The 112,340-nt window shown below is 47.8% G+C and overlaps 2 protein-coding genes across 3 annotated transcripts; both read right to left on the minus strand.

Moving 5' to 3' along the window:
• Positions 1-12,460: 12,460 nt before the first annotated feature.
• Positions 12,461-83,607, minus strand: SRC (SRC proto-oncogene, non-receptor tyrosine kinase). Its single transcript, XM_067554374.1, has 13 exons — positions 83,075-83,607; positions 50,078-50,152; positions 41,573-41,822; positions 41,120-41,219; positions 32,033-32,131; positions 30,975-31,078; positions 25,745-25,894; positions 24,365-24,520; positions 23,494-23,673; positions 22,432-22,508; positions 20,954-21,107; positions 19,842-19,973; positions 12,461-19,038 (listed from the first exon to the last, which is right to left on the minus strand). The coding sequence occupies exons 3-13, from the start codon at positions 41,811-41,813 to the stop codon at positions 18,830-18,832; spliced, it is 1,602 nt and encodes a 533-aa protein (XP_067410475.1). The 5' UTR covers positions 41,814-41,822; positions 50,078-50,152; positions 83,075-83,607; the 3' UTR covers positions 12,461-18,829.
• Positions 83,608-93,884: 10,277 nt separating this feature from the next.
• Positions 93,885-104,784, minus strand: MANBAL (mannosidase beta like). 2 transcript variants are annotated; one of them, XM_067554375.1, is made up of 3 exons: positions 104,623-104,784; positions 100,059-100,256; positions 93,885-96,519 (listed from the first exon to the last, which is right to left on the minus strand). In XM_067554375.1, the coding sequence occupies exons 1-3, from the start codon at positions 104,728-104,730 to the stop codon at positions 96,412-96,414; spliced, it is 414 nt and encodes a 137-aa protein (XP_067410476.1). In that variant the 5' UTR covers positions 104,731-104,784; the 3' UTR covers positions 93,885-96,411. The 2 variants fall into 2 exon arrangements, with proteins under 2 accessions (XP_067410476.1, XP_067410477.1); XM_067554376.1 differs by lacking the exon at positions 104,623-104,784 and adding an exon at positions 104,037-104,168.
• Between the last annotated feature and the right edge of the window lie 7,556 nt (positions 104,785-112,340).

A 112,340-nucleotide genomic window follows, 5' to 3' on the forward strand; every position in this document is an offset into this window, starting at 1 on the left:
TGTGATGCTTTCCTGTCTAGCCCCAGCAAAGCAAGTAGCACCAAGTATCTCCTGAGTGTGGGGTGAGAATTTCAAGTATTAATTGAAATGTACTGCTGTACATTCCAGCTTAGGTAAGCGGGGGCCACTCAGTGCAGAAACCTGGGCATAACTCAAGTTCCTTTTTTTGCTCTGCCCAAAGTCTGGTATTTACACAGAGCTTTGGGGAAACTGACCTGGGGAATTAGAACTTGTGCCTGTCTACAACTCTGACTCAATACTAAGCTGCTGCTGATTTTATGAACTCAACTAGTGTCACGTCTAATTCTGTCCTTGCAAGAGTCAAGCACCAGTGGTAGATGTTAGAGGGAGATTTCAAGTGGCTTAGCATCTCCTCTGTACGTAGCTGACGTGTGTTAGTCTACAAGGTAGTTAGTGCAAACTGTCAACTGTGTGTGTGGGGCTATCTGGCACTCACTTTGTATCATTGCCCTTGGATAGGTGATCAGAATGTGGAGCCTGGAAACAATAGCTTTGGCTTTCCTCTGCCTTCATTCTCCCTGAATTTGTGTAACATCCAAATCCCATGCTCAGATTACAAAGTGATCAGGGGAGAAGCAAGCGCATGAAACAAAACAGTAAAATTAATTCTTTTTAGAAGCTAACCTGTGTAATCCCCCAAGGAGCATCTGCCAGTCCGAGGGAGGCTTAGCCAAAGCTCAGTCTGGCTGCTGGTAAGGAATTTCTGCTGGGATCTCTCTAGCTGGGGGGAGGGGCAGGCAGAATGAGGTGACCGGCTGCAACTTCTGCAATAACAGAAGGATGTTGTGAGCCTGATTTACACCCATTCATCAGCCTTGCCCAGTGATGTACCACCTACATGTCAGACACTGTTTCCTTAAAAAAAATATCCTTCCCACCCCCCACTTGCGATACATGTAACAGCCTCTCTTCTCCATATTGCCCAGAGTCCAGCAGTTCTGTATGCTGTCCTGCAAGCATAGCCATGGTTTCTGCCCCTCCGAAATCCAGCAGTCCTAACTGAGACCCTCCCCTCACAATATCTCCCTTTACCTGGTAGGAGTTCCTTGCAGCAGACTAGTTCTCCTTGGTAGCAGTGATAAGCAAATCCTGTGGATTCCTGAGAGGTGGGGAGCCAGTCCCCGTGGGAGGTCGGCTGGTCTGTGAGGCACAGACTGGGTCCCCTTTGATTCTGGATGGTGTTACATTGCCAATGGGTGGGATTGGAGCAGATCTCCCCTGCCTGAGTGGGGAGGGGGAAACACAATGCCTGTCTCCTTTTGGTACCAGTCTCTGGATTAGGGTGGGGATGGCATCGCACCGAATAGGAAAACAGACAAACTGCTTGACTCAACAACTGGTTGGCTCCTCTTCAGTGCAGCAGCTGCTTTATCTAATTTTCTCTCCTCCTGGTCTACTGCTGGAGAGGGGATTCCAGGATAGGTCACCCACGCCCCCCGCAGGCACTGGGGGACTCCAAGAAGGGAGTTCCCCTTGTCTAGCAGCCAGGTGTACCCAGCAGAGGGATGACACTTCCAATGAGCAGAGTATGCCTTAATGTTTTTGGGTGGATGCAAAGTGGTCTTTTGCAGACTTTCCTTCCCAAATGGCATTAGTTCCTGCCCACCCCACTCATGTCCCAATCAACAGGGCTGGCCTAGGGGATCTGGGGCCTGTTAGATTTGGGATGTGGCCCAAGGCATCATCTCACTACCTGACTTACTTTACTTTAGAAAGGTGAGAGCTGGAGAGATGTTGTAGCCATGTTGGTCCTAGGTTATTAGAGAGACAAGCTCTCTCCCCAACAAGAGTGGGTGCCATAAAAGATATTACCTCCCTCTTGTCAGAGTGGGGGAGTCCTTTCATTCCCTCCTGCTGCAACAGTGGAACCCAGTAGCAGGCTCCTGCCAATCCTAGCAAGCAGCATACCAGTTAGGTTTTCAAGGCACTTTACAAGGGATGGGTGAAGAGCCAAGGGGCTCCGTCACCCGTGCCCTCTCTGGCTCCTCGGTGCCCAAAGCATGTTTGAACAGCTGCTTTGATGAACAGCTTCATGTCTGTTGGAGTGCAGGGAAATTTCTGTTATGGTAACGTAGAGGTTGGCATCCCCCTAGCATGGCCACTGTCCTGATGAGAGGCAATGTCTACTGAAGCAATCCCAGCAATTTTGGGGGAGCGTTTCTGGAGGTATCACTCTAAATCCCTGACTACAGCTTTTGCTTCAATATGAACCAGGGCCTCATGCTCCCTCTCCCCCATATAAGCATCACTCCAGCTGAAACGTCTCACCACTGGTGATTTAGTATAAGTGGCAGCCACACTTTAGTAATTTTCCCTGCTGCTGCTAGTGCCTGATCATGTCAGGCCCTGCATCTGGAGGTTGCTGTGGCAGCAATATTTACTTGTTCACAGCTTGAGAAATGTTAGGTTGACGCTGCAGCTGAATGACCCTCCTGGTGCAAGGCAGCAGTACAAGGAGAGGCAGGTGTTGGCTAATGAGGACCCTGGTTTTTCAGTGCACATCTTGGCTCATAGATGGGTGGTTATGCATTCTCTTCTATGACACTTCTTAGGCTAAGTCTACACATTATGTAGAGGATATACATTATGTGCTACCCAGCCTGTGTATAAACAACTATGTCGGGGGTGAGACACTGCTTAGGCGATTAAAGATGCTCCAGAACGTTGCAGTATATGCCTTACATGGCTCCCCCCCAAGCAGAGCCACTCCTGCCTACACTGTTATTTTTAGCAGTGTAGGATCCCGCTACTTCCCCCACTGCTGGAGCCGGTGCCCACTGCCTCCCCTCTGCCAAAGCCTCTCTCTGCCATATGTAGCTACACCCTGCAGGGAGCAGGGACACTGCCTACTTTTCAGTGTGGTATGTAGCGCCTCCACACTGCCACCAGTGGCCTTATGAGCAGTTTCAATTCCCAAGGCCATTATAGGCAGCAGCACCCCTCTGATAACAAGAGCCAGGCTTCTTGCTAAAATAGCACTTGATCCTCTATTAGGCTGGAACACAAAATTCAGGCTCAGGATTTAAAAAAAAAAAAAAAAAAAAAAAAAAGACAGCTTCCTCCTTCACTAGAAACAGACGGGAGACTCACCCACATTGTACCAGCTGCACTGCACTCTGCCTACTATCCTTCCCTGTGTCAGACCACACGGCCAGATTTTCAAGAGAACATCGCGCTCCTGTTGACACCACAATAGGGGGCCAGGCTTTCAGAAGAGCCCAGCATAGCAGATGCTGAATGCGTTTGAAAAAAATCTAGGCCCCGTTGAGGGTGCTTTGCAGCGCTTGAGCTCACTCCCCAGTTCAGAGTAGGAACCAGGGCCTTTATTGTTTTAAAAAAAAAAAAAAAAGCAGCTGCAGAAGGCAGAGCTTTAAAGAACGCAGCCCTCCTCTCAACCAGTGAAGTAACCCTACAGGAGCTCGTATCTAAGGAGGGTGTGGAATCCCTCTCATTGGAGGCTTTTGAGAACAGGTTGGACAAAGCCCTATCACAGATTGTCTGGTTTACTTGGTTCTGCATCAGTGCAGGACTAGATGGCCTCTCAAGGTCCCTTCCACACCTACCGGTCTGTGATTCCATAATTTAGTAAGTGGCCAAGTGGAAATGGTTGGTGGTCGCTTTGCCATCCTCTAGCCAGGAGAGAATCAATTCCTTCGCCATGTAATTAACCAGTCGTTCACGTAGCATTTCCTCCTTCATTGTGTTTGTTAGGTTTTTTTTTTTCCCCCCCTCTTATAGCCCGCCCTGGAGTAGTCTCAGCTACTCTCATGCCCAGATTTGAAGAAGTGCCCAACATCAGTAGAGAATCTCCCTCCCCCTTGAGGCCCATTAGAGCTGCTGAACTCTGTTGAAAGCCTGACCGTTAGTGCAAGAGAGCAATACTGGCTTCTGCCATTGTCCAATAGCCCTGGTGGGATTTGTTAGCAGGCACAGTTTAAACAGCTTCCAAAGCAAAATCCTGTCAGCACACCTTGTGGCTTAGACAGTGAAAAAGCCTCATGTTCAACAGTCTAAATGGTATGGCCTCTCATGGCCTAGATATTTGCCCCACAGTCTCCCTGTGGTCATACAGTCCCCTGCATAACCGTTCTGAAAGGGAAAACTGAGTCCAAAAATCCTCTTTAGAGCAGAAACAAATGTGCCAGTTAACCAATTAGCTAATGTGTCAGAGGCTTACAGAAGACTGTGGCTGATGAGAAAGATTTTCTTTCACATCAAGAATTGCTTTAAAGCGAGCATATAATACAAAGCATTAAACATTTACAAAGACAAGACTGTCTCGCTTACCAAAGGTAACAGATCAGAGAAGCAGCCACCAGGAGACAGGCAGCCAACACTTAGAGGATTCCTACTAGCAAACATACCAATTTCTATCTATTCCACTGCTGGGCCTTGCAGGCAATTAATAGTCTGCCTTTAAATGGACTTTTCCTAGTGCTGTGCCTGGTATTAACTGTTTAATCAGTATGGGATGCCAATCAGTTTCTTTATAATTAGCCTAACGAAGCAGGTCTGCCATTTATCCAATTGCTGATCAAGTGGATTCTAGTGCAGAGATGATCACATTCCTGCCCTCCACACCCCTCTCCCCCACTAACAGCTAACATCGGTTCGCACTAAGGCTTTTGCCAGTTTTTAGCTTTTGATTTCGCTCTCAAAAAAATCAAAGGAGCCTGATGGAGAGGACAGTGTGTCTGTGACCCACAAACCAAACTGCCTTCCTCAGAACATCACTTTGATAAAATTGCTGTTTTTTAATGAGTAGGCTGGTTTCTGAGTAACCTTTTTTCCCCACCCATAACTTCCATCAGCAAATGAGCAACAAATAGCTGGTTAGTAACACAGGAATCTAAGATGTGCTTTACCAGACTAAACACTGCTCCAGCCAGTACAGTACCTGCTCCTAAAACCCATAGTACATTAGGCCAGTTGTGCACTGTGTATTGTAGGCAAAATGAGTCTGTGCCTGCCTGCTATCTAGGGCACGCAGAGTCCCAGACAGAACCAGGTCTCCTGACTCCCAGTCCCCTGCTGTAATCATTAGATTATACTTCTCTTCACATGTATAGATGCTGATAAAATTACCCATCTGCTGTCTACACCTGCCCCATTGGCTGACGCAGACTCCCTTTGGTGCAGCAATCCTGGAACAAAGACCGCGGCACATGTGGCAGATTGCCATGCATTTGCAGCATCCTAGCACAGTCCTAGGGTCTTGACAGGCAGGGCTCAGTAAAGCATACACTTCACTTTCTGTACTGAAATGTGGCCCCTGGGCTTTGATACAAAAGGGAAAAAAGAAACCAAATGCTCAGCTTTAAGTTAGGGGCAAGAGCAGGCTGCCCTTTTTACATGGGCTGAGTGGGGTGGCCAGACCCAGTTGGGGCACCATGAGCTAGAAAAATTTCATTGCTCTCATATTAGACACATATCTGGTGGTCACTATGACACTGGCGGACCAGGTGCCAATTCTTGCCAAGGCTTTAGACCTCAGCCAAGCTCTGACAAATTCGTTGCTAGACACTAGCCCAGCTCACCAGTGTGTCAGTATGGTTAAGCTAGGTCTTGGACTTATCACAATATGGTTAGTGTTTATGAACTGCTTGTAAGTTGCTACATGTATTACTCCTACTTATAACATCTGTATCCCCTGCTGTAATGTACTACTGAAATGTTCGCACTGCAGCTGTAAAATGTTTGTTCTGAACTACGTAACTCACTAAACAAGAGCAAACTTTAGCTAGTGCAAAGTGCTAAATCCCTACGAAAGGTACTACCTCTCGCCCATCACCAAGGAGTATCAAAACTGAATGGGCCATTGTGGGACAGCACATTACAAGGACTTTGCTAATTGCTCTTGCACACTCATGAAGAGGCCATGTGCAAGAGGGCTCGTCTCATCAGCATGAACACTGGAAGCAGGAAATAAAACTAGTGGATAAGAAATTTTTTCTTCTCTGTGGCTGTTTGCTTCTGTTTCATAGCTCCAGCCCCAGGAGAATCCAGAGATTCCAAGGGTCAACCTGGCTTAGCCCTAAAAGACATTCAGTGCTAACCGATTGCTACAACTCTCTCATCTTTTGGAGCCATAAACTGTAACTCCTTTGAGTATATATATGTTTGTCTGCTTTAACCTGTAAATAACTCTCACCTTTCTTTTTCCTTGTTAATAAATCCTTATTTAGTTTACTATAGGATTGGCTACAAGCATTGTGTTTGATATAAGGTCTGGGTGCAAATTGTCCTGGGATACAGGTCTCTTGCCTGGTTTCTTGGAACTTGTAGTAACCTGAATCTTTTGTGGTCTTTGGTGTATGGCAACCAACTATCACCAAGTCCAGCTTGGCTGGGTGGCAAGATCGACTGGACTGCCCCCAGGGACTGACTGTCTGTGACTCCATGGTAAGACTGTTATACCACTTCAGGAGTTCACATTTGTTATTGGGTTGGTGACATCTAATGATAGAACATGCAACCAGTTTGGGGTGTCTGCCCTGCTTTTTGACAGTCCGCCCTAAGGTTGGCGCCCGCTGTAGACAACAAGACAGTCATTACCAGGGTAGATAGAGCTGCTGGAAGTGATGCTGTTTCTTTATGTTGCGTAATGTTTAAGTGTTATCAGGCATCCAAACTGAAAAAAATCATAACACCAGAAAAAGTATGAACTGTTGCATGATTCCATATGCATGACAGACAATTTGCATATTTCTGGTCGTGTTTGAATGAGGCCAGTATTGATGGCAGTTTCTCACTTGTTTGGTTCTTCTTAGCAAGCAACTTGCAGTGCACGTTAGCCAGATCTGGGGCTGTACAATAAAGACACCTCTGAGACGCAGGCTGGTGCCTCTGAAAAAGCTGCAGTTGTGGTGTACCGCAGTTACCTCCCTTCACCTCTTGTTACTCATACTGAGCAAGGAGCTACTGCTTGGCTCTTCATTAACTCTCTGGTTAGGCCAGGTCTGTCCATGCCATGAATTCAGAATCACGGTCTTAATTTATAAAGCCATTAGCAGGTAGAGATGAAGCTACCACCTTGACTGGCAGCTCATCTTTGATGTGTCATATGCCTCACACGGTGACAAGCCGTTGCAAACTGCTCTATGAGGATGCTTTCTCCCCTCAAGAGATTTTCTATGCAACAAACCATCTTGCATGAAAAAAAACTGCCTCCCCCTTCCCCAGCTGGGACTTGATTCTGAGCATCATTCCTGGCTCTTTCTAATGAAACATTATTTTGCTGCATCATAATGAATTTCCTCTGTGATTCATTCAAATGTAGAACCATCTCTGACACCTCAGATAAATTCTCAGCTGGCATAGGCTGACAGACCCTCTCTTTCTGTTCACTGCCTCCCTTTCGGTCACCAGTCAAGATATCTGCCTCAAACCCATACTTCCCTTGTGAGCTGGTTATGACATTAACATTCATTATATCAGTCCAACCAAAATATCAGCTGGAATTAAATCCCGGACACCATCCAACATATCACCTTTAAATCCTTCCCACTCAATGTGGATTTTGGCCACAGAAAGCTTTATAGAGCACTCCACGAGCGCAACTACAATTACACTTTTACCTGGTAGCACATCGTCTAGTCTCACAAGTTGTCCTTTGACCAAAGTAATGTCAGAGCCCATATCTCGCCATCCACCATATTTAGTTCCATTGACCTTTGCACCTTTTATAACCATCTTGTTTCCCTTTCATAATTTGTAAATTCAATTCCTTCCCCCATATCAAATTGGAGAGAGTCCAGCTGAGGGCAACAAAAATGATTAGGGGGCTGGTGCACAAGACTTATGAAGCGAGGCTGAGGGAACTAGGTTTGTTTAGTCTGCAGAAGAGAAGAATGAGGGGGGATTTGATAGCAGCCTTTAACTACCTGAAAGGGGGTTCCAGGGAGGATGGAGCTAGGCTGTTCTCAGTGGTGGCAGATGACAGAACAAGGAGCAACGGTCTCAAGTTGCAGTGGGGGAGGTCTAGGTTGGATATTAGGAGAACATTTTTCACTAGGTGGGTGGTGAAGCACTGGAATGGGTTACCTAGGGAGGTGGTGGAATCTCCATCCTTAGAGGTTTTTAAGCGGGGGCTTGACAAAGCCCTGGCTGGGATGATTTAACTGATGTTAGTCCTGCTTTGAGCAGGGGGTTGGACTAGATGAGCCCCTGAGGTCCCTTCCAACTCTAATATTCTATGATTCTATATCACCTGAGATCAATGAGGTTTCAGTGATCGCATTTGGACTCAAGATGGCAGTGTTGGGGTTGATTTGGTCAGTCTGTGTGTTCCGAGCAATCGGATTAGCATTTTTAGTGGCATTTGGTGGTGCTGTGTTTGGGATGTTGCTCAAATTCGGACAATCTGGCTGGGCATACCACAGAGGTGGCATATAACTTGTTCCCTATAGGATACAAGTTTTTTTGTTCTGAACTCCCATGAGCTTTCTTACTAAAGTTGGGGTTAGGTTTATTTTTAAATCTTTCACTCCTTTTAAACTGGAGTGAATTCTTCCTATGGGGCTTATATTCTTCTCAGACCCTATTATGTATATAAGCATATGCAATTTGTGCAGCCCATAAGACTGAATCAGGTTCTCAATCACAGATTGCAACTTTAATATCTTCAGGAGCAATTTTTAATAATTGTTCCAAAGTCCAGAAGTTTATAAAAATTTCCATAAGCTTTTGCTCCCACAAACCTACTTTCTGACCAAATTCAGTTGTTTGAGTACATGTCCTACAATCATTAGACATTTTCAAATGTCTAAATTTTACCCTGTAAGATTTGGGCAGAACCTTAAATTGCTTTAATACAGAATCTTTAAACATCACATAATCTAACTGGTCTCCTACTTCATTAAATACCTCTCTAGTTTTTCCAATTTATCTGGTTAGCAGGACAGGCATCTGCTGTTCATTTGGAACATTGTGAAGACTACACAGGTGTTTAAAGGCAGAGAAAGAGGTCTTCAGTATCTTTGTAACAGAGACAAATCCTCTCCCAGTTTTTGCTATTCGGGAAGGAAGATAAAATTGCCAACCACAGCTTCTAGGACTTGGAGCTAAAGTCTGGCAGCTTTTTGTTCAGCTTCTAAAGCATTCTTCTCTGGTAAGCTTTTTTGGCTCTCTCCTCAGCTTCTTTCTCCATCTGAGCAATTTCTTGCTTCTCCCTTAGTCAAAGCTTGGCTATTTCTCTCTCATGCTGAAGACACTGCTTGTGCCTCAGTGCTTGCATTCTAATGGCTTCTGCTACAGATACATTTGGGGCAGGTGAAGGTGGAGCCCCTGCTTTCTAGTCACTGGCACTTAGATTTCTCAGTTTTTGATCTGGGGCTTTCTTCTTAAAGGATAATCCCTTTTGTAAGCACAAATCTTCAAGGGCTGTTCTAGCAAGACCCTCCTAGGATTGCGGCTCGCTCATTGTAACTAATCTTTAACCCTTAGAACTCTCAACATCAAAATTAAATTTTGAGGAGCGTGAGGATTCTGATCCAAAGCTTAATTGAGCTAGTTCTGGGGGTTCTGCCAAAACTAGGCTGAATGTCACCATGCCTCGGGGTTACAGCTGAGGATGCCAGGCTCAGGACAAACTGCTGAGAAATAAGGCAGACATCCTCACACTGGTGGTTATTCTATCATTAGATTTACCAAGCCAGTAACAAAAGTAAACTTCTGTCTCACCACACTGGTTAACAAGAGGTCAAAAATGTAGTCTCAGGCATCCCAGCCCTTATCTCACCACCCACTGTGACGAGTGGTTACTGAAAACCAATTTAACCAAACAAAGGGTTTTTCTGATCTCAAGAGATCAGCCACATGACCAGGTCAATATATAACTCAGATCTTACCCATTGATCACTCTGCCGCCAATCCTCTAGTAACTAAAATCCAAAGGTTTTGTAATAAAAGAAGTTACAAATGGTTAATAGTCTTTCCTGTGGGAGCTGTTCCACTTCACTATTAATTGGGGCAGCAACACTCTTAAAATCATTCTATAATCTGAGGGTTGGGTTGCTTGCTTAGGGAGTGGGAGATGCTGGTTCAAATCCTGCCTCTGCTGTTAAGAAGAAGGGTATCCTATCCGGGTGGAAGATTACTGTTTAAGTTCCCTCTCTTTCGCTGGAAGCCCCTGTCACATAGGTGGTTCCCTGGGTAGGATGTTGGCTTTTGTAGATCCTGTTTTTAGGTGCCTCTCTCTCCCATCCATTGAAGAGGGAGCCTAAGCACCTAACTCAGGCTTAGGGGATCCCATTGTTCCAATGATTTTCTAGGCATCTAAAAGAGAGGGAGGGTAACACTGAGTATTACCACACTGAAGCCCCTTTGTGCTGAGACAGAGGGGAACTGGGCTGAACAGAACCCAACCACAAAAAAAGATGAGGGGAAGGAGCAAGCACCTTGGCTGTTGGCGAAAGCAGCATGATCCAGAGCCTTGACTGCATTATGAGTGCCACCGAGCAAAGACAGGGAAGCAGCGTGAGGAGAAAATGGGAAGCAGGGATAATTTATACAAAAATATAGTGAGTGCTTCAGACAATTCCTCAGTCTCTAGGTCTCTATTTCAGGGGATATAAAGCTCTGACATGTTACAGTCCGAGGCCTGGCCCAGACTGGGGATTTCTTGATTCAGACCTCTGATTTATTGTTTATTGCCTGTGACTTTTACTAAAAATACCCAACAAAAATCTTAGCCTTAGTCCATGGCCACCAGGTGGCAGCAGGGGAGCAAAGAGGGAACACTAGGTGATTTTTCACAACACAGAGCCTAGGACATGCCTTCCATCATAGGCAGGGTTGCCAATTTTGGTTGGATGTTCTCCTGGAGGTTTCATCATGACAATCTTAAAGGTTACACTTTAATTAAACTCCTGGAGACTCCAAGCCAATCCTAAATTTGTAGACATTAGGCCATCCTTTCAGGTGGGTACAAGAGGCATATGCAACAACCCTTTGCTACAGCTCAAACCCAGGTGATGGCTCAGGGTATAAAGATCAGAACTGAAATACTTAGAATTGCTAGAAATTTAAATGCCAGCAGGGCTCATCCAGACTCTGCCTTCCCTGGCATTACTGTAAATGGCACTATGCTCAGTCCTGCAGCTGAAGCAGTTGCATGTGGACATTAACGATCACATGGCACTTGTCATCCAAACAGGGGGCAACAGCAAAATTAATCTGGTTGTAGCAATACCTGATCCCAACTGCTGCAGACAGATCAACTTTCTAGTAACCCTCATCTCCAGCCCCCATTTCCAGGCTAGGAAAATTCACATGCAGATTTGATCAGGCTCGTGTGAAGCTTCGTATCTGGCAGGACAACACACTGAAGAAGTAATGCAGATGGGGGGAAATGCTAAGATAAGCAGCAAGAGCCTCTGGCCTAGGAGCACATCAAGCATGTTGTTTATCTGAAAGGAAACCAGCACCATCCAAGTGTGGCAGGGGTTGGGAGGGAAGGATTCCCCTCTGAAGCTCCAGCTTCTTTCCAAAGCTTTAGTACACACTCATGTCCCATTACTAGATGGCAGAGCTATAAATCAATGAGGGACGTAATTATCTGCAGGCTGTGATTCCATCAGGAAGCAGCTACTAGTGTTAAGATCCAGCTCCAACCTGGATTAACATTTAGATGACACAAAAAGAAACCAGAGTTGTAGAAGTAGTGCTATTCAGCCCCTCTCCTTTCTTCTGTAGAGAAGCAAAAGGAATTGAAATTCCCCTACCAGTTTGCCAGTCGACCCAGGCACTTTAATATTTGTGTACAATAATGTAGGGCCTCAGCTAGCATTAGTGGACTCAGCTCCAGTAACATCACATTACCCTACCTAAGGATCTTGTCTATCATATGCAGCAGAGTTTAATTGTTGCTTGCCTTCTAACAGCCTGTTCCCAACAGGGCCGAGGGCTTGACGCAGGCTGTGAGATTCCCGAGGTATTCATTTGCAAGGATCTGATTTGAGACAAGAACTCCTTACAAAGGCTGTGATGGATTTGATATGTCTGAGTGTCGATAGCTAGTGAATTGTGCTGTTGATAAGGACACTGGCTAGCGCTAATAGGCTGATAGGTCCTGGTAGTACAATGCCTGGTAGAACTGGCTGCTTGAAACAGATTTTGCCTTGATAAATTTGAAAATTGGGGCTGATGGATTAGGGGGAGGGGGCAAATAAGGTTATCTAAACTTTCCTAAAGAAACACTAATTATAATGGGCAGAGACCAGCTACTCAACTAGTGTAAAGCAGCCTAGCTCCACTTAAGTCGATAAAAGGTACGCCAGTTTGTGCCAGCTTAGTGTTTTGCCCCTAAATCTGTAAGAGGTGCTCAGATATTACAAGGCGGAGGCCCTAGCTCATGTTAGTTACAGGACTTGCACTGATTCAGCAAGTTGCGCGCGCGCACCCACACACTGATCTTTTCATTCATACACAGGATACAATGTTTTTTTAGTGAAGTCTGTGTGTTTAATCAGACAAACTACAAAGTATTTACACCAATATCAGTGTTTCAAACCACCCCCACCCCTCCACAAATGTGGGGACTAAGTTTTATTATTTTTTTAAAAAAAAAAGGGGAGGGGGGGCCTAGATATTTAGGCACTCAAAGGCAGGTGGACTAGGGAGCAGGGAAGAGAGCCAGACCACCACGTTGCCTGCATAGTCCTCAGCTGGAGATTTACACAACATTAAGTTACAATAGCAGAAGAATACCTTGTACGGTGTTATTTATTTCCCTGAATCAATGCCAGAGAGCATCAGACTCCTTAGGTAAAGAGATTCCTCTTTAGTTTATTGGCTTAAAAAAAAAAAAAACCTGGCAAAACAGCATGGCGAGAGGGGAGAGTCTCTTCGCCCTGCTGCCCCCCCCCCAAGGTATTCATCAGTTCCAACACCAGTATCCCGCTCTAAGACACAACAGACTCTAGGTCCCCTCCTGTCCACATGCAGGAGGGTCATGCTGCTCTATCAAACTCGAGATCATGCACAATGGAGAGGGGTTTACTCTGCACCTAGGACAAAAAGAAGTGAAGGAGCCCTGCTCTATTCTTTCTCAAAGCTTGCCAAAGCCAGGGAAAGAAAGAGCATACTGTGTTCACTTAAATTATTAATAATCATTATTGCTTCACCAGCTGCAGTAAAATCAGACAGAGCTGGAAACAACCCATGTTTTAAGTCATTCTATCCCCCCTGCTCCAATTTTTTTTTTAAATGTACATATTAAAAAGTCCTTTTTCAGTATGTACAGCTGCTGCCACACCCTCTCCCCCACGCTGTCTTCAACCTGGTGTTCTTCAGCCGATTCCAAATTTTTGTTTTTGAAGCAACAACTTTTCCTTTGTGGTAGGTATTTAAAAATTATATTATATAAATTATACAAGTGTCATTGGCACAACACACACAATGCCCCCCTCCCCATTCTCTGCATGTTAGCAACCTTACAAAAAAGTGTGGGTGGGTGGGGAGAGGAGAATCTGATCTATGAATTAGGATTTCTCCACACCTGCTCAATGTATGCAAAAAGACACAGATCATTAAAAAGGTACTGAGAGTCCCTGCTCATGAATGCAGAAATCTAGACATAGCAACTTTTATGCTGTGCAGAAAAACAAGGTCCAAGTCCAAAATTCATTGAAAAGATTACAAAAAAACCACAATCTTCCAACCAAGCAAGGTAGGATCTTTTCTTGAAGACCAGTGGAAACTAAGCCTTTTCAAGCCGATTTTTAATATGTCGGTAACTAAAAAAGAGAGAACCTGTTTTAATAAATAAGAGTGAGATGCAGGGCTGGGTTTGTATTATCAGTCCCATTTTCCCTGAGCTCTTTAGGAAAAAAAATGCCCGAAAGGAAGAATCACATTTGGGTCACAGCATCTGCCCGCTCTGTGAGAAAATGAACTATACCTCCCACTGTGCCCTGTTTTGGAAGAGAATGGCAGTAAAGTTAGATTTCTAGCCACGTTTGAAGGGATAGCTTGGGAAAGCAAAATTACCTGTGCACCTGCTTCTGCTTTGCTGAGAGGGTTTTATTCAGAGGGGCCGAGGCCGGTGCTACTTCAGTCAATGGGAGTTGTGTCCTGGATTTCAGTGGGGCCAGGACATGGTTGCAGGAGCTCAGGAAAAGGTGGCTTTAAAAAGCCTATAAATGCAGGGTGGAGTCTCACTCCACCTAATTATCTGACCTGAATTATTTTAAATCAAAGGCATGTCTGCATTACTGATAAGATACAACACGAGTTAAAGCTGGTCTATAAAAAGCAGCAGTTAGAATACCTTCCATGGTATCTTGCCTCACAGCATGACTAGGCAGGGATAGGAGATGGAAGGTCAGATCCCATTGAGACCAACAGGAGTTTTGGCACAGATGGCAGTCATCCCAATGAATGCCCCTGGACACATCTCCCACCCCACTGGCTCCAGCTGGCAGATCTGTTGCCAGACTTTAACCACTGCTGCCCAGACATTTCTGTAACTTGAGGTTGTGATACACAAGCACCTGGAGAAGGTCTGGCTCAATTGTCCTAAAAATGGGGAACAATCCTAATGTGGAAAAAGCATTAGGAGCATGAAAAAAATACACAGAGAATACCAAAATCCATTTTGCTCCACACCCCATCCCACAGGCTGGGGCAGTCAGAGGTTGGAGGAAACACCTTTAGAATCTATCATTTGAGTCCACTTTCAATGTCATGCGTGACTCTACCTCATGCTTTTCTGGGAGTGTGTGTGTATGGGTGGGTGGGAATTTATCCTATATGCTTTTGAGATTTCACTCACCCCAGCTGGCATTTCCCCAGGGGAGGGATTTGTGCCTGCCCTGCACTCCTTACCACTCCCCAGAAAAGAAGTTCTCCTCTGCATCAAGAAGGAGCATCTGAGATGGACCTAACCCAGCCTGGGGCAGAATGGATCCTTCGAAACAATGACGCCAGCCTGTGATTCTGGGGACAGAGGTTCAGGAGCCACACCCAGCCCCTGTGCCAAAGCACCCCACAGGACAGAAGCCACCCAAGGGAAGCAGCTGGGACAACACTCGTTTGGGACAGTTAAACTCTTTGGATGATGCATGGACTGAGGGGGCCACAAGCCAGGCTTGCAGCACAGTCCCTCAGTTGCCAGGGGGGTTCTGTCCGTTGGGACTTTTGGCACACTGAAGAGCATCCAAAAATAATAGACAAAAAGGAGCAAATTATGACAATAACCAAAGCCTTGCAGGCAAATGGCAAAGAATTCCAGTTACATCCAAGGGCAGACACTAGCGTTACCTTAGAAAAACCACATGCAACTAATTCCACAGCTGGGGCTCTGGGTGAGCACTCAGGCAACTCAAGGGCTATGTACAAAACCAGCCGATTTTACAGCTCGTTAGAAGTTCTCCCTTTTAAGAAGCCAATATCCCAAAGAAGGGGTCGCTGGACTGCTCCAGTCAAAAAGCAAACCTTTGCTAGAAAGGGGTTATTTAAATATGGCTTCGGTGGCTGCTCAAGTTTTATAGTTTGTTAAAGAATCACCATGAGGTGATGGCAGGAGCAAGACTGGGCACTGAAATCGGTCAGACTCCAGCCCCGGTGCGTTGAGTAGGTCAGGGCAGCCCTCTCCTATCTACCCCCTCCCTTCCAGAAGCTGACCATGTGCATCTCAGTCCTGCTCCAGGGCCCGGCTGACACCACATGGGGCTTTCTGACTGGAACTCATTTAGAATGAAGAGATCCTTAAGGACTGTGCATGAGGGACCTTGACAGGAGCATTTGGGCTGAAAGCCAGCCAGCTGTCTTGGCCAAGGATGGAGCTGGGTCTTTTGCGTTCTCCCGTCTTTGGCAAAGCACCTGCCTGTTAATGACACTTTGCTGACAGAGGGCACCCCTTTCCTATTCCACCTCCCCGTCTCTCTCCTTCTGCCATTCCAGGTCTACTCCAAAGGGGAAAACCATGCAGCTGAGCGGCAAGGAGCCCTTCTGCAGCGAAGAGAAATGGGACTTTGGCAGTGCTTAGACCTCACCTCCAACACAAGGGTGCGTGTTGCCAGCACACAGCTGCAGCAGCGCACCAGACTGACAGCGATGGCATCCCAGGAGATTCTTGAGTTAATGAGAGTTGGGGACCCCTCCCTGCACCACTGAAGAGTGTTCCTTTTGCTTAGCATGGATCATGGTCTTTCAGAGAAAAATCTCCATTTTAACACTCCCCTCTGCACATCTTGGCACAGCATTCATCCCTTGTCCATTGGGGACCAGCTTCGGAGACACAAAACATTCATTTACAGTGCTGCCCTAGAGAGCAACTAATGACATGAATCCAAGTCCCAGCTGCAGGAGCCCGGCTCTTACTGCTCTGCATACAATCCACACATCTGCCTCTTCTCCCATTGGGTAAAAGGGGGGAGAATTCTCTCTTGACCCTGTGGCTACTGTAATCTCCCATGCACGATTGACTTGGCTGTAGATGGCCTATTAGCGTCTCTATCAGGGTCAGGGTCACCGGAAAACCCCCACTGACAGCAGCTTGGGCTAGAACTGGTGTCTGAATCTGCCTTCCACCAGATTTCTCTCCCCCCGTGGAAACAGCAGGAGAGATCAGCAGTGATCTGGCAAGAAGGGATTCATGAGAGATTTTAATAACTGTATACACACAGGGCCAAACTTGCCAGCTGAAGTCTGCTGTTTATTCACAAGCCTGATGAAAAATACAGCCAGCCATTTGTGTGTCAACTGCTGTCAAAGCAGCCTCTGCCACGTGGCTACATAAATACAAGCAGAGAAGCCACTCATGCACCGTCAGAGAGCGGTAACTGGGAGCAAAAAGCTGTTTGCTTAAGAAAGTACACACGATCCAATCCCACTGGGTGCTGAGCAACCTGGACTCCCAAGGATTTCAGCGGGAAGTGAGGGCTCTTAGCACCCCACTGAATTAGGCCCTTCCTCCTCCCAGGATTTAGAACTGAGATTTTGCATGATTTCTGCATTCAGGGGCTTAAGGCCAGTTTGCAGCCAGGGCACAGCAAGTGGGCCAGACACCAATACAAAAGGAAGCAAGGAGGTTGCTTCCTTACCTTACCATGCTGCACGCAGGGCAGACACACAGCGCCTGCCAGGATCCCAAAAGATCTCAGCTCCAGGTGCTGAAGCATGAGGTTGAGTGGAAGCCCTGAACTAGTGATCTTCCCCATGGGAGCCCTTTTGCAGACCCTCACCTGCACCCAGGGAAGCAGCCATGGAAGCTGGGTCAAAGTAGGAGAATTCGTCGTTTTAACTTTTAGGAAGGGCCTGGAGTTTAGATGATGCCCCTTAGTAGCTAATTACCAGTTCTGGAATGAGGGTGGAGGGGAAGACCCCTCTGCTCTCAGGCAGAAAAGGAGACTTCACCTGCATCCCAAGTGCATCCATAAGTAGTTCTTGAAACCATGTCCCCATGGAGTGGGTGATGCACCGCCAGGCCCCCACCACCCTGGGTAAGCTAGCTCCCCATCGGGCCTTGATTCAGACACACACAAAGAACCCTTTGCTAGGCCAAGGTTTTCCTGACTGGTGGAGCTGGCATGACACCAGAATGTCCCAAGAACAACTGCCTCTGCTTCTCTGGCACTAAAATCCTTAGAGTAAAACAAGATGCATCTTAATGAGTGGGATGAGGAGAGGCAGGGAGGGTCTGGCTGGGTGTTCTCCAGGTGCACTGCTTGGGGTGCTGGCTGGAAAACCCGGAGCATTTCATTGAAGAATACCCAGCAAAACAATAGGGGATTGGTAGCAAGGGTAGGAAAAAGGAGGGGTATCCTGCCCCAATTGGCATTTGCCTTAGTGTGACTCTAAAAAGTCGTCATCGAAATCACAAGGCTCCCTTCGTTGGGTGACACGAAACTGGAAGACAGAAACCTGCAGCTCGTGATCTAACGTGGTCTCGAAATAAGTCAGAAGGTCACTGGCACCATGAGCAGCAACGCAACACTAATGCAAGTGCAAGTGCAGCTTGGTCACGAAGCCCTTCTAGCTCTCCAGCAGAGCCTCACACAGGGAGAAAAATCACTTCAACAGCCTCCAGGCCGACACGGCACAGCCAGGAGCCCTGATCCACACTCGCATGTGCCTAGGACCTGCAGCAAGGCCAGTGCCACAGCCCTGTACACCAGCAGGATGGGGCAGGGACAGTCACCACACTCTGAAAGGTGACTGTCCTCTCTCTGGAAGAGTCTCTCAGTCTGAAACCACAGCCTGCAGCCAGCTCTGCTCAGGGAACAAGCGTAAAGAGCAGAGAGGTGTGTGGGGGGGAATCTTGTGCTGGTTTGAAAGAAGAGAAAAAGCATGGAAGCTGCATGATCGGAGAGTAAAAGGTGTCGAGCCGTAGCACCAGCATCCAGCCCCAGCACAGCCAAGCACTCCAGTCTGGGTCACTGTTAGACAGAGTCTGTCTAATTCCTTTCATTGCACTTCAGAAATACTTGGAGGAAGACCCCTGAAGGCCCCTCCAGCTTCTGCACCAACCCTCCTGACTGCTCTCAAGCACGGTGGGTTTCTTCTAGAAAGACTCCTTCTCCAATCCCCAGTCACTGCACACAGCCAACTCCCTTCAGACTCATCTCAAGATCAAACGGCCACACTTCATTAACAAAGTCCATAAATCAGTAATTAGTGATCAGGAGAACCCAGCCCCCTCCACCTTGCGGGGCTAAAAAGCACCCAGTCCCACCCTCTGGGAGAAGGGCTAGTCCCCAAAGCCAGACTCTGCAAGGAGTTCTTGAGATGCCGCCTGCCTTGTGACATGTGCATGGACACCCTCGGAGGAGCGCAAGGTCTTTGGCACCAGGAGCCATCCCCAGGTCTATAGGTTCTCGCCCGGCTGGTACTGGGGCTCTGTTGACGTGAAGTAGTCCTCCAAGAAAGCCTGCAGGTACTCGAAGGTGGGCCTCTCCTCGGAGTCCTTCCTCCAACACTGGCACATCAGGTCGTGCAGGGATTCGGGGCACTCTGGAGGACAGGGCATCCGGTAGCCACGTTCTACCTGGTCCAGCACTTCCCGGTTAACCATACCTTATAGCCAAGAGAAGGAATTGGGAGACATACCACTTCTTAGTGCCAAGTGAGATATCACACGCAGATGCTTGCTGCTGCCTCCAGGCCAAGCTACAGTGAAGATTTCAAGGGCCTTCATGCATAGAACATGAACCTGCAATTCTCTCTGAGGCCCTGAGTGGTCACAGCTCACAGAAGAATGGAAGACCTGCCAATGATCTAATTAGATCATTTCTCTTTATCTCAATAGTGCCTTCCATCAAAGGGTCTCTAGAATGTTGGTTTCACTATTAACCTCACAGGGTGTTGAGACTTAACTGATTATCACTCCCATCTTACAGATGGGGAAACTGAGGCACACGGCACTTAGGTGACTTGGCCAATGTCATGTAGCTAGTCCATGGTAGACCTAGGAACTGAACCTTGATCTTCTGCTGGCTAGAACTTCCCAAGCCTGAAATACAGCCACCAGTCACTCCAAGGTTCACACCACAATGGCATGAATGGGAGGAGAACTTGATCCACGTTGGGGGATCCGGGACTTCACTCAAGGCTCAGTGAACATCTTCCCAGTACAAGACTCCCTCAGAGTCTCTCCTTTCATGGGGAAGGCCTCATTACCCACCCCCATCCCTAAGTAGTGGGAGAAACACTGCAGCAAACTTTTCCATTGAGGATATCAGCATAGCAGTCACCATGGCAACTTAAACACCACACTGCTCCGTAGATCAGCTAGGATCTGCCACAGCCTGACCTGATATCAGAGCCCTGCAGTGGCCAATGACAGCACAGGTCCTCTCAGTGTCTATACCTGCTCTTACCTGGGTAGGGCACTCTGCCCTTTGTGGTCAGCTCAGTCAATAGGATTCCGAAGGACCAGACATCTGACTTGATTGTAAACCTGCCATACAAAGCAGCTTCTGGGGCTGTCCACTTAATGGGGAACTTGGCACCTAAGCAACAGAGATAGAAAATAAGATCCACCCTGTATGTCCACATGGAGAACTGAGGGAGAGTTACCTCACAATCTACCACAATGGGTGTGAGCCCAGAGCTGCTCCAGGTGGGATGTTATACCAGCCAGGCTTGCAGACGTCAGTTCAGGAGGACTAGGCTACAGAGCTACAGTTGGAGAAAAGTCATGCCTGCCCATCTGCAGTCAATGGCACTAGTGATTGCAATTGCTTTCCCCTCCCCAGCCCTTACAATTTAAAGGGACAACAAGCACTTCATTAAGTTCTCGCATCTAGGCGAGGACAGAGTCTGCATCAGGAGTAAGTCTGAAAAGCATAAGATAGGGTCCCAAGTCCCATCTCCTTCACTTTGCAATAGCACTAACAGGGTAGAAGTAGAAGCAGGTAGAAGTTCGGTAGAAGTAGGTGAACAGGAGCAAACGTGCTGGTTTAAAAGTACACAGTATGTAGCAGTCGGGTCCAACATACAAATCCGAGAACATGAATATCTGTAGACTCCTCAGACTGCTGGATCAAGAGCCGTGCAGAGCCGAGTCTCCCAACACAGGCAGCCTGGGCTGCAGCAATGCATGCTCCCCCTGCCTGCACTTCTCCCACCTCTGGGGGCAAGGGATTACCTCAGCCTCCATGCTCTGTTTAAGTACTTGGCACCTCTGCAGAGGCCACCAGTGCCAGCTGGGCAGTCTATGTGGTGTGGGCAACTGCCCACAGGGAACCAGACAGACCCACAAACAGCTGCTGGATGGTAACAACTCTGGGTCATTCCTGGGCGGGGGTGGACTCAAACCTAAGAGCAATAGCTCTGTGGCCCATTACCAATCGCCCGAGTCACCCTGCCCTCGCCTGCCCTCCACCGCTCGGAAATGCTAAGCAGTTTGGGCCTCGCTCACTTCCATTTTCCACAGCTCCCTTTGAGCCCCGCATGTGGAGTCTATGCGCACAGTCCCACTCCCACATACCTTGCCTGGCCGTGTATTCGTTGTCCTCAATCAGCCGTGCCAAGCCAAAATCGGCTACCTTGCACACCAGATTTTCCCCCACAAGGATGTTGGCAGCTCGGAGATCCCGATGGACGTAGTTCATCCTCTCCACATAGGCCATGCCAGATGCGATCTGTAGCACAGAGAACGTTAGATGCTGCTACAGGACACTGTATGCCCAAGCTCTACACCTCACGTCTGTGCTGGTTATAATGCAGAGCTGCTTGCAGCTATAATCTGCGCATGATACGCACAGCCGGCACGTCACCGGGCTCTGATCGAGATGGAATGCAGCTTGTAAAGTGGCAGCCCAACATCAGCCGGTGGCTGGGTCACACTGAGCTGACTGGACTTGGAAGTGGCTTGTAGTTATTTTGTAATGCGTCGTCAGGCTAATGCAGTTGTGGGGTCATAAATAAGACACTGGTGGAGGAACAAGAGCCTGGCAGCGATGTGGCATTTTCCTCCCCAGAATTCTACATGAAATACCACATTGAGCCCCAGACTGGGGGACTTTTCTATAGCCGCCAGGCCAGGGCAGTGTAATCTGATGGGAGCGGTCCGGTGGTAGGAGCCGAGCTAGGTATTATAGGTGCTTTTTGTTTGCATGTATGAGCCATAGAATCAGGCTACAGATCTAGCACAGAGACGCGTCACTGTTTTCCAGAGTACATCTCTAGCTTTGTGACCCTCTAGAGCAGGGGTCTCAAACTTTTTTTGCTGGGACCCCCGTTGAAAATATTTCAGGCTGCAAGGCCCTCCCCCCCCCACCAAAGATTGATAACCTCCTCATGCCATGCCACCCTTACCAGCATGCGCGGGGGCTGACAGTGCGTGACGCCCCCCCCTCATAATAACCTTGTGACCCCCTGAGGGGTCACGACCCCCAGTTTGAGAACCCCCACTCTAGAGCTCTATAAATCTGCTCAAGTCTGGGCTGCTGTTGACCTTTGACTGAGGAGGCTGCCACAACAGCAACAGCTGCTGGCAAATACCCCAGAAGGCAGGTGATGCAAAGTCTAGCACTTCCAGTTCCTGGTGTTGGCTGTACTCTGACCATCCAGCTCACAGGCCTCGCTTGAGAGTGCGATTGTAGCAGAGAAACTGAAAGGAGATAAGGCCAAGTGGGACGGAAGCCTTCCCACTCTGAATAGATTCTTCCCCTCTTCCTCCCACCCCCAGGGCTTGCTGGCTTTGGATCAGGTTACCCCCCAACTTCAGAGGACAAGGAAGCCTGAGGCAGTGCCTCAAACTCGGGGGGTAATTTTACTTTGTTGCTAGCAGAATCCCGTTGACCTTGGACTGCACTCGTGAAGGCTGGTATGATGGTCCTATCTTTTCTGTCAGCTGGACCCCCACCCACACTAGGCATGAGAAGGCCTGAAGTCCAAGGGCCACGGCAGTCAAGAGGATCAAAGGGAAATTCAAAGGGCAGCTCTCCACTCAGCCAAACCCACCTGAGCCGCCATGTCCACCAGCTGGGGCAGCCGCAGATACTTGCCCATCTCCCCCTTCAGGAAATCCAGTAAGCTCCCTGGGGTGGAAAGGCACAACCATCAGCGGCAGTTAGGATGGATCAGACACGACTCGCAGCCACCTGGCTGTGTTTGAGCATAACACCAAAGATGTGTCCTCAGGCAGCTGCCCTTGGAGTTGAGGGATGAGGGGAAGGGGGTGGAGTGAGGAGTCTTGTGCTAAGCCAGTCTGCAGCCACCTGAGATTTCACTGCTGCACACTACAGTCACTTGAACTCCATAGCAACCGTAGGGACAGAATCAGAATGCTCCTGCTCCAAAAAGCACAGGCCCCTGAGCTCAGGAAGAATCCATTAGCAGGATGGGGCCTATGACACATTGAGCAGTCCCACTTCTATCCAGTGGAGGGCAGCAGTACATGCACCAGAGTAGAGCATTGTAATGAATAGGCAGATATGTAACAGAGCTGGGTGTGGTCATTTCTCACTTCACAACCTATGCCCCCTGCCCTTCCCCAGTCAGCTCCCAAGCGGAGCATCTCCTTACCCCTCTGCACTCTAATGGGTCCCAGCTCCCTTAACTCTGTCACTTCATGGGGCAGTCTAATAGGAAACACTGCACACTGCCAAGGTCAAGTGCCTCTGTTCCATATCCAACACGCTTTCTGCGGAGGTAGGGGCAAGTCTGTGCTCAGCTGGCTAGTTCATCTATAGGTCTCCACCTCAGCCAGTGAGGATCCGGCTTTACATTTACTATGGAATCAGTTTTAAGAGAGAGGTTCCTTCCTGTCCCTTCAGGGGGCTGCATCTCCATGCTGCCAGCGTCCGATGCAGTTCATGGAGATGCAGCTAGAAATACCTCCTCCCCATTGTCACAGTCCTCCTCTCCCGCCTGCGAACACGTTTCTCCCTGCTCACACTGTAGGTTCAGTTAAAAATAAGAAGTTCCTCAGTTATCAGAGCATATGGCTGCCCTGACCCACATGCTGGCCCCAGGTCCCATTTTCCAGCTGCCAGTCCCATCCCTTTGGTGCCATGCACTCACCTTTGCTCATGTATTCAGTTACAATGTAAATGGGCTCCTCTGACACCACAGCATACAGCTGAACCAGCTTCTCATGACGGAGCTTCTTCATGACCTGGGCCTCCTGCAGAAATGCCTCTGGTGACATGGTGCCGGGTTTCAGAGTCTTTATAGCCACCCTGGTGGTGCCATTCCAGGTCCCTGGAGTAGAAGCCAGAGCCAGTTTATGAACTGCCCTTGAGGATTAGGGACCGCCTATAAAGGCACTCACACAGCACAACACCTTCAGGGGTGCAATGCCCAGCACCCAGTCATCCCAGCACAGCAGGATTATGCCATGTCACATTATCAACAGAACATGCAGGTACCATGCTGCACCAGGTTCAACACAGGACAATCCTGCGAACTTCCAGGTATGTGGAAGCCATCCAAGTGCATGAGCCTGACTCGTACAGGGAGAGTTGCAGATTTCACTGCGACCCACCCAACTTCTGACACATCAGCATTCCTCAGCCAGTGCTCATTGCACTGGCTGCAATCCACACCTCACAGCCACTGCTAGAACTTACTCCCTCCCATCCCATTTACATGGCCTGTTTGGTGGACAGAGATGCTCCCTGTGAGATCCCTTGGGTGCATTTTCAATGCTGGCGAAGCTTCACATCACTTCAATGAGCACCCCGTCTCCCACCCAGGTGGAAGACCCCAGCCAGGAAGGAGGGATCATTTAACTTGCTGCAAGGAATAACAATGGCTGACATTCTTACGCTCTCATCCAGCCCTCACTGTCAGAAATCCAGCTGGCTCATTAACAAGTCAACATGAGCAGACACTCCATGGCCCAGACATCTGCTGCAGCTGCCACCTTAGGCGTGTTTGGAGGAATCCTTACCCATCCACACTTCTCCAAAGCAGCCTTGCCCCAGCTTCACCTCCAGTCGCAGAGACTCCCTGGGGATTTCCCAAGCATCTTTAGCAAGTCCTTGTGTTTGGGGCTTGGAAGTTGGGCAAACATTTGTGAGACGGTGGCACAAGCCATCAGCATGTTCTGGCAAGGGGGAAGATACACAGGCATCAAGTGGCGTTTAGACAGACAGCATCTTCTCCGGAAATCCTTCCAGCACCAAAGCTGCAGATTCTGTTCCAATCTTCATCAACCCCTCCCCCTTCTTTCTTAAAATCCCATTTGAAGCCCATTGTTTGGCTCTTCCCCATTTTATTTCAGTGGGAAGGTGCCTGGGACCCTTTTGCCTTGGGTGCTACATTCCATGTGAAGACCACATCCCCTCCACTCTACATGCTTCACATGGAGCCTGCCGTTCGCTGCTTACCTGCTAAGGCATTTAGGCCATAGGTCTTGAGGGAGTCGCTCTCTGCATTGCAGGGGGGAGGCAGAAAGCATCTTCCTTTCTTTAAAATTTCCCTCTTAAACACATAGTATCTGTCCCCCTGCTGAGATGTGCCATCTCCTTAGAAGACGAGCTAGAGCTGAGGGACCCTCCCTCTGTCTAAAATCACCATGTCTCCTGGCATCAAATTCACTATCGTTTTCAGGGAAGTGGAGACAGACCTTTGGCTTCCATTTTGGTTGCTTGGCATGCCAAAATAAAGCTGTGGGCAAGCCCCAGGACTCCCATTCCCACCACAACGCAGCCCAGGGGCTTTTTACACTTGGGTTTTTTTGTTTTGTTTTGTTTTTTTTGCGCGGTCACCCACCATTGCCAACAACAGTGCAGCTGCATCAGTGGCAGCTAGGATGGAAGCACGAGGGTAGAAGATGCCAGCAGCCCTGTCTAAACCTGATCAGAACAAGTCTAGCATGCCACCACTGCAGGAGCTGCACCAATCTTCTCCCCACCCCATTTTCCCGGGGGAGACCGACACAGCCTCGTTTCACTGTCACCTGCAAAGCCTACATAGCCTGTCCCCACCTACATCTTTGTGCTTCTGTGCACCCTCCTCGGATGTCTCCCTGCATCTCCTCCTTCCATTTTCAAGACTGGGCTTTTGTCAGGCTGTTCCCCATGCTCCGTACACTCACCCTCGCCTCATCTATCCAGCATCTCCTCTCCTCGTCTTCAAACCCAACTCTTGGGCAACACCTCCTGTCCTTTGCCATTACTAACCCACAGGTCATGGTTTGTCTGAGCTGCTGCCCCAGGTCTGGCTACACTTTACTTTGCATAGGCCATAAAGGAATTCCGGGCAGGGAATGGGTATCAGCTGCATACTGTACAAGGCAGGACACGAACACAGATATCACACCACCTACTGGAGTAATACGCCACCAGTTGCTGCAGGCTGTTGAACTGCGTGCGGGAGGTGATGTAGAAGCCACCGCTGTCCAGCTTGCGGATCTTGTAGTGTTTCACGTTGAGCCCCTTGGCGTTGTCAAAGTCAGAGACCGAGAGGCAGTAGGCACCTGTGGGAAGAGCAGGTGCACCTCAATCCTTCTGCCCCAGCTACGCTCCGACCCTTGTGGGGAGGCTCCAAGAGCAGAGGGAAATGACTAATTAGGGTGCATTAAAAGTGCAGGTCTCATTCCTTCGAGATTCATAGGAAGGGACTGGCGGGGAAGTAACTTTGTGGATAGGTCATTCTAAGATTGGGACAACCTGAACTGACCTAAGGCAGCCAGCTGCATGACATAAGAGGAGGGAAGAACCAATACAAACAACTATTGACTGTGACAGCTGCACCCTGCTTTCTTCCTGGTGCTGTACAAACTTGCCAACAGTCCCCTCCCACTGGGAAGTCCTGATCCCATGTCCATGGAAGAGATTCCACACATGCCAGTGGAACAGGATGGCAACATCACAGCAGGACCATAGGGAGAGGGGAAATCAGAGTTGAGAGGCACCATTTCTTTTGAACAAACAGCAGGCAAGGCCACCTCCAGTTGTGGCCTCAGCTATGTTCGCTTGTGCAGTGAGGCCATCAAGCATCAGACTAAACAGCGTGGGGTCAAGTTAGCACCTGGAGATGGGGGATCTCCGTGGAACACCTAGACACGAAGGAAGTGAGGCTGGTGATTCGTGACTCGGTGCCCCATCATGGTGCTAGGAATGTGCTGTGGAGCTTGTCAGAGGAAAGATCTATTCAATGAAACATAAAACTGGCACACCCTCGCAGGAGATCCAATGGCAGTTTAAGGTGGGGTCATTAACCCTCAGTGTCCTGGCCAGATGTTAATTCGAGTGTTTACATTCCACCTCCCTAAGTTCTCCCCGGCAGTTTCTCCTGGATACAGTTCCTCCACTTCTGTCCTCCAGTGCTGTGCAGGGCTGCTAGGTGTTCCCAGTTAGCACGTTCCACCCCAGAGGCAGCTGAAAAGATCCCAGCCATCCACACGGGTGTACTCCTGACCCCTCTCTCTCTCTGAAAATCTGGCCCATACAGCATGTAATCTTTGTTCTAAAGTACTGGATTATTTTAAGACATCAAAATGAGAGTGGTGGGAAGAAACAGCAAATGAGTAGTATCAAACTGAGGACCACACAAAGGACAGGCACAAAAAACAGACACTTCCCCTTGAAATATATATGTTGCTCTTCAGTGGAACATACAGGGAGATGCACAATATTTCAGCCAGGTGTCTAGGATCAGCTGGCCCTGCCATCACCTCCCTATGGGGAGGGGAGGGTAAAAGGAGAGAAGGTGCCTCCTTGTGCAATTCCTGGATGACGGACGAATAAGAAGAACCCTCACTGGATTACAGTAGCCAAGCCACGAGAGGGGAGGCAGCTGGCAAAAGAGAACATGACCTCTGGAGCCTAGCTAGTGCTGGTTGGGTTGGCAACAGGGCAAGCAGCCACGTGAAAGTAGCGAAGATGAATGCACAGCTGGAAAAGACTCCACACAACAACAAAAGCAATAAAGGAGGAATCTGCCTAGGCAGGAATGAGCCAAATGCCCGTTACCAAAGAGGGGAATAGTTGGGTTGTGGGAGCTGGAAGGGTGGTGAGCAGAGAGCAACCAGAGGGCTCTAACCCCTTCCTTTCTGAAGGGGAAGTAACAGTGGGTTGTGCTGCTCTAGCATCTCAGATGGATCATTGCTAGATACAAGAGGGAGACACCTCAGGCTAAGTCGCAGTTAAAGCCAATCTGAATTTTCTTCCCCAGTTTCTCAAATGATGGGCCCGCATTTATCTCCAAACTCCAGCATCCTCCCACTCTAGAGAGCGCTGGCTTTGGGAGTTGAGCTGGGCTCCACTTTGGCGTCTCACGCACCGGCCCAACACTGAGCTGTCTGGGCTGCAAATATGGCCAGGGGCGGTTGGTGCTTTATTCATATTATCTGTTTCCATTGGAATAAAAAGATAATGCCAAACTGAACAATTAATTAAATGTGTTCATTTAGGGCCAAAATGGGACTAGTGTCCTGTTCATGAACAGCAGCGCCAACCCAAGTGTTCAAAAATAGCCACCCCCGAGAGAGTCAAAATTTTTAAAAATAAAAACCCCAAAATCTATTATTTGCCTTCTGATTCTTGAGCGTCTGGAGAGCAGGCGGAGTGGAGAGGGAGAGGAGACAAATCGCATGTTCAAGCTTCTCTCTGCAAGCCTCTGGAAGGGCTAATAAAACCACAAATGTTTCTAAATCACATGACTCCAGGTGCTGAGACTTCACTGAGAGTCTTGCAGTATCTGGTGGTTCTCCCCCCCAAACTCCAAGTCACGAGAGCCAGCAAACACGACATTAAGCCTAAAAATACCCCTTGTGAAACGCACCACTTTCTATGCAGATGGGGGAAACTCTAGCAGAGCAATAAAGCAATTTGTTCAAGGCCTCACAGCAAGCCAGTGACTGAGTTAGGAAGAAAACCCATGCTCCTGGCTCCCAGTCCCAACATTAGACCACGTAGCCCTCCTAGGGTTTGTCTACCCTGCGGCTGGGAGGTGTAATTCCTGGCAGGAGCAGACTCCCACTACCTCTGCTTGAGAAAGTGCATTAAAGAGTAGCATGGACACTGCAGCAGTGGTGGCAGCTCAGGCTAGCCCCCTTGGTCCAAGCCCACCCGACCCCCGGGGTCCAAGCTCAGACGGCTAACCAGAGCCGCCGCCAGTGTCTATACTGCTATTTTCAGAGCTCTCTTGAGCAGAGCTTGCGTGAGTCAGTCTACCCACACAAAGAGTCACAGTGCAGACAAACCGTGAAAGGGCCTCTGCCACCTGACACTTGGCATTAGACATGTATGGAAGCAGCACCTCAGCGCTACAGATACCCAACGGCTCCTCTGCAGGAATACGGCGACAGAGGCATCCCACAAAGGCCATTAAGAACAGTACCATTAGCTTTTCTTCTGACCCACTCCTGCAAACAAGCCTATGAACAAATCGAGCTATCGCTCCTATGGCCTGAGAAAGGAGGATGTGTGTATTATTGCAGTTTTTAAATGCTGGGAGGCACCATGATGTTATGGGAATGGGGGCTCCACCAGTGTCCAGAATAGAGTGGGGGCAAACTAGCCAGGCAAGCAGGATCCGTCCTGGCAAGGGAGTAGTCCGGACTCATTTCAGGGCAAAAGAGGCCTCCATGCATAATAAAATTAGCTACTTGTGTAACAAAGTGAGCTACCTGCAATCTGCTCAGCAGACTCGTGCGGTTGTGGTGTGTCGAAAATCCACCTCAGCATAAATCTGAGCCAAGAAGACGCTCAAACAGGGAATATTCCAGGCCTCCTCTTTTTAATTGGTTTAAATTAATTTTTTTGTGGCAAAAGTCAAGACAGATTCCCTAGATCCCTGGCCAAATCCTCGTTTGGGTAGTTACTCTCTGTCCACAAAGGTTCATTGCTGTCGAAGTGGGAAAAGTTCGTCTGAACTTCCCCTCCTGAACATGCTGTCCTGGGACTCAGGAGATCCAATTCAGTTCCCAGCTCTGCCACAAACGTCTTGTGTGGCCTTGAGCAACTTATTTAGTCTCCCTGGGCCTCAGTTCCTACTTTGCAAAATGGGGATAATCACCCATTCTTTCTCCCACCCTTCGTCTGCCTGATCTATTTGAATGCTAAGCTCTTATGGGCAGGGACTGTCTTCCTATGTGTTTGTACAGTGCCTAACAGGGAGCCCTGGACTCCCATGAGATCTCTACACACTACAAGCACGAAGGCCACATAGGATTGCCAGTGCTGCCTCCCGCCCCAGAGATGAGCACATAACAGAGGAGGGGCAGTGAGTCTGGTACACTTAGGCTACGCTTACACTTGGTGCCAGGGGTGCAACTCGCACCTTACACACAGACATACCGGGTATGTCTGCACAGCAAGTGTATACTCTGCTATTTTTAGCACGCTAGCTTGATGAGAACTAGGGTGAGCTTGTCTACACGAGCTGGGAATCATACGCCCAGCTCCAAGCACAGGTGGACGTCTTCGCTGGGAACATGTTGGGACCCATCTAGATGGGAGGTGCTACATACATCACTTTATACCCATGTTTATATCAGTCCTAATGGGCGTCTTTCCGCCCCCCAGCTTCAGAAGATCTCACGTCAGCATGCAGAGAACAGTTTAGGGCGCTGGACTGCAAGCTCCAAAATGCTTGGAGAGTACCAGAACTCACCCATTTAAGGGGACAACGTAAACAAGATTAGAGACAATATTCAGCGCCTCCTTCCCACCCCACATTATATTAACTAAATACCCCAACGCCAAGTCTCAATCTCTCTGCGACTCTGCCTGCTTTGAGTGCACCCAGGTCAGAGGGAGGCTGGGGAAATCTTAGCAAGTGCAGGCACCCAGGTGGACGTAATCCACACCCAGGCTCACTGCAGACACAGAGGCCACTGTTGCCCGGGGTACGAGCTGGCCTGCTCCACCCCCAGCCAGGTCCTCACATGGTCTCCAGGAAGCTGCTCAAACCCAACAGCCCCTGGCACTACGGGAAGGAGGCAACTGCAGAGTTCCCCGTTGCCATTGGTTACCCAGCTATTCCCAGCTCAGTGACCCAGTTTCTGCACTGTTCTCCGGGGGGGTTGGGAGGGGGGGGGGGAGGGGCGAGCACAAGATTGGAGACTGTTTACACCAGACATTTCAAGCCCACCCAGCTCTCAGCCAGTTGGCTCAGGAGAAAGGGGGGAAACCGCCCACTAGGACAGGCTGGCTGAGTGGGGACAAATTAAAACCGCAAGGATTAAAAGCAAGGCGACTTCTTAAGGGTCAATATTGTCCATCGGTGCAGGACAAAGGCTGTGGGGGTATTGCAGACAGGCTGCCCTGCAGGGACAGGATAGGGAGGGGGCACTCTAGGGGCTGTATACACGTAGAACTGCCCCTCCACTGAGAGGGGAGCCTCAGCAATGCCAGCTGGCATCTCCTCATTCCGTCTTTGCGCAAGGAAGCATGGAACCCATGGAGACACCTGGATCCAGCAGCCTAGCCGCCCGCTGCCTTGAGCGGCCACATCCTGACAGAAGCATCATGTAGGGATGGTTCTCCAAGACTCAACCCATCCCTTAGACCCTTCCCATGGAGCTAAGCGCCTGCCGGGGACCCAGTTACCTTTTGTGGTTTCACTCTCCCTGACCAGAAACGTTCCTCGGGGGTTCTCAGAATTGAGCAGGAGCCGCTCCGACTCCCGGCGAGTGATCTTGCCAAAATACCACCTGAAAGAGCAAGCAACAGATCAGCCCAGGGAACCCTGCCCCATCCCCACCACCCAGCTTTAGACCCTCTTCATTACTGCGACCACGTTGTGGAGAGGGATTGCTAGACCCAAGGGCTACATTAACAGGCAGAGGCATCTGTCAGCACACTCCAATCCCAATGGCCAGGGAGTTAGGGATCTCTGCGGAATTATATAACTAGGTACACAGCAAAACCTGTACTAAGTACCCCACCCCCAAAAAGCAACTCTGTCACAGGCAGTCACTTTTCTTATTTTAATTAAAGTGTCCCCCAGTCTCCCAGCCCAGTGTTACTCCAAGAGCCCACCACTGGACGTGGAGCAGTAAGCGTATGTTATTTTCACAGCATAGTGGAAGTTGCAGGAGCACATGCAGCAGCATTCAGGTGGGAGGCTGTGCAATTTGAGGTTAGCCCCATCAAGCCTTCGAGCACGGTGCATGCAACTCTTTAGGGTAGATTTACATAAAATAAAAATTCACGGTGCAGCCAATTGCATATGCCTAGTTTGCAGAGAGCACTAGTGTGACTGCATGCAAAAATAGGGCTACTGCAGGTACAAATATGCCTATTTGCATGCAGCCCCTAATTTGCATATGCAAAGCAGCCATCATTTTGCATATGCAATTAAATGCTTATTGGGGGAAGGCGGGGGGAATAAAATCCTTTAGGCCACATCTACTATACAAGCCCAATACTGCTGATCCCTGACCAGTTTCTCAAGATGGATTTCACTGGACATGGCACGAAAACGTATCTTGTCTTAACATTTGGCTTTGAGCATGCCTAAGAAAACAACAAAATGTTTAACAGAGTGGCAAGTTAAAAAAAATAAAAATAAAAAGCCCACAAGGGCCTTTAGGAGGCTACAGAAATGCCTGAAAAGCAGGCTGTTTGCATTATTCTTTTAAACTGTCTAAAAAGATTTCAATTACTCTTCGGCCTGGATGGAGTCTGAGGGTGCGACATAGTTACTGGGGATGTAGCCAGTTTGTCCTGTTGTGAGGGAGTGAGCCAGCCACCAGTCTCCTTCCCTGGAAGAGAAATAAAAAGACAGGAGAGAGAGATTCAAAAAGAGGATCTTCTCTAGAAGTGAAGTCACCTCCCCAAGCAGCCGGAACCAAGACATGGACCCCCAGGCCGGAGATACAGCAAAACGAACAGGCAATCCTGGCCCCTTCAAGGCACCAGAGTTATTTCCAAGCTAGTTCTTCTGGATAGTTTTGCTTAGGCCACTGTGAGCACCCACAGCTTTACTGAATGGGGAGATGTCAGGGACCCAAAGCTAAAGTCAACCTGAACTGAAACGGGCTTCAGAGTCAACAGGGCAAGGGACAAACTTTTCAAGGCTCAGGACGAGTTAGTCCAGGTAGGGGCCTATATGTTGCGAGCCGCACCATCTCCCCACCTACCCATGTTCCCTGCTGTTGCTCACCCTACATGATTGTCCTGGAGTCTCCAGGAATTAAAGATTATGTCATATGATGAAACCTCCAGGAATACGACCAACCAAAATTGGCAACCCTAGTTCATTACACAGATGAGCAGCTGAATTCATTAGGCCATGGAAAGCATCACCTTTTGCCCTCAATGTTGTTATTTTTTTTAAATCAACTACAACTGCTTCCCACTACAACCACTAAAAATTCACTTGAAGTACCATCTCCAAGGGAACATTAGAACCCCTGGAGGCAATAATCAAGATAGACGGGGAACTAATAATGGAGCGTTGCTCACAGAGGGCTGAGTCTGAGATGCAAAGCATGTGCAACTCCAGCCAACTGCCGAGTACCTGCAACTCCCATCCACACAGAGGGCTTTACAGTTGCTCAGCACCTCTTACGATTGGGCCCCTAATTCTTTGGGAAGCAAGAAGCAGAGTGCAGAACCCTCAAGAGGCAGAGCTTTGAAAAGGGGCCTGTCCGCCCACAACCACAAGAGTCTCGGCATTTGCTTGGATGTAGTCCTTGAGCACCATGACAGCCGCGGCACCAGCAAACCAACTATCCTAGGAAATACACTGATAACGAGGGTCAAATTGCTCTGGTATCAGGGCACCTCATTAACTCAGCAATGCCATTTTCCCAGAGACTCCAGTACGGATGCCACGTGGGTCCCATCCGGCACGCGATAGTTACAGTAACTGTGCTATCACTCTCACATACACACAGCATGGGCAATATGCTTTTAAAATAAGGCAACTCCTTACTTAAAAAGGCACATCAGAGACCCATTGAAAATACCTTTGGAGCCATCTGAATTTGAGCCAAGTCTGGCTGAAGTGTGAAGCATTGGGAATCCAAGAGCAGAAAAAACAGGGAAGCAGAGAAGGAAGAGAGAAAAAAAAGCAGAATGACAGTGACGATAAAAAAGTGTGCTAGAAAAGACAGCCAAAAAAAAAGAAAAATTGTTTGTTAAATGCAAATTGCCTAAAAGCAAGTAGGAGGAAGAGAGGAAAAGAGGGGCGGGGCAGACCATGAGAAATAAATGACTGAGGCACAAACATCACTTAGCAGGGCTTGAGCCTCGCTGCCATTTACTTTGCTGGCAAAACGGCTTTTGAATTCGCAGGATGGTTCCCATTGGTGTCAGGTTTCATGTCATCCGTCCCTATGGTGGATCCTGTCTGAGGAGTTCCCAAAATGGGGCGAGGGGCTCTCCCAGCAGAAATGGACCCAGGCCCCAGTAGCGGGGAGCTCCGAACGACTGCTGTGCTAGCCCAAGGGCCGGCTACTGTTCTGTGCTGTAGGCTCCCCTTCCTCTACACAGCTAGCCCTGACAGCACTGTCTGAATGACAAGGTGCTGTGGGACATCTTTATCTAGCACTTTCACAAAGCCTGTGGCTGGTGAGGTGGTGGTTGCCAGGACTGCAAACTCCCCACGTGGATTTGATAAAGTATGTCCTCACAGCAGAGATGTCTCAGACTCCACCAAGTTGTCTCGTAGCCTGCGACAGCACCAGATTTCTGAAAAGACCACCTCCCTGCATTTTGAAAGGAAAGAGGCTGCATACCCCTCACACAGTATACACATGGATCCGCAGTACTTTGGTCATATGGCAGCCTTGGAAAATGGGCAGGAAAATTTGCCAGTCCAGACATGAAGGCTCAGAGACTCCAACTGCCTGGGCAAAACTGCATAGTTTGCACATAGGAAGGTGCACGGTCATTTATATGTGCAATTACTGCTACTGTGCACACATGCTTAGCGACTAGATGTGCACATTGTTAAAATCTATTGTAAAAAGCCTACTTGCTCACCTACACCAGGAGGATAGATCCAATATACATGCCCCAAGTAAAAAGTGTTACTTGCCCCAAGTATAATTTTACAAGGCTGCAATTTGAGATGAGCTAATCTAGATCTTCTGGTACATAACTGCAGCATCTAAGCACACCTCTAAACACATAGGTACTAGGAGATTGATAATTAGATACTCAAGCCCACCATCTTGGTAAAATAAAATATGGCCGTCGTTTCAATTGGCAGTGATCTCTCGTGATGATCAGACTGGTGAAGTGAGGAAAATATAGCCATGGCAACAACTTTGTCATGCCAGTTCCCAGAATTTCATTGGGGTGTCTCAGGGGATTCTTGTAAGTGGGTCACAAGCAGGGAGAAATGCCAGCAGACTGTGCAGAAGTTCTCCTCCATGGGAGACGGCAGTCACAGATTATGGAGACTGTTCTATTAGAGTCAGATTTCGGCCGGGGCATGTGTCTAATTTACTGTGACTGCAGGGTAAACAAATCTACAAAAACTGCAGATTCCTGCTAAGGGTCTCGAGAGACTTTACCAGATGATTAATCTTTTCAGAACAATGTTTCAAATGAAGGGGGCAACTTGATTTTTTTTTTTTTTAAAGGCATGTTTTAAAAGATGGTCTGAGTTTAACAAAAAGACATCCAACCACACATCTTCCAGATCTGAACCCTTCCCGTCCCAGCCCCTGGTGAAATTCAGATCCACTGCTAGCCCCTCCCTGCTCAATGGGCTAACCCAAAACCTGGATCTAGGCACCTCAGACTTTGGTGGCTTAGGCCATCTCATTACCCTTTTTGCAGGAGTTCTTTTCATTGTGTAAAATGGCAAAATGTTGTACACCTGCAGATGTATCAACATTGCCACATTAGCGCGCACATCTATTTACAAGGCCAGTGCAAGGTGTTTAGCAAGTTTGTGACAGTCACTTGACCCATTTAAGACAGGGAAACTGTCCCCACAACATCTTTTTCCAATAATAGGACCATGTTTGTATCTGCTCCTGTCATGCTGCCCAGGGGAGTCTTGAGCAAGTCACTTTCAATGCCCCACCTGCAAAATGGGGATAATAGCACCGCACTGTCTCACAAGGGTGCTGTGATGATACATACACTGAAGCGCAGGAGGTGCTCAGATATCTGGCCCCATTCCCGTAGTAAGTAGCGAAGATAGATCGCAACAGCGCATTCTGGGAAACTCAGGTCAGCTATACCACACTGCCTCAGCAGAGGATACAGTGCCCAGAGATGCATGCAGAGCAATGCTCTAAAGAGAGCTAGGAGGCCTGGCCAAACTGCTCACCCAACATGATCGGGGTCCTGTCTTCATTGCAACACACAGGATGTTAGTAGACTGTTGCATCATGCCAAACTGTTGCCCAGCTAGGTAGGTATGCTGCCAGTGTAGCACTCTGAAGAGAGATCCAGCATCATGGAAAGGCATGGGACATAGCTCAAGTGATTCCACAGCTCCCCCATGCTACGCTGCTGTGCCAGTCATGTGTCTGTGCTCTAGTGCATCCATTAAAGAGAGGACAGGCGACTGGGGAATGAGGATGAACAAGAGCTGGCTGAAAAAGTGCAATTGAGGCAAGAAATTCTGAGATTTCAAAATTTGGTTTCATCTCACATTGGGACAGATAAACAACCCCTCCCCTCCCCTCCAAATTTTATTTTTCTCCCATGAAACAAGAATTCAATTTCAAAAATTTCATGGTGGAAACAATCTTAGTGTTTGAGTAATGATTGAGAACGATTAAGTCTAAATAAAATATTTAGATAGTTTCCCTGTCAAAAAAATATTAACAGAACTCAATACGTTTCACAAGAATGATTTGATTTCAACAAATCAGCATTTTCCACTGGAAAACCCTTCCATCTGAAGATTTTTGACCAGCTCTAATGAATAAGTCGGGTAAACCTCAATCTTTCCAGGCTGGCCAATGTGACAGGAAAGTCCAGCTTTGCTGAACGTGTCAAGGGAGGGCAGGCCTCAATACAATGATTTCAAGTTATTCTAGCTGTATCCTTAACTGGATCCCTATCCCAGGTTATGTTTTGGGTACGCTGCAGCTAAGATTCCCAGAAGTGGCTTCTCCCCATGGGGGCCTCAATGTCTGAGGCACAAAGGTTGTGATACGCTCCCACCCTCTGAAACATTTAAAAGCGCCTCCATCCAAAAACTGCAGCAGCCAAGTCCCTAGTCACTTTTGGAAAAATCTTGGCCTGCTGCTTTAAGCTGCTTTGTGACCAGGTCAGGAAATGACAGTGCTATCAGTTATAGCTGCGGTACAGAATGGGCACTGGGTCTGACTGGAAAAGAGGAAATCAGAGTCTGCAGCTGACCTGAGAGACATTGGAGATCCTGATCGGGGGTGTGACTCAGCTCACGGTACAGTTAGATTGTAAGTTCCTTGGGGCAGAAGCTCTCTGTTTTGCATTTGTACAGCACCTTGCACAATGGGCCAGGTCCATGGCTGGGGCTCCTGCGTGCTATGATAAACACAAATAATTCGTGCAGTTCTGGTCCAGGGGCAGATTTCAAAACCACACCAAGTATGGGAGATCCAATTATTCATATGGGGGGGGTGGTGCTGTTAGGGGGCCATCTCTACAAATGCTCTATCATGAGAATTTAAAAGTTATCCCATTTAGCCTTGACATTAGCCTCTTGTTGGGGGCGTGTGTAAATGGAGTGGGGCAGCTCCCACTACAAACCTGTTGGACTATTCCCCAAAGTGACTTTGACAGTCCTGCACACCTCTTTAAAGAGCTGTGGTTAAGGGCTATCACAGCTCAGGAGATAGAGGAGGTGCCTTCCACTTACCACCTTCCCAGCTTTGTAAAGGTTTAGTCATGTCCTAAATGCTATGCACTTTAGACCCTCCTCTTTAACCCGAGGATGGGAGACACAGGAGTCCAGGCAATTGTCCTCTCTCACTTCAAGCATATGGATTCTTCCCCTCAAGTTTAACTGAGTCAAAACAAGATCAGCAACTCCAGAGGAAAACTGATGAAGACACTGAGCTCTGTGTGGTTTCGGAGCAAACCCATAAACCAACCCACATTGATTCAAAACCAGGCGTGGGCTGGAGTTTGTAACCCATTCAACCAGCCAAGTTTCACGAGAGGTTACACGACTAGTGCCAATACCAGAGGGCCTGGATGTATCGCCAGGCAAGATTTTCCATCTGCCACATATTTTTCTAATGATACTTTGCAAAAGGAAAACAAAATCACTAGGTTTTGGGCTAACTGCGTTTAGAACATGTGGCTAGAGTGCCAGCTATACTGCGAGGTCAGCAAGAATGCTTGACAAGGTGGGTGGTTATTATCCCAGGAATGTCTGCACATCTCAGTGTGTTAGGCAGAAGATTAACTATAGGTTGTTCACTCCCCTACCAGCATTGCATGAGGCTGCTTTCTAAAGACATTTTTTCCTGTGGTAAAGCGAAGGTCGCAGCAATGCAGTTACAGTGGATACTGTGGGGTATTTAGCTTGAAACTGATGTCTTTTCTCCTGTGTACTGCACCTTAAAATTTCCAAGAGCTCTACCTGCCTGCAGAGATAGCCGTTTTGCTCTCAGTTGCTACAGCATGTACAAAGATACACACACACACACTTTGGAAAAAAACCACAATAATGATCGAATGCAAATGTAATTCCGATGGAAAGAAGAGAGTTGTGCAAGAGGGGGAATTTCCCCCAGATATTTGCACAATTCAGAATTCCCAATAGGCAGATTTCTCCTTTTTGGGGTACCCATTAGAAACATAAGCTAACGTTAGTACAAAATTAAGATTGCAGAAGTCAATGTTCAAAAAAAAAAAGGCATCAGGAAACTCCCAAAGTTAAGGTTTCTTCTTCAATATTGAACTCAGCCCCTTTGCACATTAGAGATTTTATGGCTTGAGTTAATAACCAACACTATAGGAGCTGAGAACTGAAAAATTTCATTTGGGCAACACTGCACAAGTAACAAAGCAGGAGAAACCTCACTGATCTGCTAGTGTTTGATTGTGCAATCTTTAAGTGTTCCCTTCACATTTTAATTTCCTCAGTTTTAAGACTGTGGCAGGGAAAAGAGTAAGAATCCAGGCAGATATGTCTCCTACAGCACAGCCTTTGCCAGCAGAGTATGCAAGTTCCTTGAAGCATGGCTATTTGGCCAGCACACCTTAAGAGCTCTGAAATGTATTTATTGACAGGCTTGCCTGTGCATGCACACTTATTAAAAAGCCCACACTTGGTTCCAACAAAGAACAAATTCAACATCTCTCCTCCTGTGCCCTTTGCACCATCTTATTTCCAACTGCATGCGGCGTGCTATGTGCAGCATAGAGAACTGGCAAGAATGCTACTGGGGCTGCTGAAGGGATTAACACAGCCAGAGGTGCAGTGTCTGGCATTTCAGGGAGGCAGGGTGGAAGCACTGCCTGCATCCCCCATTGCTAGTCAAAAGCATGGTGCACTGGTGGCTTGGATGAACAGGAGAAACAAAAAAGGGGAGAGAGAACAAACATGCCGGAAGTGCTTTGTTGGGAAGGGATGGGGGGTGGGGGAAGGTGCCAGACCTGGACGAGATGAGGGGACTGAATTCACACCACCTCGGTACAGGGACACAGATCTAGGAAGGGCTATTTAGTAGTTTTAAAACAAACCTATTAACTCCATTGGGAAAAAAAACCCAAGGGGGTTCCATACGCAACTGTGACCATGGACCATAAATGGAACACCAAACAACCCCTGCCCCAGCTGCCCTTTAGCCACCCCCGGGAAGGAAGTTGGCTTTAAAGTAAAAAAATCAGAGATACAAACCTGACATCCACTTTTCTCCTAAATGAAAGCATGTTGTGCAGGAGAGAAAAAGACAGGGCTTAGATTAGAGATGCTGCACCCGCGCAGACTCTGTGGAAGAATGACTGGGAAAGAAGCGTCTGGGGAGAGATCTTATGGAGGCAATCAGAAAGGGTTTGGGGCCCAGTAGCCTCAAGTGACGCTGTCAGTAACAGAGGATAGGACAGCACAATAAACCCCCCGAGAAGTGCAATTTATTTCAAGGTGGGAGAGGATGCTGCCGCTAGGCAGAGGGGAGATTTGGCAGCTAGGCTGCCCCAAAACTGGGTCATCACAAGTAACAGGACAATACCTGCTGTTGATGGTTTGCTTTGGAGAGTCAGGGTGGAACCCAATTCTGGCTCAGTCTAGAGGCCTGCTCCCAACACCAGGATCAGCTTTAGTTTTTCCTAAAGATGCATCTTTAAATAAGAGCCTCCAGGTCTGGCTCAGCCCAGAAAGCACCTAACCTTTTGCTCGGCCACAGATACGTTAGATGCGCCAAGCAGCCAGAGAAACAACCGGCAATCCTTCTCCACAGCATCAGCAGCAGAGGGCTCTTTCTCAGCTTATGGAGGGGACCCAGGAAGTGGTCCAAGCACAGAAACGAGAGCCAGGAACTCGAGTCAAACACCCACTCTCTCTGCGGCCTTGGGCATGTCACTTCACCTCTGTGCATCTCAGTTTGAGGGGACTGTGGTTACTTTAGTGATTGTTCTCATGGAAGACGCCATTTGATTGCACACCCCTCACTTCCTGGTACTGCCCAGCACCCCTTCGCTGTGTCCCTCCGGGACCTTCCCAGAGCACAGACTGCCAGATTATCTCACAGCTTGAGACAAGCCTCCTCTAGCTCCAGACCACCAACCCTGCCCTAGCACTAGGGAGGACGGGCCAGATGAAGGCCCCAGCTCTCAGAAGAGACTAACCCAGTAACCCCCAGAATTGCCCAAATGCTTCATTCAGCTGCCCCACTTCAGCTCCCTCAGCGCAGGGTGCAAGGGTTAATGCCATTTCCTTGGCACCAAACCCCTCCCCTTCTTCCCGCCCCGCCCCCCCCAAACACACACACTGCAAGGCTCCACGTGGAGACACAGAGGACTTCGCAATCTTCTCAGCCCATCCTCCTGCAGGGCTGGCCGGTGCTCGTTACCCACTTCCCTGGCACCTGGGAGACTCTGCATGGGCTGTAGGATGCCTGTCAAACCAACTGAGGTGCATTCACTGACTGCCCCTAGCTACACAACGTTCAGAGCTCACGCTGGGGACAGAGACGGGGGGGGGCACCATTATTTCACACAGCAGGGGAAAGCCACCCCCCCAGCATCAGATGACTCAAGTCACAGGCATGCTTCTTAGAGCAGGTCAGTTTCCTTTCACTGCCTCCTCGCAGGGAGGGACTGGAGCCTCTCTAGCAAGACGCCCTTCGGCCAGGGCTCTGGGCAGCACTGCAGAGAACCATCTCAACCCTGGGGTGCAGGGTTAGGTAGGTAAGATGGGAGGCTGCTTGAATGGGAGAGGTCAGGGGATCCCACTGGCTGCCCACCACCACCTAGTGCCGCACAGCCTGCTCCATGGATCGAGTTTGGGCCCCATGCTCCCGGGCAGCCGCAGGAGCCCTGTGGAGCTCTTGATAAATCCCCTCGGTCTAACTCAGGGGCTTCTCCACTGGCACAGCCCAGCCTCCTCTGCCGGACAGCCACATCACCAGGCCTCGGGAAGGGGGCAGGATCCCAGAGGAGCCACATACAAACACCACACTACCAAAGTGGCCAGCCTGGGGCTAAACAGGGAAGAAAGAGGAGACGTAAGAGGGAGAAGAGCAACTCTGGTCCAGGAATGTTATCAGCAGAGCTCCCGAGTAGCAAGGGGCCGAACCTCGCCACTGGAGACCCCAGCCTGGCGAGGAGGCAGACACACTTACGTGTTGTTAACGATTTGGAGGCGCTCCCCTTTCTTGAAGGAAAGGTCGGTTTCCGTCCGTGACTCATAGTCGTAGAGGGCCACAAAGGTGGTGACTCCGCCTGAAACAGACCCAAACTCATCATGTTGGCCGCCCTCCCACTCCAGGAAGCATTTGCCCCCAGTGGCAATTAGCCGTCCACTGGAGCTGCCACAGCCTCTGCTTTCCTAAGGGCAGCCTTTGCACAGTGGGATTCTCCACTGCCGCCTTCCTCACACCCAGCAAAAATGGCACCCACCTGCCATTTTGTGACTCCCCCCCTCCTCCTCCAGCCTAAGGCTCGGGGTCCAGCACTCTCCCCAGATAGAAGGAAGCCAAGCGCTAGATGAGGATGAATTAACACCCTCCCTCTTCCCAGAGCCTCCAGCCACCCGTCCTCCTCCTCCGGCAGGTCCAAGCTGAAGTCATACTGACCAGCTAACGCCCCTGAGTGCTGCGGGGACGTGACTGTGTCGGACGTATTGAAGCCGCCGAAGAGCTTCGGCTCAGCAGCCATGCTCCCGAAGGAACGGTTGGGGGTCCGATGGGCGTCGGGGACAGGCATCTTGCTGGGCGTTTGAGAGGAAGAGTAGCCGCCATGGTGGGCGTTCTCGGCAGATTCCAGGCTGCGTCTCCTCTGGCTGGGGTCTTTGGGTTTACTCTTGCTGCTCCCCATGGTCCAAAACTGGAAGGGGAGACAATGGGTTAAGCTGCTCCCTGGGGTCAGGGCAACACCAATGTCTGCCTACAAGAGCCTGGACTGCGGTCTGGCCAACCAATCACTGTTCGGCTGGCAGACCTTCCATCACTGCCGCCCTGGGAGGGGCTTCATTCAGTAAGCCAGTCTCCCACTTCCCTGTATTCGCTAGTGAAACAGGCCCATTGCACGCTGTAAGCAATAATCCAAGTGCCAAAGTACTTAATGGCATGACAATAGAATGAATAATGCTGAGCACAAGTGAGAAACTAGACAGACGCTGGCCTAGCCACAAAGCTCAGATCCAGAGGTCAGGAGTGTTTAGGGAAACACATGCCACCCAACACTTCCAAGCAGCCTTCCCTGGGGCGAGATGCTGGCATCAGCCACCATATACTACAGAAGATCCAATTCCACACAGCAGCAGGAGCTTCAGCTAAGCAGAATGCACTTCCCGGAGTTCAAATCTGGCCAGGGCAAATCTGGCCAGGAACTCTATGGGAAATTTATGGCCTATAAGCAATCAGGACCTCAGGTATAGGATCTGAAGACTGTCTGCCCTAACTCAGCTAGAAGAGAAAAGTCCTGGACTCCAACATTTAGAGATAGCTCTGAACTCCCCTGCTCCCCTCAGGCCACCCCCACTCAACAGGTGAAGTGTTCAGACATCGACTCCTGCAGGGGCCCACTTTCCCCCCTTCATCCCCTCACACCCATGCTTTGCAGAGGGCCTGCTGGTCCCATCATGCCTGTGCATTGCTATGTGGGAAACCTGGACAGTGGGAACAGATTCAGAGTGGTCAGCTGACAGCCCCTTTGGGGGCAGGTAGGATATGGGGTAAAGGGCCAGCACCCACTGCTCACCTGGCACCAGACAGGCTCTTGTCTGCAGATCATGCCAAGGCTGGGGAGGAAGGTCTCCAAAATCCTAGAGCCAGGTCTGGATTAACGCAGGGGCTTTAGGGGCTGCAGCCCAGGGCCCCAGGCTAAGGGGGACTCTGCAAAAAACCCCCATAATTATCTGTGCAGGGGAGCTGGGGGATGCCCCATGCAGAGATGGGGAGCCTGGGGAGAGCTCCGGACTCAGTGGTGAATGATCAGTCACATGAGGCTGGGGAGTGAGGGATGTGCATGCTGCAACTGGAGCCGCCCCGAGGCCATGGGACCTCCAACCACCCTCCCTGGCTGAGCCACTCAGGCTGAATGGTGGCATCGTGGTAGGCCGGCATTCCCGTGATTGCCACAGCACTCAACAGCAGTGTGGGGTGGGGGGAGCCACTGCTGGCCCCCAGTCCGCAAGCACCATGCCCAGAGGCGGGATGGCTGGAGCGCCCCCACCAGGAGGGGCTGCAGGCAGCGCGGCGCTGAGCCAGCATGTGGAGCGGGCAGGTCTGGAGCCAGCTTCCTCCCTGGACCTTGCAGCAGCCCAGGAAAATAAATAAATAAATAAATAAATAAATAAATTTTCCTGCGCCTCTGGCTTCCTTCTTTCCCCAGTGGCTGGAGGGCAGCGGGGCACCCACGCGGCGGGATGGAGCTGAGGCTGGGCTGCAGTGACCCCCCAGCGCATCCTGCCCTTGAAGTCCCAATGGGACTGGCACCAGGGGTTTCTCTCAGAGCCTGCACTAGCTGCCTGCTCCCCGCTCCCGTGGCGCTCTCCCCTCCCCTGGGTGCTTGCTGCGGGGGCCCAGGCTGGCGTAGCCCAGGCATGCACTGCTCTGTGGGCCTCTTGCCTTGTTAATCCGGCCCTGCCTAGAGCCATTTGAGATGTGATACTGCCACTGCCTTCCAAAAAAGCCTTTGGCATGTTCCTCCTTTGGATTTCTCCCTCCCACAAAGCTCTCCTGAGCAGCAGTGAAGGTTCCCGCCTGTCCCATAATCTGCAGAATTATCCCAGCTTTAAAGAGGCAGCCCAGCATTCTGAAAGCAGGACTCATGGGATCACTGGCACTTCATCATGACAACACCCCACATCGCGTTGTGACTGACAAGAATGTCCCAGGGGACACCCAGCAGAGGGTGGTAATCGCGTCCGGTAGGAGACTTTGTTACGTACAAAGGTTCCATTCAATGTCCCTATTAGGGGACAGGCAGGAGAAGAGACGTCAGATGAACTTTCACAAGTTATAGCCATGTGAAATATCAGGAGTTCAGACATTCAACTGCTGGATCATCACTGGACAGATGGGATTTAAAAAAACAAAAACAAAAAACCCTTATGATTGGGAGAGAGAGCCTGCTACCCACAAGGAGCCTACAGTATGCAACAAACTACCCCCTCAGGAGTTGAGCATTAAAATAAATAAAGAGTTCTAGTTAGGGGGTGTGTGTAATTATAAATACCTTCAAAGTAGCAGTATACATGAAGGAAGGGAATTATTCGTGGTCTCAGAAGATGGCAGGATACACAGCAGTGTCCTGAAGCTACAGAAGGAAGTATTTAGGCTAGATCATTTGGAGGGAGAGAGTGTTCCTACTAAGCAGAGCAGTTGTCTAAGGGCCAGAGGAGGTGGCAGAGACACATGTGGTGCAGAGAGCAGAGCAGGTTAGATGAAGCAGTGCAGAAGGAAGTAGCAAGGGATCCTGTAAAATGCATGGGGCCAGGCTGGAAGCTCAGAATGGTCTTTTCTGACCTCCACTTCTCTCTGACAGAAGCTTATAGAAGGGTGTGAGCCAAGAAGTTCAAGTTTAGATTGTTTTGATGGTCATATCAGACAAAGAAATTAGATAAAAACAAATACTCTGGCTGGAACATTGCAACGTAACACTACTTTATTTCTTCCAATTCAGAAATAACGCACAAGAACCCAAAGAAAGAAAACAGGCTGCTCCCTAAGATGGGGCCGCATAATTCACCCCACCTAGCTTTAAAACAGACTGACTGACGCCAATCGATTACACTTTTTGCAGCCACATGCTTTGCTACTGGGCCTATAAGCAGGATCAAGAACTCTGTCCAGCCCCTTTCTCTTAAAGGGACAGCTTGCAGCCCCAGCACTGTCTTCAATACACCACACACCGATACAGAACCAAGGAGGTTCTGAGCCAGTATTCCAGTTGAGGAACCTCATCTCCACTTATGATTTCTGCAAAGTAGGATCTGTTAGACCCAAGTGGGTTTATGGGCCTTTGCTTCAGGAAGCTACATACACCTTCATTCCAATGGAATGAATTCGGCCACCTGGTCTTTATTATTAGATCCTGTCTTCACACTAAACTCCCTTTGTTTCTGAAAAAGATGGTGTCATCCACTCACTTCTAACCTCTAGATTGAGGGAGCATAATTCTGGCCCTGACTCTACAAACACATCCACACACATAATTAACCTTATCATGAGTAGCTCCATTGCTTTCTACCCAGGAATCAGGAGACCAGAGTTTTCTATCTGGCTCTGACATTGGGAGACCTTGCGCAAGTCACTTCCCCTTAGTTTTCCCTTCCCATCTGGGAAACTAGGCTAGTATTTCTTTACTTCAAACATTAACGGACTAAGCCTCGCAATGCTGCGCAAAGTCCTTTGAGAGCCTCAGACTGACAGCGTTACAGGAATACAGAAAATACAATCCTTGGGCAGGCCAAGAAACTTCTGTAGCAATGGCATCTTCTTCTTGCCCCCAGGTCAGACTTTTTGTTTTTTCCTACCTTTGTCTCAGGTGATTCAGGTCTCCCATTACTAGATTCTGCCCTACTAAATTCCATCCATGTGCAAAGGGAGGAGACGACATGCACAATGCAGGATGGGGCCTAACCACACTGCTTGCTTTCCACCATTGCATGGGCAGTCACAAGTACCCAAGTCGGCTCAGAATTTCCCCTGGAAACACCACTTCCCTGGACGGAAAAAGACTAAGTCTCGTAACATGGTCTGTTTGTAAGGCAGGGATTTTTCCTAATCTTTCTGAGTCACTTTCTTTTGGCCTGGTTAGTGAGCGAGTCTCTGAAAGATAGACAATAGGCCTAACTTAACCCTGCTGTAACGCATCACAGTCCCTGCTCCTTTTCAGAGTATTTCATTGGGGCTTCCCCAGATCAGGAGAAGACAGATAGATAATGGGCCAAATTCTTCCTTTCTTCCTCTGCCGAAATCAGTTACACTAGCAGTGAACTTGGCCCAGAGAGGATGACCACCTGGGAAGATGATGGGCAAAGGGAGTGGGAGATGGGACCCTGACACTTCACCACTCACAGGGCGACTGGGTCCCACAGGAGCTTGCTGGTATGACATCACTGCAACTCACTGAAATAAAGGGCTTGTTGGACCAGGCTTCAGCCGAGGAGCAGGAACTTTACATGGGTAAGAGCCACCCCTGCAGTTGCACTGGCTAGAATACAATATAACAAGACCTATCATTCTCATGCCTCAGGAGCCAGACTCCCACCCTAGATCATAGGAATTAGGTGCACTGGGGGATTTAGCCCTTCATCTAAAGCACCCAGCAACAGCCACTCAGACATGGCTAGAACCATAATCCTCTGTCAGGTGGGCAGGTTGGTCACTGGTCACCTCTGGAGATGGGGCCTCAGCATAGTTTCCAAAGAGGCAGCACAAGTTTTGATGCCCTTGTTTCAGACTCCTGGGAATTTCCGTCCTGCCCCACAATCACGAGTGAGGCGTGTTATGGCACAGTGGCCGTGTCTGCACAGGAAAGGACTGGGACTGGTATGACTCTGCAGATCCCCTCAGCTGGGATGGGCGAAGTTTGCACAAGACCTTCCCATGCTACAATGACTGACCAGTGCAGCGGTTATTCTGACCACCACTGGAAGTTCCCTGCCTGGCCCTCTTCATGCAACAGTCACAGAACGCAAAGGGCGCCACGGGCCCCAGCCTTTCAATGAAAGGCAGATGCAAGGGGCTGTGGTTGCCACATCAACGCCAATGGTCACTGATTTACTTCTGGTCCCTGCATCCTATCTGTCCCCATGCAGTCTCTCTCAAGAGACTCCTTGTCCATTTACAGGGACCTGATTGGGAGAGATAAAGAGTCCTGAACTTTCCCTTCCCCTAACCACTTCGAACTACTGCCCCGTGGCACGAGTCCAGCTGGTAGGCGCCGTTCCGGGTGGGCATACCTTGGGAAGTCACCGATGAAAGCATGGAGCTAGAGGCAGCACAACATCCAGCGTGGAAGTGTATCAGGGACTATCCAGGCCAAGAGACCATGGCACAAATAGCCCCTAGAGCAGTGGTCCCCAAATTGTGGGGTGGGCCCCCCTAAGGGGGGTGCAGAGGAAAGTCTGGGGGAGGGGCACGGCAGGGCCTGGGCCAACCCCCACAAGGGCGCAGTGAGGGAGCACCACCAGTCCTGCTCTGCCCTCAGCTCCATGAAGGCCCCACCTGCAGCCCCACGCTCCTGCCCCAGCCACCACCCCTGGCCAGGAGAGGGGTGCAGACACATTCTATTATTGGCAAGGGGGGCGGGGGGAGGGAGAGGAAAAGTCTGGGGACCACTGCCCTGGAGGGAGGGCTCCATACCCAGTACTTTCCACCAGTGCGCACACAGTTTGTGCCTTGGCTTAGAGTCATGGATGCTGGAAACCCCCATCCTTTCCACAGGTTTACCCCTTTCAAAAAAAGGGATCTTTGGTCTTGTGCTGAATCACAGCGAGCGCTGCTCTGCCCAGGTGTAATCTGGCCTCTCCCTCATGCAGGCTGTGCCAGGGCTTTGGCTGCAGAGACAGAACACACAGACCCAAACGCAAGTGCTGTAGGGCACCAGATCAGCACAGGCGCTGCCTTTAGTCCTGCTGCTCTGCTGGAGTGAGGGAAACAATGGCACGGACAGGGTACAGAAGACAAAGAGGAGCCAGACACCACCAGGCTCAGAGTGGGGCAGAATTCAGGGTGTGGTGAGGGAGAGGTGAGCAGCTCAAACCTGTTCTGGGGCTGTTCCTCTTCCTTTACGCCCACCCTCACGTTCGGTACTTCCCACGCTTTCCTCTGTCCCATCCCTACTACACCAGCTCAGCGCCTTTTACACTGGCTCCCCCTGTTAATACAATAGCAGGTCCTCTCTTGGAGCCCAGCCTCCATTGGCAACCCAGACAGACAGAGACAGACTGAATGGCAAGTTCACTCAGGTGGTGCTTTCTATAACACCAGATTTATAAATCCTAGATGTGTGGCAGGCAGCTAGCCCACCCTCCCATCCCCCCAAATCTTATCCTAGGAAACCTCCACCGCGTACACACTGCAGGATCACAGCATGGAGGGGGAGGGGGAAAGGCCATCGGACCCAAGACTCCATCATGCGAGAACACTGTTTAGTTCCCATAAGAGGCGGTACCAGCAGCAATGGATACCGTGAGCCTCAACATTCCTCAGATACCCTCTGGCTTCTCAGCAGGCCAAGCGCCCGCCCCAAGGCAGTGGCCCAACGGTCATTCCCCCCTCCCGGAGATGCTGCCAGAATAGTCCTCCTCCTCCCCTCCCTGAGCAAAAGAGAAGTCATGTCAGGTCATCGCGAGGCAACCTGTGGGGAAAGAGCTGTGCCTCTGACAGGCAATGCCAACCCTCCAGCTAATGGTGACCCATCGAGACCTGGCTGTGGGCAGTAAGTCACCACACAGACAGAAACCGAACTGCCAACCGCTGGAGGCAGCTGCGCTGTCACGTCTCCGGCAAGGACAGGGTTAAAATTCCAACCTCTGCCTGCCAGCCAGGAGGAAGCTGCAGCAGTGTTGTGAAAGCGGAGATCTCCAGCCACCCCCTCCTGATAAAACCTGGATGGGCTCAATGCCTATTCCACTAGTCTAGCAGAGGAATTTGTATTGCTAAAGAGTGGCCCAGGGGAGGCCTCAGAGAAAGGCTTTATTAATGACCTGTCCAGGAATCAGTGCACGAAGGTCTCTGGGGCGACTGTGAGAGATGAGAAACACCCTGCCAGGCGGGGCAGAAAGAATGAGCCATGAAAGAGAGAAGGGAGTAGAGAGACTGAGGAGGGGAAGGAGAGAATACAGCAAGTGAATCTACAGCCCTCTTAGCCTACAGCCTTTTGCCTCCCGGGCAAGGCAGGTTACAGGAAGAACTTGGAAGACAAATGTCCGCACAGCACCATGGTCTCTGCTGTGGTTCCTAGCATGCTTTTCCAGGCACTGGTTCCCCTGAGCCCACCACACTACCAAGGCGAACTGCTTGGATAATTGGAATCTGCAAAAAATGTGTCCAGGCTTCAGGCACAAGGAGGAAGCTGCCTGAATCGCCATCCCAAAGGCAGTTACTACATCTGACTTGTATTGTGGCAGCACCTGGGATCCCCAATCACGGGCCAGGACCCCAATGTGCTCGGCACTGTACAACACAGAGAACAAAAAGACGGTCCCTGTCCCAAAGAATTTACCGCCTGATGGGCTCCAAACGACGTGCACAGCTGTACGATAATGAAACAAAAAAGCCGATTTTGGGCTGGGAGAGGAGGGAACAAAGTGCTATCCCTTTTCAGGAGTGACCAGAATCTGTTTATTTGGACATTTCCTGCCTCCCATGCCCATCCTCCCCCCAAACAAACAAAAAAATCTTGCTTGTCCCATCATTTCCCCCAGTTAAATCAAACAAACAACCAAACAATGCAGCACTAGATTGTCAAGTGGGGAAAAAAAAAAAAAGATATTTGGGGTTCCAGTGCACACCTGGTTTGTCAGCAGTTAGAATCTCAAAGAATCTTTCATTTGAAAGTTCCCTTACCCCATACCAAGGTGAAGTGCAGTGTTATGGAGAGCACCCAGCATTCCCAAACACTTGCTTCTGGCTGGTTAGATTTAGTATATGTAATAAGGCAGGCTTTTCAGCAGTTGAATTAGCACAGAAGGCAAGCTCAGGCCTGCAGGAGCCCTCTTTTGGTTTCAGATCAAGGGAATAAATCACAACTGAAGGGTTTGAGGCCATTGGTGAGATGAGTTGTAAGGTCTCAGCTGTATGTCCAACAGGCCAGTTGGAACCAAAAGCATCATGCCCAGTTTAGTGCAGCCAGTGGTGTCTGCTCTGGAAGCATCAGCTGATATGAGAGAAACCAAACCAACAGCTGCTGCTTTTTTCCATACCTGGCTGAACCTGGTAGTGCATCCTGCACTGTACCTGATCTGGGACTAAATCCACCCATCTAAAGGTACCTATTGCCTAAGGATCTAAGTGTGTCTAACTAGAGGATTTCGCTTTCACCTTGTGATCTGTTGAATATTTACTGGCAGAACTTTCAGACCCTCTTCTCCCCTCAGCCCTAAAAGGAAAAGAGAGAGGTCTTACCTAGATCTGTCCGGCTACAGCCTTTCCACAGGGGCAGGGTAGACGTACGTAGAGTCACCTCAGGTATTCAGGAATCTGAGACACAAATAAAAGTGAAAGGTTAGCACCGAGTTCTCAATACGCTGCTCACTGCATGCCCCATGGCAGTGATGCTGCCTGGCCTCCTTCCTGGCACAGATTGCCCCATGCTTGCAGCTTTCGGTACTCCAGCTTGAGATCAGTTTCATGCTGCCTCCCCCCCCCCAGGAGGGCTGCCCCTCAGCCTCCCGATCTGGCCAAGAGACGCTCTCCCCACTCCTCAGGAAGGGCTAATCAAAGCCAGTGAGGCTGTGTTCTCCAACCTCCTCACCTTCTGCAAGAGCTTTCTACCTTGCTGGGTCTCTGAAGCACACAACAGCCAGCCAACATCTGCCTCTCTGATTTGTCATGTGCAAAAAGGGGACGAGTCTCTGCTCCACTTCATCAAATCATCGGGGTAAGGAAGGGGAGGTTGTCGGTGGGAGCCCAGGGCTATCCAGCTGAGCTTGTGCCTGAATGAGCGTCTGCTTGTGACAGAGCATCGTCACCACACGGTGACAAACTGCTCCCTGCAGGAGCCTGGAGGGCCAGCACAGGGCCCAGAGCTGCTGCTTCTCTTCAGAGGAATTGTGGGTTTCATCTCAAGGAGTTCAGACACAGACCCCACCCCCCAACTAGCCTGCACACAGCATCCTAATCAGCCCCGTGCACAGATGCAGATTTCCTGTTGTACTGGCTGGACAACGCAAGTCCTGCCCCCAGAAAGGACAGGGAATGGTAGAGCAGATAGGCCCAATACACCACCCAAAACATCCCCAAATCCTGTGTGAACATGGAGGCTCAGGTCTTAGGGGGTAGAAATCAGTTTAAGTCCCATTCGCTGAGCATGCTCGGGCGTCCATTAGCCTCCTGGACCCCTTTGGACTCAATTTATTCTAGAAATTCTAGAATTTATTTGGAAAGCAAATCCTTTCAGACGCATCACTTAGAGTCTTCCCGATGTGATCTGTGTCCAGTCACATCACTCCATGTCCACACAGGTCACTCACTCTCTGGAGTGGTTATTAGGGTTGGAGTTTCGCCTTCAGAGAATTCTTCTTCTACCCCCCACCCGAACAGGGACACAAGAAGTTGGAGTTTAAAAGCCGCCAAGTCACTCATTTTGTACTTCTGTAGCAACTTGCAGAGGATCTCAAAGCACCACAAACATCCCTACTGAGCTTCAGTCCATTGGGGGGAGAGGGGGAGAGAGAGAACATTTAAGCTACCATGAAACGGAGCCACGTCTGGTGTGAACGCAGTAGCTACAACAATGCTCAACAATTCGAAGACTCTCAGTGGAGGTACAGCACTATCTGTTTGAAAATGCAGGGGAAACTCAGACTAGAATGATTGAATTTGGGGTTTAGCTAGGGCACCTTGAGCAACATCCTTATCTTAAAGTGCTATGGGATCTTTTATTATGAGAAATGGCCCAGCCAGAAATGATTTCACATTTCACCCAAATGACAAAACTTGTATTTAAAAAAAAAAAAAAAAAACAACTAGTGTAGGCAAAGCCATGGAGCACCATTGATGTTAGCAATGATGGGTGCACTAGAATAGATCAGTCGCTGGTATGTTTACCACAGTGTCATCTAACCTGGCTCAGAGCTGAGCTAGATACTCGTGGCTGCCTGTACTTTTTACCTGAGAACTCCCAGCAGCAGATCTGCACAAATCAAAGGTTTTATAAAGAGCCAGTATATGCAAGGACCAAATGAGATATCACAGTGCTCCCAACTACCTAAGATTGCCTTTGAAATCTTTCATCCAAGACCTGACCCAGCCTGATCTGCTTAGCTTGAGAATTAACAAGATCCCAAGACAAGGTGGGATGGCAAAGGCAAAAGTCGTGGGGTTTTTTGGTTTGTTTTTTAGTATTCTGTTGCATTGGGGTGGATATGAAAAATGGCTTTTATTGCCAGGGTCTGTGCAGATCCAACCATCTCAACCAAATCATTCCCACTAGGATATTTTGGCTGGCAGATTGAGTACGGTGGTTAACATGCAGCAGATGTGCTACAGCACAGTTTTATTTGGATATCCCTCCCTTCCCCCTGCTAATAAGTTTTGCCACTATTTTTAGTGAGTTTGATTAGGATAATAAGCAGCATTTGATTGACAGCTCTCTAAGACAGAACAGTTTGTAATTTGTACTTGACTAATATTTGCTAGAAATAATTGCACAGCATGATGCATGGATTTCAAGTTACAGTCTCAACTCAGGATTGCAGTACATACAAATAAGGCTCCCTTCCCACATACATACTCTATTGCATTTGACAGCTCCATGGAGGCTGCATCTCTTGGCTCTATCTGATTCTGTTAGAGCTACCGTGAAGTTCTGGATAGGGAATCTTCCTAGTTGTACTTATTACTGGGCATCAGCCAAAAATTTATATTTAAAAACAGTATTAGCGTTTCGCTGTATTTAGCAAGATGGTTGGCTAGTCCGAATTACATTTAAAAAACCTCATGGCTTGAGCTGATCAGCGTGTCTGATCAGACGAGATGCCACCAGTGAATGATGGAATTTAATATCACAAGATACAGAAAAAAAGTCAGTCAGGTGAAAAGAGATGGATTACAGGTCTGGTTGGAAAGATATGTAAGGTTGTAACAATTCAGGGACAGACACTGGACTAGGACTCTAAAGATGTGGGGTGAAGTCCTAGCCCCACTGAAGTCAGTAGGGCCAGGATTTCACCCTCTTATTAGCATTGCACTATCCGCTCTTGGAAGTGTGGAAACAATTTTTGCAAAATCTTGTCTGGGGATTTTGAGAAGTCATGGACTCTTCTTTAGGTTTAGAGGAAGCCAGTGCACAGTCCATCCCAAGATCTCAAAGCATTTGAGTTTGCCGTGTTTTTACAGAAGGGAAAATAGAGGCAGTGAAATGACTTGCCCACTATGTCAGTGGCAGAGTTGGGTTCAGATCAGAACCCAAGGCTCTTGAATCTCAGCCCAGCACCTGTCCAGCAGGCCATACCACAGATGTCAGCTTGTCCGTGTTGAAAGACCTCCATTCTAATTCAGGATAGTTGATGGGCAGAACTGTACTAACAAGTAATGCACTAATAAGGCACTTCCCTCCTACCACCTTCTTTCAAACTCTAAAGGATTAGTCACCACCCCTGGTTTAAGCATTATCCCCATTTCACACAAACATACTGAGGCACATACAGGTTAACAGACCTGCCCAAGATCACAGTAAAGCAGTGATGGAGCTAGGATTGCCCAGCTCGAGTCTTGTGCTCTAACCAGACAGACAACCATGCTGCCACCCTGCCTGGGATGAAGACATCATAGCCTGCTCTGCCCATCTTTGTTCTGCCAAATCGTGTCAGCTTACAGGCCCTGTCCAAAGAGACTTGAAATGGCCAGCTTCCACAGATACTGTTGTCGTGGTAAGCGAGATACCAAGTAGCGAAGGAGCTTGTGATCCAGATCTTCCTGTTACTTGTTTTGCAAGGCCATTTCCCAGCAACCAAGAGGAACGTTTCCCCAAGGTCCAGTTCCAGATTTTCAACACAGCTCTTCCCTCCAACTGCTACCCTCCACCCGCCCCAAGCTGTGGCACTGATTAAGACCAAACAGAGGGGAAAGAGCTGGAGGGGGAAGGTATGGATAAGCTGAGACATGCAATTCCTGTCCTCAGGAGACAGAACAAGACAGACCTTAGCAAGTGGCCTCCACCCCCACCCCCCGCCCTCAAAAAGCAATTAAAAACAAGACGTTCAGCTGCATAGTTCAGTGTGGTTCAGATCATGGTGCTTAGAACAGCATTTCCTCTCTTCCCCCCCATAGCAAATCTGGAAAGCTGCGAGATTGTTAATTGAATGAGCCACGGGGTGTGAAAACAAAGTGTTGGCATATGGAGGGTAAAAATTAACACTCTGGAAATGCCTCAAGACCTGGCCAGCTCTCATTCCTTTGGAGCGGCTGGCCCAGAGGCCCCGGAGTGGCCTGCAATTCAGTGTAGGCTCTGCATCCCATCTGCTAGCCCATCACCGTATTTGTTCCAGAGAGATTCCGTACAGATGGCATGGAGCCATGCACTAAGGAACTGGGCGCACCAAGTTGCTCCCACCCTGGCTATCAAATCCATGACCATTAGCTAATTATGTTGCGCCTCAGTCATGGACCCAGACCCCGTTGTGGCAGGCGCTGCACAAAACACAAGCAAGGCAGTCTCTGCCCCAGGGAGCTTACAATCCAAGTGTAAAACAAGAGACCCCAGGTAGGAGCAGACACAAAGGAACCTAGAACTTCAGTTGTCAGCATGCAGCACACAGGTCCCTAGTGGGGTCAGATCCTCCTGTTCCAAAGCATAGCTCCTGCCATCTGACCTAAGGGGTATCTCCACTAGCTGTTGGCAGAACAGGGCCTATGGAACAGGTGAGAGGCAGCAGGCTGTACTCTCCTATGTGCGCCAGCTCACTGCAGCATTTCTTCAGCATAGAGCTGAGAGGCTGGCAAGATACCCACAGGTCTCATCTGGTGCCTCCTACAGGACCCATGGGGAAAAGAGAATTTCCCCTCACAAATTGAGAGCCACCCCCGAGTGGGGAATTGAAAGTGATAGTCTCCCAGCAGTTTAGACTGAGCCAGGATCTCCTACCTGAGTTTCTCATGGAGCTGCTAACCAGGGAGTTGGAAAGGGGCAAGAGAATCACCCCAGTGACTTACATCTCCCTCGACACAGAGCAACACTTCGAAGGCTGCAGCCCGAGGAAATCCAGCTGAATTCAAGTGAGTCTGTCTCCTTGAGAGAAACTCTCCCGCCCACTGCTCCGGAGTAGAGAGAGGCTTGTTGTACCTAAATATCTCAAGTCCAGAGTGCTATCAGTGTGGGTTTTTTTTGTTTTTGTTTTTTTTTAAAAACAGTTTTTCAGACTCTGGGTGGGATGGGGGAGGGGAAGTGGTCTCCTTTCCAGAAGGGCTAATATGACTGAGAGAAGGAACATGCAACCAGACAAAGATCTGGAGATACCACATTCTTGTTTCTGTAGCAGGAAAGCAGAGGCCTGGGGAAATATTACCATCTCCAAAGCAAAGAAGTCCCTGAGCACTAGGAATGGTGGAGATCAGGCCCCAGAAGGATGAGATTGCCACGCCCATGCACCTCCCTCCCCCCAGGCAGCATGCTAAGAGGCTAGAGGTGAGAATCCTGGCATTAATGTGTGGTTCCTATATCAAGCATGAAAATCCCCCCTCCCCATAACTAGCATGTGTGACCAGTGTGCCTTCAACCTCTGCAGAACTGACGCGTCCTGCTAACCAAAAGTCCATGATTTGGTTGCCAGGGTCACTTTCCATATGGGAGCCAAGTGTAGGGGTTACAGGTGGGCAGGGTGCCAAGCTCCCGTGTATACTGTACCCTCTTTCACTTCTCCACTACAGACAACACGCTACATAAATAAGAGAAAGCATGGCTGCCCCGCACACTAGCGATGGACACGCAGACGTGAGTCAGCAGCTCTCCTTGCACTGTACACAGAGGAGAGTCAAAGGCAGACACCTCCAGTATTAGTGGGAATAAATTCCACTTGAGCTACACAGCTGTATTATGAGGACATTATTTGAATGCTCTCTGTCACTAGCCCATTGCCAAATGAGCACGCCCTCAAAACAACCTCGTCCCCTTTCCATTCCCTCAAGCATTCAGTTGCCATTTTGTGCTGAGTACAATCCCTCTCCCAGGCTCCCTACACCCAAGTTCTATACACACACGTGTTTTCCTTATAGGTAATGCAGCACAATCCACAGGAGACGTTACCATGCTGCAACTGGACATTTGCTATCCTCTTTCAGGATGCAGTTGGGGTTAACAGATTTCAGCTGCTCAGTCCCTTACCGGCCATGAGGCCATCCCTGAGCGCTTAGCACTCCTTAGAGAGGTTGGATGGCTCTCAACCAAATGCTCAGATCTAAGCTGCCAAGACCTTGGGGCAAGTTTACATCCACACTTTGCAGCCCATTACTAGGGGAAAGGACCACACTGGCCCCATCACAGTAAGAGACAAAACAGCATGATGTTAGTTCAAAGAGCCTCTCATGCCAGAGTCATCTGGCTGTTCCCAGGCTCTCTCATCATCATGACAGTTAGCTCATTCCAAGAGGAAGAACAGGCCAGTAGTTAACTTGCTGCCTGGGACTTGGGAGATCTGGTTCAATTACTTGCTCCACCAGACTTCGTATGTGGCCTTGGCCAAATCACTTAGTCTGTGCCTCAGTTTCCCAAAATGGGGGTAATAGCACTACCCGGCCTCTCAGGCCCAGTGTTGTGGGGATAGCTGCATTAAGGACTGTGAGGCATTCAGATACTATGGTGATGGGGGCCAGATAAGTACCATAGATAGAAGATCATGTTGCCTCACCAAGCACATAGGCCCGATGAGATTCCACTCCGACATTGTCAGCTGAGTGTCAGGGATGCGAAACCCTGCCCAGAAGAGTTCAGGCCACCACAGCTCACAACACAGCCAACCCCAAGCTTTCAAAAAAATTCACAAGTCAGGCCCCAAAATATCACAAGCTGTTGAAAGAGGAATAACTGGCTTCCTTTTCTTTGCACACTTCAGGCTCAGACCAGACGGTCACTCAGGGCATGCATATAATTTTTTCTCCACAGCCCTAACGGGCTAGAAGTTTTATTTTTTTTTTCCAAATGCAAAATGATTGTGAGAATGTCTGCTGATTCCAGGAGGCACAGCTTTAAGAAGACACCAAATATCACAAGGCTCACAATAAAGCCACAAGAGTGGCCAAAAGTGGGGTGAAACAGCCAGCTTACTTATGAACCCTGACATTCTCTGTGCTGCTGCCTGGAATGTTGCTTTCAGTAACGTTCAGCAATTACATTGCAATGACAGGAGTGAAGGAACCCCGTTCGTTACTCAGCCATGACAACATAGCTTTCCTCCCTCATCCCTTTTAATCTAGCTAAAATTTCTCCAAGATAAAACAAATAGAAGGGATGGGGGAAGATGGTAAATCATGCTCCTGGAGCAGTCTCACCTCCCACAGGGCCAGACAGACTAGTGTATTAAAGGGCTAGCCCCACCCATCATTCCTGTCAGCTCCTGTTAAATTTAAAACCATCTTAATTAAAGCTACACAGCCAAACCTAGCAGAGGCCAATGGGTCATGGAAAGGAAAAGGATCATCAAATGAACAAGCAAATTCACTCCATCCCCTCCCCCATGGAGGGAGAAATAGGGGTATTCAGACATTAAAAGGAATTTAAAAAAGACTGAAAATTGAATCAAGAGTTTTGGATGCTTTATCTGACTAAGCAAATTGTGAGCACAAACATACACAAATCTGCATAATCAGGCAGCAACAGATTGTAATCCCTGCCTCTATTGCATGAACATCTGTAGTCTTTGTAGGTTTCAGGGCCAATCCTGGCAATTATTTTGGCTTGTCAAGTAAGTTATGAAAGCACTTGCATAGGCAGGCAGTGGTCCATGTAAGTTATCTGTAAACACCCAGCACTGACTGCAGTTGGCAGAGGACCAAGTGAAAACAAGAGGCAGGGAAACATGCACTATCAGTCTGGAGGAGGAGTCCTTTCCCAGCAGGAATTTGTGGAATGAGAGTCTCAAAGCCTGGGCCAGGTGTGTAAGACTCAGAGGGAGAGGAAAGGGTTTTGAGTGGATCATACAAGTTTTTATTGTATGCAGTATTGCCAACCTCATGCAAGCAAAGATCAGGAGCCCAGACCCTAAAGATGACGACATTTAAAAAAATTGATTGGTTACTTTCTGGGTTTTTGAACCATTAGGGGTTAGAATCATAGTACCACAGGGTTAGCAGGAACTGCAAGGGTCATCTAGTCTAACCTCCCGCCAAGATGCAGGATTTCTAAACCATCCAAGACATAGGGCTACCCAGCCTCCTTTTGAAAACCTCCACTAAGGGAGCTTCCATGACTTCCCTAGGCAGTTTGTTCCAGATTTATGCTTTGAGCTTTACTCCACAACCATGCATGCAAGAATTTTTAGGGGTTTTGGTGGGCGGGAGATGTGGGATTCTCATATCCCATGACTCCAGGTTCGGGGTGTTTAAAAACATATCCACTATCAAAAGACCTGCAATAAGTCACAAGAGGTGGAAACACTGGATGACTTCAAGACTAATCCAGATTCCTCTACATTGTTTCAACATACTTTAGCATTCAGATTGAGTTCATTTGAACCCCAGGCTCAAAGCAAAACCTCCACAGCCTACATTTTCAGAGTCTTGGGGGCCCAATTTGAGCCACTATAAAAAAGGGACCCAATTTTTAGGGTTACCATATTTCAGGTTCCCAAAGAGGACACGGTGGGAATGTGGGGTGAGGAGATATCTGCAGCTTCACTTTCGAGGTGAGGGGCAGCGTCACTCCCTGTCACAGTGGATGCAGGCCTGGGACACAGCGACAGACATCTTGTCAGCACCTCCTTGCCTCTCCCCCTCCCCAGGTCTGGGAGTCAGGGCCTGGGTGAGTAGGATCTGGCAGCTGTAGAGAAAGGGTCCAATTTGGAAGTGGACCAGTCAGGACTCTTTCTGTGTGACAATGTCCACTTGCAAAAATCCCAGACACTGCCTCTTATTTGAAAAACATCCACCTGGACAGAGGATGGAGAATCCAAAAAGAGGAAACATCTGGGAAAAACCAGACAGATGGTAACCCTACCTCGGCATTTTGCCTCTGAAAAAAATCAAGCTCCTTTAGAAGGAACCTGAATTTGGGTCATTTTTGACCATTTAGGCTAGGGGTGATAAACCCACAAGTACCAAAGAGTGTCCCCATACCAGTGAAGTGAAGCTGCTGTGTTGTGCACTGCTGTTCAAAGAGATGCTCTGGGAGAACTCACAACTACTGCACTTGCAGCAGAATGCTGTGCGATAGGACTTGTCAGGGTCTGAGGACACAGAGCATACACACTGGCACGGTGAGTACCATTCCCCTATATGTTAACCATGGCATTACGTGTCATCTTGATGTTTGTGACAATCTTGAGTGACAAGTGGCTGATTCCCATATCAGACACCTGGATCAGCAGCTTTCCAAACAGGCCTCGCCCAGACTTGCTGGTTCCTCCTTGTACTTCATGCTGTCATTAGCAACAGGGAAAAAAATAGAGGCTCGTTTTAGTGGGTAAATACAACTGACTCCAAAACTCTGTGATGGGCGGGAACTAAATCCCCACAGTTTATTCCTTGTAGTGAAAAAAGTCAGCCAGACACTAAATACTACCTCAGATCTGTCAATGTACCAGGCCCATCCTCATCCCTGCTATTCCAGTCCTGGGCCTCTGGACTCTTGTTACTCTGGAGATCCAGCTACATTAGGAAAATTACATGCTGCTGACAGTAGTCTTCAGTCAGATACCTTGCCTATCTGTCCCCTCAAGCAGGTGCTGAAAACAGCCTCTAAATTGCTATTGGCGACGTGACCAATCCATTCTCAGAGAGCATTAACCAACACAACACAAAACCCATTAAAGACTACAAAAAGGATCTATATCAATCCATCCATGCTAGCCCCTGCACCATTTCCTACCGTGTTTGAGAGGAAACCCTTTGCTAATGAGACCCTTTGCTAATGAACAGTCACAAGGAGACCCTTTGCTAATGAACAGTCAGCACCAGGCTACTTTTCTAGCACAGACAGGGTTTGAGGCAGATAGCCACTTTGCACTAATGGACAACTGGAGTCTTCATTTCACATTGGTTTTATTCTGAGATTTGAATTCAGATCTTTAGAAGTAGGAGGCTAGTGTATTAGCCTTGCATATCCCATTGCCCCCCACCCCCATGAGAGACACTGATTCTCGGTAGCCCTGGACAGTCAGTCACCACACAGACAACTGTGCTTTCCTCCCAACCCAATTGCCACACCCTTTAGAAGCAGAAATAGCCGCCTTGCCAATGTGCGCACATTATAGACATCACAGGAGAATCCATGACAGCTAGAAAACAAGTTGTAGTAGAATTGCTTCCAACATATTGAAGTACCTCAAACCCTCCCCTAGAGTGACCACTGAGCCTTTGCCTGTCCTCATAAGAGCTGCCAGACTAGGTCAGACCAATGGTCCATCTAGCTCAGTATCCTGCCTTCTGATAGCAGCCAGTGCCAGATGCTTCAGACAGAATGAGCAGAACAAGGCAACTGAGTGATCCATCCCATTGGCCAGTCCCAGTTTCTGGCAGTCAGAGGTTTAGGGACACTCAGAGAGTGAGATTGCACCCCTAACCATTTTGGCTAATAACTATAACCATGGACCTATCCTCCATGAATATAACTGGGTTCAAGAGAGAATTGGATACACTTTTGGCCTTCCAAAGGTTGACTGTGCATTGTGTGGAGAAGTACCTCCTTATGTTTGTTTTAAACCTCCTGCCTATTAATTTCATCAGGTGACCCCTGGTTCTTATGTTTTGTGAATGGGTTAAAATCACTTCTATTCACTTTCTCCACCATTCATGGTTTCATAGACTTCTATCATATCCCCCCTTAGCCATCTCTTTTCTAAAATAAACAGTCTCAGTCTTTTTAATCTCCCCTCATAGGAAAGCCGTTCCATACCCCTAAATCATTTATTGCTCATCTCTACATCTTTCACAATTCCAATATAGCTTTTTCAGATGGGGCAACCAGAAACGCATGCAATATTCATGGTGTGGGTGTATCATGGATTTATATAGTGGCATCATGATATTTCTGTCTTATTAACTATCCCTTTCCAAATGGTTCCTAACATTGTTAGCTTTTTTGACTGCCGCTGCAGGTTGAGTAGATATTTTCTGAAAACTATCCACTGTGACTCCAAGATCTTTCTTGAGTCGTAACAGTTAGATACCATCCGTTTGTACGTATGCTTGGGATTATGTTTTCCCAATGTGCATTATTTTGCACTTAACATTGAATTTCATCTGCCATTTAGTTTAGTGAGATCCCTTTGTAACTCTTTGCAGTCAGCTATGGTCTTAGATATCTTGAGTAATTTTGTATCATCTGCAAATTTCGCCATCTCACTGCACACCCCCTGTTCCAGATCATTTATGAACATATTGAACAGCATGCATCCCAGTACAGATCCTTTGGGGATCCCTGCAATTTACCTCTCTCCACTGTGAAAACTTATTTCTACCCTTTGTTTCCTATCTTTTAGCTAGTTAGTGATCCATGAGAGGATCTTCCCTCTTATACATGACTGCTTAGTTTGCTTAAGAGCCTTTGGTGAGTGACCTCGTCAAAGGCTTTCTGAAAGTTCAAGTACGCTATATCCACTGGATCACTCTTGTCCACATATTTGAGGACTCCCTCTAAAAATTCTAATAGATTGGTGAGACATGATTTCCCTTTACAAAAGCCATGACTACTCTAACATATCACGTTCATCTGTGGGTCTGATAATTCAGTTTTTCACTATAGTTTCAATCAATTTGCCTGACATTGAAGTTAGGCTTACCAATCTGTAATTGCCAAGATCACCTTTGGAGTCTTTTTTTAAAAACCCATGGCATTTCCTAAGCTATCCTCCAGCCATCTGGTACAGAGGCTGATTTAAGTGATTAGTTACATACCACAGCTATAGTTCTACAATTTCATATGTGAGTTCCTTCAAAACTCTTGGGTGATACCACCTGGCTCTGGTGACTTATTACTGTTGAATTTATCTTCTTTCAGCAGAGTTCAGAGAGACAGATTGATGGAACACTGGAGCTAAAGAGCAATGAAATAGTGGAAGCCAGGCCCTTGTGCCACTCAGTGGCCCTGTGTGTGCAGTTAAGTGCAGCATGCACTTAACAAGGGGCTTGAAGATGGAAGGTTTGATACAATGTTTTTTAAAAGGAGAAGGAGAGGGGTGTCTGTGGGCTCTATAAGCCAATGCGCCAAAACTGAGCTTCTCGTACTCTGTATAGGTATGAGCCAGTGATCACTAAAGGGATTCCAAGGAGCAGGCTACTGCCTAGACAGAGCTGCCTCCTCATTCCCTGGTTTGCCAGGAGAGAAGCCTTGAACTCTGCTAATTTCAGCTGTACTAGGTCAGGGAAAACCAATGCATCTTCACAGCAAACAGCCAGCTTCCACTGATGCCATCCCCTGTGTCAGAATGCACAAACTGTGTTTCCCTCTGGGGGGGGTGGGGGAAGGGGGGAGAGCTGCGTGCTGGCGTAGCCAATCCATGCAAAGTGTAGGTAGCCATACAGGCTCTTTGCAGACACCAGTTAATGACTAATCAAACCCACACAACCCCCAAGCGTGTGAGCCAGACACAAACTAGTTGCCACATAGGCGAGGAAGATTAAGAGTAGGTGAGTAGGTCTGCGGTATGGTAGGGAGGCAGAAGACGTGCAGACACAGCTGAATGTACATCATTAACAGAGCATGATTTGCAGGGCAAGGCTGAGCCACCAGGCCTGGATTTGTGGGGGTGCGGAGTGGGCATTTCCGAATCACAAAGCCAAGCAGTCTTTAGGCTTGATCCAGGAAGGCTGCACAGCCACAAGCTTTGCTCCGAGTTCCAGGTTTGGACACACAGCTTTGAACCATTTCAACACAAAACCAAGTGGAACTGGGCCACTTTGGCCAAGCCAGGAGTTGTTTCCAGGTTCTCAAGTGAAACCTGCCAGCCAGCCCAGTGACCCATAAGGATCAGGGAACCCAATGCCAAACCTGGGCAGCTTCACCTGCAACATGACATTCTGAAACAGCCAGTTTCCTGCAATTCAAACTACGAAAACATTTTGCAGGGCTCTCTGCAAATCCCAGCTGCCTGGGAACAGCTGACCGGCCAGGAAAGCGAACTTTAAAGAGCATCATCTCCGGAGACAGCTTTAACAGCCACAGAGTGGGAAGCTATAAACCTGTCTAAGAGCAGCTCTGGAATGCCAGGAACAGAAGCTGCCCATTCAGACACCAGACAGCTCAGGCGCAGGATGTAAAAGCAGTGGGCCCTGGACTCAGCATCCTCCAATACGTAGCGATATTTAGAAAAGCCTCCATTTTGTTCTTGTTTCTCTTCTAGCCATTTCCTTTCCCCAGTTTTTGCCTTCATAACAAGCTCCCATTCCCCATTCACACCTTCAGGCCCTGCCCAGGTCCTCACACAACTGCAAAGAGATGGCACCAGCCAGGAATGCAGAGGACACAACCAAGCTTTCCCAGGAAGAGCAAGAGAGTGACTGGCAAAAAAAACACAAACCCAGGGAAAATGCAGGAAATGTGACCCGAGGCCTTGAACCCTAATGGCATGCTGGTTACTGCAGCGATCTTTATTCCAGTGCGGGGGGGGCGGGAGGGTTGGTTTACGGGCAAATTACAGACTTTATTCCTGAGCTCTCACACCAAGTTGGTGGCAATTTACAGTGAGATTCTCACCTCTGCTCCAAGTTCCAACCCCTTCATACTAGAGAAGCATCGAGGGGCTCTAAAGAGCTTCAGATCTGGCTGGGGAAGGAGTCCCCGCAGTGCAGGTTGCAGCAGAAAGCCTTCCAAGCGTGTCCTTGCTAGCCCTGGTGGAGGGGACGCAGCTGCGGCATTGTGAGATTCTGAGCAGCAGTATCCATAGGGCAGTCCAGGAGCAGGCCGCACCACACACAGGACTCCCCTCTAAGATATCAATGGGCACCCTTGTTGGCAGGGCTGGAGCCCATAGGTAGGCTGGGTCGTAGAGATGAAGCTTTCCTCTCCCCTAGGCAGTCCTTGCTAGGCAGGGATAAGGCACACAGATGGTCTTGTCTGTGGAGGAAGCTCTCCCAGCACCTGTTCTAGGAGAACACGGCAGATCTCAGGGCTGAGATTTTGGTGCTCCATTCCCTTTAGAAGGAGGAATCTCTTGGTTCCTATTCAGCACCAAACAGAGCACACTTCCGTGGCATGACATCCCAGCCCCCTCTCCCAAGAGCGGAGAAGTGGCAAGGATAGCAGACCCGGGTTTTGGCACTTTCCACCAGTCGGCCCATCAGCCTGCCCAGCTTTAAAGACATCCCAGCCCCGATGCAAACACACCAGTCAGGAGGCTCTGGAACTACTCCCAAGGCATCTTTGGAGACAGTCAACTCAAGGTCAAGAGAGGAAATAAGACATCAGTGGAAGCTTTGAGTCTACGCCGTTCTTTGTGGCACATGGGGAAGCTGCTGAAACCACAGCGAGCTGTAATTGACACGAACACAGGCCTGAGGGAGGTAACAGACATTCACTGGGAATGGGGAGCAGGCTAGGGAGACAATCCAGATGGCGGTGCCAAGCAATAGGGAGTTCAGTCATCTCAGCCCAGGCCACAGCAGACAGACACCACCCCACCACCCCAAATTTCACCAGCCAAACTGGGCCAGGCAGGATCCAGAGACCTTTCCTTCCTGCCACTTCCCCAGCCCTTCAGGTGGGGTGAGTCATCTGCAAGTAAGCCAGCACAGGGAAGCGTGCTCTGCAGCTGTGTCAGTTGCGCCACCAGGCCTGTGAATTTAAAAATAAATGAGAAGAACTTTCAGTTTCTGGCCATGAAAGTCCCTTCGCTGCCAGCTGCACGAGGACGCCAAGCAAGAATCTCACATGCATGGGAAAATCCAAGAGAAATAACTCCATTCAAAGCAAGCCATATCGCTTTAGCCGGTGTCCGCTGATGATTAGTGTAACAATCATCTCACTGTGCCCCAGTGCTCCTCCCTTCCTCCAGCTGTCTGCACCTACATTTCATTGTAGACGCAAATGGTGTGCTCTTTGGGGGCAGAAACTGTCTTTTCATTCTGTGTTTGTACAGCACCTAGCACAAAGGGGTTCTGATCCCCAAGTAATGCCTCTTGGTGGTACTGTAACAATATTCCCCTCCTAGCAAGTGTGGTAAATTGCAGAGACCTCCTCCACCCCCTCACTGCTGGCAGGGAGCTGTGAAGCCTATGGAAGGAAAGCTTATAGCAGCCAACTACACACTGAAATCACCTAGATCTGACACGAGTTTAACTGTCTGCTGCTGGTAAAAAGTGATCACATTTACTCAGTGCAGGCAAACCAGCTTCTCTGTAACTCAACAGTTCAAGCCTTCTTATCCCTCCCCTTTAATTTTAATGACGCTTTTATCGAGTGGAATGCATTCAGAGGGCAGGAAAGAGTTCCTTGAAGGCTGCACTTGATATTTTTCAGCCCCTCAAAGACCAGCTCTGTGGAGGAATCCTGCTGTGAGCAATCTGGAGCATCTCCTCTCGCTGAAGGGCCAGACAATACGTCTTTCTTTCCCCTTGTTTACTGCAGAAGATTAAAAGAGAGGGGAAAAAAACCCACTCCATCCTTCCCCTCCTCCCAGCATACAGGCTTTGATCTCTGAGCTGGAATACAGAATTGAAAGCCAGGCCATTCACCCTACTAATGTGCACAGCTCAGCTAAGCCTAGATTTCACTCATGCAATCTTAGAGATCACCCCTTTCCACTCCATCAGCAGTGCCCAGCATTGCCACTTTCTTGGCAGGGGGTCCCATCACCTCTCCTTTCCCCCAGAAAACCCCCTCTTTCAGCAGGCATGGCAAGCCTCAATCAGGAAGGGATAGAGACTGGAGCACAAGCCCATTCGGCTGGCACAGCAAGCCAATCAAAAAACATGGCAAAAAAAGGGGGGGGAGGGGATATCGGATGCAAGAGGGGCACATCTGTTGTGCCACTGGCTCGCTGCCTGCAGTTGCTGGAGTACCTGCACCCAGGAAAATTCTGACACTCACTTCCAACTATGGGCATAGTATTAAGAAATGGAAGAGCCCTACCGGATCAAGGGTAGCCTCTTCCTAGAGGAGGCGCAGCATCTAACCGAAGCACATCTCCGCTATAAGTTGATGCCGTGTTTGATCTTAGCCAGGGACAGCTCCCATGTACCTCTACCACTTGGCACGTTCAAAGCCCTTCGCAAACCATCTTCACAGCCCCCTGTGCAGCAGGTGAATACGGCACCATCCTCCTCCACCTCAGGTCACAGAGGGGGAAAGGAAGGAAACGGTTTATAGCCTGACTTGTGACGGTGCTGACCACCTGCAGGGACGCACCCAGGCCTAGAGATAGCCAGCAGCAGAGCTGGAACAAGAACAAGACTCTTCGCTCCCCGGGCTTTGCTCCAAACACAGGATTATGCTGTATCCCAGAACGCCACCTTCACCCATTCCTGAACCTGGCTCTTTAGAGGCTCTTTCCATGCCATGCCCATCACCATGGCACCCGATTCCCTGGGGTTTCCATGGGAATCCCTCTGGGTGACCTAGGCCCTAGTTGAACTAACAATATCCCCACCCTCAAAGCCCATGGAATCTACAGGGAGGATCCCAGGGGCCTGCGTTCTTTGGTGTGAAAGCCATTTAGCTGCACACTCCTTGTGCATTTCAGTACTGTAGAGAGCCCAAGTTTTGCCCAGGGGAAGGAGCCCTGTTAGCAGCTTGCCAGGGCCTAGAACAGAATGCAGCCACCCCATCCTTAGAGTGGGAACATGGCCCATGGAGATGCAACTCAACAGCTTGACCTGAGCAACCTAGCAACTAGATTCTCATTTCTAGGCTGAGGGAAGTGGATTTTGGCTCCCGAGGTAGAAACCTTCCTTCCAGTGTTAACTAGCTCCCAGCTGCAGGAGAGAAGCAAATTCCACTTGCTGCTGCTGCTCTGATAGCGCCAGGCCCCCACGCAGAACAGCTCGCTCTCCCAGAGCTTAGACTGAGAAGTCACTGCCAGGACAGGCTGCTTTCAGCCGGAGATGCCTCCCTACGCCAGCGAGCTGTGAGAAGGGCACCCTACGAGTTACAGCGGAAGTGACTCAGCCATGGTGTTACCCGTGGGCAGCCAAAGTGCTGCTCTCTACCTGCTGGAGGAGAGGCGAAGAGCCAAGAGGGAATGACGCACTAGAGATCATTGGAGTCACTTCGTATTCCGTAAAGCCCTTGGGCCAGACACAAGGATACCAGCTCAGCCAGGCGTAAGAGTCCTTCGAGGGGGAGAAAGAACAGGGCCATGTAAAAGAGAAGTTCCAGGTCTGAGCAAGTACTAACCATCCCTGGTCGTGCTGGCGTCACTGCCCAAGCATTTCCATATCAGAAACCAGCCGGGCCAGTCTGACAAGGAGAAGAACTCCTGCAGGCTTCAAAATCCTCTGCTGGCAACTCCAGCCCTCGGAGGCATGAATCCAGGGATGGTATTGGGGGGTGGGGGTAGAGAAGACACACATCATAAACATGCTGATCCCTTATGGAAGGGCCTTAATCCCTTTTAAATTCTATAGGGCAATAGGGACCTATAGAAATTATCTTTCACTGCTATAGTGTTTGAGAAGTAATTCCAAAAAGACCTGTAGGTTATTATTGTCTGTTCTACAGGAATCTAGTTCTCGCAGTGCTCCAGTCTCCATGTCACAGGAGGTTAAGTGGGTTCTAATGCCTCTTCTTTATTTGCCCCTCCTGCTACGTGGCCTTGGAGCAAATAAGTGACCTCAGTGCCTCAGTTTCCCCTTCTGTATAAGGATTACAATTCAGCCCACCAGCGTAAAGCACTTTGATCCAAGAACCTCAAAAGATGCTATGCTGCACATGCACAGCATTGTAAGAGCACAGCACTGGCTGTTAGCAGGTGACAGATCCAAACAGAGGTCACCACGGAGAGAGGCGATTTCTGAAACCATACCAGATTCCCCTCTAGCACATGGAAAACATTTTCCGCTCACAAGGTCAAGATTTCATACAGCAGATGCCAACTAGCAGGAAACCAAGGGAGCTCCGAGCAGCTTTGTGCTGACGTGAGCAGGGAGAGATCTGGCTCCAAACAGGAGTGATACACCTGGTCACTGGGGTGCAGTCAAGAAATACTGGGGTGAAGAAGGACAAACCTCACCAGCAGGAACAAACAACACAACACCCTTTACCTAGAAGGGCAGGAAAACACTCCTAGAGGAGCAGGAATGGGTGCAGCAGCATAGCTACTCCTCCCCCAGCAAACAGAAGAGGAAGAAGATGCAGGCTGCCAAGCAGGGCTAGTCAGCAACACGTCCCTCTGCATTGAAAGCTCTAATTTACCACTGGCAGTAGAACTCCATTTGCCCATGCAACCCCAGGAGTAAGGGGGCGAGAGGATAGGGGCCGGGGGGGGGGGGGGAGAGACTGGGAGAGGGGAGACGAAGCAGCAGCAAATCAGCAGGTGAGCTCAAACTGTGCATCCTGCCCCAGTTCTCAGTAGCATGCAGGTCTTCACCTGCTCCTCCCAGCCCTTCTGACACTGACTCCTGAGAGCAGGAGAGAGAAAGTGGGGGGGGGGGGGGAGGGAGACACGACACCCAAGAATTGGAATCTTCAGCATCAGAAGCGAAGGGAGAGATGAGTGTGTGCGCAGGGCTCTAGCAACGAGAACGGGGCACAGAGCTCACACTAGAGCAGGGATGTAGGAAAATCCCCTTTTAGCCAAGAGGGCACGCAAGAAGGAGCTGTGCATTATTTGGAGACAGGGTGTGTGGGGATTCCTGTTAAGCACTGTGCAATGCACAGAAAACACTGCCCCTGCTGCTGAAGATTCTAGGTAAGCCTGGAGGGGATTAGAAGTCTCCCCTCCCCAATCCACATAAGGTTTCCACTGCGCATGGTCTGCACATTGTGTGTCTGATGGATGCTATGGTTCTTCCGAAAAAGTGGAAGTCCCCTCCCCACACCCCTTCCGTTCCAGCAACGAGAACCAGGATTTCCAACCCGTAGGGCCACTGGCTCTCCAGGGGCAAGAGTGCAACCCTCCATCTGGCCTGTTCTGGGGGACCCCCCCCCCACATGCCAATTCCTCTAGTGCTCACGCTGTTTGCTACCCAAACCTCACGCCCCATTGTGTCTGCCTTCACACCAGCACCTGGGAGCACACCGAAGGCTTGGGGAAAATCCTGACCCCTTTGACTCCCATGGGAGTTTTGACAGCAGCTTCAGCAAGGCCAGGAGGACAGATCACTCGAAATTGCCCTGTTCTGCTCATTCCCTCTGAAGCTTCTGGCACCGGCTACTGCCAGAGATGGGATACTGGGCTAGAGGGACCATTGGTCTGACCCACTGTGGCTGTTCTGATCTACATCTAGTGCCTGATTTTTCAGTGTCTCTTATATCCTATACAAAGACACTGCCCCCTCATTCCTAGCCTGCAGAACACACCGGAGGAGCCAACATCACACCCAAGTGTAATTAACAGACAACTCTGGCCAGGGATATGGGCGCACTGAAGTTCTGACTGGCAGCACAGAGACCACCTAGCAGCTGTAATTGGCGACTGACTCATTACAGATCCTCCTGCTTCAAGTAGAGAGGCCTCTGCCACTGAAACTAGGAGGAGACTCTCCACTAGCTGGAGACAGTGTAAGGTCAATGGCAGAGCTTGGTATATCCAGTTCAGTTCAGGACAAAGCAGTGGTATGCAGGCATGACCAGCCGTTTCAGATCAATACTGTACATGCAGAGAAAGAGAAAGGGAATCTGATCTAGACGTTTGTGTACAACGGTACATAAGCCATACGCATGCAAGTGCCTGGGTGATCAGGGGCAAGATGTTCACTCTCCAGTTGATCTTGTGGTAATACGGAGGTGACATTACAACATAACACAGCTGTTTCAAGGCTGTTTCAAGTGAAATCAACTTGAGGAACAGCATGAGCCAGTAGGTAGGGCACTAGGCTAGGACTCAGGAGACCCCAGTTCTATTCCCAGCACTGCCACCAACCAGCTGTGCAACCTTGGACCTCTCTCTGATGCTGCTTCTACTCCCACCCTTTGCTTGCCTTGTCAATTTGGACAGTATGCTCTTTGGGGGAGAGATCGTCTCACATGTATTTGTACAGCACCTAGCACAGAAGGCCTGATCTGAATCAGGGCCTCTAGTTTCTGTTTTGCATTGTGTTTATTGCCTGTATTTCCCCACGTGTAGTATTTACTCCCTCAGACTCAATATCACTGAGGGATCTTTTCATACATTGCAACATCAGCACAGTATGGATCAGTATGAGCTAGCTTTCCTGCCCTGTTTGTGAATCATTTGTTACAGAGACAGGACAAGCTCAGGTGCGTAAGCCATCCTGGGCCAATAGCACCTCATGCTTGCTCATATAATGAGCAAATCAGCTTCCTGGTTTCACCAGAACCCAGATTTTTTGGAGTGGCTATGACTTAAATCAGGGTTCTCAAATTGGGGGTCGTGAGTTGTGAGCCCCAGTGCGTGCCAGTAAGGGTGGCATGGCATAGTGAGGGTTATCTTTTTTGGGGGGGAGGGGTGTCATCACAGCCTGAAATATTTTCAGAGGGAGTCCCAGCAAAAAAGCTGGAGAACTCCTAGCTTAGACAGCCTTGGAAGACAAGAAGGCAGCAAACATTGTACCAGACTGTGGCCAGGCCAGCATTAGAGCAAGAGACAGTCCAGAGAGATGGAAAAGCTGAGAGGTCATTTCTTTTCCTCCCCACACCTCTGCGACACCCTGTGTCTGAAAACACCCCAAAAATCCCCATATTCACCCATGCCATACAATTATATGTTTTGTACAAAGTATGCCTTGTTTGGTATTATTTTAAAAGACTTGATCTGCTAAACATTAATATCCTGTTGGGTGGTAGGTGCTACCACAATATGTGAAGTTCTAGCAGCATTTACAACAATATTTTATAAACATGGTGTGAGGGGAGAACCACATAAACCAGCTTTTCAGGTACAATAATCAAGTGGCCAGACATGCTAATGGCCCATCAAGGAAAGTTTCCACTACCAGGGATTGCTTACAGTAAAGGCTTCGCTGTAGGACTCATGTTCACAATGGGGTTGCTTGACCAATGGGAAGCAGCCACCACGTCACAAGCATGGAAGCTGTTCTAATAAGCCAAAACAGACTATAAAAAAGGGGAGTGTGACATCATCACTTGGCCCCACTCCCATTCAATGAACACCTGAAGGGTCATCTGGAAGACAAAAGGACTTTGAAAGAGGAGGAGGGAGCCCCAGGCAGGGAACAGTAGCCCAGTCTGTGTTGAGGAAACTGCTGTTTGTGAGACATTACTAATTCAAGAGCTTGTTAGTATGTAGAATTTAGACACGATCTTATGTTTATTTAATTTGGTAACTTTTTAAAATCTCTTTACACTTGTCACTTACCACTTAACATCTATTTTTCTGTGGTTAATAAACTTCTTTAATGTTTTATCTTAACCAGTGTGTCTGAGTGAAGTGTCTAGACAAACTGCTCAGTAACAAAAGCTGGTGCACATTCCTTCCACTTCGAGGGAACAGTGGACTGGATAATAATTGCCGCTGGTCAGGCTTTTTGACCAGGATAGACAGTGTGGTCTTAGGCTGAGGAGCCAGCTGGAGTGTATTGTTGGTTTGTGAGTGGCTGGAAAGCATTCATTGAACTAAGCTGGCTGTGGAGGGCTGTGAAAGTGCAGTACCTGTCAGAGGTTTGTGGCTTTTCGCAGCATCACAATGTGAGAGGAAGCCTAAGCTGGCCAGATAAACGGCTCAGTGGTATCCCAGCTACCAGGGGTACCCTCCGGGTTCTGCATACCACCACACTCTCCTCTAAGGAAAGTCAGCTCTATGCATTTCTCGGACGCAAGACACTCGGGGCTATCGTGCCAGCCACAGCCATGAGTCAGCCCGTACAGCTAGATGCTGTGGCAGGACCAACAGGGGGTCCTGAGGTTCCAGCAGCACAGGGCTGCCCGGAACTGAAGAGGGGGGGACGGTTTCTCTGGGCGAAGTGAAATCATTTAACTAGGAGAGCTGTCACCAACTAGTAATGACAGCAGCTTGCTACCCAGCGGCTGGCAACGCTTTGGAACCTGTGGGGGCAATTAGAATTGCAGTGACTGGCTACAGACATGGCCCCTCTCCCTGACAGCACCTGTATTATTTAAGGCTTTCAGCACTACTTGTAACATGCTGCGGAGTGCTCACCAGCTAACAAGAAGCCAGTGTGGGTGAGGAGTACGTCATACCACCCCAATCCCTAAAGTCATAATACCAAAGCCGCTCCTGCCACTTCCCCGCCTATTTTCATGGTATCCTTTGTGCCCAGCACAGCTACACGCCTCCCTCTACTTGGGCCTCCAACCTTTTCTGCTGAGCCACGAAGCCACGCAGGGAGAAGGGCCACCGCCCATCCTGTTTGCTATGGCAAAGCAAGCACCGCAGGGCAGGGACCACATTTTTAATCTCTCTGTGCAGCACCGTGAACGTAAGTAAGCTGCTGCCACTCTCCTCCCAGTCTGGAAGCTCTACTGTGGTCTCTGGAGAGAGAAAATGCCTCTCTCCTTCCTCCCTCGCCCCCATGCACACCTTGCAGTATCAGCCAGTCTCATAAGGGTTAATACTGCTGCTCCAGTTCTCCCCCACTGGTGCTGGAGCACTCAAGGTTGTAAATGCATTAAGCTTTCCATCACTCCTAGTTTATGCATGGGTATCACTGATTGAGCTCTAATGAGCACATTTGGCTGCTGAAGGTGAAGGAGGGCACCCAAGACCGGTTTTGTGCAGGGCAGACAAAGAGCAGTCAGTACTCATGGCTGTTTCTCAGATACCTACAAAGATTCCCTAGCGTGGCGGCTTCCCAGCCAGAACCCTTTAGCATGGTTAAATTAAAATGAACCCTTATGGGAAAGTCCTATACAATGCAATAGGGGAGGAGTCTCATCTGCAGGATTTTTAAGCCAGCCCATGCAACCTATTACAGGGATCCAGTTTCCTCTTGGAGCCCACAGAATGGTTTTGGCTCATTTCTGCAGAAGCCTGTTGGGTCAATCCCCACCACATTTGAGGGGATTTCTCCTTAAGGGAAGGAAGGGCCTAACCTATTGTCATCCCCACTATGGCTCAGGGATGGGAAATGGGGAGGGGGGCAGCCTGAAAGGCAGACATGTGAAACGCAGGGACGGCCGCTCAGCTGCGACAAACAGGGTCAAACCTGCTGTGGTTACTCGGCTGTTAGTACCAGACGCCGCAGCAAGAACAGGGCCAGATCTGCATCGGGCTTTATAGAAAGGCAGCCAAGCTGCATGGCCAGCGAGAGACTCGGGAGAGGGCCCAGCAGCAGACCGCTATCTCCCCTCCCCCTGCTCTGCACAAAGTCCAGTTCCTGAGGCAGAGGACAGCAGCTTCACCTGCGTTGCTACTTCCCATATCCCAAGACGCTGAAGTTGGCCTTCCGTAGACCCGTCCTAAGAGGCGCATCAGCCTTTGACTCCGCACGCCGCTCTGAAGTCACGTCCCTTGGCAGCTGCGTCACGTGTGCTCATCCCGCATGCCTATTGATATTTATCAAACCAGAGAGGCAGCATGAGGGACCCCAGTCCTGCCCGAGCCCAAAAGTGCTGGAACGAGGGGTGCCCCCTGGCTTGAAGTGGTTTCCATTATATACAGGGCTTCCAATTTGGTTCAATGGCTCTCAGCACCCCGACTATCCACATTGTTCCTGCCCATTCCCTCCCTGCCTTTCCACTCTGCCCGTTTTAGAACTCAGTTGCCCATGGTATTGGAGCATGAAGCTAACCCCATTTATGACAACTTGCATAGCCACACACACTAACTCGGCCCCCTCCGCGTGGGACACCAGCCACCAGCTTGGACCTTTGTCGGGTCATTCCCAGCTGAGGCCATGCTGGGGGAGGAGGAGAAGTAGCCTGTTCATAGAAATCAGACTGGCTCCACAGTGGTGTAGCAGAACAAGGCTACAAACAGCAGGCAGGTTGTTCCCACAGCCCCACTTGCTCGGGGCTGCCATTTGCCATCAGAGGCTTCCAGGGCTTCTGCAGCATCAGAATATTGCACAGAGGAATACAGTGCACAGCTGGAATAGGCAGAGGATGATGCTGCACATGGCTACATTCCAGCCCCCGTCACCTCAGTACCTCTATCCGTCCTCACTTATTCTTCCCTGTAGCCCCAGCTCTCATGAGCATAACTGATTCCACGCCGCCTCAGACTTTCTGGAAGCATCCTATGCAATGCAGAGCATTTCTAGAGCTTCATCAGTAGGCATCGAAGCACTTCAGAGACAGCAGGTATTAGCCCTATTTCACAGATGGGGAATGAGACACAAAGTGAGGTTAAGTGACTTGGCCACAGTCACAAACACAGTCAGTATCACAGCCAGGAATTAGAAGCTAGGTCTCCTGGCCTGGTATCCCATCCCCCAGACGATGATGATAGGAAGGAGGAGATTCAAGCCCACCATGAGGAATTCAACAGGAACGCTCAAATGCTGTAGCGGTTTCCATAAAGTCAATTGGTTTCCTGCCCATTAGAGTTTTTCCTATTGCATTTCCCTGACACAGCCAGCCAGGGTTCAAAGCACCCAGCCTCATAGACTTTAAGGTCAGAAGGGACTAGATGATCATAATAGTCTGTCCTCCTGCATATAGTAGGCCAAAGAACCTACCTATTCCTGTAATAGACCCTTAACCTCTGGCCGAGTTACTGAACTCCTCAAATCATGGTTTAAAGGCTTAACATTTATAGAGAATCCACCATTTACACTAGTTTAAACCAGCAAGTGGCCCATGACCCAGGCTGCAGAGGAAGGAGAAGAACCCCCAGGGTCACTTGCAGGACTGGAACAGAGAACAGGAACAAAGCAGGGCACGGGCATATGGGTTTCACTTCTAATGTGTATTTCATGTAGTATAGTTTCACCTGGCCTATGTGAGGAGAGGGCACAGCCATGCACAGCAGAACTGAGAGTGACTGCACAGTTTGCAGAAGTTGAGGACACATTTCTGCACTCCCCAGCTTTTGATTCGTAAGTGTTTCAGGGTTGGACAAAAAGTAAAACTCAGTTGCAGTCGCCTCATTTCATTGCTTCCATGTCACAGCCACCGACAAGCAGTCACCCACCAGCCAGCCCCAGGAAAGAGACGGTCTTGAATGGGGCTCAGAACTGGGCTCTAACTCCCAGCTCTGCCACAGACTTCCTATGTGACCTTAGACTAGTCATTTAATCTATCTGCACCTCCAAAATGGGGTTGGTGCTGCCCTACCTCACAGGAATGATGTGCAGCTTCCTTCACTACAGTTTGAGGTGCTCAGCTTCTGTGGCTGGAGACCACAAAAGTAACTAGACTGGCTTGAAGCATCTGAGCAAGCCATTCACGGAACCGGGGCTGACTTTGGAAGGAAGCCAGTGCAGTTTTATGGGGAACAGATTACACTTGCTCTGTATAAATAGCTCTTTGCCTGTAATAAGCATGGGGAAGACACCAAGCTGGTATGAGACCGATGGAATGGGCACACAGTGAAGTCTGCACGCAATCAAGTCAGATGAACACATGGTAGAGAAGTCTTACTGAGTTTGTGCCTCGGTTTCCCCATCTGTACAAAGGGTATAACTCTTACCACTTCCGGGGGCACGGAGGCCAAGAGACTGGAGTTCTTCCTGCTGAGTCCCTTGTTTGATATTTAGCAACGCGACTCAGCTGTCAGGCACCGGTTCCCCCTCAGGCTGTCACACACCACAACAGGCAGCACCCCCTTGCTTTATTGAGAAGGGGCTGTAATCAGCTGCCCCAAAGATTAGCTTAGTTCCTAGGAGCTGCCTAAGGATGGCTTTTATCTCCTCTCGAGCTTTTCCTGCACAGCAGGCACGTGAAGGTGCCTGTCAATGAATCCTGGGAGCCTTATCCGATAACATTAGCGACACATCACACAGGCTAAGTCAAAGGCACCAGCTGAGCTGATTCTGGAAGTGATCCTCCCCTCCCTCACCCCACATGCAATAATCTGGCCAGTAGCATTTAGCTGATTCAATACTTTGATTCCTCTTTAAAGGTTTTCTGCTAACATGGAGCTAGGAGATCTGCATTGTCACCCCCTCCCCCCCCGAGAAAAAGCCCTCCTGCCAGGGCTAGGCACTGAAGAAGGCTCCCCTGCACCCACCCCCTCCACAAGCAAGAACTGGGTTTGGTAGCTAACAGGGCTGACCCCGCAATGACCACTCCTCCCACCTGAGCAGCTGCAGGGTTGTTTGGCTCATGCTGAAAGCTTAGTCTCCCTACTCGGATGGTTTGCCTAGGAATTGGGGGTCCCCATTTATCCACAAGAGGCACATCGCTGATGGCAGCAGGGCTGGCCTCTTCCACACAGTCAGCCAGACCCCCTCCGGGGCTGAGGGAGCCATTATGGGGTCCACATTTCCCTGCCCTCCCCAGCCTCCTTAATGACAAAGGCACTGTCCCTTTAAAATGTGGGATGAATGATCCAAGGGAGAAACCCTCAGAGGCTGGAAGGAGACATGCAGTGTGGAAGCTATTTCTGTAGCGTGCAGTCAGGTTTTCCTTCATTTGTTTGGATAGCACAGCAAGCCTCATGACAGTAAAGTTTACAGTCACAGAAATGAGACCATAACAGGTCAGACACGGGACAGGGCTGGGAAAATTTACAGCCAGTCACCAAGATTTTCCTACAGTGCTAGAGGAAAATTGGGAAGTAAATACTGCACAGCTGAAGTCACAAGCTTCATGGACTCACAAGCAACAAGAGAAAATGACCCAGCAAAACCCAAGCAGGAGATGAACTCAGCATCACAAGAGAGTAGAACCTTCACTCCTTTTCCCCACCAGCCTGGAACAGGGGGTCAAAACTAAAACAAGCAAGTCTCACGAGGGCACCTGAGCACCAATGTGCCTCTTATTGGGAGAAGGAAGAGCTGACATTTTCCCATGCAGTTCCCCCTTGGACAGTACGCCAGGGAGCTGGCTACTAAACTTGCATTGGGGCGAATCATTTACATTATGGCATTTGTAATCTACAAAGTTAAGGCATTGAAACAAGTTGGACTAATCCTTCCTGACAAGTCCCTGGAGCTAGCCAGCAAGGAGAGTGTCCACAACAACATACGTGGCACCAGGTACAGAAGCATCTTCCCTCCCCACCCCTCAGAATAACTTCATTTCTGTTATAATTTAGAACAATTATTCAGGATCCTCAAGCCCCAGAATCCTTATCTGCCTCCTACTCAGTTTATTCCAGAGCAGGGAGAGCAGCAAGGTCTAGTCCTCTAAGACTGTTTGTACAGGAGCAATAGTCATTACTGCTACCTCAGTGCATCTGAATGAAACCAAGGGAGAGCTGAGCTGAGACATTCAGACCCTCAGACTCTAAAGAAGTCTGAGGGGGTACAAATTGGAGCACCAATGTCTTCTCCTCTAGATGCTCTATGGAGTGACAGGCCCACCGGAGCAGTGTTTCCTCTCCACATTCTGCTGCCACAAAGCAGCCCCTTCCTCAATTAATCCAAAGAAACAACCTCAAAACAAACACCACAACAGACTATTCCAGTTCCAAGCTTCCCCATTTCTGGCAGTTTCTGAGCACTCACTTAGGACAGGTCTAAGGGAGTAGCATCCTCCAAGACTAGTGGTGAGGAGGGAGGAGCACCACTGTCCTGCATGCAGGAGTAATTTAGCCAGACTCCCATTTGGAGTGGGAGTCTCCCCAAGCATGATGTTCTGGTATGTCTCCCCACTTGATAGCTGGTCACCTAAATGCCTGATCCTGCAGGGTACCAGGACCCTCGCAAGAGGTGCTCTGCTCCCAGCGACTTCAGTGAAAGCTGAGGGTGCTGAGCATCTTGGCACCAGGGGCCATTGGGACCCCATTCTGCAGAGGCCTAAGTAAAAACTGACACCTGCTTTTCACTTTGTAGAGTCACACTTCACTGAGTTAACCCCACCATAGCCACATCCCTGCTTTAAGCTAAGCTGGCAACACAGTAACATTTGCATCATCCCACCAAGGAAGCCAGGAATCTGCCTGGTTTAATTAAAAAGATTTGACAAATGGAACATACCAAGAGCCAGAAAGGGAGCAAGCATGGGCCAGCTGGTTCTCCCAATAGCAATATTCATGCTTAGCCTTCATCTGCAAAACACTTCACAAACATTAATGCATTAAGTCTCGCTGTGCCCCTGGATCATCCCCATATTACTCATGGGGAAGCTGAGGGTAGAGAGGTTATAAATGGCCTCAGGGGAATTTGGTGTCAGAGCTAGATTTACATTCTCCTGGTTCCCAGTCTTGTGCTCAGACCACGCTTTCAAAATAATCCCAAAGTTTGTTTCCAAATCACACTTTGAACATTAGATTCTCAGATCAGTCACAGATTGCTGTACAGCATATGGCCCTGATCCTGAAATAAGATTTTGATGAGTTTAGGTCTGTGCCTATGCAGTTCCAAATGAAGTCAAGGGAGCTCTATCAATTGCAGGATTAGGGCCTCAATGTGTTTGTGCATGGAGTTAAAACCCACAGCAAAAATGCTGGGAAGAGCAGCTACTAGAGCACATGCAGCTGCATTTCAGAGGTCTCTCTCAACTAGTTTCTCCCTCCCTCACCTCCCCCGCACACACACAAAAAAAAGAAAGAAGTCCACAAGTGAATTTACTACACTGCCACATGATTACTCTTTTCTTTTAAGTAAAGCTCAAAGGCTTCTAATTATTTTGTGGTTCTATGCTATTTAAAAAAATTGAAGGCAAGAGTAATTATTTTCGTAAAGTTTGGTTTAAGTAGCACCACATGCTTTAAAATTTTTGCTCCCAGGCAGACTTTATCTAGCAAATTTGAGCCTGGAGGGATTTTTTTTTTAAAATGACCCAAAGTTATAAGCCTCAGAAAACAGGGCTTTATTGGAATGGAAACACTGACAATTTTAACTAGAGCAGCATGAATGGCATTAGGGGAGATAGTTATTTCCATGCTCAGTGATTTAAGCTCATTTACAAACATCAACTTCAATGAATCTGCCTCTTCCCTGTAAAACAAAAACAAAACAAAAATACAACACAGCAACTTATGTGGTGGTACCTCATGTGCTTTCTTTGCTGAGCACCAAGGGGTGGGAAACAGGCAAGGCAGAATGAGAGGAGGGGAGGAGGGAACATGTTTCACTCTGGGACATTTCGCACCAGAGTTAGTGAAGTGCATTGGAAGAATTTCCAGTGGGGGGTCTATGAAACGAGACTCTGCATGTTGAGGAAGTGAGGTCATATGGGAAATTGTTCCAAGAGATAAAAGGAGTGAGTTAAAAACCAAGCTGCCAGACAGACAGTACAGGAAACAATAGTGCTTTAGATAGTCTTTCAAATTTCCCCAGCAATGCCAAAACCACAGTACTTTACGGAAATTATGCTTTTTTGTTTTGTTTTGTTTTAAAGAACTCTGAGGAAGCAGCTGAAGTCATCACTTCAGCCTATGGCTCTCTCCAACCTCCTTTTCTCAAGACATTATTTGCATTTGTTGCTCATTAAGTGAGCCTAGGTGCCTTCTAGTCACAATCAGAGAGTTTTACCAATGACTTCAAAGTCCAGACTTAATCCCACCATTACCCCTAGCTCCAGCCATGAATAGTGCAATCTGGGCTGCGCAACTTTCAGCCCCCACCACCTTTTGCCAATACACAAATGGCCAGCAACATCCACAGCTGCTCCACAGAGCAAGTTTCATTCTGCTATTCAGAGGCCGCACAGTCAAGACTAGCTGGGAAACCCCAGTGGTGTGTGGACAAATGCCCACTAAGGCCTGCTCAGGCCCACCTGGGAAACACGCTAGGGCTTTAGCATCAAGTGTCGTTCTGAACTCTGACAGCAGCAACACGTTCACAAACTATTACGTTTCAACATGAACCTGCCAGCAAATGCCACCACATGCTTCAGTAAGACAGAGGCAAACATGCCTGTTAAAACAGATTTAGTTCCACAAACTTAGACCTTTGAATATACACATGTAACTAGGCTATGGAAATAAATGAAGCAGCTCTTCCGGTTTCTCTCCCCAGCAGAGCTTCCCATGCACATTGGCCATTTCTAACTGCATACCCCCCACTCTTTCCCTGTCTCAAAAAAGAGGCTTTACCCTCCAGATATGTATCTCGATACTTCCTGGGGCCCTCACCACCAGCATACGTGGGCAGGCCATCAAGTTGTAGAGCTACTTTTGAGGCAATTCTCCTGACTTTGCACAATACACGTGTTTTGCAAGCCCACTACGTCTGACTTATGTCCTGACCACGGATTGTCTTCCACACCATGCCTCTCTCTTAAATCCAGCATGGGCCCACACACAAATCAGCCTCCTATTTCAGCAGCAGTCACTGACTTTCAGGTGAACTGCAAGGTGGTGATTCTCCCACTTGCTTCCGGATTGTGAGCGAGGGAAGCAGATTCCAACTCCACCCAAAGCTATTTGGCTCAGGCCATCTTTTTGTTTAACATCCATAATCACTAAAGACTTGAGGTGCAGAGTAGCCAGAACTCTCCTGGGGCTGGATCCTCAGTTGGTGAAAATGGTATAGTTCCATTGATATGGTATTGAAATGGTATAGTTCCAATGGTATAGTTCTATCTCCAAGGGTCCAGCCCTACTTGCTGTGGGTCTTGGGGGGAGTCATTACATGTCATTACAGATGAGCTAAGGATCTGGCCCATTGAGTAACGAGTTGTAGGAGCTGAGCAGCCCTCAGGGCCAGTTCCCCAAACTTAAACATGACATTTATATTTAATTGACACTTCCTGATCTTCAGATGACTAATGAGCTGTCTTCTTTGGCACCTCCCCCCAACCACAGGCGATGCTGTATGGGATGTTCAGTTGCTATATGTACTTACCTAGGGACCAGCAGATCTTAAGTCCTCGCAAATCGGTTTCCACTTCTATAAAACCTAGGGGCTTAGAAGCCCATTTTGTTATATTCTTGGCCCCATTCAGCAAAACTGAACTTCATAATGTACGGGAGTGCTCTGACAAATGAGGGCCCAAGGCATTTGTAGAGTCATCACCTGCTGAAGGGTAACTCCCGGCTTGGCAGATGAATGGCTTTCCAACACAGGATTTGAAAACCATTTAAAACAAAAGAAAAAAAACACTTTGGTTGCTTCCATGCTGAAGAAGTTGGTAAGTGGTTTCCTGCACTGGTATTGACCATCCCGTAGGCTGTGGTATAGACAGACGGCAGGCATATCATCATCTTGTCCCCTAACCTTACTCAGAGAGCAGCTGCAAGACATGCCTGCATTCTGTCCATGCTACAGCTTCCACCCTGGGAACCACTGGGGCAGGATGTGGTAGTGGCGGTGGTGGGGAGCACCAACAATCTTTGCATGCTTTCCCAGTGTAGACAAGGTCTTAAAAAGCACTTGTCAGAGGTTCTCAAGTTGTTTTACTAGTGTAGGTCAGGTGTGAGATTCCCAGCACCAGCAGCACTTTATAAGTGGCACAAAGAAGTGCCTCACCCATGAGACCCCAGCAAGCAGGGCTAGAACCATGAAGACCTCAACCTTCTTTAGGAACAACCATCCAATAGTCTACTGTTCGTTGTCTATCCTAGCACAAAGAGACTGTGAGAGAATGCTGGGTTCCAATGCAGCCTAGTCCCCCAAGGGCATTCAGTCACCTCAGTAATAGCTACAGGCCAAGAATATAACAAAATGGGCTTCTAAGCCCCTAGGTTTTATAGAAGTGGAAACCAATTTGCGAGGACTTAAGATCTGCTGGTCCCTAGGTAAGTACATATAGCAACTGAACCCCAACAGAGCTAGGGTAAGTCATTACTCAAGTACTCTGCGGGGGAGGAGAGGGGAGGGGGAAAGAGAAACGGGGGGAGTCAAGGGAGTGTCCAAGGGAAGAGAGCAGCAGGTTCTCATTCCTTATTTGCAGAAAGCTAAACTGAAGTTTGCTGGCAGACCAGGAACATCCAGTGGTAGAGGCACGTCAAGCCTTGTGAATGCCAAGATGCATTAAGCACGCCCTGACTGCCCCTTCCATTGGGCCTACTAACATCTTCTTCCAGAAGGTACAAATGAATGAATCAAGATCATAGCTGGAAATCTTACAGTGTCTCAGAATGATAAAGCAGAGCATGTGTGCCTCCCACGTCCCATATTCCTAGGGTAGCTAGGAAGTGAAACAATAAAAGCCTACGGAAGTTTGTCAACTCTGACCTCAGGGGCTTGGCTTCAGAAGAATTACCTAGGACTCTTTGCAGCTCAAAAGCTTGTTTCTTTCACCAACAGAACCGCCAATAAAAGATACTACTGCACCCACCTACTCTACCTAGAACTACAGTATTTAGCATGACAGCAACCGATTACTACAGATATGGTATGGATTAGAAAATGTAGTTTAGTTACTTTTTTTTTTTTAATATAGGTGTCCTACTGATAAGAAAAAGCAGAAGTTACAGGGCTGATAAGTAATACATGGCTTTCCAGTCTTCCACAAGATTAAATCACCAGTTAACACAGGACCAGGTTAAAGGGGAGAGAAAAAAAGAAAGGAGTGAGCAGCAGAGATTCTTATACACTCCACAAAATGATCTACACACACAAACCCCCAGAGAGCAGCTACATAGTATTTAAAAAAAAAAAAAAAGTCCCACTGAAATGAATATTTAACGAATAGTAAAAGGGAAATGGATCAGAAGACATCAAAGCAGCAGTTATTAATATTTCATACTCTGGCCTACATACAGCTACACTCCCCCCCCCCCCCGTTTCGTTTCCCCAAGTGATTTGATTAAATGAACTATAGAAAGTCTTTGGTTACACAGAGAAGCCCCTATATTTGAATCAGCCATACACAACCAAAACAAAAGGAAGCGAGGGAGTCTGAGCAAGTCACACACCAGTGACCTTACGGGCCTCCCTCTCCGCTCCATCCCCACCGCACAATACCGTCTGCATTTGGCTGCTGCAGCTAATTCATCCTCGGGCTCCAGGCGGCAGCTCCCGGGTGCCACACAGATGAACTGCCGCGGCTGTTGTTCAGAGAAGTACAACGCCAGCACGCACACACCCACCCACCCCGGCAGGGGGTTAACACAGCCCTGGGTCAGTGTCACCCGCGGGTTAGCGAGCGGCGCCGAGCGGCGCCCAGCACGTTACCAGCCCCTCTTTTCCGCGGCTCTTCCAGACCGGCCGGCAGCCGCTTACCTCCCGCCCGCGAGACGCTGGGAGCCGGACGGCTTCCTCCTCGCAGCGCCTTTCTCCAGCACGGCAGCCCCGGCCGGCCGTCACCCGGTCCAGCCGCTCGGAGCCCAGCCGGGCAGCTGCAACTCCGGGGCCGCGCGGCTCCTGCTTCAGTCCCGGGCGCGCCCAGACACAAAACCGCTGCCCGGGCTTTGTCTCTCGCGGGGGCGGGCGGGCGGGCGCGCGGCGGCGGGGTGGGGGGGAGTGTTAACCCTCTCGGCTCATCAATCCCCCCAGCCCCTTCTCGGGGTGGCGGCGGCGGCCACGCGCGCGAATGGCTGGAGACGGGAGGCGCGCGGGGGGGCGGGTGACTTGGAGCGGCAGCAGCTGGAGCCGTGATGTCAGCAGAGGCTCACGCCCGCCTGCAGCTGAGACTGAGACACCTTCTCCCCGCGGTGATTCATGCTCGGCTCGAGCGGCGGGGGGGCCGGGCCGGCCCGGCCAGCACAGTCACCTCCCCAGTTCCCCCCGCCCCTCCAGATGTCTGCGCTCACGAGCGCCCGCCCCGCCCTCCTCCGCTGGCTGCTGCCGCAGAGCTTCTTATGGATTATTATTTATCGGCAAATGCTTCCCCCCCCCAAAAAAAGGGGGGGGGAAATATGGCAGTAAACCGGAAACAGATGAAGGAAAACGAAGCAGCCCCTCCCCCTTGGTGTTTTGGTTTCTAATAAGGGAAAAGGCTCCAGGCGCCCGGCCCGAGCGAAGCCGCGCGACGGGCTTGGCGGCGCTTTGCGAGGCGCTCTGGGACCCGCTGCAGCTGGGCGGCCTCCGGAGGGAGCCAGAGGGGTGGCGGGGCTGGAGCTGCAGCGGCTGAGAGCACCCGTCCCCGCCTCTCAGCTCAACTGCATCCCTGCTGGCTCTTCGGGGCTGGAGGGAAACCCCGGCGTTGCTCGCCCCCCAGAGGGGCACGAGTGTTGTTTATTTATCGGGCTGTTTTAGCGACCCGGAGACCCACTCACGGAGCGCGGGCCCTGCTCCTGCTCCGGGCTGGGCAAACCCAAGGCCAAAAAAAAAGACAGTCCCTGCCCCAAAGAGCTTCAGTCCCGTGGAGATAGGAGCTGTGCCTGACCAAACCCCTGCCCCGATCATGTGTGTGTGCCCAGGTGCTTGCCTCTAAGCAGTCTTCTAGAGCACAAATAAATATTTGTATTTAAAAAAAATCCCACCCCGAGGTGCTGGGACTAGGAGTGTTGGGGGCTGCCGCACCCCCTGGCTTGAAGCGGTTTCCAGCAGATCCAAGGTTCACAGTTTGGTTTAATGGCTCTCTGCACCCCCCACTATACAGATTGTTCCAGTACCCCTGATCCCACCCCACCGTTCCCCAAGATGTATAAGGGCACCCCACTGGTTACTGAGCTAATCCCCTGTCCTAAAAGTGCTTCTGGGGGGCTATGCCTGGGCTTTTTTGTGGCACTCATCACCCTACTATCTTAGCCCATCACAAACATTGAGTAGCTCTGGAATTATTAAGAGGCCTCAAACAAGTTCAGGACCTAGAGACAGTCCTTTCAGTGGCGTACTGAGTGGGGGCGGTCACCGGGCTGGCCCCAGGCCACCGGGTCGGGCTGCGGGGCTGGAGTGGTGGGTAAACACCGGGCCATCCCTTCACAATAGGCGGGGGCACAGGAGGTGCTGAGAGATGCCCCTCAGCACCTCCACTCCATGCATCATGAAGGGCCGGCCTGGGCCCTCCTCCCCAGGGTGAGGCTGCCCCCTCTGAGCTGATGCTGGTCTGGAGCAGGGCACCACGTGGCTGGTAAGTGCGAGGGGGAGCAGCAGAGCTAAGCCTGCATTTGCACCCACCCAACTTCATGCCGCCCCCCCGCAGATACAGACATCCCCCCAGGGAATCTGGGGAGTGGCACCGGGACCCTTCCTGTCCTGCGCGGGGGGAGGGGTGCACAAATGTAGCCTTGGCCTCTGGGTGCTGGAGACCCACTGTATGCCACTGAGTTCTTTCCTATAAGAGTTTTCTATCTAAACAGATAAGACTAACAAGGGAGGGGAAATGAGGACAAAGAAGGAAAGCCAGTTGTCCAAGGTCACATAGCAGAGAGAGATCTAAATCCATGTCTGCATCTGCCAAGAAAGACTCCAGCAAAAAAGGGAAAACCAGATTTGATTCTGCTGATATTTCTAAAGTGAAAAACAAAAACTCCCCCCTAAAAACAAGCATGCAAAATCAAACAATCTTTCAGGCCTTCTTTATGCATCACAGAGAAGTGAAAAAGGACACCAGCCCTAATTTTATTTTATTTTGCAGGCTACCTTTAAGGTAGCAAAGGAATCTAGCCCCACCATGTTTAAAGCAGTAGTAATGGTACATATCTTTCAGTAGTCTAAGATCATTGCTTTAATAGTCTTGTATGTCACTCTCACTTTATTTTCTTTCCCCACTCATTTGGGATCAGGATTTAAAGAACCTGGAGACCTCATCGCACCCAGGAGACTGTGGTCCAATCAATTCAAGGTTGAGGAATCCTTGCAAATCCACATGGGGAAATCATAAATTGCTCCATAATCAAATTCACAGGATTGAGTAAACATTAAGACTGCATTCCCCTCTCAGCACATATGGCCCCTTCAGGTCAAAGTTCAGGAACGCTGGTAAATACCTAGTGGGAAAGACCCCTGTAGTCAGTCAAACCAACTTCCTCTTGTGGCAAAATGGTCTTTTTGGAGCAAGACAGAAGCACTTAGTAACATGAGGAAGCAAAGATCTGAATGTACAGTGAGAAGTAGAAATGAAACAGGATTCCACCCATACAGCTCAATACCTTTTCTCTTTTTAATGCACAAGGGATTGCCCCAAAGATGGAAATTTTCCAGCATCCCACTTCAACCACGAATTGGCACTGGTTTATAGATGCAAATTTGGCCAGCTGAAGGTATTGAAAACCATGAGGTCTCCTTCACAAGCCAAAACATGGACACATCAAACTATTATTTATATGCACTTTGAGAAAGGTACTTGGATTGACAGAGCAGGAGTCCAAATTCCTCTAGTTCTATACAAAAACTAGGTACAGCTCAGGAGAGTAAGCTCTTCCCTGCTAACTTGTCCTTGCACCTACCTACTGACTTGGATGTACTATTGTTATTGAGGATATTGGGAGTTCTTTGAATTCAAGCACAGACATCACAATTATGGTCCTACTTTACCGAGCATGTCAATGCTGCATGAGTGCTGACTAAACCCTACATCAACAATCTCCTACAATCTTTCCATGTCATATCCAAGAAAGAAATTGGATGAACCAATCCCTTACTTAAACCCCCAAACACTTGTAGCTTTTATATGAACCATTAAATCGCTGGCAGACTAAAACAATCTATCATCTGTACTTCCATAGCAAGCAGCTCCTCCTGTCAGAAAATCCCATGGAACTCTGAAGTGGTATGGTTTTTAAAGATCACATAACTTCAGGCAAGTGCTGACGTGGAGAAAAAGTTGGAAACATTACAAGTGTTCCAGAGAACTGCATGGCTGATGTTTTTCTTTTTCTTTATTGAAAAAGCATTTCCCATGACACTGCAGAAGGCCAACAAGCCTATGAGTCACATGGAACAAGGAGTCATACAGAAAGCTAATTCCATTATCTGAGTGTCCAGCACATGTTCACTTGAAGCAATTACATTGAGTAACTGTTCATTTGATAAGTTCCTTATCAGTTTCCTGCCTTTTCACCAGTGAAATCTGGCTCCATTATGCTGCCTTTAACTCATGGCTGTCTATTACCTGTGCATCAGTTCCTAGTATTTCTTTATTTGCCTAGCTCACAGGGTTGCTGGAAGGATCAGAGCCATAAAGCACTTTGAACGTGAGAAGCACTGCACAGATGTGCTTATTATTGGATAGCAACTGTTTTAGCTTTAGATCCCTGCTTGTTCATTGCCCAAAAGCCAAACAACAGCCAGATTTCTAATGAGTTTTGAGCAGGGTTTTTTTGGCCTTGGTTCATATATGCTGTGCTAATTCCAGCCATCACCTTCCCTAGTTTACTGATGCAGAAGTTTATGCCCAGGGTTCCTTTATTTTTTGGTAACAGCCTGTTGGGCTATGGATGCCACTAGCAAGTATGAAAGTTAGATGTTGTGGGATCTGAGTGATGAACTCTTGGCTGGGAGCCACAGGATCTACACTGGGGGGTATCTTATCAGCTCTCTTCCCCTGATAAACACTTAACTGCTATGGTGATTAAGGCCATATAAATGCCAAGCTAGATAGGATTTTGTCTACCTACATTTCAGTTTCTAAATATCTTGGATACAGGTGTAGAAATACCATTGTGACGACAGATTCTCCATTCACCACATTCCCTCCGGCATAAGCCAGGGCTATGATTCTTTTTCATCCCCCTCAAATCTTTCTGAATTTTTGGTAATAAAAGGCTGCAGGTTAAGTTAGGCCATTTTTAAGTACTGGATTGTGAGTCCCTTTCTTCTTACTGCTCAGACATGTAATCCCAATGAAGTCAATGGGAGCTACGCATGCAAGTAACTGCTCATCAGTGAGAGTGAAGGATTCACCCTCTGGCCCAATATGAACTGGAGTTTACACAGCCAGGTCCTTTAAGGGACTCTGATCCAATTTAATACAGAGCCTTTTAGGTATCGGAATTTTCTTTTATTTTTTTTTAACCAAATCTGATTCTATAAGGTGTATTGTAATAATAAAATTCTTCACCTCTGGGAGCTGTTTAGTGCTGCTCAAAGGAGAATAGTAAAGGGTTCTGACCCATTTAACATGCAGTATCAAATCAGTAATACAATTTATGTTATGATGAGGGTGATGACATGTAGACTTAAAAAATGGCAAATTACATACATTCTGAAATCAAGCCATTCCGCCTTTTTTGACTTGCTAAGATTCCAATTCAGGAACACATCTTAGGCACAACAGCACTTAAACAGAAAACATTGATATTAATGAGTTCCAGAGGGGTAGCCGTGTTAGTCTGTTTTTAGCAAAACAGTGAGAGTCCTGTGGCACTTTAAAGACTAACCAATTTATTTGGGCATAAGCTTTCGTGGGCAGAAACCCAGTTCGTCACGAATAAATAAATAAATTTGTTAGTCTTTAAGGTGGCACAGGACTCTCGCTGTATTGATATTAATGAAACCTAAGCATGTGCTTAAAGCTAAACATGTGCTTCAATGCGTTCCTGAATCAGTCCTGAGTGCAGGGGACTGTCCCTTAAAGCTGTTGATGTCCCTGCTAGCACCGAATGGCAAGGATTTTTCTTCACTTTCCATCCTGCTCAAAATGTTTTTCTTGGTCCTTTTAAAATCTAAACATAGATTTTGTTACTAACTGGGGACCTCAGCTCTCATTTGAACTTTTTTTTAATTCTCAAATGATTCTTCTGTTCACCTTTAACTGGTGCCAATAAAATTCACAGTTGCAAAAGCCTAAGGAGGAGAAATGGGGCATGCAAAAAGGTTTAAATTGATACAGAAAAGAGGCACCTTCAACTTGAATATAAAAACCAACCAACCAAACTGTCTAACTGAAAACAATTCCACTCTCTGACAGGTCCCACTTATAAGAACAAGGTCTGATTTTTTTTTGTTAACAATTTCTTTGAAAATGTGTAAGTGTTTTTCTGCTCCCCTGCTGGTATTTATACAAGTCTTTTCAGCAAGGGAGAAACTGATAAAGAGAGAAACTGACTATATACAAAGTGCTGTCAAGTGCACAAAATAAACAAGCAGAAAATATATATATATGTTCTAATTTAGTTCTGTTATCTCCTTCTAGGTGTTATTTCTAACTACTAATTGGAAGTACACATTTTTCAGACAAAAATGGGAATTTCAAATTGAAACGGCCATTTAACATGCATCTGAACAGCTTCTTATCACTTATTTTTAAGGCCTCTGTTTGACCTGATGTACATGCTCTCCCCAGGCAGGAGCCGCCCTCGTGGTCAGGCATGAACTAGAAAGCATAGCTACGTGAGCTTTCTTCACTCATCATACAGAGTGAGTAAGAGGAAGCCCCCTGAGTAGAGTAGCTAAGCTGAGCCCTGACCGCTCAATCTATAGCTGTGGTCAAAGAATGTATTCTACTCATACCCCATTTGTTTTTAAGCATCTTGGCGAATTTTAAAGCTTTTGTCTTTTGGATCCACTTCCTTGGGGCTGGCTGTGTTTTGCTCAGTGCAACATCCAGACATTTGTACACACATTGTGATTATTATTTAGATTATGGTAGTGCCCGAGATGCTGGACAGACATTGAGGTAGACACAGTCCTTGCTCCTCTAGAGCCCTGATCCTACAAAGAGTCATGCACATACTTAATTTTTAGCCCATGAGTAGCCCTCCTGAAGCCAACCCGAGTATGTAAGTAGCTGGGCTTGTCTACAGGGGGAAATTGACTGGAATAGGTCTTGCCTGGAACATACTCCACAATCTCTCAGCGTGAATTCTTATTCTGTTCAGTTTCCCCACATGGACAAGAGCTGTGTTTACAGGATCAAAGGCCTAAACAGACAAACAAAAGGCAAAGGAGGAGGCCAAGGGTTAAAACACAGAAGCAAAGTGCTCAAGGAGATGGTTGATATACCCTTGTTAGTTCCCTTTTTGCTTTTATATAGAATATAGAAATAAACTATCCCACAGGCTCCAGGCCTTTATTGGTTTGTTGATGTCTTGCAGGCATTGCAGGAGCAGTGGGTCTTAGGAACAAAGTGAATGATGAGAAGGTGGTGGCTTTGTGGAGCAGCTCAGGATGGGGTAGGATGAAGGGGAGCAGGGAGGTTACTGTGCTCTTTATAATTTCGTTAGCAATACTTGCAGGTGGGAAAGCAGTAGGGGCTGTTACAATCAACAGCGATGTTTCACAGGGCAGTATCAATTAGAGCTGGTGGAAAATTTTCCAGTGGAACATTTTTCCATGAGAAAAATGCTGATTCCACAAAATCGAATTGTTTTGTGAGCCTGTCAATTTCATCGACATTTTTTGTTGGGACAGCATCAAAACATTTTGTTTTAATAAGGCCAAACCATTTCGTTTGGTCTTTTACATTACATATGACGATGGCATATAAAGCCAAAATGATAAAGTAAAAAAAAAAAAAGTTTCAATCAGGTCAAAATGAAATATTTCAGTTTGCACAACATTCAGAGATTTTGACTTTTTCCCCCAATTTGGGACAAAATCAAATTTCAAAAGCTCAGAATTTCCTGTGGGACAGAAGTTTTATTTTATTTTATTTGGCCAGCTGTAATAGCGCTAGAGAAGAGCAGTACCAGAGCTTCAGGAAAATGTTTTGGGCCAGAACTTCAACACTTCTGGCTGCTTTGCTAAAAGCACTGCTATGGAGTCCTCTGATGTGGGAATTGCTGGGTAGCACAAACAGCCTCAAGGAACTTTCTCTACACAAACCCCAACAGCAACATTAGAACCTTTGTGCTATAACATCCATCAATTAGTAGATGAACTGATTAAACAGTTGCCCTCTGAAAGGAGAAATGTGTCCTAACAGGCCCCCTACTCATGACCCATGTGACTGGACCAGTTGCAGCGAATTGCACAAATAAGAACAGGAAGTTGTCAGAGTTGGGACTTGAGTCAGCCCAGTCTATCACAGAGCTTAGGGAGCGGCTTTGCACGCTAACTGCACAGTGATCTCATTGCACTGGATTCTGCTGGTAGCTGGAGGCATACATTGTAAACCAGGAAGCTAGAATGGACCTCTCAGCAGCTGGGAGCCAGAAGGCAGTAGCAATATAATACAGGTATTAGCAGGACAGAGGCATAGTCTAGGAACAGGACTGGGAGGCAGGAAATCCTGAGAGCCCATTCCCACTTGGATAATAACTCCGCAATCTGGGGCAAATCCTAATTTCCTTCTCTGACAGGGTTATTGATGTAGTGAATGGGGGGAACGCAGTAGATGAGTAAATAAATGATTTTAGTAAGGCTTTTGACACAGTCCTTCTAGATTAAATTACTAAAAGGCAAGTGCAAAACTGGTTGAAAAACAATACTTAAAGTATTCATCAATGATTTGCTATCCAACTGGGAGGCTGTAGCTAGTGGGGTCCCACGGGGTCTGTCCTGGGTTTGGTACCGTTCAGTATTTTAATTAATGACTTGGAGAATGGAAAATATGCCTATAAAACTTGTGGATGTCACCCAGCTGGGAGGCGTTGCAAGTCCAGTGGAGGACAGGATTAGAATTCAAGATGACTGCCAAATTGGAGAATTAGTCTGAATTCAACAAGATGAAATTTAATAAAGACAAGTGCAAAATGCTACACTCAGGATGGAAAAAATCAATGCACAAATATAAAACGGGGAATAACTGGCTAGGCAATAGTACTGCTGAGAAGGATCGGGGGGTTACAAATTGAATATGGCATGACAACACAGGAGGTAACTGCCCTGTGCTACTTGGCAGTGATGAGGCCTCAAGTGGAGTACTGTGTTCAGTTCAGGGTACCACACTTTAAGAAAGAGGTGGACAAACTGGACACAGATCAGAGGACAGCAACAAATATGATAAAAGGTTTAGAAAACCTGACCTATGAGAATTGATTTAAAAGAACTGGGCATGTTTAGTCTTGAGAAAAGAAGACTGAGGGGAAGAAACCTGTAATAGTCTTCAAATATGTTAAGGGCTGTTGTGAAGAGGACAGTGATCAATTGTTTTCCATGCCAACAGAAGGTAAGACATGAAGTCATCGGCTTAATCTGCAGCAAAGATGATTTTGATTAGATATTTGGAAAAAGCTTCTCACTATAAGGATAGTTAAACTCTGGAATAGGCTTCCAAGGGAGGTTGCAGAATCCCCATCTTTGGAGGTTTATAAGAACAGGTTAGACAAACACCTGTCAAAGATGTTCTAGGTATACTTGGTCCTGCCTCAGTGTACCGAGCTGGACTAGAATCAGTATTTCTCAATGACTGGTCCGTGGACCAGTGCTGGTCCTGGAGATCTCCCTAACACTGTTCAGGAAGGCAGCAAAGCTGGTCCCTAGTATCAACAAGGTTGAGAAATACTTGACCAGAGGACCTCGCAAGGTCTCTTCCAGCCCTACATTTCTATGATTTCATAAAGTCACTTAGCTTCCCTGTGCCCCAGTTTGTGAAATGGGGGGCTGATACTTACCCCCTCACAGTGGGGGCATGAGGCTTAATGAGCTGTTTGGACAGCACTTTGATAATGGAAAGTGCTAGTGATCATAAGGGCATTTAGATCAATGGGACTACTTGCAAAGTCAGGTACCACTCAGTGTGAATAGCAGAGGCAGATCTAAGAGTAAAAATCCTGGCTAAGTGATAACCAGGAATTGGAGGGTGATGGTGGAAGTATAAGTTAACATATATTGGATGGGTGGAAACATCAAGAGGGGGAGAGGAGTTACTTAGGAGAATGCAAGAAGGGTTAAACTAGGAGGAATGGCATGAAACTGGGAAGGAAAATGGAGGTGAATATCAAGGGAAACTTTGTGTCTGTGTGAGGTATTAGAGTGTAAAAGTATCTCCCAAGGGAAAAGCTTGGAGCCCCATCACTTGGGACATTTCAATTTAGATGGTGGCCAAAATACTAGCAACACACAATAGGGAATAATTCAGCAGTGGCCCCGGAAGAAACAAGCCCACCAAGCTGCTCTTTTCCCTGTCTGCTTTTTTAAGTCTCCTTAATTCCTCATGCGTATCACCTCCAGGCCTAGCACATCCCAGCAATGCAGGCATGTGAGTCATATTTTTACATTCCTAGCAGCAAAAGAATAGGCTGTGAAATCATCCCAGACCATACATTTTGACTGGGGAAGGGGGCAGATCTGGGCAGACATCAGTCTTCTTCAAAGCTGGCCCTAAGCAGTTCGTTTCCTATCAGTGGGGAATCTCACCAGGGGGTATCTGAGGCAAACAGAAGTGTGTGCATTAGAATGAAAGTAAATTAGGTCAGAATAAGATTAATAGGGATTTAATTGAACTGTGCGAACTGAGACTTCGGTCATGAGCTACTTATTAATCAGCCTCAAGGGATTGTGCTACTTGTACTGGAGAAGCACAAGGATGTATTGTTGGTGTAATACCTGTGTTCAAAGGGACAGCAACCGCTGCAGCTCTAAAATGAAGGAAGCAAGACTTAGTGGATTTGCTCTCACATAATCAAATGGCAAATTAAAAAAAATCCCAACTCACAAATGTATTTCTACCCAACACAGGCCTGGCCTATGGAGTGAAAGGAACTCAGCAACCATAATTAACTGAGGGCATCCAGTTCCCACTTCCTGGGCTTTGTGCTCCCAGGACACTGTGCTGACTAAGGCTCTGTGCAGAGGTCGATATTTGGATTCAGGCTTTTGGACCAATATTTCTGTCAGAAGGCAGGCTCTATAAGTTTCCCTTAAATAAAACAACAGTGATTTAGTCAGGACTTCAGCTCTCTTTGGGCAGGTAATGACAAATCCACCAAAGGAAAAACTTCAGGGATTAAAGGAGTTACCACAAAAGTGCAGCTGTTCTTTGCACCCTCTCTTCTTTGCTTTTTGCAGAGGGTTTCAGCTGTGATGGTCACCAGAACCTTGGCTGAACTACCTATTTTCATCCAACTCAAGGAACCGCCATCAGACTGTACCATAACTTCGGTCACTATTAACCTAGTCTAGATTCAAACCAGGGACCTAGAGGCAAAAATCCCCATTATCAATCTGCTGAGCCATCTGATCCCCAGTCAGTATCATTAAAAAGCAGTGTTTTAATCATTACTACCTTCCCTAGAGCTCTCAGAGAAAAAACAATCCCATGAGACACAAATTAATTTAGTCATGGTATCATTTCCTTTCTCAGGGGGGAGGTATAGTAAAGGACCATTCACTATCTTTCAAAAGGAGTCGAACACAAACACATACAGTACTTAACAGTATCAATTAACTAATTCCTTTCAGGTGAGGGGATCTGAGAAGCTTTCTTCTAACAGTCAGACCATTCTTACGACTAACATTATTTATGCCCATTCCCACTCACTCCTAAATCAGAGACTATTTTCAGACGGAATGCTCAAGAGGCGGCAGCAGCGTTTAAAAAGTCTGTCACTGCACTTTCCCAGTTATCTTTATTACATACACATTTCAAGAGAAGTTAAAATACAACACATTTCGTATTACTCATCTTTGAACAGAGACTATATTTTTAGCTAATCAGAGGGATGAGCTATATTACCCTAAGGAATAGACTGGAACCTCATCTATTTTTTAAAAACAAACTAAACATTCATGATTCCTGTTTACCAAAGAGTGATTAAAACTCTGAATGGCAATGAAATGATGGGCTGATGTGGAGTTCAGGGAAATGGCCACACAATCCCCATTGACGAGTATGCTATTTAGGCTGCAGCACAGCCTCTGCCTTTCTAGCAATGTGCATGTTACCTCAAAATACTCTGATTCTATTTTAACAAGTCAAAAAAACCCATCAAGTCACAAGGAGAGGGACTGCTTCACTGGGTTTGGACATGTGGCAAATGCTGATCTGTCCTCATTTTAAAAAGAGCAGCAAAATCTGTCTAACTGCACCTATCCTGGGACAGCAACAATTATTTCATTTCCTTGGAGTCTCTGGATAGGAATATGGAGCATACCAAGGAACTCATGGCCTACAAAGATCACTGTTCTCTATCATCTGTTTCATAACATTTCTTTGTCGCACTGAGAGATCATTCTAGCTGTAGAGTTGGGCTAGGTGGTGGCTGGGTCTTCTTCTATTAGTGTTTCATTTTGTACTCTGTTGAAAGTTGCCTTTACATAGTAGAACAAATAAAGACTGTATTTTAAAGAAGGATTCTCCAAATAACAAGTGCTAATGTGCTTCCAGCAACCACGCACACTGACATGCTGTGTAAGCAGGGAAGCAGAGTGTTTAGGACAGTACCTAAAACACAGCTGAGAAGTGATCAGAAGTTTGAGTCAGACCCTTCTGAGTCCAAAAAACTCAGAAACCCAAAAAGGAAGAGACGGGTCAGTCTTTCTCCTGAGCAGCAGTAATTTGTAGAAGTGCAAACATGTTGTTTGCTTATGCTGTAGAACAAATACAGTGTAATATCGGACACCCATTAACAAGTATCAATCCTGCACCTGGATCCATGAGGCAGACCCCTGTGTCCATTAACATCAGTGAGATGCTGCATCGTGGCAGGGATCTGTCCATGTGGATCTGACTGCAGGACTGGAGCATTTATCAATAGAACCTTTTCCTTCAAAGCAGATCGTAGTGCTGCTCTGAATTCTGAGTGCCTTTAAGCAGCAGGTTCTCATACCAATGACCCACTAGTGATCAAACAAGCCGGCATGTGAGCTGACATCAGGGGGTAGAGCTGCTCTATTGAAGCTCTGCTGCTGTATCACCATGTATGTTTCCAATCCTTTCTCGACACATTTAAATCTAACATTAGGTCCCTCGCCCTAAAGTGAGAACCTGAAGATGCATGGCTATAAAGCAACAGACAACAATATATACACTGTGTCACATAGCAAGCTTACTATCTTGTGGATTTTGGAATACTTCCTCTCCCCAGGGTCGGATAATAGTTAACTTCAGAAGGAGTTCAGTGAGAGGAGACACAGGATACCTTGCTAGGCAAAGCTGTATGCATATCCAAAATGTGCCTGAGAGGACCATAGATGGGAGGACTAATACAGTGGTTTCCATGCTTTGCTAGTAGCAGTACATGGTACATAGAGTTCGGTTTGTTGTGGGCAGACAGTTTGCAATACTCCTAGCCTCTCTGCTGCCACTTTCTATAATGCAACACCTAGTCCTTGCATTTGTTCAGGTCCTCTGATCACAAAAAGTTTTCTGACATTTCCATATTTCTTTCAGAGAGGAAAGATGTTTATATGACTAGATAGCAGCCACAGAATGGTAGTGATAGGGGAAAGTGAAGCCCTTAGCTGGGTAAGTCTGGACTTGGGGTAATTATTACATAAGGAGAATATATATATATATTTTAAAGTAACAAAGCCATTATTCTGAAGCCATAAAATGCAGTGATGTATTTTAGATGTGACAACAATACAAAGCTGGGTAACATGATGTCCTTGATCCATTTGATCCATCTGTCTTTAAAAGAATGACTTAGAAAAAGGTAGCCTCAGTGGCACAACACATATTCTCCCTTCCACGGGGCCTTCACTTCACATCCCAGTCAGCACGGAGAAGATGCAAGTGTAAGCTTTCCTTCCCTATCCCAGGTGAGATGATCCATGCTGACTAGGACAGTTAAACTAACCATCTGGCTGTGTGCAGTCCACTTGTCTTTAAGGCTCCTTTACAGGGCCTTTTATCTCTTCTTCTTTGTTTCCTTCTTGAGTTTCTTGCTCAGCTGCGGAGCAGCCACCTTCGGCTTCTTCACCACCTCTGAACTTTTAGCCTCAAAACTGTCAGTGTCCTACAAGAGTCAGTTAAGAAAGGAACAGTCGGTTATGTTTTCAGCCATGAGATTTGCATTTCACATCTCAACCCAGTTCAGAATATGAGGGCTGGGCTACACAACACAGTTAGGTCGATATTAGGCAGCTTACATTAACCTAATTATGTTAGTGTCTACGCAGTAGCCTTCCTCCCATCGATGTAAGTGCCTTACTACACCAACATAACTTCACCTCCACAAGAGGCATAAGGCTTATGTTGGTGTAGTTAGGGCCATACAGTGTCAGTGTAGACACTGTTCCTTAGATAGGCTGTTGGCTGTCTTGTCAATTTCACGGCTCCTGTTGTGAAATTGACAAGAAAGCCCAGGCGACTTTTCAGCTGGGAGCCTGGGTGAGAAGTCCTGTGGCTTCCAACCCTGCTCCCAGCTGGGAGGTGGGGCGAGAAGCCCCAGTGGCCCCCTGCCCACTCCTTGCTGGAAGTGGGGCAGTCTTGTCAATTTCACAGCTCACCAGCTCCCAGGGGGGAGGGTGAGAAGCTAGGGCAGCTGGACCCTGCTCCTCAGGGGCGAGAAGCCTCGGGCATCTTCCCTCACTCCTGGCGAGGAATGGGGAGCCAGGGGGAGGGCAGCAGCCTGCTGGGGAGTCGGGGTGCCTGTGGGGCAGCCAGGTTCCCAGCGGGAAACTACCAGCGGAGCCGAGAGACCAGGTTCTCAGCTCCCCACAGTACCCCCTTAGGTGGCTGAAAGTGCTCCTGGTGAGGACGCACACCACTGACCCAAGGAGGGCAGTGTGGACATGAATCATTGCAGTAATTACTGTAAATTGACCAATTATAGGTTGACTTTCATTTCTAGTGTAGATATACCACAGTGTCTATACCAAGAGGAGCAAACAACTAATCTAAGGCCTTGTCATCATACCCATTGCAGCTGTTGGTTTAAAACTGGTTATATAGGTTTAAATGTGTAGCCTGTAAATTAGTGATGCAAGCTGACCCCATGGTAGCCAGATTTAATTTGATTTAGGAGCATCCACCCAGTTTTTTTACATTGGTTTAAACTCATACAATGTTACTGGTGCAACTGTGGGTATAGACCAGACCTCAGAAGCCAAACAGAACCACATTCGGTTACCAGTGAAGCTATTATGCCCCTTAGGATGCTAGGGAAGACCTTGAGGTGGAAGAACAAAAGGTAGCTGTGACGGAAGGCAGGAAACAGATAAGTGAAAATTAAAAAAAAATCCAAATTGAACGAACAGGAAAATAATTCTGAAATCAGCTGTATGTGTGCTGAAAAATTCAACAGGGATTTTGCAAAAAGAAAAACGTCACCGTGCATAAGACAACTCCCACCCTTAACACAAACCAGCAGCAGGAATTTAAAGCTCAGAGTTTCTAATCAAACCCCAGATCTAGGAGAGGAGTTAGAGGCAAAGTTCTCTTCAACTGGACTAGGAGGATAGCATAGACAGTCCAATCTCTTCCTTCAAGGGAGATGACAGATAACATTTCTACTATGGAAAACAAACTCTAGTCATCTTGGAAAAATATATGGGAGCAGAGCCAGTTTCATCCCAGAAAACGCACACACGCAGATTGCCTCATTTCATTAAATGAGTTTGGATATAAATATTGCTTACACTTCTACGTTTCTATAAATCAGTATGTGCCAACTGGCAAAGGACACACAAAAATGGCAGCGAAAGATGTGTTAGTTTCAAGCTTCCAAGAGAATGTTACAGATAATGCAGCGGGAGGGAAGTAGTTGACACTATCCTTTTAATCAATGCGCTTGGTTCAAATGTTTCTCAAGTTACTGTGCTATTACAATTCATATCTGTGTGGCCTTCCAAGGAAGGAGTCTTGGCTGGCTTTCTAAAGGATGTAATTGGTGCACGGGGAGCTGGCAAACAGTGCAACAATACGCTGCAGAAATAGAGCAATCTGCAGTTATTATTCAGGGACACAGAATTCACTGCTGCCATAAAATGATCACTGCTGCCTTCTAACGTTCAAAACAAGGTAGTCTTCAAAGTCTGAAGCCTCCTCAAATGAGAGAGGCTGTTCTGAATTCTACACAGACTCAAGCAGTTGGTGTCACTCTCATGACCGGAAGATATCTATTCTTGTTTATTATCTTGTAAATCAATCATATGGGACTTGTCTGTGGCTTCTCTAAGAGGGCAGAATATGTGTGGGGAAAATTTAAGCACACCATATGTGCACCAAGGGATGGCCTTAAATAGCGATAGTTCCTTAAGCATTACAACTCCAATTCAGAGGCTAGCTTTTAACTCCCTACTCCAAGGTGTGAACTCCCATTGTTCACTTTCAAAGTTCAGGCCACTAAACATTCCCCCCAAATATAAAAAGGTCAAGAAAATGAAAGAAACCACATCTCCCCTCAAGCTGCACCTCTCTCTCTCTCTCACTCACACACACACTCACACTCACACTCAAGCAGGTTTAACATCTACCATCTTAGAAGTATATCTATAACTAGACACTTTACAGTCAATGCATCATTGAGGCTTTCCAGGCTTCAGACATACAAAGTAGAGTTGATATTGTGATAAAAGATACCCCTCATCCTTTCACAACAAGAATCAGATTTTCTAAACAAATCTATTGCCAACAGTAAAAAGAACAAAACTTCCCATGCCAAGTTGTTCCTGTAAACACTGGCTTCCACCCTATACATCAAGACAAATATATATATATGAAATCACTATGTATTGTGGTCTGATCAACATTAGGAAAAGCTGATGTAATGACTGGAAGAACTGACCCTACAAACACAGGTGTTAGCAAGTGCACTGAGTCTTGTTCTCTCAGAACAGCCAGTTGGACTTCGATCACTCCAGTTTAGCCCACATTTTACATTTTAACTCCAACTCACATTTACTTTGTGCCCTGTAGCCTAACCCTTAGTTTACATCATTATTCCCCTCTTGTGCTGCCTGCAGCCAGGTGGCCTTCCACATTCTGCACAGAGGCTGGGGTCAGTACTGAAAGCTGTATTGCTGGTGCCAGCGAACACCAGGAAATTCAGCTGTATCACATGCAGTGATGCCCTTTATCAAGGATTATGCACAAAGCAGAACTAAAGCTGCTGAAAAGGCAGACTCTACAAAGGGTACGCCTTGGTTGGCTTCTTGACCAATAGGGTAAAGAAGGGACCAGACCAACACTAATGTGGCAATGTAGATTTGAGAGTGAAGTTAGCCCTTTGTTTATGTTCTGGCAGAAACAGGGAGTAATGCAGAGGCAAGTACACTTAGCCCACATGGAAAGTGCCTTACAAGAGACTCCCTAGTGTGGATGCTCAGAGGTCCTGGCAGGCTCAGCTGTTCCCGCCTTCCATGGCTCAAGGATGGGTTGCAGTGACATGGGACTGTTAAGGCAAAAAAGAGGGAAAGAAGGAAAAAGTCTTTGCAAGAAAGACAAGAAATATAATGAACTAAAGAATTACTGATCAACATTAGGTTCTGGCTACCACCATCACTCATCACTTCATCGTGCCCAATCGCAATGGTACCAAAGAGAACTGCTTACTGTCTTATGGGACTTTGAAATTGGGAGGATTATGGCCAATACACAGATCAGCTGGAAAATGGCTCCAAAAAAGAGTCCATAGCGCAGCACGTTCTCCATGAATGTGGGCTCTGGGACTTCAGGGGGGGAGAAATCCAACTCGGCAGCCATGGCAGAAGCTCCTTCCTCGTTCGGAAACACCCTTGTGAAGTCTGGATTCTACAGTGAAATAAAGACGTAAGATTGTATATTTTGAGCCACAGTTTCTAGAATTCAGTCAATTATTTTCCATTAAAAACAATCCTACAGAATAAATTGTGTTAGTGCTTCAAAGGCATTTTCAGGCTACAGAGCCAATACCAAGGAGGGAACTGAAACTCTCACGTTAGATACAGTAATCTTTTGCAGTCTGCTGACTAGAACAGACTTCAGATGACCAAAATAGTGTGCTTATGGGTGGGAGGCGGCCAAATAAATTGTAATATATGTGCTGGTCATAAAGCGATAGGGGGACAGCAATGAGCAATTATATATTTACCCCTCAAACTGAACATCTGAATTGGACATTTATTACTACCTACATTTTGCATTACAGGACAGTGTGCAGGTCCCAGTCATGATCATGGCCCAATAGAGCTAGACATAGTACGCTTTTCAGGGCATGAACTGTTTTGCTCTGTGTGTGTACAATCTAAATAGATAACACAGAGTATTATCATTCCCATTTGATAGATAGGCCCTGATCCAGCAAAGCACTTAACATGTGAGTTGACCCATAAAGTCAGTGGGACTACTCACATACTTAAGTGCATGGTTGAATTGGGGCCTCCGTGACTCGTCCAAGATCAAATAGGAAGATTGTGGTAGAGATAGGAATTGATCTCCTGAATTCCAGTTGGGTGCCTATACCACAAGACCATTTTTCCTCTCTTTCTTAAATTTTATTCCAAATCATTTAATGGAGAAGCCTATTCATTTTGTGAATCACGGTGACAGCTTTTCATAATAATGGTTAATTCTCTTGCCAGAATTCCTAGATAAATTCAGAGGCTGCACCTGCCATAATAGTCACAAGAGTGATGCTTAAGTGGTATGAGATGCTATTGGCACCCTGAGAAGCATGTATTGTTTTCCTCACAGTTTTCCTATTTCTATTTGACAGAGTTGATTTTAACAGGACATCCTATAATGCTTACATACAAAATTAAAGGGACAAGGGCAACTGAAAGGTACCCATGTGCATAGGTATATGCAGGATCGGGGTCTAGATAGGAGGATCAGGGATTTATCTACTTATGCACACAATATTCTCCTGTCCCAGTGTTAAGGCAGCTTGTTGGCAGGATTTTGTTATATATATGTGTTTCAGTTAAACAGTTAAAATCTTTTTCTTGGAAATTATCCCCAAAGCAACCTCTGTGTTTGTCTGACTGGGAGTGATAGGACAAAGGAGTAAATAGCTGCCTTAAACTCTGTTTAAAATACAAGTGCCCAGTCCTGGAACTGGATCTGTCCTCAGCGCAGGGGCTATTGGGGCTCTACACAGGCACAGGGGTCCACCTATGCAGGGCCAAATGCAGTACTAAGTCCAAAGTAGTGTCATGCAAGCATGCTCAGAAGTGATTTTTCCCCACAACTTTCTTATTTTAAAATATCTCCACCCAAACCAAGCAAAAACAGCAATTCTTGAGGAGGAACAGAGCCAGGGCAAATGTTTTAATCTGGCTTTGTTTAAAAAAAGAAAAAAAAAGTCAGAATTTATTTTTTTAAAGATTGTATTCCCTACCTTGATCCTCCCCACCAAATTCAAAAACAGCCAGAAGGATTTTTGCTCAGATGTTCAACATTCCACAATAACTTTTTTATTTTTAAACACACAGCCACTGACCTCCACTTATACATCAACCTACCAAAAATAAATGTGCAAAAAAACACCAGAAAAGGGAACTGATATATACAGTATGAAAATAGAGAACTCCTGATCTCATATTGCACAAATCCCCTTTCCATTCCTTCTAGTCTATTTCATATCGCCTTGTGGCTTACGGAAGTTTTTTAAAAATTTCCCAAAGAGGTTGGTCACGTCAGGAGCCCTAGCGTAGGCAGGGTATCAGCTGCCACCACAATTTTAAGCACCATGCCATTAGATCTGTTCACAGCAGATCTAATTTACACAGTGCTTAAACCAGTGGCAGTAGTCAGCAGGCAATCTACATAAGGGTTCTTAGCTTTGCTAACATCAGTGGAGCTGAATTACCATTCGCAAAAAAAATTCCCACCACCAACACTAGTGTAGACAGGGTTCCTGCATCGAACATAAAGCCCAAACCTTTGAATACTTATACATGTGTTTAACTTTACGCACACAAGTACTTCCAGTGGGTCTAAATTAAACACATGCATGAGTGCTTGCAGGATCAGGGCCTTACTGCTGAGCATAGCACTTCAAGGCTTTTGTCTTCACTGCAAAAAAGTGAGTCTTTACTCCAAGATAGCTACTTCAGTGTAAAATCCTAGTGTAGACAAGAAACAGGTAGTTTTAATCTCAATGCAGCTAGTCAAGCTAAAGCCTAGGGGAACAGGGGATTGACTTCAATTAGCTACATCAAGGTAAAAACTAGCTGTGCCTTGTCTCCACTAGGATTTTACATCAAGCTAGCTATCTCAATGTAAAAACACACTTTTTTTGCTGCAGCAGCAAAGACATAGGCACAGAGTTGTAACCCTGACGTTAAGAAGGAACTATTCGCAGTAGTAGGTACCATGGGCTCGATTTGGCATCCACTGAAGTCAACAGAAGATATTGCAGTTGACTTCACTGAGTGCAGGATCAGGCCCTATGCTCAGTCGTTAAGAGTTTTCAGGATCAGGGCCACATGCTTCACAGGGGAGAGAATGAAATCAATTGTTGTTTTATTATGTTTGTACATTGCTTAAAACAAAGGGGAGGAGGGTGATTCCTCATTCAGGGCCTCCAGGCACTACCACAATACAGCTATACAGCACCACGCACACCAAAGCCACTGTAAAAATAACACATCATAAATTCATCTTTGGGTAAAGACAAAGAATGACAATGTCAGAGCAAAAAGGTAAATGTTTCCAATGATCAGTCAAACTGGCCAGATCTGGGTGTTTGAAGCTAGTCAGTAGGCATCTCAATAGAAATAGCCTGATTTTCAAGGGTGCTGGGAATCAGCAGCTCCTACTGGCTTCAGTGGGATTTCAGGGCACTCAGCTCTTCTGAAAATGAGGCCACTTCTATTTACAACTATGGATTTAGCGGCCTAACTTCAGTTACTTATGTTTGACAATTCTGGCCCAGGGCTGTAATGGAAACAGCTGAGCAGCCTGGTAGCTGAGTGACATCCTTCATGCTCTGGGTGTCTATTTCCTCTTTATTAAAGATGGGTAAGAGGACACTAGGTCGCAGGCGGATTATAGGAAGAAGCAAAACAAGGGGATTCATTTAATGCATGTTGTCAATTGTGAGCCACGCACAGGCTTGGCTGGGTTCCCATTAAGCTGAGACTCCACCTGTCCATCACACACAAAGGGGAGACATTTTCCACCCCCCCAATTCCCGTGTTTTCTTTTCATCCCTTCCTGATTTGCTTCTGGTGAGTCAGACCTTTCCCAAAACCCGATTCAGCCTCGAACCCCTTCCCTGCTCCCAGTTCTCCTGCCTGGGCTCTCCTCTGCATACCCAGCTGCACAAAACCTATCTCACCCTCCCAGCCTGCCCTTAGCCCCTCTCAACCCTACCCTGATCCTCGGACCCTCCCACCCCATCCTGAGCCCCCCTCAACCCTACCCTGATCCTCTGAGCCCCCCACCCCATCCTGAGCCCCCCTCAACCCTACCCTGATCCTCTGAGCCCCCCCCCGCCTCAGCCTCTGAGCCCCCCTCAACCCTACCCCGATCCTCTTACCCCTACCCCGATCCTCTGACCCCCCCTCAGCCCTACCCCATCCTCTGCACCCGCCGCGCCCCTCTCACCTCCCGCTCCAGCAGCCAGGCCTCACCGCGCCCCGGGAAGTGATTCCCAGCCTCCGCCGCGCCGCAGGAAGCGCTTCCTCCCTCCCTCCGCTCCCGTAGCAACCAGCTCCGGGCCGGTGTTGCTAGGGGGTGGGGGCCTCCACACCCGCCTCGCCGAGAGGGGGCGGGGCGCCCGCCCCCCTCCCGTGCAGTGGCTGGACCCCGTTTGTCCCCCCCCCCCCCCGCTGTACTGAGGCGGGAGGATCGAAGCTGCTCAGCCGGGGACCGAGCTGCCCCTCGGCCGGAGTACGGCGAAGGTTTCCGACTAACACGGTGCCCGCCGCTCCTGCGGCGAGCTGCCCGCCAAGGGCGCCGAGGCTGGTTTGCTAATGCGCCCCCGGCACCGGCTGTTTGGAGCCGGATCGCGCCTTGGCCCTTGTCCCGGCCCTGCTGGCCAGGGTGCCAGGACTGCGGCGGTGGTGAGGGCACTGCAGGACCTGAACACACAGAGGGGTCAGCGCTCCACCCTACAAACACGTCAGGCTAAATCTAACTGGGGTCCACCTTGTTCCGCCCCTCCCCTCACTTCCCTTCATTTGGGGGTTACCATTTTTCTTCCTAGTCCGAATTCCCCAGCCTCTCTTCTCCCAGCTTTGCTCAGGCTCAGGGGGTGGCCCATTGGACTGGATCCGCCTGCCCCTTTTGGGTTTATCATCTCAGCCCAGGTGCTCTGCTTCTTCAATCCCTTCTCTCACCCTCAAAATATTTAGCTGTCATCTGTATTTATTTCTACTCTTTGCTTAAGTAGTCTCAGGCAATTTATTCCATATGGGCCTGGTTGTTTGTCTAATTGCAACCTGCCTACTTGTTTAATGTTACTTTCCTGATTTTTAGAAAGCAGGTGGTTTTGGAAACTCCTTCCAGTCGGGCTCTGCCTTACATCAAGCCTATTCATACTACTGAATAGCAATCTAAGGTCACCTTGAAGTCCCTTTGCTTCTTCACATTAGAATAGGACCAATAGCTTAAGACTTCTCTTTTAAACCAGGCATTCAGCTGAATGCCCTACATTGGGGCCAGCTGTGCAGCAGTAACATCCATAAAGGCATGTTTCCAAATACCAGCTCCAAAATAGCTTGTGATTCTATTATTTATTCAACAAACTGCCCGAGGAAGCAATCTTGCACAGTGCTGCCCTTCTATCTACGTGTTCCCCCAGGGTTGGTGCAATTAATATCTAAGTCGATATAAATAATTAACACAACAGGCCACCCTCCCACCCATGATCAATAGTCTGATTTTTCCATTTTCACAGACTTCTTTTACCTGTAAGTTTCCTGAACTTGACATTCCTTTACAGAGAAGGATTTAGGGTCAGGTTCTTAGCTGGTGTAAAGCTCCCTAGTTCCTTGAACACAATGAGCTCTTCAGCTTTATGCCATCTGAGAATCTGATCCACAGAATCTGGCATTTTTGCCTAAAGGGGGCAAAATACACTATTGTTTGCTTCTGTTCAACCTTACAATGATACAAGTAGGTATTTCAGGCACAAGATTTTTTTTCAAAAAAGAATTCAACTAGATGTTTTGAAATATCAAATGAAAGTCAATGCGGCTCAGAAAAACAAAGACTTTACCTTTCCAAGTCTTGTATTTATAAAAATAATTCACACGCTGGATTTATATAATCCCTTTCATCCAAGGATTTCAAAGCCCTATAAAAACTAACAAACAAACTCACAACTATATGATTATTTCAGTTCTACCACTGGAGAAACTCAGGCATAGAAACTTGTTTACTCCAGACCTAAATCCCATTTTTAAAAGTGAGTTATGCATGTAGGACCCTAAATTTCATTGCAAATCAATAGGATTTAGGCTCCTCAATACCTAAAGGCCAACTCCTCAAAGATATTTAGACACCCAACTCCCCATTGATTTCAATTGGAGTTAGGCGTCTAAATACCTTTGAGGATCTGGGCCTCAAATAAGATTTATGCTCCTAAATTAATTTAGGTGCTTTTGAAAACTTTAACCTGGATCTCCTGCTCTACAAATTTCCACGACATCTCCATGTTCCCATCTCAACTTAATACCATCAGAGCTCTCCCTGGTACCAGCATTTCAGATGCCTGTAGCATGAGATCTCTGAGCAGAGGCACCTATATGCAGCTTCCATGCTTTGTACTTATGTCTGCTTCTCCTGCCCCACCCTTCCAGGTATTTTCAGGCAAAATATCAAGACAACAGCTGCAGGTTTTGGAAGGGCCCAGTCCACTCAGTAAGCTACCAGCTTTTCTCCTCTAGAGAACCACCAAACACTTCAATAGAAACCCAGTCATTGAATAGCAGGTGGTGCTACTGGGCAGGAATGGAAGTCGCTTGCATCGCATGATACCTGCCAACACTATACTTAACCCACCATCTGAAGTGTATTTTAAAAATATAGCAAAGAAGGCCATTTGTCAGCGCGAATATACTGTGTGAATAATGGCGTAGCAAAGTCTTGGGAAGTATGAGAGGATTCCCTGTCCATAAACTGTTTTCAGATACTTTCCAAACACTTAAATAGCACCCTTCATCTTAGGCTCTCCAAGCATTTTCCAAAGGTGGGTATTCAGAGCTTCATTTTTACAGGTAGGGGAAACTGAGGCAAAAAGCAGTTATGCCAACATTTTTTAAAGCAGCCTTTGATTTGGGAGGGGGCTCCATTTCTGGGTCCCCCCGCGCCTGAGACCCTTGGGGGCAGATTTTCAGGTGGGTGGAGCACTGCAGCTCCCTTTGACTTTCAGTTTGTGTATGAGGTTGTTAGCACCTCTGAAAACCAGGACTCCAGGCCTTTCAGTCTAGGTTCCCAAAATCTAAGGAACACAAAATCAGAGGCCACTTTTGAAAACGTGGGCAAGATGACAGAGCAAGTGGAGCAGGGACTAGAGCTCAGATCTCCTAGCTCCCAGTCTAGTGCTGGAATGTGACCTGTCAGCTTTTTGGAAAATTATCTTGCAAAATTGCAATAAGAATGGAGGGTCAAGTACAATTCTTGATCTGAAAAGCACTGCCAGGACCTGGGAATTTTCTCTCCTTTCCTGGAGATGTGAGGATACATGCAGTGAGTCATTTGAAAGGCTGAAACACAAACTGACTGTAGAATAGTGACATCTGCTGGCCAATGCTAGGAGCATTTAACCACCTGCTGGTGAAATGTTTCTGAGGTTCCATCAGAAAATAAACAGAATCAGACAAAGCACCATAAATGGCATCTCGCTCATACTGCCACATCAGGGCTCCTGACAGATTCACATCATGCAGGCTGGTGCCATTTGCTCTATTGGAATCTAAGTGATATGTTAATGTCTGAAGATTAAGCAGGCTTTTCAAACAGGCTTTTAAATGTATCAGAGTCCTTAATTCTACTAGAACTTCTTTTACCTTTTGCATGCCACCAATTTTTTCAGTCTATTTTTAATCTGATATATTGCTTCACATTCACACTTACAAATGCAAAGAGCCAGACTGCTCCTCCTCCAATGGGACCTTTTACTAATGAGATTATTTTGATAAATATTTGTATTCAGTGTGCTCCAGCTGCAAATTCCTCAAGGGTAATGTATTGGTGTTCTAAGCATCAAGCCTGGAGACTCCAAGAATCCAAAGCATCAAATCCTAGCCCTTTAGTCTTCCAAAATAGAGAAACTGAGTCCTGTACAATTTATTGAGGATGTGTTTAAAAGAAAAAAAAAAGACATCCTGTTTGCTGTGCTTAGACATTACAGATTCTATGGCTTCTCCCTCCTTTTGTTCTTGGTTGCTGGGTTGTTGCTACTCTTCCTCCCCTGCCAAGAAGTGCAGCATTTCTACATTGCTACATGGCTTGTGAAGAACTTTAGGTTCCCTGGGGATTAAAGGTACTATATAAATACAAATTCATTAGACATATAAATTACTGATGATGTGCAATAATTCTGCCAATCATACTTGCATATAAGATGAGAAATTTATGCTAATAATAGCTTAAACAGCACTGATTAAGCTGACTGGGAGACCTAACAGGTCATTTGTGGTAACCTAATTGCTACCCTAATTGATGAAAGAAAACCACATAGGGTTCAGAAAGTCCTGAGGTGCTGCATAGGGTAAGGGGACCAGAGGAGACCTGAGCCAACAGCCATGCTCAGGAAAGGTTTGGGAGGCTGGAGAAAAGGCCATGACAGCTGGAGATAGAAATGAGGTTCAAGGAAGTTTTTCTGGTCTTTTGATTGAATACCCAATAGAGTTAGTTTCAACATCACTAAGTGAGGGGGTCATCTAACAAGCAGGTCAGCTAATCTGGGGAGTATATATGGTACATAGGGAGTGGACAGCAACTATTTTTTAAAACATGACATGAAAAAGGTGGGCAGCAAGGATAAGAGGAAATCATTATCTAGGGAATTGCAACAGGATTTTAGGGCTCTACCCTTTGTCAATGAAGGACTGGAAACAGAGTGTAATAGCAGCAGGCATCTGCCTCACACTGTGAGCCACAGTCAGACTGGGTGTAAACAGATGCATCTTCAAACTTCAGCAGAGTTTCAGCCAAAATGGGAGCCAGTTCCTCTGACAGTGTAAATTGGTGTAGAACCATTCACTTCGATGGACCTTAGCCAATTTACATCAACAGAGCTGACTTAGGGAGTACAGGAAGGAATATATCCCACAATGCTCACCTAGCCCCTGACTGCTGAATTATGGGAAGTAACTTGCCCTGCCAGTTACATCAGGTTCGGGGGCTGATTGTCAATCTAATGAAATGAACAAGATTATAAGGAGCAAGGAGGGGCAAGAGGGAAAAAGTTCTAGGTACAGATGCGGCTGTAGGACTGTAGACATACACCATGTAACTGTCTCTAAAACTACTTATCAGGAAAAAATACATTCATACATCTGTTACATTTAATGGCTCAAATTTGCACCCCTGAAATAAATGGAAAAGCTCCTACTGACTTCAATGCTTGCAGGATTGCGTCTTAAATTCCTTAAGTGGGGATCGTTTTCCTATAGGTTGGTATGGTGCCAGATCCACCTCTGCCACTATAGTAGTAAAATGATAAACAGTGATCATAAAACAGTCTCAGGGAGGAGTATTCACTAATTGCAGCAGGGATGAACACAGGACAGGCTTTGACCCACATCACACTCCTTCATAGACTGCGGTGGATTAAGGTAATATGCACAGATCCTTGAGAACCCAGCTCCTGTTTGGAGAAGCCCCAACTCAGGAGCAAAGCCAGAACTACATGCAGCAATACAGATCACAGCCAGTTGTGTCCAAGCACCTACTGCAGCCTGCAATACCTGGCCAGAGGGTAAGATCAAGGATTCAGGAGAGGGAGTTTAGGCGGACTCCTTTCAGTCCTAGGAACATGGAAGGATTCTGAGTAAAAGTTGGGACAGGAAGTGTTGGTAATAGAATAGCTGCTCTATTTATATTGTTTGTTTAAAGACTCCTAAATTGCATTGAGGGAGCATGGCCAGAGACCCTGTACATTGGTTTTACTTTGCTTGGAACCTGTAAATGAATTTGAAACCCTAGAGGGAGTTGTTTGTTGCTTAACTTGGATTCTCTGCTGGGTCCAGCTGTGCAGAATAGGACCGTAGACCTGTCACAGCAAGGAAACACCTAGAATAGTGGGATTCTTAAAACCTTCCTTGGAAAGCAGTTAGCATCCGTTTTTATGTCAGATCTCAAGCCCCCAATCTGAAATGCTTGGTGGGCAACTAGTGTGGCAGTTAAATACACAACATCCTTTGTAAGCATGGATTCCCCTTGTTCAGAGGAGCAGTGCCTGAGTCAATTATCTGCAGCATCTTGGTCTAAGGCAATAAGCAAGGCTGATACAAAACTCCCTCATAAAATAGAATGGTCGAGAAAAACAAATAAATACCCTGAGGCGGCTGATAACCCCTGTACCACTCCAGAGCAGTTAACAAAATAATATAAATCGTGTGAGACAGGGAAGTGTAGCACCAAATTTACAGCCAGGGAAATATTATTTGTGCTGAAAAATTGGTGCTACCAGCCTCTCCCAGGAAAGAGCAGGCGGTTGTGTTTTGGAAATGCTAGCAATGAATGTAGATTTGAACAATCCCATCGCAGTGCTGAAAGACAGCACACAGCTGCGTGCCTCAGCGCATGGATTTTTAAAGCTGTGCTGTGTGGTATTCAAAACATTTCCCTTATTTGGTGTTAAAATAATGGGAATATCTATATATACAAATGTCTGATTTGTAGACCTTTTCCTCCAAAACAGTTTTGTGTGGGGGCTTCTTCAACTCAGATCTGGAATAAAGAGAATAATTCTTCCTGTGGCTCTTCTCACAGTTGCTCTGCATCTGAATCACATTTTATTTTCATAGATCCCCAGGCCAGAAGGGACCATTGTGATCATCTAGTCTGGCCTCCTGTATAACACAGGCCAGAGAACTTTCCTGAAATAATTCATAGCGCAGAGCTTTTAGAAAAAATCCAATCTTGATTGAACAATTGTCAGGGATGGAGAATCCACCACAGTCCTTGGTAAATTGTTCCAATGGTTAATTACACTCACTTAAAAAATGTGTGCCTTACTTCCTTTCTGAATTTGTCTAGCTTCAACTTCTTGTCATTGGATCATGTCGTACCTTTATCTGCTAGACTGAAGAGCACATTATTAAATATTTGTTCCCATATAGCTACTTATAGACTGTAATAAAATCACCCCTTAGCCTTCTCTTTGTTAAGCTAAATAGATTGAGCTCCTCAAGTCTATCACTATTGGGCATGTTTTCTAGCCCTTTAATCATTCTCAGGACTCTTCTCTGAACCCTTTCCCATTTATCAACATCCTCCTTGAACTGTGGACAGCAGAACTGGACATAGGATTCCAGCAGTGGAGGCCCCAGTGGCAATACAGAGATAAAAAACCTCTCTGTTCTTACTCAAGATTCCTGTCTTTATGTATTTAAAGATCACATTAGTCCTTTTGCCTACAGCATCACACTGGGAGCTCATGTTCAGTTGATTATCCACTGCAACCCCCAAAACTTTTTCAGAATCCCTGCTTCCCAGGATAGAGTTCCCCATCATGTAAGTATGGCCTACATTCTTCATTCCTAATTGTATACATTTACACTAAGCCATATTAAAACACAGATTGTTTGCATGCACCCTGCTTACCAAGCAACAGAGATCGCTCCGTATCAGACCTGTCCTCTTGATTATTTACCACTCCTGCAAAGCATGCGTCATTGGCAAACTTTATCAGTGATGATTTTATGGTTTTTTTCCCCCAGGTCATTAATAAAAATGTTAAGTAGTGTAGGGCCAAGAAGGGATCCCTGCAGGATCCCGCTAGAAACTCACCCGTTCAATGATGATTCCTGGTTTACAATCAAATTTTGAGACCTATCAGTTAGCCAGCTTTTAATCCATTTAATATGTGCCATGTTAATTTTGTATCTTTCTATTTTTTTTTTTTTTAATCAAAAAGTCTTGCAGTACCAAGTCAAATGCCTTACAGAAGTCTATGTATATTACATATATCTCCTTTAAGGACAGATCTAGCTCCTGTTTAGGCCATGGGAGCCTTTCATTGATTTCACAGGGTGATGGATTGGGCCCACGGTGTCAGTTTGACCACCGTAGGGATGGAAGCACTGTATTTATCTACGGAGCAGGTACTGCCCGGGCAGTGGCAGTGCAAGCTTCCCTAATAACACTCTGCCAACATGCATCAACCCTGACATAGAGGGACATAGAGGGACTGCCTCTAAGGGTGACAGAGGAGTTCAGTCTCCATGGCTTACTTGCCCTCCACCCTGGCTACCAGAGAAGGCTGAGGATTAGTGCCTGTTGGGATGGTGTGTTTTGAGAGGAGGTTGCTGAGCCATGAGGAAAGGGACCACTGAGTAGAATTAGGCCAACAATGAACACCTGGGAAAATCCCACCCTTCCATTCCGGAGAAGACTAAGTGGGACATCTTGTCACACATCCTGTCTGACAGTAGCCAGAACCCAGCTGCTCTAAAGATCCAAGAAACAGCAGGAGGCAGTTCTGGGATAACCAGTCCTGCGGAAAGTTTCCTCCTCACACCCAAAGTAGCTGGAGGATGGCTTGTGGCCTGAGACAGGAGGGTTTAGATCCCTTCCACTCTTTTGGTAGAAACACTTTTTCAGGCTGGCTTCACACTGGCCATGGAGCCAGGAAAGCCCCCAGAGCCATCCAGTCCCCTCTGAAATTAAGCTTTTTAAAAAGCGTTTCCCTAAAAGGGTCCTGCAGGAATGGAAAGGGCCACCAGAGACCAAAAC

Source organism: Emydura macquarii, unplaced genomic scaffold (genome assembly GCF_026122565.2).
Source record: "Emydura macquarii macquarii isolate MOO-44397 ecotype Brisbane River unplaced genomic scaffold, CSIRO-AGI_Emac_v2 contig_1483, whole genome shotgun sequence".
NCBI classification, from domain to species: domain Eukaryota; kingdom Metazoa; phylum Chordata; order Testudines; family Chelidae; genus Emydura; species Emydura macquarii.

Coding starts and splice junctions, on each gene's coding strand:
- SRC (XM_067554374.1), bottom strand. CDS start 41,813: ATGGGGAGCAGCAAGAGTAAACCCAAAGACCCCAGCCAGAGGAGACGC. Junction 31,079..32,032: donor GACTCCATCCAGGCCGAAGA/GTAATTGAAATC, acceptor TTGCTCTTTCAG/GTGGTATTTTGGCAAGATCA. Junction 22,509..23,493: donor AACTGAATACATGAGCAAAG/GTGAGTGCATGG, acceptor TTTCCACCCCAG/GGAGCTTACTGGATTTCCTG.
- MANBAL (XM_067554375.1), bottom strand. CDS start 104,730: ATGATAAACCCAAAAGGGGCAGGCGGATCCAGTCCAATGGGCCACCCC. Junction 100,257..104,622: donor TCGGACTAGGAAGAAAAATG/GTAACCCCCAAA, acceptor ATTTCACTGTAG/AATCCAGACTTCACAAGGGT. Junction 96,520..100,058: donor TTTCAAAGTCCCATAAGACA/GTAAGCAGTTCT, acceptor TGACTCTTGTAG/GACACTGACAGTTTTGAGGC.